Source organism: Manis javanica, chromosome 1, assembly GCF_040802235.1.
Source record: "Manis javanica isolate MJ-LG chromosome 1, MJ_LKY, whole genome shotgun sequence".
NCBI classification, from domain to species: domain Eukaryota; kingdom Metazoa; phylum Chordata; class Mammalia; order Pholidota; family Manidae; genus Manis; species Manis javanica.
This window is the reverse complement of record NC_133156.1, coordinates 218,058,271-218,169,084: the sequence shown is the minus strand read 5'-3', so window position 1 is coordinate 218,169,084 and position 110,814 is coordinate 218,058,271. Positions and strand designations below refer to the sequence as shown.

General features: G+C 47.7%; 2 protein-coding genes and 2 long non-coding RNA genes across 8 annotated transcripts; 1 reads left to right on the top strand and 3 right to left on the bottom strand.

The window, feature by feature from the left end:
• Positions 1 to 7,003: 7,003 nt before the first annotated feature.
• CAPN14 (calpain 14) lies at positions 7,004 to 30,335 on the bottom strand. Its single transcript, XM_073217726.1, is given in 23 exon segments — positions 7,004 to 7,075; positions 9,188 to 9,228; positions 9,231 to 9,242; positions 9,581 to 9,784; positions 10,293 to 10,371; positions 11,043 to 11,111; positions 14,851 to 14,982; positions 17,450 to 17,503; positions 19,259 to 19,267; positions 19,754 to 19,782; positions 19,785 to 19,917; positions 20,779 to 20,846; positions 20,849 to 20,940; positions 21,961 to 22,035; positions 24,855 to 24,940; positions 26,678 to 26,774; positions 27,590 to 27,725; positions 27,862 to 27,978; positions 28,792 to 28,861; positions 28,939 to 28,942; positions 29,423 to 29,434; positions 30,129 to 30,178; positions 30,180 to 30,335. Coding segments are annotated over 23 exon segments (1,797 nt in total).
• Positions 30,336 to 48,977: 18,642 nt separating this feature from the next.
• On the top strand, positions 48,978 to 74,029 carry EHD3 (EH domain containing 3). Its single transcript, XM_017671515.3, has 6 exons — positions 48,978 to 50,216; positions 59,566 to 59,742; positions 63,514 to 63,611; positions 67,809 to 68,221; positions 68,895 to 69,059; positions 71,831 to 74,029. The coding sequence occupies exons 1-6, from the start codon at positions 49,990 to 49,992 to the stop codon at positions 72,356 to 72,358; spliced, it is 1,608 nt and encodes a 535-aa protein (XP_017527004.3). The 5' UTR covers positions 48,978 to 49,989; the 3' UTR covers positions 72,359 to 74,029.
• On the bottom strand, positions 59,749 to 63,531 carry LOC140843966 (uncharacterized). The gene is made up of 3 exons (XR_012121957.1): positions 63,177 to 63,531; positions 60,979 to 62,889; positions 59,749 to 59,924 (listed from the first exon to the last, which is right to left on the bottom strand). It is a non-coding gene; the product is annotated as an uncharacterized lncRNA (long non-coding RNA).
• On the bottom strand, positions 63,607 to 102,047 carry LOC108404081 (uncharacterized). 5 transcript variants are annotated; one of them, XR_012121956.1, is made up of 6 exons: positions 101,923 to 102,047; positions 99,904 to 99,985; positions 98,660 to 98,852; positions 64,530 to 64,825; positions 63,878 to 64,014; positions 63,607 to 63,742 (listed from the first exon to the last, which is right to left on the bottom strand). It is a non-coding gene; the product is annotated as an uncharacterized lncRNA (long non-coding RNA). The 5 variants fall into 5 exon arrangements; XR_012121953.1 differs by having other exon boundaries at positions 63,618 to 64,014; XR_001854858.3 differs by lacking the exons at positions 98,660 to 98,852; positions 99,904 to 99,985; positions 101,923 to 102,047 and adding an exon at positions 82,973 to 83,322 and having other exon boundaries at positions 63,618 to 64,014.
• Positions 102,048 to 110,814: the final 8,767 nt, after the last annotated feature.

Here is a 110,814-nt window from a genome sequence, read left to right as displayed (position 1 = left end):
TTAAAACACAGCAGAAAGCAAGGGGAGAAAGATGGGGTACTTAATGCACTTAGAATATAGTGGGAGGGCATGGAAGGACCACACTACTGAATCCTGAGTCATGCAACACTCGTGTGACCATCCCTGCGCCACCCCAGCCCTGTTTGCTGATGGTGCTGTCACAAGCACTGGAGCTGAGGCCTGAGCAAAGAGCCCAAAAGACAGAAGTTGCCAGGGCCCAGCACACAGATGCCCTAGCAGAGAGACGCAGGGCCAGGTGGCTGGCCAGCTGTAGTTTACCAGCTGGTCAGTGGAAAGCCTTAGCTCTCACTGCATTTCTAGGGTTAGAATGAGACCAGAGGGCGGCTCACTGAAGACTGTCTTCTGGGCCTCGTGTGTGTTTGATGTACCCTGAATACTCAGTACATCAGGTGCTTCATGTATATTTAGTGTGAATCCGGAATATCCAGCACCTGCTCAGCTCCTTCATCCCTTCCTATCTATGTTGACACACAGGTTCACTTTCTTCCTATCTAACCACTCTCTCAAACATTTGCTTCTACACTTCATTTGATCTGTCCTCACTTGCTTGTTTTTCTTATTTTGTAGAGCAGAATCAAATATTTTCAAATAATCCAGCAAATGCACATGATGCCTGGTCTGTCCCCTAGAACAGTAACCCCCAACTGTGAACCCCACTTTACAATTTGCAAAGCTCTGCCACTCTCACAATTTTATTTAATCTCTGCCACCATCCTGTGAGGCAGGAATTACTACCCCAAATCAGAAAAATGGGTACACCAGCACTCAGACAGGTATACTTTGTAGGTGTAAATGGCTTTCCTAAGGCTACACAATCACACACCCAGTTGGCAGCAGAAGGGACATAAGCTCAGGTCATTTGGCTTCTGGTTACTTGTGTTTCTTATTTCACCAGCCTGCCCCCTGGATCATTTTCACTCTCTTTAAAGACTCCCAACTTTCAGAGCACAACTTGTAGAATTCAGACCTCTCCTCCCAGCCCCTGAGCCTCAGAGCCTGGCCTGGTCTGATCTGAGCCATCACTTCTGGAAGCCTGGTGTCAGACACCAAACACACACACACTCACTCACAAAGGGAAGAGGTCTGCGGCAGTGAGCAGGCCTGAGCAGCACTCTCACCGGACATTTCCAGGCAATGCCTGTAAACCTAACACATGTGCACACCTTCTAGAGTCCACGGGAGGCCTGCCTGCCCCACCCTCCAGAAGCTCATGCATCACCCAGAGGCAGGTGTGTTTGTGGAGAGGAATGTCTGCACACGGTGATTTGCTTGGCCGTAAACACTCGGCCAAGGATGCCCTATCAGGAAAAGGTCTTTGTGAGTCAACCATCTGAGCTGCACCCAGGGACCCCTGACCACACAAAATGGAAGTGACCGTTGGTGCCCGGGCCAGCCTTGCTGCGGGGCCCTACTGTGTGCAACACCAAGGCTGAAAGAGTGGAAGGGGCCAGCCAGGGCCCACAGCTGGACCCCCCCTCCCTGCCTGACCGTGAGCTGCTACGGCTGTGTGGATGCAGTGAGGCTGCTTCTCACCAATACTGCTGACGAACAAACCCATCCGATGGCTGAGGGAGGGGGACATCAGGCTTGGTGACGCTCCCTCTTGGGGGAGACTTGATGTGAGGTCAATGGGAAGTCAAAACAGAAGACAACAATCAGTTTGATCCTTTCATTTGGACAAAATTAAAATGAATCTGGGAAATGAACCCTTTGCATGAAAACCTCCAAACATATATTCTCCAAGCAGAACTGAAGCTTGGTTTTCAGGAATCCATGCCCTGTGGCCTCTGGTTCAGAAACCACCTTGCTTCTCCCCTTGAAGAGTCCTGGGGCCATTGTAAGGTAGAGGCAGGCTCCTCCTGTAGGTCAAAGTGGCTGTAAAGGGGACAAAGCCAGGGCTGGGGCCTGGCTCTGAGCTTAAGCAACTTGCATGTATGATCACACATGATCTACACCACCTCCTCTGGACCACAGGAGTGAACATTGGTGACTTGCCAAAGGTAGCCTACACCAGTGAGCAGCGGAGCTGGACTCAAGCTGGCATCCTTTCTAAGGCCAGCCTGTGCTCTTGGCAAATTTGTTATCTCCAGCCAGAGGCAGATTTAAGATTTAGAAGTTATACAATTCAATCTCCTCCAACTGCAGACATAATTTTTAAACAGTTGAATTGAGAAGTTAGGGAACCCATCTAAGGCGTATGGACAGCTTTTCAGGAAAACAAAAGACGCACAGACCCCCTGAAAGGTCAGGCCTGCTCCTTCCACCCTCCAACCCCACCCCCAGGGAGAGTGGGGGCTGCAGGACTTCTGGCCTCATTGCCTTCTGCAGGCAGGAGACGCTGGGCAAGCTGAGGCTTAGACGGGAGATGAGGGATCACCAAGCAGGCCTCCTCCCGAATGCCCACAGAGCTTCCTCTGCCACTTCAACCTGAAACCTAAAGGCGCTGGAACTGGGCCCAGCTGGTTAATCCTTCTGGGACGATGAATTCTGAAAGTATCAGGGAAAAGGGTGCCCATGTCCCTGGAGTGTCAAGAGATGGAGAATGAATGAATGAACGGCTTCAAAAATGGTTCATTCATCCAGTAAATCCTAAATGTGAGCTAGGCACTAAGCTAGGCACTGGGGCTCCAGAGTGAGCAGGTGGGGGCACTGTATCCCTCAAGGAGACAGGTTTACAACGAGGGCTTAAAAATGTAGTTTGCTTTTTTCAGAAAAGAATAAGCTGTTTAAAGTACAGTGCATCAATTTAAAACTAGGCAGAAAGAAAGAGACATGACAAGGAAAGTGAGTCCATGAGGGGCTAAAGCCAGCCTTCTGAGCTGAATCAGGCTGACCCGGCACTAAATCAGCCGGTTTCCCAGCCTCAGGGCTGAAGCTGTTGCCTGCGGTCCCGCATCGTCCTGCACCCTGAAGGAGCCCGAGCACGGGGACAGAGCGCCATCTAGTGCTAGCGCAGCTTCAGTACATGCCACACCTGCTCCTCCAGGGAAATCAGGTTATCAGGTTAAAAGTCAGATTAAATCAGGTAGAAAATGCACGTTTTTCAAGTGCATTGCCAAGTGCCAGAACCTCTGGTATGTCACTTACGAGAGTCACCCTATGAGGGAAGTATTGTTCTTACCATTTTACTGATGAGGCTGTAGAGATTCAGAAAATGAAGAAATTACACCAAGTTCCCCTAAACTAAGGCAGGATTTGAAGGTTCTGATTCCAAGGTCATTGTCTGCAGCCTGCTGACATCCTAGCTTTGGCGCAGAGGAAGGGCTTGAGTGGCTGATGAGCAGCTGTGCAGTCCTTGGGGGAAGCCTCGGCCCCCAGGCGAGGAGCTGGACACCATGACAGAGCCTGCAGGGCTATTTCCCAAACACACAGTTCCATTCCTCACTTCTGCATCGTTTCCCTATGTGCAGCACAGTCAGCCTGGAACTTTGCTGTTCTCCCTGTATTTTCTTGCCAAGTGCTTCTTTCCTTTAAGATGGCTCAGCATCATCTCCCAAGAAGCTTCCTCCCCCAGCCCTCTCAGGTTGGGCTGGACACCTCTTCCCTGGGTCTTCACAGTGCTCTCTGCATCCTCACCACAGTGCTAGGCCACCTGCCAGTCATCTGTTATCCCAGTAAGCCACTGTGACTCCATGTTCCCAGTGCCGAGCATGGTGCCTGACCCATTGTAGAAGGCTGACACGTGTCTTTCACTGGATGGGGAAATGTTTTCACACTGGATGAATGGGCAGGTGGATGAGATGAAAGCTCACTGCCCAACTGGCCTCACCATGCAGGGCCTCTGGAGCACCATGTGCTGGCCAGCCGAGCTGATCCAAACAGAGCGCCACAGCAAGGACTGAGGTCTAATGGAGAGAGTATGTGTTCGAGACTGTGCAACTCCCATGCCTTCCCACTGTTAGTGTCAGGTCAGCTCCAGGTCACATCTGAGTTGCAGAGCAGAGTTTCTGGAACAACTGCTGGACAGGATGCAGTCTTCAGAAGTTGCTTGGTCTGTGGTCCAGAAAACTCCTATTTGACAGCTTGGGCTCTGATAAGTAAATTTCCTCTGCCTCTAGGGTTTGAGGCAAGCAAGGGGCAGGGCTTTAATAATGAAATGGGCACCTTCTCTGAGGTCCCGGAGCTGAGTCCCTGACGTTGGAGCAGTACTCCAGAGACCACACTTCAAAGAAATGGCTAGATTTGGTCAGAGAGATGTGGAGCAAGAGGGGGAAAGGAGAAATGGAGTGTGAACCCTTGGGTGTTTCAGAAGAGCTGTCACTATGAGTCACTGTGTTCTTTAAAAACAAAAATGTATATAAATAATACTAGTTGTAAACTGTTCAAGGATAAAAGAGGAGCTTTATTTATTGGGTGCCTGTAACATGCTAGCATTATTTAATATCCATAATGACCCAGTAATGTGGACATTCTGGGCTCCATGTTATAAATAAGTAAACTGAGGTCCAATGTCACACAGCTAGAATGTTCCTTCCCAACCTTGCCTCGCTTTCATTCCTGTTGGATTTGTACCACCTCTGTCCTCAGAGCGCTAAAAAAGACATGGTAACTCAGGACAGGGGTCACAACCCTCAATGGCCATCTTCCCAGAGCTCCCCGAGAGCTGGACACACAGCTTGCTCCCCCGCAAAGTCAGGCCCACTGGCCCACTTTTACCTACCCATGACCCACGAAACTAATATCATCCTTTTTTTACATTATAAATATAAATACATATATTTCAGTGGGGAAATATCAGACTGAAAATCCTGGAGGCTAAAATCATTTCTCTAAATCAGTGTGCTATTTCCAGTTGCTGCTGCCTGCCCCGCCCCAGGCCCCAACTGGAATCTGGAAGGCTCTATTTGTTGACTGAGTTTTTATACACAGCATGAGAGAAGGGAAAGAGAAAAGGGATAAAGGAAAGATAATATTTCAGTCCCCTCTTGTATTGTCCTTTTCTTTTACCAAAGTCCCTTTTTTTCCCCCTGAGATTTTGAAAGCTTAGCAAGGTGCTCACCTGGTTTGCTTGGCCTCCTTAGGTGGGACTTGTGGACAATCCAACCTTCTGGGCTCTCTGATCTCCCCTGTCTTGGCACCTGAAGGCTGATTCCTTGCTCCTCCTCTGCTCGATGTCCAGTAGTCCCACATTCCATTTGCCCTGGTCAAGATAAACTGTGGCTTTCAACTCCCAGGAATCGCTGTCCACCTCTCAGATCTTCAGCTTGACTTCATCCTGACCTTTGTTCAGTACATCCTGTCCCAGATCTTGACTTGCCTCCCATGTCCTGGAGTGACAGAAGGTGGGAAGGGGATATTTGAGTGGAGAAATAGTTCTGGCCTTGATCTCCAGTACTCAGCTTTGGGTATGGGAGAGAATTGGGTGGGATGGTCTCATCAGGGTACAGGGCATCTCTGAGTTGCCATGGTGATACACAGACTCAGGTGAGGGAGGGTAACACATGAGTGACACAGGAGGCAGTTCAGAGTACCGAGAAGCTAGAGGAGATACCTTATCTGACTTAATTAATTTCACTCTAGATTCCCTGTACACCAAGCCAAACCACCACACAAGCATGAACAGGGTAATGGTACCACATTCCCACCACCCGAGATACCGCCAGAATTGCCTTCATGGACCAAAGCAATAACTATTTAATAAAATCAAATATTTACAATGGCAGAATTTGAAGACAGAGATACTAATAAGTAAACAGACAAAAATTTTTTAAAAACTATAAATACATGATCATCATTTATAAATGGGTAATACCACATGTATCTGGAACTTTGTTTCAAACCATTTTACATCTTATTTGTAATACACTTCATTTATATTAGCCAGAAGTTTTTTCTACATAAAATACTTCTCTATGTCCTTAAGCCATGCTTTGAGACAACTCCTCCTTCTCCTACATGCCTTATAAATTTTCTTTACTTCTACCCCTTTTATCCCACCATTCAGCTCCCTCCTTTAGTTTTCTATGGATTTGGAAAACAGTTTGTAAATTAAGAATAAACAGAATTTCAACGAATGGTTCTGAATTGTTAACCTATAAGCAAAATGCATGAGCTTTGGGAACTGGCCTTATTTTGCCTTTCTACCTGGGTTCTGGGGTGGCAGGGCGGGATGCCACAAAAGTGAAGTAACACAGTAGTTCAAAAAATCAGGTAATACCAACTTTCCTCTGATTAACTTCACAATATAGCATGGATTTGTTGTTCTTATTTGAAGTAGGTACACAGAGGGCTTCTGGACTGAGAACTCAGATGTTTTAAATCCATTAGTCCCTCTCCCCCATCCAATCATCTGGAGCTACTGTCAGCAGAAGACCACTCAGAGACCTCGATGCCAGTGCCAGCCCACCCCACCTGGGCTCTGCCAATTTGCTTACCTTCTGTGTTCTTGAAAGATCAACATATTCCCCACCCCACCCTCAAACATTTGAAATTTAGCCTATGCCTCCCACAGTGTATAGATGCTGGCACACCTTTAAAGACGTATCATTCCCCCTTTATATCTTGCAACCCAGACTCTTACCCCAAATGTGGTGAAACTTTGCACATCTAAGGTTATTAAAACTGGACAGCCATGCAGGCAGTATCGTACAGAGGTTAAGATAGCAACTCTGGAATCAGATTGCTTAGGCCACATCAGAGAACATTTCTGCTTGTGACAAGGTTCTGGCCACAAAGAAGGACAGCTGGTCTTTACAAACCCAAGGTGGTCATTGCTACCTGACTTCCCTTTTTACTTGCTGGCCATCCAAAGGGAAGCCCTGCAGAAGAGAGATCTTCCCGGCTGAGGTGGTGACAGGAGGCACAGTCCTGAAGAGCAGGTCGTGGGTGGAGTCTCACCAATGGCTACCTCTGGACCACATGAGGCATCCTCAGGGACAGCAGGCAAGGCCCAGGAGCACAGAGTTATCATCAGCCACTGAACACAATGGGGAGCAGATTATGGTCCGTTCAAAGCCCCTTGTGACATTCAGTTAAGGGTGCCTCATTTCCCAGTCACCAAGTTCCAGAGCCTGACACAGGACTCAGGGCCTCGTCCCCTCACTCTGGAGGAGTCCTGGAGACAGGACATTAATGGGTGGTTTAGCCAGAGGGACCACACCATGTGGTATTAAGTATAAATCTACCTGAAATATAAATCAACCTTGACTTCTCGTGGTGCCTGTGAATGATGATAGCCAAGATACAGGCTGATTCTGTATTCAATTCTCAGGGCAATTTTTTGCCATGAATTCAGTCTGGCATGCTCATGGCAGCAGTGTGCAGGTGTGCGGACTGAGTAGCAGAAATCCATTACAGCACATTCTACATGTTTACATTTATGAACCCATTTGTCTGGCGTCTTTATGTGGGCGTGATGAACAGTCCCTCTAACTCACACAGGGAGAAACCACTCCCCAGGACAGTTCCATCAGAACGATGCTACTGATGATGGTGATGATGAAGGTGATAATGGTGAGGCTACCAATGGAGTCAGAAAACCTCCGAGTGAAATTCCAACAGGTTAGCTGACACTCCCTGCAGACCTCTTTGGATGGGCCCGAGGATCTCTTCCTCATGGAACCGGAGATGGTCGGCGCTGGGTAACTCATTTCACTGTAGGGAAGCTGAGGCCCAGAGATTTAATGTGATTTGCCTGTGGTCGCACAGTGCAGTTCTCTTCCCACAAGAGTGTGTTGCATTGTGGGAGCCTGCTCAGGCTGTGGGCCATCCTGCTTCACAGCCCACTCATGCTGCCCTGCTCTCCTCTGAGCCTGCATTATGCAAGGATTTCTTGGGATCAGGAGAGGAGTTTGGGGGTCTGAGACGAGGATGGGCTCAGAAGGTTCTAACCATTGCCCCTCCTGCTGAATTCCACCTTCACACTCAAATACAGGAGTGACTGAGGGGAGACACATGCTGAGGGACCCTATAGCTTAGAAAGATATCCCATGTAATAGACATTTGAGGTCAAGGAAGAAACCCCAGCTTTTGCTAGGCCCGTTCTAAGCAGCCCTAACAGAGGATGTGTTTTACAAAGAAAGAGCAGATGATTTCACTCCAGACTCCAGTGTCTTTCAGAGAATACCACCTAGCACCATGTCCGGCACCTAACAGGTACTCAGTAAATCCGTGCAGTCTGAATGATCAGAGAAGACAATCAGCATCAGATACAGATTTGCCTTCTCCTTGGCATAGCACTTCATTCTCTCAACATGCACTTGTCAAGCACCCACTACAGGCAAAGTGCTGTATGAGATTCTGGAAGAGGGCACACAGACAAGGCTAGAATCCCTGCCCATATGGGGAAGGCTAGGTCAGCTCTTGAAATGAAGCTTACTTCTGGCCTCTGATTGGACCCTGACCTTTTCAGACTCAGCTTGAGCAAATTTCATCATTGTCTATACTCTAGCCAGGATTGCATGCATTGTTCCCTCTAGCCTAGCCTCAGCCTTCCCTGCACCCCACTCTGCCTGCCTGGCTCCTTCTTCTCTTTGAGGTTTCAACTGCAGTCACCTCCTCCAGAACGGCCTGTGTGGAGCACCCTATCTAGAGCAGCTCTCCTATTACTCTCTGTGCTGGAGTTCATTGCTGGCCCAGCTCTTCACCACTCTGTGTCCACGCCCTCTGCAAGTGACTTTGAAGTCCCTTTCATGACAGAGGAGGAGGCTCTTCCCCCATGGGTTTGGCCATGTGACTTGCTTTGGACGACAGAATGAGTTGTAAGGCATGGTGTGCTCAGGCTTGGAGGCCTTGGGTGTTTAAGCTTCCTCCCCTGTGCTTCTGCCATTTTCCTGAGAAGGGCAAACCTGGCCAGAGATTCCTCAGTGAAGGGACCCCAGCAAAGCATCCAGCTCACCCACAGACCACAAGCCAGCCAGCCAAACCCACTGACTCCCAGCCATGTGGCTGGGGAACTAAATAAAATGGTGCTGTTGTCACTACTGAAGTTGTGTCACAAGGCATTATTGCAGTCACAGGCACTAGGTACACTGAGTCAGTCTCCCGTTCCCTTTATACGTGGGTGCTCAGTAAATGTTTGATGAATGAATGCAATGAATGCAGTGCTACATCCCAAACTCAGTAGAATGAAAGGTCCCCAGAGCCTTTCTCCTTCACACGGGCCTGGACCTGTAGTGGCCATACCTACCTAAAATGATGTGAGGCAACCCCATGGGGAAAGGCTTACCTCTGGCTTCTGGAGGTAGATATCTTTGCCATCTTGGGTTAATTTTGGAAGACATCTGTGAAACACAGCATAAAGGATCACAGCTGATGTGTTTTGGAAACCTTGTGAACTAGTTGCCCCCATATATCCCCTGACCTTAGGAACCCGATTTCAGCCTCTGTGAAGCCAAATGCAGCCACGCTTACAAGTGAGCTGCCTCAAACATTTGCATCTGGGACAGGCAGGACATAAACTGGTTTGGGTAGATGCAGCCCTGCTCATAGGCCCAGAGCCAGCATCCCCATCACTCCCTGGGCTGCTGTTTCTGCTCTGGCCGCTGTGAACGGGGACAGGCAGGCAGTCCACGAAGAGTGCAGAGGGAGCCCTGGCTCTTCCTTCTGCCCAGCAGCTCACCCTCCCTGCTCTCCACACTCAGCACCTAGTGCACAAAGCTGACCAAGTCCTTCCAGAGGTTGGGGCCGCCATAGCAGATAAGCATCAGCTGGCAGGTGTCATCTCTGAGCAGGACTCCGGCATGGAACACAGGTTCCTGCTGTAGGGGCTGGGGCCTCATGTCCAGCTCCCCTGCCACCTGGGGCCCCTTATATTGTCCCTCCACTTCCAGGACATGGGGCTCTTCCTTCATGGGTTCATTATGAATTGTTTAATCATTTAGTCCACTGATTTTATCTCCACTCCCCATTCCTGCCTCTTTAGGCAACCAGCATGAAAACTCTTTTATCAGGTGAGTCACTGGCCTTCCAGGCAGGAGGCAGTGTGCTTAGTGGTCCAGAGCATCTGCTTTTCAGCCCAGCAGTTCTGGATTTAAACTCCAGGAAGGTCACCTGACTTCTCTGAGCTCTTATTTCTTCCTCCGTAAAGAGTGGATTATAACAGGGTGCTGATGAAGATTAAATAAGTACCTGGGTATTCCATCTCGGTTATGATAGCTACAATCATAGTCATAATAACAATAAATGTTTCTGTTATTTGCAGATCCACATCTTTGGGCCTCTGAACTTGGGGAGTAACTTTGTACATTACAATTACTTCAGAATTCACACCTCCCCTCCCCTCCCTGACTGGTGAGTGTGGGTCCTCCAGCACCTGCTCCTCCTGAGCTTACCTGCATCCCCCACGGCAGCCCACAGCTGGGTCCTGTTCAGGTATACTGACTGGCTACTGTCCTGCTTATGGAACACCTCCTGTGGAGAACCCACACCACAGGCTGAGGAAGCCAGGCATTCCCAAGCACCACCTGACAGCCCCTCCGTGTCTGTGTCCGTCGTGCAGAGCGCTGCTGGCAGGTGTGAGAATCCAACCAGCAGGGTTTGCTGCCAGGACAGGAACTCGGCGGATGGTCCACTCCAGGATCTGACTACCTCTCCCATTTCTTATTAAGGCTTCTGAGAAAAGGAGCAGTCTTTCTGTTATGGAGCCTAGACAGTCTGGGTATGGGAAAATGTGCTTAATTTAAGCACATGATGCAAACTTTGAAAGGCTTCCAACTTTATGACTCAGGAGACATGGAGAATTGTGAGCAATGATCGGAAGAGTAGAAAGGATCCGATATATGAACTGTAAATGCCACACTAAGAGGTTTGGACTTTATCTGAAGACCATGGGGAGTCTCAAAAAGCTTTTAGTAAGGAAGCGACGTGAGCAGATGTGTGCTTTAGAAATTCAGGAGGCTGTGGCAACGGGCTCTCTGGGCTTGGGAGAGAGAGCAGGAGGACTCACTGAAGGGAGATTGGAGAAGGCGGGGTGAATGGCTGGATGTAAAGGGCTGAAAGGGAGAGAAGCAGCTTGTGTAGCTTTGCAGAATGGCCATTTCTGCACCATCCTGCAAGGAGGTGTGGCTAAGACTTGTTCTTACCTGATAGAGCATCAACTGCCTCTACGGGTCCTTGAAATCCAGGATGCTCAGGGTACGTGATGAATGAAGCTGATAGGAGGATTAAGGTCAAAGCCACCATGGAAGTTTCATCCACACCTCTGACAGCAGTGACTGGCTCTCCATGTGGTGGTGTGCAATTTGTGGACAGCCCTATTCTATGTCTGATGTCCCTAGGTGGCCTCCCCTGGCTGGCCAGTCGGGCGCAGGGCTCCCTCGCCCTTGCTAGGAAAGGGGAATGAGCCAGAACACAGTGGCCCTGGAGCAAGTGCTGCCAGCAGTGATGGCAATGACAACAGCCACCATCAGGTGAAGCAGGATACTCTGACATGGCCAATTTCAGGTGACTTAAATCAAAAGCAGCAACCCTTTTTTTTTTTCATTATTGTAAAGACAAGTTTCTGGAGGGAGTCAGACACAGGGTGGCTAAGGATGCCTCTTATATTTAGTCATTTCATGAGAAGTTAAAAGCTTAATGGTTGGCCTTGTAGCTCATGTCCAAACACCACTGTATCAGAGAGACTGGGTCAAAATGCCAGCACTCACCATGTTCTACTTGAGCCCTTACAGTCAGTCTAGCACTGAGTTACACACTTGACCTATGGTACTCCATTCTCACCTTGTAGGTCAGGTAGGTGTTACCCTATCTCTTATGGATGGTGAAACAAGGGCTCAAAGAGTATGATCGTGCGCAAGCTCATACAACTGGTGACAAGGCTGGGACTTCTTCAATGCCTGTACACCTGACCACCATCCCAGGCCACCCAGACCCTCTGCAAAGTTTCTGCAAAGACCATTTTTGTATTTGCAGGCCCCTCACACTATTCATTCTATGTGCCCCCTGTTGTATGGATAATCAAACTTTGATTAAATGGTTCACTTAGAAAGGCAGAGGTTTTGCTAGAAAAATTGCAGGGTCAAGAACCAGGCAAGGTGAGTTGTGGCATGTCATTAACTAACTTTCTGAGGTCTACTTTCCTGATCCGTACACTTGGGCCACCAATGCCCCATCACTGAATGTAAAGCTGAGGACCCTGAGACCCTTGTAAAAGCTTCTTGTACCCTGGAGAATTGTTACTAATCACTGCCCGGCAGCTGCCTATCCCCACCATCAGGAAGTAGGATTATTGTTATTAATATCTAATACCGATCACTGATGGCAGTTTTTGTCCTAATCTCTTTAGCTGGGTTCTCCCATTTGTGTTCTTACACCCACCCTACAGAGCAGGTTTGATACTGTCTCCGTGCTGCCCATGAGCCTTGGAGGCACAAGGCGGCTGAGTGGCTTGTCTGGGGCCACACACCCAGTGCGTGCTGGGGCTGGGACCAAAACCCACGCAGCCTGGCTCAGAGCCAAGATCTCCTCCGGCAGCCGGCATCCTCCCGCAGACCTGAAAAGATACATCCAGCCGGGCCTGGATCCTCCCGCAGGTATCCAGGCTGAAGAGAGGCTGTGCACCCCCCGGAACTGCAGTGAAACAGAAAAGTGTGTGTGTGTGTGTGTGTGTGTGTGTGTGGTTGGGGGAGAATGAGAACGCAGGACGGTAGAGAGAGAGAAGTCTTGGTCACGATTCCTACACCCAAGGAGCACAGTAAAGCCTGTAGAGAATACCTGATTACAGCCTGGCTTTGCTTATACAAAGGATCAGATGAACATGGCTGGGTGCCTAGGACACAGGCATCTCTCAGAGTACCAGACCATCAAACCTGAATGGAGATCTGAGATCAGCTCGTTCAAGCTCTGCCCAAATTGGCAGATATTTGACAGACGGTCTTGCATAATGGGTGCTCACGTTTTCACACGGGTGGATAGTTTTGGTCAGCAGAAACCTACGTTAACTCCCAAGGAGCCTCCTGTAAAGTTCAGTCACTAGTCCAAGTTCTGCCTCCAGGGAAGCACAAAGAGGCATATGTCTCCATTGTGACACCTCCCCCAATCCCAAACACAATTTCTAAACCCTCAGCACCTCCTTCTCGACCTATTCTTGTCCAGCATCCCTCTAAAATGTGGAAACTGAGACTGGAATGCACTCCGTCAGATACAATTTGATTAAGCAGAGTACAATGGGTCAATCACTTCCAAAAATTTCAGGCTGCATTTCCCAAATTATGTTCCAAGGGAGATTTTCTGCAGCAAATGGGTTTTGAGTTCAAATAAATTTGAAATGCTTTGTATCTTGAGTCCCTTTTCTCCATTCTCCATGCATTTTAGCATAGGACAGATACTAAGGAGTAGAATTTTTCTTAACACCGAGTTTCCCAAGCACAATTGACCATAGAATGTGACCTTTTTATTTCATGGAACACTTACTAAAACCTCTTAGTCTCTACTGTTGCTTGGAATACAATTTCAAAAACACAAAACTAAATGTTTCTATTAAACACAGACTGGACTTGGATTAGTTTATTGAGCAGCAACTTGAAACTGTGAGCTCATGTTAAGCTCTACGTCAACTAAATTAAACAGATATCTTTCACATAAACTGCCACAAAAACGGGTCTCTTCTTTTGGGAACTTGTGTAACCAATTTTTTTTTAAATAATGAAAAGGCAGCTTATCTGACCTGTTTCATCTTTTTGGTCTGGGCATAGCTTGCTGTGAACATTCTGAATTTCAATTCTGCTGTCAATTATATTAATGATTCCTCCCAGCTTTGTGCCATCTGCAGGTCTGATAAGCTTACATTCCATGTGTTCTTCTTAATCATTGATAAAAGCCAAGGAAGTGAAGGGGACCAAAAGACTCTCATCTGTAACAGAATTATCCTTCTGGCTTTATATTTATATGACTAGGGAATGGTGGTAAGACTTACAAATACATCTCATATTGCTACTTTTCAGTGCACATATCACCATTTTTCATGGGATACTTTCCCAAATGCTTGGCTAAAATCAATAGTAGTTCTATCAATCCAGAAACTCCCTCACAGGACCCAGTGAAAACAATCTAGCCATACATTCTTTTGCATACTCATGATCAAGGCATTTAGAACATTCCAAATGTGCGTAAGCCATCTCTTCTAGATAGTTTCCCTAGAGTTTTTTTCAGGTGGTAGGGGTTTTCTTACATTCTATAATTAGTCTAAAGTCTCTCCTTCTGGATTGTATATGATACCCAAATGTGGCTTCAAGAAACCATCCAAAAATTACTTCAAGCCCCGAGTTATACAATACACTGGACTGTAATTTATTTGGATTTGAAGTCTTGGCTTCATATAAAGGAGAATTAATCACATATTTTAGGCAGCAAATACCCTTTAATTGTTTGGTTTAATTTTTTCATTTTGAAGTTTGTTCTCCTCTCTGGAGAAATATTCTTCTCACTTGAAATATACATATAAATTTTTTTGGACTTAAAGTTTTCCTAATAATTTACCCCATGCTTCCTATGAAGGCATCCATGCTACTCATTTGCAGTCTCCCTGGGTGATGTGCTCCCTCCTTCCAGATTTTTATAGGCTGATCAGTTTAATATGAAATCATCAGAAAGCTCCCCCATAGGATAGTCATTCCTTAATATTTACTTGCCAGGTTGAGGAAATGGATGCAGTTCTTCCACATGGAATTTATATGCCAAGGAAGAAGTGCTCACCTGTTCTTCTTACACTAGTAAAATAGCAGAAATCTTCATTTCCATTAACATATATCTCTACATACCCAAATTAAGCAAAAAAAAGAGCTATTTTCTAACCTGTGTAAATTCCTCAACTGCTTTGTCAGACCACATGGCCCACCCTGGTGCAGGACACAGATTCTTGGGGGAACAGCCCCAGTAACTCACACATCTCACCAGGAGAAAGAGAACAGACCCAAATTTAGAAAAGCTGAGTCCCTTGAGCCCGACAGGATGACGAAAATACTCACTTGGCCAGGTCATGTGGTTCAGGAACTTCTGCAGTTGGACTGCATTTATTTCTGGATACTGAAGCAGAGCAGAGTGGAAGGAGAAAATCATCATTACCGAAGAACCCATTTGAGGAAGAAGGGCCACGGCTACAGCAGGCTGGGAACATCCTCTCCAGCATCTGCTAGGCATGGCACTATGCCATTTCTGAGCAGAAGAAGTGACACTGTTATGTTGCACACAGGAATGTGACTAAACATGTAATTAAATCTGGGATTTCACAAGAACTTTTACAGTGGCTTATAACTGGGTGCCAACTTCAGAGCACCTTTGCAGGGCAGGGAACTTATAAACTATACTAATAAATGAGAGTATATATGCAAATGAGATAGCCAATAATGGGCTAGTACCCAAAATATATAAAGAACTCATACAACTCAACACCAAAAAAACCCACAAATAGCCCAATAAAAAAATGGGCAGAGGACCTGGATGGACATTTTCCCAAAGAAGACATAGGGATGGCCAACAGACAAACGAAAAGATGCTCAACATCACCAATCATCAGGGAAATGCAAATCAAAACCAGCATGAGATATTATCTCACACCAGTCAGAATGGCAAGTATCAAAAAAAAAACAAGAAATAACAGGAGTTGTTGAGGATGTGGAACACTCATGTACTGTTGGTGGGAATGTAAACTGGTGCAGACACTGTAGAAAGCAGCATGGAAGTTCCTCAAAAAGTTCAAAAATAGAAATACCATATGATCTGTAATTCTACTTCTGTATATTTACCCAAAGAAAACAAAAACATTAATTCAGAAAGATATGCATCCCTATTTTATTGCAGTATTATTTATAATAGCCAAGGTATGGAAGCAACCTGTGTCCATAGATGAATTTATGAAGAAGATGTGGTACATATATACAATGGAATATTACTCAGCCATAAAAAAGAAAGAAATCTTGCCATTTGCAACAACATGGATGTACCTACAAGGTATTACACTAAGTGAAATTAGTCAGACAGAGAAACACAAATACCATATGATTTCACTTATACGTGCAATCTAAAAAATAAACAAACAGAAGTAGACTCATAGATACAGAGAACAAACTGATCATAGGAGAAGAGGGTAGGAGATAGATGAAATAGATGAAAGGGATAAATAGGTATAAACTTTCAATTATAAAATAAATAAGTCACAGGAATGGAAAGTACACCATAGGGAAAATAGTCAATAATATTGCAATAGTTCTATGTGGTGACATATGGTGACTACACTTAATGTGGTCAGAGTTTCATTATGTATATATATAGTCTTGAATCGTTATGTTGTACACCTGACACTAAAATAATACTCTATACTAAGTATACTTCAATAACAAAAAATTTTAATTAAAAGTAGATGAAAGAGCAGAGAGTCTAACCGATTCTCAAACTGGGTTCTATAACAATGCTTCAGAAGTTCAGCAAACAATTTGGTTTCATCTTAATGAGACATCCTCAGACAAGACTCCAGATTTCAATTTTAGAGTTCATCAGAAGCAACTCTTTACATAAACATTTAACTGTAAGAATATATTAATGAAATGCAAGTATCATAAATTAGAACTTATGAAAGATACATATGCATAATGTACAAGTTTTATCTATTTTATGTATATTGGGTTTCTCTATGCGATTTCATTTGATAAAATAACTGCAGTAGAAAATGTTTGAAAGCCCTACTGTGGAGGAAACATTTTACAAACAATACATGTAAGATTCTGACGTACTCTCTAGCTACACTGAGTGAAATACTAGGGGGCGAATATGAAAGAAGGCAGCAGGGTAGGCAACTTGTGAATTAAATCCAAGGGTTACTAACACAAGGAGCTCATGCTCTTACAGTTTTAAGGATCACTCAGATGCCAAACTCCAGATTTCCAGTGTCTTTCTTGTCCTATTCCTGAATGTATTTCATTGCAGTTTAGGGACAAAGTGGCCCCCAGCCCCTGCACTCACACTGCTGGCCTCCTGATCCAGGTCAGCCCAAGGAAAGAGCTCAAGGGGACAGGTGTGTAGCCCCGGGCCCTCCTCCTCAGCAGTGCCCTCCACCAGTTGCCTCCCCTCCCCAGATGACCACCCAAGGGGTCTTTCTTCCTGGCCTTCTCTCAGATGGCCTGTCCCCAGGCCTGCAGGGCTTCCCATTGCCATACTCCCTGCACTGATTCTCGGCTCTGCTATATCCCATTTTCTTGGGGATTAAAGATTAAAGTTGTTTCTCCTATGACTAATCAGTGTAGCCTCCAAGAACAGATACACATCTTACAGGAATCCTCTTGGGATCACAGCTCCACTCATTCATCTAAAAGCTTGAGGACTTGAAAAGAAAGTGGCAATTTTGGGAATAGGCAGCCTTAAATCACAGTTTACACACAGGGTCAGGCAGATGCAAACACACCTTCGCAGAAGGAGATGCCTCACTTCGGCCCCTCAGACCTTCTGCTACCTCAGACCTTCTGCCCACTGCTCACACTACCACACCTGGTCCATTTGCCTTTTCCAAGAGTTGGGTGAAGAATTCATCCTACCCTTCATTTTGGTCTGTTTCCTAGAGAAACAGGCATAGACTCAGTTGTTCACCTGGAGAAATGGATGCTCATGCACACTAATGTCTTGGGGCTCCCAGGCCACTAACATCCATGAGTTTGCTTGAACACAAGGCAGAAAGGAGCAGAAAAAGAAAGGGTGTAACTCATACACCTGGTGTTTTGGGCCCTCAATGACAAGGATGTGACCAGAGGGCAGTTTTATCACTGTAAAAATAGCAGCACCTGGGGCCTCTTAGGGCACAATAGATAATGTAACATGCATGTCATAGAGTCAAGCCCACAGCTCTGCAGACCTCCCCACTGAGCCCTGAACGTGAGGGGTGAGATCCACCCCCCTGGCTTTGTAAACAGTCCCAGACATGCAGCATCCCACCTGACACTTACCTTAGAGAAGACAACACTGGACTGTGTCAGTTTCACTCAGAGAAAACAAGAGACAGACTTGCTTCTTGGAAATCATCTTGGGAAAGTTAAGCCCATATTCTCCCTCCCCTGGGAACTTACCCTCCAAGTTCCTTAGCTGCTGTGCCACGTGGACCTGCCCAGCTCTCATGCCTCACCCCCTTCCTCCCTCGGGTCTGGCTGTGTGGCACAGCACACTGCCTGTAATGGTTTCTCATCTCCATGTCTTTGCTCATGCCAAGCCCTGTGCCCTGCATGCCCCTCTTCCCCCTGCCCATCTCTACTCTTACTTAAATATGTTAAGACTCAAGAGTCTGACATGACCGTGTGGTCTGAAATCAAGTCAAACCACCTATGGCCAAAACATGATGGAAAAAAAATGAGAAATGGATTCTAAGCATTGAAGGGCTGCCATGTCAAAACAATCAAAAGCAAAATAATAAGTTTGACTGGGGTGTGTGTATATTGACTCACCTGCCCACAGTAGGGGTGCCTGAGCCTGCTAGTTGATAATAGCCCCCCTTCATCTGAACAACCCATATGCCTTAGAAGTTACCTATTACCTAAAAAAAATTTTTTAATGGCTTATAATTTTGTTCTGTTTACAATTTTATTGTAGGCTGACTCAAATTCTATTTAGAAATAGGCACAATATGAATACATTTTTATTTTTAGATTAACAGGTAACTTTGGGAGTACTCAGTGTCCCCACATGAGAGAAAAAAACAAAACTGATCCAAGACACCCAAAGCCAAGTGGTTCCTTTATAAAAACCCTTTTACTTGATTTGATTCAGTCCAGTCTGAGGAAAACTTTTTCACTCCACTTTTTTTTGAGTAATAAAATAATAGCTGCCACCTTTCAGAGACTGGGCTACCTCAGACCTTCTTGATTTACCCCACTAGATTGCCACTATAGTTGACATACAGAGTACCTGTATTTCTGTCCCTTTTCCCAAGGCTTTGTCCCTTGTCCCCAAAGAGGTCGGCTACATGGCCTCCTGATGCCCCATATGCTATGATCTATGTTATTATGGGCTTCATAAGTCAGGCAAGGTTGTGATTTATCATCCTTCCTATGCTGGGACAGTCTTCAATGTTAGCCCTAAGTACTTATGTAGGGATTTAATAAATTCTGAACTTCATTGGTTTTCCACCAGACTCAGAGACCTTCCTCAGACGCAGCAGCAGGATTTCCTGAGGTCTCTGGATAAAAAGAATAGCAAGTGCCCTTTCCTGCCACACATGTGGGCAGCTGGCATACGGTTGCTACAGGCCAACTGAATCTCACGGTGGCTTGGCCACATATGACATCACTCCAAATGAAGGCCAGCTGGTCAAGTGCGGACTCACCTTGCTCATCTGAAAAAAAAAAAAAAGAGAGAGAGAGAAACTGCATTAGGCAGTGAATCCAGTTCTATGAGAAGCACAAATGCTAATGGAGGCTCACAGAGGAGAAGACTCTTCCCCAGGGAGCCCTCCCCTCCCCTGAGACTTGCTATCCTGGTCAGTGACATTTTAATCCACCACTGGGAACTCTGGAGAAGGTACAGGACAGCTGCCTTGGTGTTTGGGGAAAGGAAAAGGAAACCAACACTGATTGTATGTGACAGGCACAATGACAAACACCCTCCACACGATCTTCTGTTATTCCACCTTTTGCATAAATACCATTGTCTTCATTACCCAGATAAAGAACTGATGCCCAGGTGCAAAGAAGTGGTTTGATCTAAGGGACAGAGCCTAGATTTGCACCTAGGTCTTTGGGTAGAGATGGAAGGTGCAGAGGACAGGAAACAGAAAGAAAGGATAACTAGCAGTTGGAGACCCCGGGTGAGGCCCACCTACCCCAAGAAGGTAGAAGCCAATGGCAAGGGAGGCTTCTGGTTGCAGGGCCTGTGCCTGGGCTTCTGGAGCAGGGACACCAGCACACTGCAGGGCACCAGGGACCTCCTGCCTTCTTGGGGCCTCCAAATGGGTAGCAAGAACTGCAGGTTCTCCCAAAAATGTGTCTGGAGCAGAACGCAGCAAGTAAGATGGGTGCCCAGCTCCCCTAGCATCTCACTCCCCAAACCACTGAGAACAGCACAGACCCAGGGCACCTGTCCCAGGATTCCCACCTGGACTTCCATATGGACAGACTTGGGGGTCTCAGCCTCAACTCTATTCCCCCTCCCACCCCATTCCTCCTTCCCAGATTCTTCTAGGGCCACACGGACTGAGAGTTATTTTCACTGCCATAGCCCCTCTACCCAGCGCAGGCTTTGTGCCCCATAAATGTTTACTGTGACTATATTAACTAAATGAGAAGAATGTGTCCATAATGGGGATTTGGACTTTAATGTGACCAAGCCTTAGCTTAAGAGCAGCTTAGTGGGGGGTGGGGGGATACCGTGGGAGGAGGGGAAGCTGGAGCTAAGGGTGCCCTGGCCCACTGAGGTCATGCCCCACAGGTCTTTCCTTCCATCGCGGAGAAAGGGACAGTCACCAAACCTCTCCATTTTGAGAATTTAGACATGTTTGTCTCCTGTAACTGATGACCTGCTCTAGGGAAGGAGGGCCTGACACATACAATAAAATTATTATTTCAATCCTGCCTTTAGGGGTGGTCACCTCAGCATATAAATGGCCTCATTCTAAAACCAAGGAAAGTCTTAACCTGTCCTTTGTCCATGCATGAGTGCCTGTGACCTTCTGGTGCTGATTCAGATGCAGCCCAGGGCCAGAGCCCCCAGCTCAGTTGCAAGGCACCCTCACCCCCACCCTTTGCACCCCCGTGCTGGGTGCGAGCTGCACAACCATCTACATGCCCACCCTTCCCAGAAAGGCGGCCATTTCGACCCAAGAGCCCCAGCTGCTGCACGGGTGCTCACTTCGGGCACCTTCATCCAGCTACCAGGGGCACTGTCCCTCTGCCCCCTCCCCGCCTCCATGGTGTAGCCCATTTCTGGCCCATCTCCTGACTCAGCAAGCCTGGGAGCAGTTTACAGATGACCAGAGGCATGAAATGTGCTTTGAAGTCCTGCAATGTCATCCTGTGGAGAAGAGGGAACAGCACGCCATTTAGGCACCAGGACCAAAGGGGAGACCAGGATGAAGCATCCTGCCAGGGCAGGGCCCGGCCTTCATGCCCTAGTGCAGGGCTCAGCTGGCCTTGCACCACGGGAGGGAGGCTGGTTACGTCAGTGTGGGATTTCCTCTTGGGGAGGAGAAGCTGCAGAGAAACCCTGCCTGTGGCTCAAAGCATCCTCCCGCAGCTGCCTAAGGGAAATGCTCCTGCTTTGCTGATTGCGGTGATAAAGCTGAATGGAGGCCTTCACAACTAGTCAATTGTATATAAATGTTCAATAAAAATTACATTAAGTCAGTTCTCAATCATTAATTGATAAAAACCCTTTACCTGTACTAACTTTGTGAACCAAGGCATGCTAACTGAATGGCCTGATGCTCAGTTTACTTAACTGTAAAGTGGAAATAATAGTATCTGCAGCATTCTTGAATTCAGAGACCACATCAAAAGACAGAAGGTGGTGTCAGTCTGGAAAGGATGAGTAATGGGAGAACAGCAGCCCATGGGAAAGGGGTGGAAGTTAATAGGGTGAACAGCAAAAGGAAAGGGGAACAGATGGGGCTCGTGTTAGACACCTAGAATGAGCACCAGCTTAGGGCACCTTGGGGGCCTTTCATAAAAAAAGGTGAGTGGCTTTGGGGTGGGTGGGAATAGTGCTATTTTTCTCTGGAGGGCACAGGAAGGCCTTGGAACTGAGTGTACTGAGTGACACAGAGACGAAGTGGAAGTCAGAGAGGAGCGGCAGCTACCCCTACACTCTGCTTGAGCGTCTACTGAGCTTCCTGCCAGAGGTCACTTTTCACCTCAGAAACCGTGGCTGTGTGTTTGCAGGGCCTGTGCCCTGACAGATTGGGAGCCCCTAAAGAGATCCTCTTGATCTCTGGATAAGTGGTGCCTAACATACACGAGGTAACCAATAAACAGTTGGTGGGTGGATGTCTAGATGTAAGCCAGGTCATTTGTCCCAAGTCCCTGAATCAAATACTAGAACTTTCCAACATTATTTTTTCTCAGCAGCATTATCTTCTCATTGAGGCTCAGTAGCTTCCAGGCACTTGAGCTGAAACAGAAAAGAGATGTTTTCAGGAGGAATAAGGAGGATAATAGAGGACATGAGAGAATTTTTTTTAGTAAATGGTCTATAGTGTCATTATTTATTCTTATTTTTATGCTGCTTTTCAGACAAGATATCTCACATCCTGTATTATAAAAGCAACTTGTAACATGAATTCATTACTCACTATGAACCAAGCTTTGGACTAGGCTCTTGATGTACATATACTACCTCATAAAAGGCTAACAACAACTTTGCAAGGTGGGGGTTTTTATTGATATTTTAGAGATTAGGAAACTGAGGTAAAAGAGATTAAGTTGACCATAATGGAAGGGGTGAAGACTTGATGATATGGGTGAATGTTGAACCACTATGTTGTGCATGTGAAACCATCATAAGATTGTGTATCAATGGTACTTTAATAATATTAAAAAAAAGAGATGAAGTCACTTCCCTGACCTCACAAAGCCATTCAACATCAGAACTAGCATTTGAACCTACATTGGTATTGCTTATGTTCCAAGCCCCAGAATTTGGACTTTAATTTTTGGCAGTTAGGGAACAAGGTTTTCCTGTATCACTTCCCTACCATAAACAACTCAAAATGTGTCAAAATATAAGAAACAACAGTTTTCAGATATTAGACAGCAGGCAGCACAGGAATGGTCCCAAGAGAAAGGAAATAAATGAAGTGCATCCTAACATTGCCCACACTACTATCTAAAACTAATTCCCTGGACAGTGACACAGGGAAGTGGAACCCAACAAAAACCTGGCCATCTTTCTGGGTGGAGGAGACAGAGTCCAGAGTTCAAGAGGCCAAAACAGCTAGAATTTTCTGGGGAGAGTGCCTGGAAGGAGGGAGATACATAAGAAGGAGATTCAGAGAACTTCATAGGGGTTCCCTTGCATCTTTGGCCAAAACCAGATCTGTGCATATATAAAGTGAAACCCCACAAGATTAGACTATACCCAGAACAATTCCAGAGCTGACAGAGGACTGGGAATTATTTTAATTCCCACTAGCCAGAGTTAAAAGACCTTACGGAATACATGGGGATTCCACAGGATCTATACCTTAATAATGGGGCCAAATTATCCCTAAAATAAAGGTGTCTCTAGTTCTGTCCTAAAAATGCTTTAAAACAAAACTTCAAAGTACAAAAATAATCCCTAACTTAAACGCCTGCCAGAAAAAATACAAAACAAAACAAAACAATGTTCTTTAAAGGAATACAGTGAAATTCAGCAGTCATTAACTTAAATTGACAATGTCCACCACCCAGTAAGAAACTACTAGACATAAGAAGCAGAAAGTATGATTCATGACCAGGAATAAAAACAGTCAGTAGAAACAGACTTTGAAATTAAAGAGATGATGGAACTAGCAGATAATGGCATTTAAAAGGCTACTATAAATATACTCCATATCCTCAAGCATGTAAAGGGAACTATGGACACAATGAGGGAGAAGTGGAAGATATGCTTAAATGGAATCTCTAGTTAGGAAATAAGATATCTCAAATGAAAAAGATGCCAGATGGGATTAACAGCAGATTAGACACTGTGAAATAAAAGTCCATCATTTTATTTAATCCTCATCACACCTCTGGCTCAGAGACGTCAAGAAGACTTGCCTAAGATCACACAGGTAACAAAACGAATTTAACCCATCACCTATCTCTGATGCAAGTACTTGTTCTTCTATGAAACCACCACTACCACCATTATGATGCTATATTTTTATAACACTTTAAAATTTATATATATTTTATATATATATATGTATATTTGGATGCCATTTTACCACATAGACTCTGTTCCCATTAATTATGTTCCAAGCCCCTTATTTTGGATTTCTATTAATTCCAGAATTAATAAAGACAGTTCTCTTTATTAATGTATAATAAATAAAGTGCAGCACATTGTATCAGGAGTAAAATTCAACTTATTTTTCAGAGCCTTCATTTTTTTATCTATAAAAGTGATGAAGTGATGATGTATATGTGGATACATCTGTGTACTCTGAAGTATTATACAGGCTTAAACATTATAGATCTCCACAGCAAGAGGAAAAAGGACTTTAACACTTGGTCTCCCGTTCCACCCCTGCCCTTTAGCCAGGCTGTAGCCTGTAAAGCCTGCATCCTTCTATGGTTGCCTTTAGGTGCTAGGCTAGGCTAGGCCTAGTCCATGCATTTAGTTCTCAAGTTCAGGCTAAGGCTAGGCTAGGCTAAGCTAGATTAGGCCTAGTCCATGCATTTAGTTCTCAAATTCAGGCTAAGGCTAGGCTAGGCTAGGCTTACCCCCTGATCATCTCCAGGACCAAGTATCCAGGGGTCACTAAATGTAAACCAGAACATAGGAGCCAGTTAGGATCTGTCTACTTTTGACTCAACAAGCCCAAGAATACACAGAGCTGGGGAAAAACACTGGACTGGACCTCAAAGACCTTGGTTGAGTCATGCTGTGCGACCTCAAGGAATTCACTTAAGCATCAGTTTCTTCATCATTAAAATGGGGATGAAACTACCTACCTTATAATAACATGTTCAAATGAGATGATAAAAATTCAAAGGGTTTAGCACATCGCTGGCAAGTTCTTAATAAACATGGGCTTTAATTATTACAATGAATGAGAAAACAATGTATATATCATTAAACACCTCATAAATGTGACAGATTCACCTTCACAATCTGAAAGCTTTCCTGGTCCATCCGAGAGCCAAAGAAAGAAAATCTTTGAATTTATGTGCAGATGGCCACCTTCTCTGCAGGCCTCACCCACCCCACTTCCTCATCCTGCCAGCCTGTCTCAGAAGTACCTGTCACTCCAGTCTCCTTTCTATTCTGCTTTGCCCCAGGGATTCTGCAGCTTGACTAGATATTCAAGTCCATGGTTGCAGGTCACCTGCACAGAATGAGAAGCAGTTTAGGTGGCTGGGCTGAGTGTCAAGTGCAAATGTTGCAGATATCTGAGTGAGATTCATGCCTGCAGAGGAGACCTTGAAATGGAAGAGTAAAGGTCCTGAGAACTAGTAGAGGAGAAAATGGCTCTGCTATTTACTAGTTGTGAGACCTAGGGAAAGTTACTTAACCTCTCTGTATCTGTTTCTTCATCTGTAAAATAAAACTGATAGTCACAGTACTGTAAAGGGTTGAATGGTGTCCCTCCCCCTCCCCCTGCAAATACAACGTCAATGCAGAACCTGTCAATGTGATCCTATTTGTAAAAAAGGGTCTTTGCAGATGTAATTAAGTTAAGGATCTAGATATGAAATCACCCTGGATTAGGATGGATCCTAAATCCAATGAGAAGAGAAGAGAAAAGAAAGGGAAAAGACAGAGAAGAAGGCCATGTAAAGTTGGAGACAAAGACTGGAGCTCTGTACCTGAAGGATGCTGGGACCACCACAGCTGGAAGACACAAGGGAGGATTCTCCCCTAGAGCCTCAGACATGTGTCCATGCGGCAAGTGTGCAGAGGCCCTCATGACGCCTTGATTTCAGACTTCTGTCCTTCAGAACTGTGAAAGAATAAATGTCTGCTGTTGTGTTTTGTTATGGCAGCCCAAAGGCACATACACCTGCTCACACGATTGTTATGAAGATTGAGTTAACATTTGTACAGCAGTTAGGACAGTACACAGCACTAAGCACTAAATTTTGTTAAATAAATACTGAAAATATAAATAGAGACATATAAATATTAACAAAATATAAATTTGTTAAATTAAAAGTTCTTGGCACACACACAAGCATGATTGATGGAGCTCTAGGAGGAAGAAGTCAAGGGTGAGTTGAACTCAAGACATTTGAAACAGAGTTAAAGGGAATTGGAAGACTTTGGAGAAGTCAGCCTCTCTAGAGAATATCAGAAGTTCTTTAAGATTGACCCTGCCGATTTCTTATCCCCATGCTTTTCACATGCTGTTCCCTCCACCAGTAATGTCCTTCTGCCCTCACCCAAACCTATCCTTCTTTCAGGGCCAACTCAATGTTACCTCCTCCATAAAGCCTTTTCTGACTTCCCTCCAATCCAAGCAGAGGAATGTCTTCTCTCTTACCTCTGAACTCGAAGCCTTTCACCTATGCTTTCTTCTCTCAGTTTCTACTTTGCTTCCTTATTGCTTTAAATATGTTTGTCTCCACATTTGACTATAAGCGCATTGTAGGCAAGGTCCCTGTCTGATTTAGTTTCTCTTAATGCCTATTAGAGCTCAGAAGATGTATAGCAATGGAAGGAAACTGGGAGGTTGTTGAATAGGAGCATGTGAGAATGAAACACATCTGGGAGGGAAGACGCAGACATAAAGGACATCAGCAACAGCTCAGGGTGACGTGGGGCTCCAGAAAGGGTCGTGAGACATAGCTGGGCTAGATGGCCTACTGGCTGAGGCTGCACAGGTGAGCTGGGAATGGTGCACTAGAGGTGGCAGAGATTGGACCCACCACTTCACCCCAGAAAACAGATACAGAGGTAAAGGGAGCCACCACCTTCTTTGGCAGGCTCTGGAAGACCCACCAGAGAATTTACCTCCTCAACCAGACACAGATAATAACATTCACCAAGATGAGCAAGGCCTGGTGAGAAACCCTGGTAGAGAGAGAAGAGGCTGAAAGCAAACAGAGGGGCCAATTCCACCCACCTTCCTGATTCCTGTGAGCATGTAGGTATGGCTGTTTACCAGCCCATTCTCCAGCACCTTCTCCTTCTGCAGAGACAAGAGAGTTCCTGCCAGTCCTCTGCATGTATGGCCTATTCAGGAGTCGTGGGGACCTGTTTGGCTGGAGCAAGGTTTATGGGGGATGGGTAGGAGAGACCCTCACCATTTCCCTACAATTGTCAGAAATTTTCAGCACCCACAGTCTCATTCAAGGCTTTGAGTCAGGGTGCCATTCTGCAGTAATTGCCCCCACATCCCCTCACTTTACAGAAGACAGACTCAGACTCAGAGCTGCTAATTCATCGTGTGAGGTGACACGGTGGTCGTTAGTGGAGGCAGGGCTGAAACCAGGGCTTCCTACTCTAGTTCTGTGTTGTTGGTTGTTGATAAATTAGACAGTGAAGACCAGCTGTGCTGATAGAGTGCCCTGCATGTGGTGGACCCCAAATCGCTGTTAGCGCCCTCTCTGTACACCATCTGTATTCCTCTGTGTCCAAGCCCACCCAAGGAAGGAGCAAACATGGGAGGGCCGGGGAGGGGACATTTATTCTGCAGCCTGGGCAGGTCCCGTGAGTCTAGAGAACCTCCTACTTGGTTACTCTCTGACATGTGTCTGCTGCTCCTTTCTCTCATCCCAGGGACAAAGGAGAAAATATATATGCAGAGTTTCTATCCCCATTAAATGACTCCATCCATTGGGGGAGGCAATGCTTGTTCAGATGGGGGGACCTCTACGTAAGAGTCTGTGGATATGTCACTTCTTCATTCACTGGGTCATGCTTCAGTGTCTCACTTCATAAAATATGCCTGCCTCCTCATGCCCTCCCTTAACACTGATGAGACAGAGAGACAGAGTGGGGATGGGAAGGGAAAGATTTTGAGTGTTTATCTTACTTAGCATAGGCCTTTTCCAGAAGAGCTCCCCAGAGTACGTTCTTGTAGGTGGAGGAGACAAAGACCAGCTGGCCAGCCTGACTGACAGGCAATCGGTCATCTATCACCATGGGAACCCACTTTCCAAATGGAAGAACTGGAAGGAGAGGGTGCTCACTGGTGAGTGAAGGCTGCCACGAAGATGCTCAGCCCTGCAGGCAAAGAACGAATCTTCCAAGAACTTTCTTTCCCAGGGCCTCCTCCAGGCTGGGGCAACAGGAGGATACCCGCACAGAACCAGAAAATGCCAGCAGATTTCTCAGTGAAACTCTGAGTAAGGGGCACCATTCAGCTCAGGATGACCTGGTGCAAAGTCAAAGCTTGCAAAGCAACCAAAAACCAGCAGCCACCTGAGCCAGAGAGCACACAGTTTCTGCATGGATGTACTGCACATGCGTGCACAGTCAACAAACATCTGCGTGAACTCACTGAGGACTTACTGCATGCAAGAAACGCCTGGCACCAGTTGCTACCCTCTCCAGCTGGTAGCTAGGAAAGGAGAAGGGAATTACATACTGGGGAGAAAGATTGTGAGTGAGCAGAGTGACGGGAGTGGTGATGGGGAACATTGACTGGTTTTCAAACTTAACAACGAGAACTGAGCCCTATTCCTAGGCTAGCTTTTAGCTCCCAAGTGCCCCTTCCTCAGGAACTTGGACCCAAACACATCCAAGCTTGTCAGAGTCCTGCCTCTGTACTGATACAGGTTCTTCTGGGAAGACCTCAGCCCTCCTAGACTCCATTGCCCTGTCTGTGCAACGAGCATGATGACACTTGTGCCTCCTGTGTGGCCAAGGGTTTTCCCCAAAGAGAAAGCTGAGTCGAGGATAGGCCTGCTTGGACTCTGCCCTGAGGCATTTAGTGATTGGCGTGCCAGAAAGGACTCATTACACTAGTAAAGTAGATGAGCATGTTTTCCCAAGATGAAACACAGACCTGTGAACTGGTAAAAGGATTATCATCAGGCTAGGGTTGGTGGCCCCACACATCCTCAGAAGACCAGTTGTTACCATTTTCCCAGAAAAGGAAACAGCACGTCAAGGTGTTCAGGGGAGCCAATCGCCTGTTGGGCTTTCTCGATTCCCCTTCCCACCCCACTCTGCCTTTGCTGGGCCAGGCTCATAGGTGCCGGGTGTGTATCCCCAGGGGATGTGCAGGCTTACCTACCACTCTCAGGCACAGACCCAGCCTTTTGGCCTTGCCAGAATAGAACTGCGGATTGCTGTGCAGCTCCTGCAGGGACCAAACTGTCCTGACCGAGAAGCTCCCGGAGCTACAGTGAACACAGTTCCTCATACCCACCCCAAAACTGGACTTAAGGGGACATAGATACAGAATATATGTGAAATCAAGGCTATCCCAGAAAATCTGGCATACAGATTCTGTCTGTAGTTTTTCTCATTCCTTCTTGTAGCCCATGTACGTCAGAGGCCTGGAGAGCTCTGCGAAGATATTGAGAAACAGCACTTGTACCATAATTGCTTTTCTTGGAGTTTCTGGTAAAAATAGAAGCACCTCTTTTAGAGGGTTTTCTCATTTCTCCTCGACCCCCTTCCACTGTCCTTATTCTTTCCCTGCTCTTCCTTCCTTGCCCCAGCTCCATCTCCCAATGCGATGGACTCTCGGGCTTTCCTGCTGAGATGTGCGCTGGGGTGGAAGTAGTAAGCCAGGTGGTCTCTGCTCCACGGCAAGCACTAAACCCCCTTGCTTTTGCACGGGCACAGTTCCCCCAAGGCTGGGTGTGCGACAGACTCTGTGTCAGCAGCTCCCAAGTGTTTCTGTGAGAAGTAGAACCTTGGCTGCCATCTACCTTCGGAGGCCCCCTTGGGAGTTTTACACACAGTAGGGACACAAGTCTGAGGCTGCAGGCTTCGATAGTGATGGCTGCATAGGGGATAGGAAGGCAGAGGATTTATGGCCCGGGTCAGATGCCACTTTGTTTACTTGCTGTGTTCCAGGAATCTAACGTGTGGGCCCACTCTGGCACTCTGGGGGAGCTGGATTGCATTAGGACATATTAAGTTGCCTTTTAGAAGAATTGTGGGTGTGTTTTGTGAAGCAAAGAATACTTTTATAAAGTGATTAATAGCTTCTTAATTTACATGTTTCATGAGACTGATTTGGGGGTCGGGTGGTAAAGACACATTAAAATTTGCCTCTCTGGCAGATGGAATTGGCCATGACTCCAGTTGCCTTGACATTGCAGATGAAGCTAGGCAGCCCCTTGATATATTTTTGGCTGCAGCTGCTCTGTGTGTTTCCAGGCAGGGCCTGAGGATGAGCTGCATCTTAGACCCCTCTGAGGATCAGCCCTCGTTTTCTCCAAATGAAAATCGAGAATGTGGAGACTCACCCAGGTCCCTTCACACAGGGTCCGATGGCAGTGAGTAAGACCTGGTATCTGAGAGGCGGAGCCATTGGAAGGCAGGCCTGGGTTGGCACACTGCATGTGTGGTGTTGGGAGGTCTCCTCCCTGGGCCCTGAATGGAGGCCTCCTCACTGCAGGCCAGGCGGCAGCTTCCGCAGCAGGGGCCCACCGCCAGCGGAGCTGCAGGGTGGCCTGGAAACTCTTGTCTCCAAAGAGGCAGCCATCCCTTACTCACCTTTCCCACAGGGTCTCCTTGTCCTGTCTGGGGAGCCACAGACCTCACATTGAGTCCTTCCACCCCAGCTTCCATCTGCCTCGGAAAGATGGCCACAGAGACATGGCAAGGTGTGGACACGGGCCCCAGGGGCCTTCCTGGATGGCGTCTGTTGCTCCTGAAATGGAGGGCTGACACTGGTTTACTCTGTTTATGCTTTGCCACCCCACAGAGAGGAGGAAAATGGGAAGAACGTGAGAAGAAGGTTGTAACACCTGATTGGTTCTTAGCCCAGGAGTGGGGGGCCCTGAGCATCCACTCCAGCGCCTAAGGCCCCCACAGTGAAGGCCTGAGTGAAAGGAGGGCTCTCTCTAGCCTCAGGGCTAGGTCCTGGGCCCCTGGCTGCATCAATGTCACAAAGCCATTTCTGCTTAGTGGGGAGGCAGGGAGGGAGAAGCAGGAAGCTGAAGCTCAGTTCACTGGGCTCGAGGGTCCATGTGCCAGACCAGGAGGGAGCAGTAGCTTCCCCTTCTGTCACCCTGCAGGGCCTGCCTGCTGCCACCTCCATGCTCCCACATGCCCTTCCTCCAGCTCATGTCTTCCTCTGTCTCCCCGTATCTCTAGCTTTCTTCCTACACTCTCTTCAAAACTAACTCCTTCCTTGACGACATTTTTAGTAATGTTAAAAAAAAATCACACATATATTGTGGAAAATACTAACAGTCACCTGTAACTACCCATTCACCCCTTTTTCTTATTAATAGAATCCCAGTTTTGATCACCTAGTTGCAAAACTTGATTTCCTGGTGCTTCTTACAGGACAAGTTGGCCACACAATGTATAGCCAGCCACTAAGGTGAAGGTAAAAGTCTACTAGCTGTGACTTTCCCAGTAAAAATTACAGGTTCTGTCAAAAAAAGGTTGGAACTGCTTTTGACTTTCCCCCTTTCCTCTGTCTGGAAAGCAGATGTGACGCCTGGAGATGGAGCAGCTATGTTGGGACCATTAAGAAAAAGCTACATACTAGGAGTCTGGATGGTGATGACTTCGTTGAACAAGTACACCACATCTGGATCCAGACACTCCTTAAGGTGCCTTAGGAATAGTTATTTAAAGATGAGCAATTGGTGTGTGGAGCGCTGTTCTTAGCGGGCAGTTGGCAGTTCTTGCACATCTTCTATATGTGAGTTACAAGCTGTGGATGAAATGGCTCATTCCCAGATTGCCACAGCTCTCTGAAAAGGGCCAGATGGGTCTTAGTTATGTTTAGAAATTCACTTTAACTATTGTAAGTGATCAGCAGGCCACGAAATAAGACTAGGCACACCAATAGGAAAAAGCTACCCAGGGTGCAAGGCTTCAGAGTGAGCAGCCTGAAGGCATGCGACCTGTGCCTCTAGAGGGTGCTAGGCTCCTCTGCCATGATCCTCACGTCCGCATTCATTTGTACTCAGCAAACAGAAAATCAGAACCTCACTCTCCACTTTTTCCATATTGGCTAAGCTTGTCTTCTCTAGAGCTGTTAGGTGCAAGGGATGGGGGATATCCCTGGTGCTCAGGGTCCAGAGGAGGCCTTTGGGTGCTAACTGGCTGATAAGCATTGCGGAGCATCACCTGGTAAGACACCCAAGTCTGTCCTGTACCTTGAGTCCCTGCCCGGATGTGCAGTTCATTCAGATGTTTACTGAGCACTACTATATGCAAGACCCCATGCCCAGGCTGGACATATACCTCTGGCCCCTGAGCCACCTACCAGGGTACAGGCAGAGGTCTGGAAAGGAACCAAGAGAAAAAAGAAGTGCATCCTTGCTCACAGGTGCTACAGACTTGCAGAATCCTCCTAGGGGATGATTGATTTCCAGAGAACTTTGGCATCTTGCCACAACCCACTAAGTTGTCTGAGGTAAAAGGGGAAAAGAAGCCTAGGCTCCTCATACAAAGGCTCTGTCTGCATGATAAAACGCATCAGATTGAAAATGATTAATTCCATGCTCTTGGCAGTTGGAACAAAAGAACAGGACTGTCAGCCCTGCCTGGTTTATCTTGGGCAGGGACTGTACTTCTTTTGTGTTACATATAGGCAGTGGAGTGGTCGTGAGCAATAGATTTGGAATTAGAAAACCCAGGAGGTGGCTAGGTTTGCCCCCTTTTACCCTGTGACTGTGGGCAGACCCTTTATCCTCTCGGATGTCATTTCCTTGCTGGTAAAATGAAGATGACACATACTGTGTGTACTCTCAGGACTCAAAAGAGATAATGTGACATGGCTTGAGAAAACTTTAGTCTAAAGCAAGAGTTGGCAAACCTGGCCCACTACTATTTTTTGTGAATAAAGTTCTATTGAAACACAGACACATTTACTTGTTATGTGCTGTCTATGGCAGCTTTTGCAACATACAACAGCAGAGTTAAATAGTTGCAACAGAAATTATACAGCCAACAAGCTTAAAATATTTACTGGCTGGCCCTCTGCAGGCCTAAGTTTCCTTTAATTACTAAATCAGACACGTGTTGCTGCATGGTGCTAGGCACAGGTGTAACCTCCATGCAGGAATTCACAGAATAAAATGTGGTTAACTGAGTCCATCATTAAGAATTTATTTGAATGCAACAGAATTTTATCTCTAATTGATACATTGAATTTTTTTTCAGATTCTTAATATTTACAGTGAATTCATGTCTCAAAAAGACTTGAAGATATGTCTTGCCAGTTCTCTCTGCTAGTCTCATCTCTAATTCATTTTTTACATGTGGTGACATCAGACATTCTTGGGCAGTTTTCAAGTGGTTTTGTGGGTACTGATTATGAATAGGAAAACCCACATCTCTATAAGGAGATCATGAACTATTCCTAAAAGAGGAAATCCTTTTGCAATGTAGGAGAGCAAAGTGCACCACCCCAAAATATGTCTCTTTAGCATGTGGATTATTTTAGGCTAATTATTTTTAAGAAGACCCCAGAAGTTTTCTTTTCTGCCTTCCCCCTAACTGCCTAAAAGAATTTAGATAGAGGACCTGTTACAGGGAGGGCACTATCACCATAGATAACTACAGTATAATATACACTAGGTTTGGTAGACAGGGAGGAACCTAGTAAAGTCTGTTTCTTAAAATTCCTCTCTGTATGTTTCTGTATGGTCCAGCAAACATTTACCAAGCATTTACTCTTTTTCATCTTCCTGTGAATTACCTTCCCTCCCTTTGAAGTGCCAGACCCCTACCCTCATCTTCTTGGCTCTGGATGGTGTATACGTCTCAACTGCCAGACAGCCTTTGGGCCTCAGACTCTCATGGAGCCCTCATATGTATGTAATTAAATTTAATTTTCTCCTGTTAATATGTCTCATGTTAATTTAATTTGCAGACCAGCTAAAAGAACCTTGAAAAGCAAAGGGAAATTTTTCCTTCCCAACAGCAGAATTAATCATTTGAAAGGATCTAGAAAGTTTTTACTACTCTGTTACACCTACATTTAGATGTTATTTTTCACAGAAGTCCACAAGCACTCATCTTCATCTATGAGAGCAGCCGTCTGCCTTTAGGAAACAATGAAGAACGTGGCTCAACCATGAGCTACTGAAGACAAGCATGGTATGTAACTTTTTCTGGATTCACTGAGCCTGGCATTGCATCTTGAATAAACAGATGCTTGATAAATGTTTGCTGACTGACTGAATGGATGGACTTTTTTTCACTGGTAAAATGTAAATAATGATACAGCCTGACCGTCCCGCCTGGTGGAAAGCTGAAATTAGATACAGGATGTGAAAACCTTTTGTGAACTGTCAAGCATGTGGTTGCTCCTCTGTCCTGATCACATCCCTGAGCACTGATGTTGGTTGAGGCTTGCTTTCGGGGGCCTTCTTAACAGCACCCCTTTCTCATCCAATCTGGCTTTAGGGCTCCTTTCCAGGGAGGTATTGTGAGACCCTGGGCAAAGGGCCCTGGAGAACAAGGTAAAATCAAGGTCAGCCTGCAAAGGGAGCCTGAACCTTGGAGTAGACTGGGGAAGGAGAGGCAGGAAGCCCCCTGCCTGGTGATGCAGGCAGTCCTGTGGGCTGACTGCATGCCTATTTGGAGATGCAAACACTTGGCTGGTAGAACTCTGTACCCCCTCCCAGCTGCCCATCTCCACCTGTTTCCGTGGGACACTGCACAGCCATAGATCTCTGTAGAAATGCAGACACCCCTAGACACCCCCTGAGTGTGAGTGTGCACTTTGAGTTGCCATGTGGTGGATACAGCATTCCCTGGGCTTGGGGACACGCACTTGGCCTGTGTGGAGGCCAGATCCTGAGACCACCCATTACGTAAAACCAAGTATTGGGCTAAAGGGAACTTGCCGATCACCCTTTCCAGCACTGCTGTGTACATGGGAGACTGAGCAGCTCCAGTGGGCTCTCAGCCTGTGAGGCCCTACAGGACTGAGCTTGGCACACCCCTTTGGCTCATGGCTGGGTCTGAAAATTAAACTGATAAAGACAGATTAACAGGAGAAAAGCACACAAATTATAATGACTTTTTACACAGAGGTGGGAGTCTTTGTAAGAGAATCATCTGAAAAAATGGCCAGAGCAGGAAGCTTTCATACTGTTTTGACAAAGAAGCAATACATTTTTGAATAATTGATAAGACAAAGGTCTGGGCTAGGGCTAGTCCCTCTGGAAATAAGTAGTCCTTATCTGCCTTAACTAGGAATATAAGGGTGAGTTTAACAAGATTGGTCCTCAGAGTCTTCTAGCACCTTCTCTGGGCTGATGAGAATCTGTCTCCAATGAAAGAGTTTAATTCCTGCCTTTAGGCAAAAAATTGCCTTCAGCTGTAAATAATTTTTATGTCAAGGAAGCATATTCTGGTTTCCTTCAGAGACTATTTCATTCTCCCAGAATGTAAGCATCAGCATTAGTGTCTTCTTCATGCCTGATTTCACAGAAGTCAGACCAGCTTCATTGCCTATTAGCACCCAGAAAACAGTCTGCCTCCTGGAGTATCAGGGTCCCACAAGGCCCCAGGCACGAAACAGCCACCTCCAGACCTCTTCCACAGTCGAAGAGGCTCAGAGGCCCCCTGGTCTGAGCCCCAAGAAATGACAGCACCTAGCAGCATCAGTAACTTGGAGAAATGACCATTGATAGAAATCAGAGCTGTAAGGACCTCAGAGATCACCCAGGCTCAAAGACCCCCTTATTTTAAAGAGGAGACTGGGGCCAAAAGGCTGAAGTCTATTCCTCAAAGCCATGTTCATTAGCCATGGCAAAGCTGAGAACAAAATTTAGGTCTCCAGGGCCCTCTCCATATTCACTCTGACCTGCAAAGTTCAAATGAGGAGAGGCAATCACCTTTCTCTCACCCTCTGAACCCAGATCCCCTGCAGGGACCCCGAGGGGCTCTGGGCTAAACTGGACCCACCCTTGAAGCTAAAGAAACTTACCTGTACAGAAGATCTTGCTTCTTTATCAAATGGACGGACTCTAGCCCCAACGCAGTCCCAAGCCCGCTGACCTAGACCAGCCTTATAGACGGTATTTTCTACACACAGGTGCTTGGCTGAGAGCCTGAGTTCCCCTCTCCCAGAGCCTTGGCTGGGTCTCACGTTTCTCTGGAAGGGAGGGGCGCACCCAGGGCTTTGAGGTGGCATTGTACAGATCCAGTTATTTTCTTTGACCTCCCCCCACACAGAACTCATTCCAGGAATGCCCTAACAAGAGAATTAGTCATCTTCTCCTTCCGGATTAGGGAGGGTGTTCAGAGACATGTATTAAAACATTATTTGACTGCAAGAAGTAATGCAATTATTATTTTGTCGTTTTAAGAGTCTGAGGCAGCTCTTAGGGATGATTCCTGCCCGTTGTGACTCCTTTGTGCTATGGAGAGATCGCCCTCTCCCCACCCAAACCTACTTCCTGAGCCCTCATTTGTGTCTTCAGGTCTTGGCCACTCATAGCTAGGTTGGCCCCTATTGATTGTTTCCTTTTATTTTGCACTCGCTATCCTTCCTTCAAAGCATTTCCTGGCACTCCCATGGCTGCTCTTTTGTGAGGATTTCCCGGCTCTGCCAGGACCCCTCTCCTAGGCTCCCACTCCACCGCTCAGATTTTTATCACAACCATTCAGTCATTCTAGCTTGCCTGACTCCGCACTTACACACCGTGGATGCCCAGGACGTAGAGCAATGTCTGGCACCAGGAGGTGCTCCGTACGCATCCTGACCTGCAGAACTCCTCTCTCCTCTCCGTTCCTACCTGCATCTCTGCAGTGGCCTTTGCCCTGACTCCAGCCTCTCACAACTTGGTCTGTTGTGTGACTCTCATCTCACTCACCTGATTAATTGTTATGTGGCTGTCTACATTCCAGGAGGAGTACCCTCACCAGAACCTGGCCCCGCCAGACCTTGATCTGGGACCGTCAGCCTCCAGAACAGTGAGAAAATGAATTTCTGGTGCATAAGCCACCTGGGCTATGGTGTTTTGTTATGGCAGCTGGAGCAGATGAAGACAATAGCCAACATTTTTTGAGCACCTATGGCATGCCAGGTACACTGCTTAGTGCATTGCATACAGAATCTCATTGGATCTTCACAACTTCATGAAGTAGTACTATTATCCCTATTTTACAGAAAGGAAACTGAGACCCAGAGCAGGAACTTGACAAAGATCATTGCTGCTGATAAGGAGCAGAGATGGGACAAAGTCCCAGGTGCACCACAGTCCACTAACTTTCCATCATATTCATCCAGAAACCACATCTCCCTGTCACTAAGTCGAATCCAAAGCTTGCCTCCTGAGTTCAGAGCCTTTTGAATCCTTGCCCCCGCCTCACATTTAAACAGCCACCCCTCCTCACGTTATTTAGTCTGAAGGTGTGCAGGTAACAGCAGTCATGGATTTGGGAATCAAAAGACTGGGAATAAAACCCTGTTTAATGAAGCAACGTTCTCTTCTGAAAAATCAGAATAATAATTTGCCTCTAACTTGAGCATGATGAGGTTCACATCACATCATGAATGTGAAAATGCTGTATAAAAACCACAGGGCTCTGTTAACATCCTGCAGAAGATGGTTGTTATTTTGACCCCTGAGCTATCTTCAGAGGTGACTTTCTCTTTTTCATCTCCTCATCCTGGTACTCACCTCCCCTCACATTGGTCACTGGTTCAGGGCCTGTGTCTGGGGCTGCCTCTCCTTCTTGGGTCCACCGCTCCACCGCACACACAGGGCTGGGCTCACCCTTTGTGGGACTGGGTTAGATGATGGTCATCACTGGGCTTAAACCAAAATTGTGTGGAGGATTAGCAGGGCCTTCCAGATGCAGGGGGTGATGCTCAGTGGTTATTTCCTCCTTTGACAACACCTGAGAATTATGTCCTGGGTGAAGGGAACAATGGCCAGGGAGGCTCACTGGCCTCTCACACCAGCCCTGAGCCTTTTGGTATTTCAAAGGTTTTATGTCCTCTCCCCAGGCTTCTGTTTCTCACTCAGGACAGATCTGCATTCTGTAGAGGAAGGTCATGAAGTCAGGTCCAAATGGAGATGAGTCTTACCTTCACACACACAGGCAGTCCAGGACCCAGGAGTGGGCTGTGCGCCAACAGTGGTTTGGCAAAATTAATGGTTTATGACCAATAATTCATTCTCCTGTGGAAACAAGAAGTGGTAAGGAGTGGTGAGGTTCCCTGAGGGCTTCAGTGGCCTACGGAGCTCCTGCGCAGCGGGACCTGCGCACTTACTGGAGTTCTGGGTCCTAGAAGAAAATCCAATGGAGGGAAGAGATGTTTCCTTGCCTGTGCTGTGCAGCAGAATATTGGAGAAGGGGCACTGGTGCAAGAGTCAAGAAATATAGATTCAGGTTGTACTCCATCATCTGTCAGCTTTCTGTTACCACATCCTATGACTCTGTTTGGACCTGCCTTGAGCAAACATTGAAAGAAAGGCAAGTTTGTCCCTGTCACCTTCTTACCCATTTGGAGGGTGAGTGCCCCACTTCCTGGCACTCTCCTCTCTACACCTGCACAGGCTTGCTCTTCCCACAGACCTAAGTGCACTCCCCAAAGATCACCTTCCTTTTTCCCCAACCCAAATTCTCATTCCTCCAGGGTGTTGGAAAGCAGTCTGATTGAACTAGTTCTCATCAATGTGTGAAGAGTTCTCAAATCCTTAACTTTATTGTGGGTGTTTGCATTTGTTGAAAATAGAAAACACCTTACCCAAGTGAATCCCCAACTGTTGGAATTTCAAGAAGTGAAATAATAAGTAAAAAAAGTCCAGATGAGGAATAAGTGAAGGTGCCAAGTATAGTTAATAATAACTGCTCACATATGTTCATTCATGTATGTAACTTAGTTAAAAACAAGTAAAACTGTTAGGTGTCCAACACAATAGTGAATGGGAAAGACACTGAAATACTTGTGGATAAGCTCTAAACACTCCTTGCACTGATTCCTTTTGTTGAAGATATAAGGGTAAAATAAAAAAATAATGAGATATGACTGCTTTGGCAAAGGTTACTTCTGGCAGTCCCAGAGAAGGAATTTAAAGGCCTGGTAGTTCTGGTGGCACCAAAACGTCATAAAGTCAATTGACAGGTTGTACCATTGCCTGCTTGATTTTTGTTTGATTGCTTGTATGTTTCCAAAACTAGGACCTAACAAGGTGAAGAGAAGGGCTTTGATTTCTGAGTGGGAGAAAGGACAACATCAAGTTCAGAAAAATGAAAGGAAAAATTGATGGTTCCATATATAACCTTCAAGCATTAGAAATTTATCCAAAAACCAACATAATAAAAACAGGCTTTGTGAGCTAGTTCATAAATTAAAAGTCTTCTCCAAGTTCATAAAGTAAAAGTCATCTCCAAAGTAAATGCTAAGACTGAAGTTATTAATTCCTTCACATGCAAAATATTTTCAGGATGTCATAAGAAAGTATTCTTTAAGAAATTCCCTGTGAAGCTTGGAAATAAAAAGACAAGCAATTTTTTTTCAAAAGGACAGTGTCTTTAAGTTATTAACTCATTAGAATTTCAAGGACATTTATTTCTAAGCCATAATCTAAAAATTGACAAGGAGCACTATATCTGAGAAGGGTTTGGGGTGCACAAGGAGCCACGCATATCAGGGACACAGTGTGTGGTGATCTGGGACAGGAGTGTGAAGAGATACAGAAATACAGGAAGGTCAGGCTCCAGGCAGGCAGGGAGCATCGGAGAGGGTCCAAAATAGCCATGGTGACCTGGCCACAGAGTGCAGCTGGATTCCTACAAAGGTGGCAGAGGTAAGGCTGACATGGGTCTCAGAGGAAATGGGGTCCTAGTCAGGCAGCCCTTAGTGCATTAAGATGCAAGACAATGCATTTCCATGCCCGGTCATAGAAAGTCAAACAAGCAAAGTTATTGAAAAAGACTTCAAGGACTTACAAGATATCTAATTTGGGCTCTAGATATTTCCCCAGTCTTGGAGCAGAGTTGGTCACTAAATTTTGGGTAAATGGAAGTTAAATGGAAGCAGAAGATCCCTCCCTCCATTGCCCTCCATTCTGGTCACTGTCTTCTCTACTCCACCCTCTCTGATCTAATACTAAGTCCAGGGCCAGCAATTCAATTATGAAATGCAGATCTAGAAGCATAGAACCTCATCTATGAACAATCAGCCTCTGAGGAGATCCTTTTGGCATGATGGGCCTTCCTGGTATACCCACAATCACACAATTATGAAGTTCTTGACTATTACTTCAAACAAAACCTGTTGCAAAGAGAGAAAACAAAAAAGGTCTATGGTATGATCAGTTTTTTTCATTTCTTTTTTAGCTCCTAATCTGGTTCCCTGACCAAAATGTTGTCTAGACTTTTTCCTTTCAAAGTCTCATAGTGTACATCTCTTGTTTGCTGCCTCTGTTCTTGTGTTCTTGGCATTATTAAACTTGTCCAGACTAATACACAACTACAGAATGTGTTTCCTAACCATTCTTCTTCCTGATCCTTTGTTCCTGACATCATTTCCCCCCAAGTATCTTGCAATTCACCTCTATTTACCTGTCTGTTTTGGTTTATTTATTTTCCTTTTGACTTGTGACCTAGTCTATCTTTCTTGGCAGGAAGTTTGTTTGCCATTATGACGCTCATGACAGGGAAAACTGGCTGCTAGAGACAACACAGAATACTGGAGTTTCTTCTGTATTTCCTTCCAAGAGACAGGGGCAAGATTTCTGTTAGGAAAAAAGTCTTGATGGTAAATAAAGCATTTTAATCCCAGGGGTACAAAATCCAGTAAGATACAGTACCTAACACACAGAAGATCCCACAAGGAGATGGAAAGCATCCTGAGGTCAGCAGCAGCCCACCAGCGTGATGACTCCAACAGAGGTGCTGGGAGAGCAGCTCCAATTCCTGAGAGTTCTGTCAGGCCTGGCCATCTCAAGGGATGTGTCTAGCACGTGGGCTTCAGGGTCTGTAAACAATTTAGCCATTGGCAACTTTGCAGTTCCTTAAAATAAGAGGTATCTGGATATCCAGAAAACAACATGTTTTTAACGGAGTTGTAATGAGCTGAAGTTTTCAACAGGCACATGGCGGGGATTTCTGTCGAAACAGGATTTCCTCCTACAGTACCATGGAGGGTTTATGTGTGCCTTTCAAAGCATAAAAGGGCAAACATGCCTTTAACTGAGAAGCATAATCTCATAACTTTTGAGTCTAGGCTTTTGAGAATGAGGCAGCGGCTCTGAAAATATTGGTCACCTAGAGGGCCTTCACATCTGGGCCTCCCCAATGCGTGGTGTGTTTTACTTTGATCTGCCCTTTCTGGAATCGTGGACGTTGTATCCTAGAAAAAACTTACCTTGGAGCCAGATAAACCTGGAGTTTGAGCCCAACTCTACCTCTTAGAAGCTGGATAGCCTTGAGTTAGTAACTTATCTCTGAGGGCCTCATTTTTGCCATCCACAAAATAGAATCACATGCACTTTGTAAGATTAGCGGAGGAGTTCAACTATCCATTTGGTAATAAACACAAAACGTTTAGTCCAGTAGCTGGTACATGCTAAGCACTCAACACATTTTATTAAATGAATAACTATGATTATTCCATAATGATTGAATTTAGAGGTTTTACTGAGAGGTCTTTGGAATCTCTTAACCCCTGGGACTGAGTGTGCATTGCCTATGGGTTATCCAGGGAGCTCCGAGGCTGGAGATATGAATGTTTAAGGTTATCTGCATGCACAGGTAATTAAAATTTGCAGGTGGGTAACAGCATGATAGGAGATTGATGGTTTTTGACTCACCCTATATCCATAGTTTTTTTTCCCTCCCATGTGACAGCCCTTCAAATATGACTTTTAAAATTTCAGTTCCTTATTCACAACACAGGTAGTGGCTGTTTCCCTCATTGTTAAATGGACCACAAAGGCCTCATCTGGGGTGTGTCAATCAGTTAAGAGCCTACACATCATAAAAACTGTGCGATGTCCCTTGCTCTGCCTCATCTTAGTAACTAAGCTTCAGTTTCTTTCCCTGGGAGAATTAATGAGTTTGAACTGTGGTTGTGAAAATGAAATGAGTAATCTATTTGGGAATACCTAGCACAATGCCTGCCATGTTTCAGGTCCTCGGTCAACACTGATAGTCATCATTTCTTATGTTTGTCTTCATACAGCTAGAACCTTATCATTATTTTTGGCAACTGCATCTCAATGTTAACTCACATTGAATTTGTTGTCAATTAGATTTCTTGTCTCTACATGTGAATTCTGTCCCAAGCTGTAAAAGAAAAACCCTTTGTGAACATACTGGGACAGTGCTTCAGTATCCTGGTGGCTATCAGTAGATAACTCCCAAAGCTATGGCTCCTCCTGTGGTCTCAATTTCTATTTATGGCATCACCATCTACCCAGGCTCCTAAAAAACACCACTCAGAGTATATAACATATATATGTAATTAAGTATGTGGGATTCAATATATACACAAATATATAATCTGCTAAACTTGAGAGGATTCTACATAGTACATGCATTGTTTTGATAGGATATCTTTTATCTGACTAGAAGGAAAAAATAAGTGTTGAAAGAGATCACAGCTCCCAAGCCAAGGGGGTGAAAGAAAGAAGAATCCAGAAAGGCATCAGAATAGCTTTGAAATCAGGAACAAAAGAAGAATGTTCCTCTTGTATTTTCAACATTGTGTTCTGAAAAGTCTGACCAAAATATGAAATATAATTATGAACCAAAATAGTGTTAATAAAAAGGAGAAACACTAGTTGACGATCCTCATATAACTAGAAAACCTGAGAATGAACTAAAAATCACCCTGTTAATGCTAAGTAAATAGTTATACATAAAAAAGTTTGAAAGTAATGGCATTCCTACATATAACAATAAGAAGTTAGAAGCTACCATAATAGAAATATCTCATTCATAATAATAAAAATATAAAACAGCAATGATCTTTAAAGGAAATGTTTTTGACTTATTTGAGGGGAACTATAAAAAATTCATAAGATGTAAAAGATATTTGAATACATGGGAAATCATACCATCTTGGATGGAAAGATTAAATATTAAGAAGATACTAACACTAAAATTAGTTAATGGTTTTATTGAGATTCTGATTTTTTTTAAATCCCAGTGATCCTGGTTTCAGGAGGAAGGAAAAGACAAGGAGAAGTCATTGACAAAATTACTTTAAAATTAATCTGGATGAATTAACATACAAATGATTAATGTCCTTGCTGTAAAAATAAGGAGCTCTTTTCAAAACAATGAGAAAAAGATGAAATGTTTTTTAGAAAAATGAAGGATAAACAAAAATAGACAGTCATAGAAGAAACGTGATTAATAAAGAAATGAAAAATTTCAAACTTTTTGTAATTATATACATATATATATATATATATACATACACACACAAATTTTTAAAAATGAGAGACATAATTTTTCTACTTTCCAATTTGGTGAATATTTTAAATTAATAAAATACAGTCCTAAAGGTAATCCTGCCCCTTAAAAACTCTGATATCATTGTAATGGGGATATAAGTTGATGTACCTCTTCTGGAAAGCAATTTGGTGATAAGTATCAAAAGCATTAATGTTCCCAATAATTCCATTTATAAAAGACATACTAAGTAAGTAAAACCATGGATGAAGATTTACATACAGATATTCACCTTTTTTGTTGATGATCACTGAAATAGAACAAATAACCCTGAAACCAAGCTTTTGTTATTACTGCCAATAATTCTGCAAATGATTTATATGCCCATCATTGAGTATGCTTAATTAAATTATAGAATTTCCATAAAGTTGACTATTAGCATTCATTCCAATTTACTCACTGAGTCATTTTCTAGGATATGTGAAATACTCATGATATGATGTTGATGGAGGAAAAAGAAGAGATGATAAGTGCCTATATATGCACAGGAAAAAGACAAGCAAAATTACTTTTCTATTAGAAGAAACAATAGATTGAGAAAGAAAGAGAGAGGAGGAGGAATACAACAAGAAAAAGAAAGTGAGAATATCTAAGAAATGTTTAAAATATATAAGTAAGAGAGGGTGGATATTCACAGCAGACATTAAAATGTATCATAAGATTACAGTAATTTTAATGGCATGTAACTAAAAATAGGCAATTGCTCACTGAGACAGAACTGATAATTCTGAAATAGAGCTTATATTCTCCAATAATTATAATAATTTAACAAGACTTGACAAATAAAAGAGAATGGAAGATCATTCAACAGAGAACTGGTAAGGAATCTGGAGATGATTCTGACTACATCACTACCTTACAACTGTATACAAAAAAAAGATGATGATGATGAATTTAAAAGTTATATATAAAAATTTCAAACTACAGAACAATTTCAAGAAAAGAAATTTTCAAATTTCCAAGCAGGGGAACTCTTTCTAAGTTTACTGTACTAACAGAAGAAATCATAAAGAATAAAAGCAATAGCTTTTGCTATGAAACAAGTTTAAACTTCAGCAAGTAAAATTTTATATCCTATAAACAAAATTACAAAGGGTTTCAGCCCCAGGCAAGTTCACTATGGTTCCTGTGAGACCAAGAAATGACAATGGAATATTCTTGGTGTAAAAGGATTTATACCTGGTTTTATTCTCACAGCAATAGGCTGAGCACTAGAATCACCTCTGCATCCAGCAATCTGCAGGTCTGTTATCCACCTCCATCTCCACCTCCATCCAGAGCACTGGTGGGGCTCTTTATATAGTGACTCAGTCAATAATAGCTTTTTGCCAATGGGTGCAGAAGTGTTAGCCTAGCAGCAGGCCAATTACATCATCAAGTAGTTTAGGGTCAGGTGAGGATCCTGGCCATAGGAACTTTCATTCTCCCAACAAATGTGAAAATAGAGAAAAAGCAAAAGGTAACTTCTGAGTAGCAGACTTTTAAAGACACGAGCAGGGTGCAACTTCTACTATTGTATTTTTAAATAATGCCCATTCCTATCTTGTTTTTATGGGGTTCCCTCTGCTCTTACACATTTTGTGATGGTCATGGCCTTATTGTTTTATAATCAGTGGCCAACTGCTGGCACTTTAATTTCTAGTCTCTCTGTTCATCAAGAACCACTTCAGTAATGAGCCAAGTTTGGGGGCCGCCCCAGCCCTGAGCTAGGATTTAGGATTTAGCCTTCCCCCTCAAGGAGCTTCCTCCAGCTCCCTTAGTGGGACTCAGACAAGGTTTACCACCCAGGAAAGATGCTTAGGATTTGTGCTGGCTCCAGGGTCCTTCCTCTCTGATTCTTATACTTTTGGTGTTTCACTGCTTTGTCACCTTTCTGACAAGGGAGGTTGTTTAGCGGGATGGCACAATCAAGGTACTGTGTGCAGGGGCAGATTGATGTACTTGGGCTCAGAACCAATAATTTGTTTTTGTTTTTGCTTTTGCTTTTGCTTTGATCAGGAAGCTCTCAGCCACACATGCCCCTAACCTCTAGAAGCACTGGGTGAGTACATCTCCCACTGACACTGTCACCACATCACCCACCTGGCCATCCCCTCCTATCCATTGCCTCAGAGGTTAGAGTATTTTTTAGAATTCAAGAGATTTTGGTAAACTGCCTCACACCTTTCATGGATTAAGGGGAAGTAGTAGAATGACAGACAGTTCATAGAGGACACCCATGCAGGCAAAGCTTTCAACCTCTCCGTGCTTGAGTGGCCCTCTCTGGGAAACATCCGTATCTTCACTTTGTTATGGGATAAGATGCTACAAGGGCAATGCCCACCCTCTAGAAATGCAAGTGGTGAGAAAGCAGAGATTGAGGATGAAGGTGGGAATGGGGAGGTTTCCTAAGTATAGCTCACATCTTGTTACAAATGCCTTGCCTTTGGGAAATGACATTCTTAGAGACAAAACTGAGTTGTGGGGTTTATCAGCAGGCATTTTAATAAAACCAAGACATACACCACCGCCTCCACGGTGTGGGCTTCCAGGTTGGAGTGATGTTGGACTTTTGTGATGTTGGACTTCTCTGTTTAGCTCTGCTCCTGGTACACCTAGAGGTAAAACTACCTTTCTGCCACTAGAGCTGCTGTATATGACAGACACATGTCCTAGCAATTAAGTAGATGTGGCAGCTGTGATATGAATGCACAAAGCAACTCCTGAATCCAGTTGGATTCATCTCCTTTCTGTTTATAAGCTTCCTGAGCATAATTTCCTAATCTCCTTCTTTTTATTCCAGACTTTCCTTTCCTTGTGTGCAGTTTTCATTCATCAAGGGGGAGTTTTATTTCCCCCTTATTATGGTTTACTGTTTACTGAATGCTATATATCTGTATCTATCTCCCCATGTACACGTGCAAGAGTTTGTCTAGATGGCACCTAGGACTGGAACTGTAGGGTGGAGGACACACACACAGCTTTGCTAGGTAATGTCAAATTGTTTCCTGTGTTCGTGTCAGTTGACATATCCACCAGCAATGTGTGAAGTTTCCCATTGTCCCACATTCTCACTACCACTCGGTGTCATCCAACTGTTTTTTATTTTTGGCCATTTTGGTGGATATCAAGTGTTACCTAATTGTGGTCTGCCATTTCTCTCTACTTACTAATGAGGTTTTCTATAAAAATCTTTTCACTCTCTTTTATGTCTTTAGTTGAACAATAGTGCTTAAGTTAACCATTGGCAAATTTATTAATCTTCTCATTTGCAGTCTGTACTTTTGCTGTGTTGTTGAAAGAATTCCTCTTGACCTTGTAGTAATATATATGTGATCTCTATTATGACTTCAGGTTTCCACTTTTTTTAGCTATTTTACTATGTCACTGTCCTATTGGTCTTTCTCTGTGCCAAAACCACACTATCCTAACACTGCACCTTCATAATGACGTCCACTAGGGCACATTCCTTTCCCTTAGTTGTCACTATTGCTGTTATCTTCTTTTTCTCCTCCTTCTTCTCCTTTTCTCCTTCTCTTCTTTCCTCTTGGAAATAGCTTAGATATTCTTGGACTATTATTCTATATAAATTTGAGAATTACCTTATTAATTTCCATGGAAAACCTTATTTGGATTTTAATTTAAACAATCAATTATTGACTCTAGCAACTATGTTGTAAAGAATTCACATCTTTGCAATATGGACTGTCTCTGTAACTGAATATGGTATGACTCTCCTTTTTACTTAGAACTTCTCTAATGTCACTCCATGAAGTTTTAATCACTTTACATATATAAAGATCTTGCACATCATTTGTTAGATTTATCCCTGGGTTTTTTGTTTTTTTGGAGTCTGTTTTTAAATTCCCTTCTATAACTATTGCTAGTATATACAGATGCTGCATTATTCCTTGGTTCCTTTTTCTTTAGATTTCCAGCTCTTCAGAACTGAGAGCTAGTTAATTGTGTCAACAGGCACTCAATATATTCAGGGCTAACATCCAGTGGTACACAATACCATGACTGTATTGGTTACTAAAATACTGAAATATTTCCAGAATGGAGCCCCCTGATTTCTCCCAGCACTGGTCATCTTGGCTTATCCTCCAGACAGACCAAGACCTCCCCAAGTCTAGTCATGAGATTTAACATCTTTTCTTATATCAATAAGACACTCATGTGGCCTCTTTTGTAAAAGGAATTTCTGTGTCTTTTGCCAGTTTTTTTTCCCATTGGAAAGTTTGTCTTTTTCTTATAGATATACAGGTTAATTATATATTTTGGATGCTCTTTTGTTAGTTTTATGCATTGTAATACCTTTTCACCACCTTCTGTAACTCTACACCCAGCACAGCATGGGCCTGTAGGCCCTGCTCCACTAGGAAGGCAGGCATCTGTTCTGATTACTCCATTCCCTCCCCACAGGGAGTTGTTATTCTGAATGTTGCCTTTTGTGCTCCTAGGCCCCAGATAACAGAAACACTGAAACACCAAAGGTGGGGTATTAAGCTGAGTGGTTTCTCAACTGAGGATTCAGAGAGCTCAGAAACGCGAAGTCAGCTCTGAGCATCGAGGAAGGAGTCGGGAGATATGAGCTGTAATTAAGGAGATTTTAGCCAGCATCCACCTCTGAAATCCCACCCAAATCCCTGCAAGTGCCCCCTCACTCCTCCACTTGATGCTCCTGCAGGCGCTTTGACCGTCACATGCTTCAGACTGAACACATCCTCTTTATGTACCAAATCTGCTCTCTTCCTGATGACCCTGATTGGTCGACCAGTGTTTCCTACCATCCTACCACCACTTCTGCCAACCTACTGTCTGCTACGGTAGATTCAGAATCATCCTAGTCTCTGCCTTACCTCCGTTTCCTCTCTTTTATTGGTTACCAAGATCTGTCAGTTCTATGCCATAAGAGAATCTCTGGAGTACAACCTTTTGCCATTCTGATTACCACTGTCTCTTACATTTTTTTGAGCAGTTGCCTAGCGGGTCTCTCAGCCTCCAGCTTCTTTTGCTCCTCCTGTCCCTCCCCCAAACTGCTACCAGCATTGGTGGTCCCACCTGGCCCAGCATCCCACTGTTTCCTCATCTGCTGAAGGGAGCATACAGGAGCCATCCGACTCGGCAGGAAGGCGTGTTTTGTCACTGACCCTGTTTAGAATGATGCTAACATAAAGCAGATTTACTTGGACTTGTTTTGATTATTGTATTTAAATTCTCTACAGTGCACGCCCCCCCCCTTCTTGCCTACACCTTGACAACAGCTCTCACCCTCATTCTCCTTGGTGTGACACTGAAAATATGATCTGCCTCAATATGCTGCTGGGAAGGTTAAACAAAACAGTGCTTGCTGAGAACGTAGCCCAGGCCTCTGCACTTAGTTAATGTCAACAATTATCAGTAATAACATTATTATTGGTTCCTTATCCTATTCCTGTTTTGGCAAAGCTTGTTTCACCTGGCCTCCATCATGCCCTTCCACCCTCTGGAGCCCTGTAATAGTTAGTGAAGCCCTTTACTCTGTCTTCACCACACCAAGTTTTTCCATGATCCCATCCTTTGCAAATGCCCTTTACTATACCTGGAATGTCTTCCTCCCCTCTGTAGATTCATTGCTTAAGATCTAGCTCATTGTCATGCTTTTTGTACAGCCTTAATCCAGTTATCCAAACAAAAGGAATACCTCCCCTGTGTACCCATGGCCCTCTCTGTTCACATCTCCTCTTTGAAGCCTACCTGGAGTGCAATTCCTGGAAGAGAGTCTGTATGTGCTCTTCTTTGCTATCACTTCTGTATCTATGGTCTCCAAAATTGAGTATTCTGTGAGGGTTTTGCCTGTTTTATTAGAAGGAATGAACACTTGGATGAATGAATGAATGAATAAATGAATGGGAATGGTTTTGACTTCGCCCTAGAACTAGCAAAAAGTTTGGGTAATGGCAGTTTCAGTCATTTTGTATAGCCTGATATTGGACTCTTTTTTCCATGCCCTAGGGAAAATATTCCCAAGTACTGCAGTACCTGTCTTCTTAAGAAATTGAACTCAGTATCAAAGGAAAGTCTATTCAAAACCAGGAAGTGTGGAGCAGGTAGAATCTGTCTTCGAAATTGTCCCTGAGAGGGCGCTGTTCCCAAACCAAACCTTTAGAGGCCTGGAATGAAATACCGGCGTGTCCCCGCAGGACTCAGCTCAGCATCCCTGTCTTCCCAGGCAGCGGTTGCGGGTCCCCAGGGAAGCTCCTGCCCACACTCATGGCGGCGCCCTGATCAGCTTCTCCTCGTTGCCACTGGCCGGCCGGCCCGGCCTTGCCAGTACTCGGGGACTTCCTCCGCGAGCCCGCTTCCTGCACGGCTGGCATTTAAACCGGCGCCTGGGGCTGTGGGCTGCGGCTACGGATGCTGAGCTGTCCGCGGGCTGGGCAGCGCCACCACCTCCCCAGAGCCGCGGCCTGGCAGGAGCGGTGCCAAAGCATCCCCTCAGTGCACTCGGGCCCGAGCAGGGAGGGGCGGTCTGCAGGGAGATCCGGGACGCCGGCATCGGACCCGGCATCTGGCAGTTTAATTGCAGGTTTGACTTCCATTTCCAAGATCGCAACTCTCCTGCCCAGCCACATTATATTTGCCCTCCCTCCGGCCTTGGTTGCTGGATGAGGCAGGAGCTGGACTTGGTCCCAGGAGCTTGGACAGAGCGCCTTCCCCGCCGCGCGCCATCGCCCTAGGGATCTCGAGCCGCGCACCCCGGCCATGGTGCGGCTGAGCCCCGCGCTCGGGTGAGGCGGCGGCGCAGCTCGGAGCCCGAAGGGTCAGCCCTGCGGGGCGCCTTCCCCAGGAGCCCACGGCGCCGGGACTGCGCGCGGGGGGCGAGCGGGGGCCGCGATGTTCAGCTGGCTGGGTTCCGACGACCGCCGGAGGAAGGACCCCGAGGTCTTCCAGACGGTGAGCGAAGGGCTCAAGAAACTCTACAAGGGCAAGCTGCTGCCGCTGGAAGAGCATTACCGCTTCCACGAGTTTCACTCGCCCGCCCTGGAGGATGCCGACTTCGACAACAAGCCCATGGTCCTACTGGTGGGCCAGTACTCCACTGGGAAGACCACCTTCATCAGGTGAGCCGGCCCCCGCAGCCCACCCCGCCTTCCAGAGCTGAGGCCCCCCATCCACTCCCAGTGTCCCCTCCTGCCCTTGGACAAATGGGGAGTCTTCAGTTGAAGGCTCGGAAGAAATCCTTGTCTGCATGTGCCCAAAGCTTACCCGGCAATTTCATTGCTGGTCTCCCGCCCTGTCCTGCCTAGTGCCTCTCCACTGTACTTAGCTCAGTGGTCAGTTTGAAGTGGTAAAGTTCAGATCCATCCTTACTCTCCCCATTTTATGGAGGATGAAACTGAGGCCTGGGAGGCACAAGTGAGAAAGCTCCTTATGCTGGTGTGGGTGTCTTACACCCCCACTTTTTAGGGACCTGCCACATGGACAGAACCACTTCCCTTGCCTTTTAAAGGACTCAGCCACTCACATAGGGGCTTTACAGTTGCAGCTGAGGACATGGGCTGGGGATCCTGTGCTCTTCTGCCTGGTCATTCCACTTGTCCTCTTACCAGTTTCCTTTTCTGGACAGAGCTCCTACACTCTTGGAGTTTGGACAGAAGCAGTGTCCAAAAGTGGAGTGCTTTTTCCTTTGCCCTTGTTTGATCTTAATGGCCCAGTAATAATATTAATGTCTTTAAGAGGTGGAAGGGATATTGGCAATGGTCTCATCTGGCCTTTTGGCAAGAGAATCGAAGGAGGCCGCCTAGGATGCTGGTCCTAACTTCATGGAAGGAGATGCTTGGCTAAAAGCCTGTAACTTTGAGGTTGAATCATCCATTCCCTTGAATTTCAGAATTCTGGGGCTAGAGGGATCCTCAAGAAGTCAATTTGTGCACCTTACATTCAGAGATGTCCATATATTGTCCACAGAGTGATGAGAATCCTTCCTACCTTTGGAGGACAGGCTTCTTTCTCTTCAGTCCTCTACCCATAGAGCCCTCAAGGGCATTTCCTTGGCCTCAGGTAGCACCATTGCAAGCTGAGGGTGCCTGTGCCTGCTGTGTAGAGTCAGGCTCCTACTGTGCATTGATGGGAGCGGAGTCCCCAAAGCCAGTAGTGCTCATCTCCTCCAAGTTTCAAAGCAGTTGTGCTCTCGTTTCCCTTCAGCGACTATTTCAGCACCTGCAACATGCAAAGCATTAGACTTTGTTTGGCAAGGAGGGCAGAAAAGATAGCAGTCTAGTTACTGTTTTTCTGCTAAGGTTATAACACAAGCCTTCTGGAAGCAGTGCAAGCACCAGGCTAACAGGTCCTGTCTGAATAGAGCACCAGATCCAGTTTGCCCCTGTGGGGTGGACATCCTTGGGCTGAGCAGCTTTGAGAGGTTGAGTGACTTCTGAAGAAGTTTAGTACCAGAGGGCCAGAGGCCTGCTGGCTCTTGGATTATTTTATATTGTTGGAACTACAAAGGCCCTTAAAAAGTTCAAGGCCTCCTTTGAAAGTCTGATGAAAGTTGTGAACCTATCTTTAGAAAAATGCAGATATCTTCCAAATTTACATACAATCTTGGGGGTCCAAGATGGGGGGAAAATCCATCTCTTTTGTTTTATTAAACACCCATTGTTGCCAAAGGCACTTCAGAGCTACCTAGGTATTCTGTACAAGGTTGCTTTGTAATCCATGTCATCCACCTGGCCTGGTTTACGTCCCATGGGAAGTGCAAGCCATTTACAGATAGTTGCTGCCCTCTCATGCCTTCCCTGGCCTCTGGGCACACCTTGGTTATAAACAGTAGTACTTAGAGCTCCTCCTTCCTGTTGTGCAAGAACTTAAAACCCTGCCTTAGCTTCCTGGGGCCTTGCCTGGGGTCTCAGCTACCGGAGGGGAAATGGGGAAAGGCGAGTGTCCCTAGGGGCAAGATCTGGAGCGGCAGGCAGGTTTAATGCCTCCTGTCTAAGACACTCTCCTGGCTGTGCCTGAGTCATGCTAGCTGTTAACTGGGTCTAAGAAAGTGGCAGAATCGAGTTGCCATAGACTATTCCTTATCTGAGAGAGACAGGAAGGCTGGGAAAGGCAGCTCCCTCTTCTTTCTTATCCTCCAAGTACAAGAGTTCTTCCTCCCCACTCATGCCAGTAACTGAATTTAGCTCATGCATCAAAAGCTGTCTCCCCATGAGGAAGAGTCTGCCAGCAGGGTTGGAGGGGTGGTTGCACAGGGAAGCCTTCCATAACCAAATTACAAATTTTCCTTCCTCCTTATTAAATCCACTGAAATTTTTTTTTTTTCCAAATCAGAAAATGCAGACAAAAATAAATTTGAGGAAGAAGAGAAAAATCACCCATAATCCCACTACTCAGGGGAAACCATTTTCAATATAATATACATACATTTATCTCTCTGGCACGCTTAGATATTTTTAACCCAGTTGAGATGTCATAATGTAATTTTGTATTTCCCTTAGAGCATGAGCATTTCCTGTGTAAATTTAAAAATCTTTGTAAGCATTATTTTTTAAGAGCTGCATATTTCACTGTATGTATATGCAATTATTCATTTAACCAACCTACTTCCTTTGAATGTTTTAGGTTGTTTCTAAATGTTTTGCTGCTGTAGCATCACTCTGAATACCTCTGTGCATACCATTTTCCCACATACTAGACTGTTTTCCCAGAGATTCCCAGAAGTGAAATCACTAGACCAAAGGTTGCACAGCTTTGGTATTTAAAACATTTTTTTTACTTTTCAGTATTAGTATTAAGAGTCACATTTCTGAATTGCTTTTCAAGAGGGTATGTTGATACAAAAGCCTTTCCCCAAAGCGACGAAGGCTCCCTTTGGTGCTGCTGAGTGCGTCCAGGTGCAGATCTCAGCATGCTTTTCCTCTACGTCCTCTTGCATCCCTGCTTCTTGCCTTAAGCACAGTGATTCCCATTGCTGCCCCTGGCCTGGACCTGTGAGAGGCCTTTCCTTTGGAAACAAAGAGTTGCCTCTTGACTCCCAGGCCTTTGGCCTTTTGCCTTCTGAGTGCCCATCCACTTTCAGTTATATGTACTTGCCACAGAGTCTATTTCTTGTCTCAGGAAGAACATGCCGAGAAAGACATGCTTCTAATAACTAATTAATGTGCTATGATCTCTGCCTGAAATAACTTCCCTGGCCTAAGGCCCAGTAACCCAGAGTAATAAAATAAACAATAAATTGGCCTGGTGACTGCTCCCTCCAACACAGGCTGCCTCTTCCCAGTACAGAAGCGCTGTGTCCCTCTGGCCCTGGCAGCTCTTCCTCCTGCCTCTGCTGTCTGCTCCCTTCTCTCTTCCTCTTGCTGGCAAGCAGCCTCGATTCCCTCCTGCCTTGCTCCATTTGGCCCCCTGAGCATGGAGGTGACTAGCTGGCTGCTCCACGGGTTGAGGAAGGCCTGAGAATTCTGAGCTGGAAGGGAGGCCTCACTGGACCACAGTCAAGCTAAAGTAGAGGATCTGGCAATTGGGCGTTGGGCCCGGGGCGGCCTGCGTCTCCACAGGGAGGTCTGAGCTGGTCCTGAGCATTGTGTGGCCCTTCTATAATGTGACTTGGACTCTAGTGTACGAGCACATGGGGGGCTGCTGGGGCAGGGGACAGCGGGGACACTACTCTGTGGCCCCTTTTGACACCCCCCGCCCCACTTCTTCAAGGGGCTGTGCATCCTCCGCTGAAGGTGAGTCAGCATTTGCCTGTGGTTGCATGCGCTGTCATCACACCCTGGCATCCCCGACTGCCAGGCCTCAGCCCCCAGCATTACAGCCTCCCCAGTCCCAGGAAAGAGGAGTCTCTGGAAAGCTGAGGGGCTAGAGAAAGGGGCCACCTTTCCCAGTAGACCCACTGACCTCTGCAAGGTCCATCCTGTAAGCCACAGTCCCTGCTACACCTCTCCTGTCCTCCCTCTGAAGTTAGTGGATGCCCATTTCCTTTCAGGGCTCTGATCTGCTGTCCCCAAGTGGGACTGTGTGAAAATGCACCCTCCTCTTACAAGGCCTGTGTGTTACTCAAGGGAGCAAACAGGCCTAGGCCAGAGGACATGGGTCCACCTGTCCCAGGTCCAGCTTCAGCTCTGCCTTGAAAGTCAGTGTGTGAGGGTCGGCAGGGGAAGCATTTACTGGGAGGAGAAGGACATCTGGAGAAAGGGCTCCCTCCAGTCCCCACTGGTGGCAGAACAAGGCATGGGAAGCACGCAGGCCAGCTCAGCAGAATCCAGGCTCCACCGGCACCAGCCAAGAGGCCTTGCTAGGAAGGTCTAACCTTTCTGAACCTCAGTTTTCTGACACATGAACAGTAAACTGTCTCATAGGGTTGCCTCAGGATTAGGAGGGGAAAGATCCAATGTAGTGCCACCTATGTTCTAGGCACTGCGCTTGGGCTCCCCTCTTTCTAGCTGATTCTCTCCCTACAGGCTTAGAGGCTGGCCCTCGGGACCTCCCATAGCAGAGGGGCTGAGGGGATCTTGCCTCCACCATGAAGGGCCAGAGGAGGAGCATGAGGCTGAACTCTGTGGGCAGTGCCGGGGAGTGGACTGGGCAGGCGTGACAGTCTGACCACTGGTCCCCTTTGTGCTGGGGTCACCTCATCCCATGGCGGAGGCTGCTGTGTGCAGGGACAGTGGAGCACAGAGCTGACTCAGACCTCAACTCAGCCATCAGGTCTCCCTTTACTGTGTCAGTTTATGTGTGTGGGCTGCTCTGTGGGCTCCCTAGAACCTCGTGAGGCCAACAGGACCGGTATTATTGTCTTGACCTCATTTCCAAGCTGAAGTACCCAAGGCTGAGAGACACCAAAGATATGGGTATATAACACAAATACCTGTAATGCAAGGCAGAAAGTGGTATTTGCCTTTACAAGTCTGCAAGTTAAGAGCTATGTGATTTTCAGGGAAGAGAATGAGAACTTCAGGAATGAGATGTAGGTGAGAATTAATCAGTTAAGGTCTCATAGAGGAGGCACTGCAACTGGATATGGAGTAGGTAGAAATGCACTGAGTACTTACAGGCAACAACGAGGTGTTGTTTTCTCTATTATCTCTGCCAATATGGAAACATGTCTGGTAGAGACTTTGCTTTTCCCAAATTCATGTGTATCATCTCAAAATCTTCATTCTGAACTACTTAGAAACCAGGTATTATCCCCATTTTAAACACAGGGGAAACTGAGGCAGTGGCTCTCAAGCAACTTGTCCAAGGTCATATCAGCAATGGAGCAGCGGCCGTGAAGGCACATCCCTCCACCAAGCTGCGGCAGAGGGCATAGCCCAAGGCCTCCGGAGACACTCTCTGTGAACCTGGCCCCTCTTCCCTGCCTTGGATGCCATCCCAGCAGCAGCCTCAGGTCTGGCCCCACTGCTGCAGAGATGGGTACTTGGAGGCAGACTGAGTTAAGATTCTTGGCTCCATGCCTTACCTGGGGTGCTGAGGTCACCAGTAAAGCAGGCCACATGCTTAGATTGCCAGCCAAGCAGGACACCAAAAAAATAAGGAAGATGTTAGGAAACAATTTGCTTAAGAAAATATGAAGAAAAGTAGTTGTGGGGAAAATCTGAATTGCATTGGACTTCCTTACTAGTTTATGGTTCAGTATTTATTTACTTTGCATTGGATGGATGGCAAGGGAAGGGGACACTAAAATCTCTTCAGCTCTTACAGTCTCTGAGTATTTTTATTTGGCCTGAAACTTAGGCAACCTCTATCTCAATTCACTTAACTAAGAAACTGAAACAATGCTGCCATCCCCACAGTCCTCCTAGGACCAACTAGGTGGCATACTTGGGTAAAGGTCCCTGTACAACACCTGCCACCCAACGGGTGCTCAGCCTGCCTATCCCTCCTCCTTTGTGTCCACCAAAGCTGTTCTCACCCAGGCTTGAATTAACTTTTCCTTTTTTACACTGCTGTGGGAATGTTTTAGCCTGGAACAGAGGCAATCTGTATCATTCCCCATAGAGAGGCAGTGATGAGATCTTTAATAGGGTTTCCTTTCTGGGCACAGTAGTGGCTTTGTTAAGGGGGCACCCAGTGCTGCAAGCCAGATCCAAATGTCCCTGAGAATTTACCCAGCCCTGGGTTCTCTACTTGGCCTGACTGCATCCCTGGACTAGCTTAGCTGGTGGCTTCATTGCACTTTGTGTTTCTCCAGACCCATGTGTGGTCAGCAAATTTGGGGTCATGTGGGCTTAGCCTAGATGCCAGGGCAGCAGAAGGCCCAGCCTTCAGGACCTTGCTCAGCCTCAGGGCTGTGGCTCCAGAACATCCTGGAAAGTGGCCCCTGTTATGCTGGGAAGCATCACCCTTTGTCCACTGCTGGTACACCGCACCGCATCTCTCCGGGATGGAAGCTGAGACACCTGTGTCAGGAAGACACCTCATCACTGACCTTTAGCCCCATTCAAGCTGGGCATTCTCAAGGCTGCCACAGAATCGTTTCTTTCCCTGCTTCTCTATTTCAGCCATCCCTAAAGCCTTTGGTGGTGACCCCACCCTCCTCCTGCCTCAGACTTCACACTTGCCACAGCCCTGCGGGGCCCACTTAGGGCTTCTCACCCAAGCACTCATGGGGACAGATGCTCCACAAACACAGGCCAGAATGCATGGGGTTGCTCTGGCTCAGTGTTGGTTCTCATGAAACTGCTTCAAGTTCCAAGAATGTCCTTGCAGAGCCAGTGGGCCTGGGGCCTGCTCCAGTCACCTGACAGCAGCAGCTTTTGCATACCACATCCCACTCACGGAGGCTGTGAACTCTAAGGGCAGATGTTTATGGAGATGAGTACATTCCTGGGTTTGTGGGCCCTAAAGGCCCTAGCCTTTCCCCCAAGACCTGGCCTCTGGCCAGCCTCCTGCCAAACGATATTCCTTTGTGGACTTCTTGTGCCACTCCTTATTCTAGTCCCATCTGGGGCTCAGCCTTTTTGCATTTCTTGGTCAAGGGAGACCTATGGCAGGAAAGGAGATAGTGAATGCAGTGGTGAGGAGCATGAATTCTCCAACTCAGGTGCCAGGATATCTTTTAGGAGTTCAAATCCTAACTCTGCCATTCACTGATTGCATAACCTTTGTCTCCTCTACAATGGGATGGTGATCTAGGTGCCCAGTACTAGTTTAGGTGCTTAAGATCTGCAACTAATTGAAGCCTCAGACCATCCTATGAGGGTGGGTTTTCTTGTTAGGCCCATTTGATAAGGATCACAGTACTCATAAGAATCAGAGAGATGTGCAGACAAAATGAGATAATCCAGGAGAGTTTAGGGTAGTGTCAGGCACATCAAAGGTGCCTGACGAATCAGAGCTATTACTTCTTTCCCTATTACAGAGGAAGGTCCTGAGGTTCGCAGAAGTCAAATGCCTTCTGAAGGACACATACCTCATGGTTAGAGAAATCAGGTCTGCTGGCCCAAGTCCACTGAGATTCACTGCCTCTCCCCTGAGGCCCTGACGGAAAAGGCGCTAGAGAGCAGGAAGTGCTGTCCAAGTGTGCAGCCATTGTGATTTATCCCCTCCACGATCCAAGTGCCAGCTTTCAAACAGTCCTCTGGCGGGCGGAAATCCTGCATTTGCACCTAGATTATTGGGCTGGGATCCTGGAGGAAGATGAGGGGCTTCTCATGGCAACCTGAAACCCTCCATGTGGGCTCTCAGGGGTTGCCTCTGGCAGCCGCAGCTCCTGGGAGGCACTCCTAGGCTGGTCCCTGGGAGAGGGGGTCCATGGCAACCCGACTTACACTGCCCTGGACCGCAGAGCAAACCAAGAGGTGAGAGCGCTTCCTGAAAGCACAAGACAGCTATGGCTGAGCCAGGAGAAGCCCCAGGGAGCCTCCGGGCAGAGCAGGGCCGCTGCTCCAGGCCTGCCTTGGGGAGGCAGGGGTGGGTGGAGAGCTTGGGCCCTGGAGACGTGGCCTGCAGTCTCAGCTCTGCCGTGACCTTCTGTGGGCCCTGAGCAGCTCTCTGGTAGGAACTGCCTCAGTTGGACAGCGAGGGATTTGGTGTTAGACTGGTATAGCTTTGGGTTCCAGCTCCATGACTAGCTGTTTAACGTGGGGAAGAGCAGGTAACCTTTCTGTGCCTCAGTTTCCTCAGTACCTAGCTACAGGGCTGCTGTGAGGCCCAAAGGGGTTAATGTTCTCGAAGTGATTCACGTGATGCCTGGCATATGGAAATGCTACTGAGTGCCAGTGATTTCAGCAGCAAAATGAGAGGACTGGTCTAGAGCAGGGTGTCAACCTGGCTGCCCCCCTAGAATAAATGGGGGACCTCCTACACAGACTGACTGATGACTAGGGCCACACCTTGAGAGAGCTGTCAGAACCTCTGGGTGGAGGGCCCAGGCACCGTTAGGCAGAGCTCCTCAGCAGCTCCGACGTGAGCTGGACTGAGGACCACTGGCCTGGGTCTCCAGGTTCCCTCTCCAACTTACAGCCTCTCTCTTGACATCTTTTCCCCCATGGGCTCTTGGGCTTTTCACTCTGAGCATGTGGGCCCTCCAGATTTAAGAGGAGGTTCTCAGCACGTGGTGAGCTCTCATGCCATGAGTCTGTGCTTTTTGGTCAGCACATTCCTGAGCTCCTTGCCCACCATGGTCTTGGAAGTCACCCTTGGGACTCTCCTTGAGCCAGTCCCAATCGAAGGCAATTAAGAGTTCCTCCCCTCAGACTGGCCTCATGCTCTTTGGACTCAGAGCTGTTCTGCGTGCCTCCCAAAGGGTCTGTTGTCCTTACATGCTGTTCTCTTCATTCTCTGGCCCCACATTACCTTTGCTCCTGAACTTCTAAAGGGTCTGTGCAGAGGGGTGGTGGCCTCGGGCTGTCACTTCCCAGGCCTGGAGAGGAGCAAAGAGAGGCACATGCCACCTCAGGTCATGGCCTAGTACATGGCTAGGGAGTGGGACCATAGGTCCAGGATGGGATGGGGACTCACTCACTTTTCATCATGCACCCTTCACACTGTATTGTGGATGAGCTGTTTTTATATTAAATGGCTGACAAACTGGATAAATAAATAAGGACCTGTGGAAAGTCAGCAGAGTCTATGCACAGCCTAGTTCTGACCATGACTTTGAGCCAGTGCTTCAGCAGGCTAAGTGCAGTTGTAAAGTCTGCAATACTCTCCGAAGGAATCAGTTTCATCTCATGCTTTCTGCCTGAGCCCAAATCTCGCTTTTTCCCACCACTCCTGATTCAGGGAGAGAAAAAGCTAAGCACCAGGAAGGACAGATTTGATATTTTAAATTCATCTGAAATCCCAGCTCCCCCATAAAGGTCTTTGGATTCTAGGCTGTGAAAATCTCTCTTCCACCATGAAATCTCACTGGTCTGGACCTGCCCTCTGCCACGAGCCACATCATGGTCTGCCCGGAGTAGGCGTGTCATGTTGATCTGCAACAGGAGCTATGTGTGATGACTGTGCTCTCTCCTGCAGGTACCTACTGGAACAGGATTTCCCAGGCATGCGGATTGGGCCTGAGCCCACCACTGACTCCTTCATTGCCGTGATGCAGGGGGAGGTGGAGGGCATCATCCCTGGGAATGCCCTGGTGGTGGATCCTAAGAAACCCTTCAGGAAACTGAACGCCTTTGGCAATGCCTTCTTGAACCGGTGAGTGCAGAGTTCTCTGTTCTCGGAGTTATGAGAAGTAAAGGACACGGTGGGGTCCTGCGAGCCTCGGTGCCTTTTCCATACCTAGAGTCTCTCTTTTGTCCCTTTCTTGCTGAGAATGTAACTGAGGCAGTCCCCACTGATGAGGGGTGTGGGAACTGCAAACACCAGGCTGATTCCTCCTGAACAAGGAAAAGGGAAGGGTACGAGTGAAGTCACATCCCCCAATTTACACCTCCCTCCAAGAAAAGCAGAGAGGCTGCTCTGTGTAGCTCCCAGCTTTTGTCTATAGCACAGAAAGGACATGCATCCAACTGGAAGGAGGCAGAGGAAGGTTCCTCTGTTCCTGGACATTGTTCTTACTGGGCGGAAGGAACCCTGGGCTTAAGGTGAAGCCCTGAGTTTGAGCACTGACTCTCCTAGTGAACTCACTATGTGACCTTGCACAGAACACCTCCCCTTCCCTGGGACGAGTTTCAGCCTGCAGACATGAGGGTCATTGTGTCAAGTTCACTGGAGAAAGCTCTAAGGAATGCTTGGCAGGCTGACCCAGCCCTTTCCATTATTATTCTGTTTAACTAGAATGAAGGCTGGTTTCCTGATCACACTAATTATACAGATCCACACCACAATTTTGCATGTGTATGGGAGGTATTTAGGGTAAACACTGTAGGCTTCAGCAGCCAGACCTGCATTCAGAACCTACCAAATACCACCCCAGATCTTAAATGACCTAACTTCTTTGTGTCTCACTTGACCCATCTGTAAAATAGGCTAATAGTAATTAACCTCCTCCAAGGCAGGAGGATGGATGTGGCCTTTGTGGAAAAGTTGGCACTTGATGTGGGTGTTTAGTGATGAGTGAAATGATACTGAAAGGGTGAAAAAAAAGAAAAAAAGGACATTCCAGGGAGAGAAAACTGAAAAACAAACAAAACCAAGCAGGAGGAATCAAAGAATGTGGCTTAATGCAGGAAGCCTGTGACAGAATATACATGGCACCATGAGGCCTGTGCTCTCTGGAAGTGCTCAACAGCGGAGATGACAGCCGTTCAGATGGGCTGCTGCCCACTGGAAGGTCAGCAGGGAGCAGGGGAAGCCCCCTCCCAGCACCACCAGCTGGTGGCTGCACCCAGACGTCTGCTCCCATCTGGGTGCCACCCGCCAGGGGTCCTACATCACATCCCTCCATTGCCCCACCCCTTCTCCAGGGTGTTCCAGGGCCTTTCCACTCACCTCAGCCTTCTCTTTCGGCAGATGATCTTACTTCCTACTCCAGGGAAAATATCAATCAGTGTCCCTGGATTCCATGTACTTGGGTTTTTTTAATCTGTCCATGAACTGAGTTCGTTTGCCTCTGTCCTCGTCTCCTTCTCCCCAGAAGCCATCTTCTCTTTCTCCTCAAGGTCCAATGCCTCCCTTCCCCTGGGCTGAGCTTGGGGGCCAGCTTCTCAGGGACTCACACCACCGATCAGTCCCTCTCCTGATGGCGTCACCCTCCTTGGCTCCCCGCTCCACAGGGAATGTCTCCTCTTGAAACCCGACAGCAGGCCCTATTCACTCTCACCATTCTTGTTTTCCTTTCATAGCCACGTTTCTTGGCTTCACCCCCTGACTTCTTCCTGTTGCCCAACCTGGGGAATAGCTGTGGTGTGAAGGCCACCGTGACCTCCTAGTGATCATAAGCAGTGGGCACTTCCCATCCTTCCCTTACCCACCTCTCTTTGGTGTTTGTCTTTTTCAACTACCATCGCCTCTCTGCTCCTTGACCCTGCCTCCCTGGCTGGGCCCTTTCCAGTGTTCCCTGGTCCTCTTTTTCTCTGGCTCCTGTGACCTGCTGTCACCATCAGTCAAGCCCTTCCTCAGTCCCAGCCCTTCTCACCCCACACACTAGCCTGGGTGACACCACAGCTATGGCTGCAGCCCCACGCAAACAACCACCTGCTGCTCAGCAAAAGGTGGCCTTGCCTTAGAATACTGGGATATACCGCTGGGCCCCAGGACCAGCATGTGGCTGGGTCTTATGCACAATGGAAACCATGGGCATCAATAGGACAGGAGGTGTGTCACTCACTCTTCAAGCCCCATTACCTAGCCAGTGCCAGGCACATAGCAGGCACTTCATAAATATTTGTCAAACCGAGCTGGACATGCTGACAACCACCATATCTAATGGAGTCACTCTTTTGCTTAAAACATTCCAATGGGTTTCTACTGCCCTCATTATAAAATCTGAATTTTTTTAATGTGGCTTTCAGGGCCCCTGCCACCCTGACCAGCACCATCTCTGGCCACTCCAGCCTTCCTGCTGGCACCTGAGTGATGTGTGCCCCCTGGGGTGGGCCATCCTATCTCCCTCCCTCCCTCATTGTCCTGCTGCATTTGTCCTGCTTGAGGTCATCTCCCGGGGCTGCCATAACCAGCTACCACAGGGAGACTTACAACAACACAAAACGATTGTCCCATAGTTCTGGAGGGGAGGCAGGGTCTGTGGTCAGCGTGTTCGCAGGGCCATGCTCCCATGGGAGCCCCAAGAGGAGGGCCTCCCTCAGCTCGCTCAGCTTCCAGTCACCCCAGGGGTTCCTGGCTCGTCTGGCTTGGGGGCCTGCCCCCGTATCTCATGGCCACCTCCCCTCATGTGCGTGCATCTGTGACTCCTCAAGGGGCTCTCCCGTCTTACAAGTCAGACGGGCTTAGAGGCCCACCCTACTCCAGTTTGACCTCATCTACTAATTGCATCTACAACGAACCTATTTCCAGGTAAGACCATCACATCTGAGCTCCTGGGGATTAGGGCTTCAACAGATATCTTTGGGGGACACCTTTCAGCCCACAGCACTGCTTGTCCCTTGTGAGCCCTTATCTCCGTCTGGAATGCGGCTTCTCTCCACCACACACACATGCAGTCTGGCTTCCCGCCGGCACCTGTTGGCTTGGCAAATGCTGGTCATCTGTTGAAATCATGGTTCAAGTGCCGCCTCCTCTGGAAGCCTTCCCTTGCCCCCTCTTTCACTTCTTCCATGTGTCCCTTGCTCCTCACCTAACCAGCATCTCTGCAGCCCTCTCACTGGGTAGCAGAGGCTCAGTGGACCTGGGATAGTAGGACATTTCTTGGCTTCCACCAAAAATGGCACATAAGAGAGAAGGCTGGAAATAAGAAGGATCTAAGGTTTAACAATTTATGTTTTGAGATTTAAATATAACACTAAAAACATTTCTTTGAATGAGTCTTGACTGCTATCCCGACGGTTATGTTTGGTATTTGGATGACCCTTCAGCATACCAATATATGTTCCTGGGTCATGTGACCCACTTATCAAGGCCAGCCCTGCTGCCTCCTCCAGGAAGCCACCCCCTGGAAGCCATCTCTCCACTTCGGACCTCGCCAGCCCTTCACCCGACAGCCCTCAGGGTGCTGGTCCCACAGCGCTCACTGTGGCTGCCCGTGTACATGCCTCCTCTTCCCATCAGACTGTGTGCCTTGGGGTCAGGGATCCGGGTCTGGACATCTTGGTGTCCTTGGCAGCAGGGGTTCTCAAACATAGGACCACGGCTCCTCAGGATCACCCACGGAGCTTCCTCAAAGGACAGGTCCTAGACCCACTGCTGGGGCTGAGTCTGGTCTGGAGCCTAGGAGTCTGAACAGAAAGGCGCCAGGCTTCTGAACTTCTGCCCCAGGGCAGGGAAGGTTGGCCGGCAGCTGACACCAGGGTGTGTGAGAGGCAAGAGAAGTCAGCAGCCCCCCCGCGCGTTTCCTCCCACCCCATGCAGGTTCGTGTGTGCCCAGCTGCCCAACCCCGTGCTGGAGAGCATCAGCATCATCGACACACCAGGAATCCTCTCCGGAGAGAAGCAGAGGATCAGCCGAGGTAAGCGAGGCCCCTGGTAGGACTGGCACTGGCTCATCAGGTTTATTCATTCCTCAAGAGGCATTACTGTGCGCCAGGCCCTTGTTTGCTTCTGAGGTTCCAGCAGCCCCTGCCTCAGGCATCTGGCAGCTCTGCAGGGAAGGCAAATGCGTGCACAGAACTGCTCCCAACAACAGGAGGATGGCAGCATGCTCTGGCGCATAACAGTGGGAGTGGGTGGGTACATGAAAGCACTCTGAAAACCGTTCACTCCAGATATGGGCTACCTGCTCATGAAGGGAGGTAGCTGGGCATGGTGGGTAGGAGAGGAGCTCCGGAGCCAGACTATCAGAGTTCGAGGACTGCCTCTGACTCTTGCTAGCAGAGAGAGCTTCGCCAGGTTTCTTTGCTTCAGTTGGTTCATCTGTAAAGTAGGGGGAAATAATTCTACCAAAACAAACCTTAGGGGTTGTTTGAAGATTAAAAGAAGTACTAAAATGCTAGACTGATGCTGTACAAGGCTCAAAATTACTGCTTCTGGCTCCCTACCCCCAGCCTCTGCTGCCACATTGTACCGTGCGCCCTGAGCAACCCCCCTGCCCTTTCTGTGTCCTGTGCTGTACCTCTGGCAAGAGGAGCAGATAAAGCCACACCCAGCCCAGTAACGGAGCCTCCGGGAAGAGTAGCTTCGGACTGACAGGAGTTCTCTGGGCAGCAGCCCCAGCTCTCTGCCGAACCGACCTTAGGTGACTGTCTGTCCCTCCCGTGTGAGCCTTGGCCCTCTGTGCTCTGTACCCAGCCGGGCAGGCACACTACCTGCCCTGAGGGATGTCTGCACCACTGGGGTGGGGTGGGGGCCAGAAACTTCTCTACCAGGAGCATGGCCTACCCAGGCCGGCACCCATTCAACCCCAGGACCCTGCAGGCAGAGCCCGTCACCTCACAGGCGGCAGACCGGTGCTCCTGAGGCTGCCCTCATGGGGCCCGGGTACTGATGCTGGCCCAGGTGCAGGCTGCTAGTACCCAAACAGGGCTGCTGTCCAGCACTCCCCAGAGTTGCTCCAGCTTCTCTCTAAAGAAGGCAGGTCTCTATGAATGGCAGAACCAGGCTCAGCCCTTTTCAGTCTGCTGCGGCCGTGTGAGTGGGTACAGCCGGCCCTGGCTGGGGGTGGACAGGGACTCCAGCAGGAGAGCCGGGCCCCTTCCTCCCTCCCATTTCACCGAGGAGGTAAAACCTGGGAAGAAGATGGGAAAGAGCAGCAGGTCAGAGAGGCCTTGGAAACTGAGCCAACACTTCCTGTACGTGACAGCCTGTCCACATAAGTGGGACAATGATGGAAGTTCCCCTGTGAAGGATCTGGGAGCCTGGACCCCAGGCTCCCTAACTCTGGGCTGTGTGGTGGTGCAGGGGCTGAGCAGGGAGCTCTGCAGCCATGGAAGGCAGGGCCCTGGGAAGGGGGTGTCTGCCTGCCCCTTCCAGCCTTTGCGAGCACCCTGGTACCCAGCCCAGAGCCCTGTGCAGGTACAGCTTGGGGGACTGTCTTGCTTTTGTTTCCCTAAACACTCTCTCCTAGTGGGTCTCTACCTAAGCCCCCTCCCCACAGACACACAAAGCCCCCAGGGTTCCATCTGGGCTCATCTTGAGTTTAGGCCTAAAGGAGATTTAGCCTGTGTCTCCTCAGGGAAGGCTCAGGAGAGCCCAGACTTGGATCGGAACCACCTGGGGGTTGGGGCAGAGGTGGCACATGTATCTACAGGGCAATGCAGCCCTGACAGTGGGTCCAGAGAGGACTCCAGCCTCTGAGGTTTTCAAGGGTGCCCAACTGGCTGTTCAGAGCCTTGGGTTTTAGAGTTACATTGTCTCTCTCAGCCTTAGTATCCCCATGTTTAACAAGAGGTAATCATACCCATCACTTGCTCTTGAGAGAACCACAGATGGTAATGGAAAACAGACATCAGCTCTGGGCCCAGATCACAGTGAACTAACTCCCTTTGCCCTTTATCTGCCAGCCAGGGCCATGCATTACACAACCCCAGGGTAATCTGAGAATGGCTTCCCTTCAGTTGTGCAGTGCACAACCTATGCAAGTGTGTGTGGCAGGCCTGCTTCCAGGACTCCTGCCTTCCTCAGCTCCTGTCCTAGTCCATTCTTTTCCTATTCCTCTTCCTTCTTTCCTCCCTTCGTCTTTGGCCCTCAGTGGCTGCCCACACAAACTGGGTGCTTGGATTTCCTGCCTACGCTTCCTAGCCCCTCCTACCCCACACTAAGCACCAGGTCCCACCCCACCTCTGGGAGAAGAGATGACCTCATGAGTGGCTACTCAGGCCAGTTTGTTCTCTGCCATCCTGAGTCCAGACTGTAAATGCAACTGTAGGCAAAAGTAACCTGTGATAAAAACAAGAGCTGGGAGCCTGGCTGCCGGCACTGTGGCCCCGTTCTGTGGTGATGTTGCCCTCAGCACCCCAAGGAGACCAAGAAAAATGGTGGGGAGCAGGTGGGCCAGGCATCAGACACCCTCAGGTAAAGGCTCCAGCATGCAGGGACCTCCCCATCCTTCCTCAAAATCAGCCAGAGGAACCGGTAGTTCCAGTTTATGCCTACACACATATACACCTGCACATCCACCCACACACAAACGTGCACACAGAACTGAACGAGCTTTTGTATGGCACCTTGCCTGGGACCCTCAGAGCTCAGGGTTTGGCTGCAGCACAGATGTGGCAGTTCCTCCCTTCCTCCAGCCAGCCCAAGGCAGAACGGGGGCCCCCACACACAGTCCTGCAGACAGCATGTAGAGTCTGACATCCAGTCCATGTTCTGTTCACCAAGCCTCATGCCAGGCATAGGGCTGTGTCTCAGCAGAACAAAAGGGCACCGTTAACAAATCTGCACAGAGCCATCTCTGGCTAATAGCCCAGGTGGGCCACATTTGGGAAAGCAAGCTGTTTCTAAAGGTTCCCCAGGCCTCAGGCTTTCCCTAGAGCCCTCAGGCCCCAGGCCAGAGCTGGGCAAAGTGTGGTCCTTGCTCAGGGTGTGGCCCCTCTGGCTGGACACGGGGGTGGGTGTCTTGGGGGAAGAGGGGAAGCAGCAGACACGCAGGAACCTGAGCCCAGGAGGTCCCGGGCCAGCACTTAGCTCAGGATGAAGATGTACCAGGGCAGGCAGCAGAAGGGTACGGAGGCAGTTCCTGGAAGTGACAGGATGTGCCCTGTCCAGGGCTCATTAGTGGGAAGCAGCAAGGATGCAGCGGAAGTGGGAGGGCTCCAGAAGCCTCCATGTCTTCCCACTTGGCAACCGCATTTCCTGGCTGCTTCTTAGCTGGAAATTCCCCCAGACCCCACCCTAGAAAAGCAGCCCCTCGGGCCAGTGCTCATAGCACCCCCAGCGGACTCCTGCCTGTAAAAGTGAGCCCAGCAGGGCCACAGCAGGCAAAAACCTTGCCTGGGTCACAGAACTAGAGTGGGAACTCTGTCTCCGGATTCCCTGCCCAGTGGCTTTTCAGCACATTATCATCAGCTCCCAGGAAGAATCCAGCAAGTAGGCACAAGGGTCAACTCTCATCTACAAGCTTCCCTGGGGGTGGGGGCCTTGGTGGGTCTAGGCTGATTCTCACATGCCTGGCCTGTCTCTGGCACCCTCACTGGAGCTGGGCATGCACACATCTAGGGGCCTCTGGGGCCCCCGACCACATGCCTGTACCTGTGTGCCTGCCTACTTCAGAGGGTGCCTTTGGGGTGAGGGAGCTGGGTACCATGCCCCAGCAGCTGCCTCCTGTAGGCAGGCTGGCTTAGACCATCCCTAGGCAGCACTGACAAGGCCTCTTTTGTTACTGGGCAGAACCAGGCCCTTGAAGCCCTTTCCTGGGCCCTGTTCCCTAATGGAGAGGGTCCCTTTATTTGAATGAAAAGACTAAATGGGAATAATGTTAATAATAACTAGTATTTACCAAGCAGCTCTTATCTGCTGGCCTCTGAGTGTATTTAATCCTTATAATTCTACTAACTAGACACTCTTATAGGCCCATTTATAGATGAAAAAATAGACTCAGAGACACTGAGTAATTTGCTCAAGGCCAAACAGTAAAAATGTAAAGGAGCCAGGATTTGAAGCCAGATCTGACTCCTAAGACCGTGTTACTTCTCCGGCACCTGGCTGCCTCTCCCCAACCTCTGCCTTATGCCCCGAGGCCCCTCTCTCTGACTGTCCCTTTGTGGCAGGGTACGACTTTGCGGCTGTCCTTGAGTGGTTCGCCGAGCGGGTGGACCGCATCATCCTGCTCTTTGACGCCCACAAGCTGGACATCTCTGATGAGTTCTCAGAAGTCATCAAGGCCCTGAAGAACCATGAGGACAAGATGCGGGTGGTGCTGAACAAGGCCGACCAGATCGAGACGCAGCAGCTGATGCGGGTGTATGGGGCCCTCATGTGGTCCCTGGGGAAGATCGTAAACACCCCTGAGGTGATCCGGGTCTACATCGGCTCCTTCTGGTCCCACCCGCTTCTCATCCCTGACAACCGGAAGCTCTTTGAGGCTGAAGAGCAGGACCTGTTCAGAGATATCCAGAGTCTGCCCCGAAACGCTGCTCTGCGCAAGCTCAATGATCTCATCAAGAGGGCCAGGCTGGCCAAGGTGAGGCTGCCCCCAGAGAAGAGGGCAGCATGGGTAGGGCCAGGGGTTTGGGTAGAAGGTTCAGCTGCAAGAGCTGAGGGCTGCTGCCTGAGGTCCTGAGCACTTGCCTGCCCACAGAAGAATGTCCCACAGCCACTGCATCCTGAGCATCAGCTGTGCCACTTCTGGGGAGCAGGACAGTGTGGGGGTTGCGATGACAGGCCCTGGCGTCAGGTGAGGCGGGAGCCCGCCTCTGCTAACTGTGTGATCCCAAGCCCAGCAAGGTCCTTGGTCTCTCTGTGCCTGTTTCCACACCTATAAAATGAAAGGGTTGGAAGATAAACTAGAACAAAGAATGTAGAAGTCCCAGCACTGAGAACCACAGTGCCCGGCATCCTCAGAAGGGCCCAGTGTAGATGAGGTGCTGCTATTCTCCTCCTCCTCGTCCTCATCACCAGTGTTACCATTCCTGTATCCCTGTTACTGCCTTGACCTTAACCTCCCCACAGTCTCACCTTTCCCTTTCTAGGTGATACAGAAAAACAGCTGGGCACTGCAGGCAATGTGAGCACGGGACGGCAGAGAGGGGTGGGAGCAGGAGGAGGAGGGATGTGTGGGAGGAGGGGGTGAGAGCCGCCCCAGAGGGAAGGAATGAATCTTGATCTGAAGGTTTCTCCTGGCTCCTGTTACCCAGGTCCACGCCTACATCATCAGCTCTCTGAAGAAGGAGATGCCCTCAGTGTTCGGGAAGGATAACAAGAAGAAGGAGCTGGTGAACAACCTGGGGGAGATCTACAGCCGGATCGAGCGGGAGCACCAGATCTCACCCGGGGACTTTCCCAACCTGAAGAGGATGCAGGTAAGCAGGGTCTGGGGCTCCAGGACAAAGGCCAATGTCACAAGAGCGGGCCAAGCAGCCTGAGTTTGAAGGAGCAACTCTTGGATGCCCAGATGGAAACTCAGCCCAAATCCAGAAGGCAGGAAGATGGCCCCAGATCTGTCCTCCCTGCTGGTCTGTCACTGGCCCAACAGGGGTCATAGCCAGGCCTGGGAAGAAACACAGAGCCCCGGTGCTCCCAGTGGGCAGGGGTGTTACATGATGTTCGGGGTCTGATACCTTCAGTTTATGACCTTCCCCGGTCACAGCCACCACAGGCTTAGAATCCCCACCATGTGATGTGAAATGGGACAAGCCACCTGACAAGGGCTGTCCTTGCCCATTACCTCTTACATTTACTTCTGAGCTCCCTCTTGGGAGTGATCTGGGACACAAGCCAGGGAGAAGCACAGGTCCGCACAGAACCTTGACGTCTTTGGGGCACACTGTGAGCCCCTCTCTTGGGCCAGGGACCACTGCACATGGTTTCTCATGTTACTCCCCAAAGCAGTCCACTGAGGAAGATGTTTTGATCCTCCCTTTACAGATGAACAAAGGTTTCAAAGGTAATTCACCTTTGCAGTTAATTGCCTGCAGTTTTCTGCATATAGTGTTCACATAAGCTGTTATTAGAAATGCCCAGAGCAGTCCCTACAGTCTGAGCAAGAGACCGCCATACCACACTGACCAGATCTTCTCTAAGCCTCTGTCTCCATCTATACACTGACGTTCCAGAAGCACCCACCTTAGATGGATGTCCAGAGCATCAATGAGAGAAATTTGCAAGGCATTTAGCACAGAGCCTGGCACAGACTATGCCCTTAAAATACAGTAGCAAGTTAGGTTAGACGTCACCAGTGGTGACGGGCTGGGTGATGGGCACAAGGGACCTACCTCTCTGTACAACTTTTGCAACTTCTCGTGATTCTATAATGATTTAAAAATAAAAAGGTTTGAAGAATTAGGGATATAGTGTACACCTAAAAGCATTATAATATTATACCAACTATACTTCAATTAAAAAAATTTCTTAAGACTTATAAAATAAGAGAAAAAAACAGCAGCAGATGTAGTAGTGATATTGTTTTTGTTATTGTTGCTGATTTTGATCTTTAGCTTGGGAACCAGTTTCTTGCTTCAGACTGGGATTTCAGAGCATCATTATAGTCCCAAATAGGCATTTTTAGTTTCCTATGTGGTAAAATAAAAATAAAAATAAAATACCTTCAGAGTAAGCCTTTGCTCATGGATCCACGCATTCCCATCACCACCTGCCATGAGCCAGTCACTAATTTCAGAATTACTTTTAATGTAATTTGGGTTTCTCAATCAGTTGTGGCTTGGAATACTTCAGCTTTCAGTTTCTCTTTCTGTTAAGAATTTAATGGTCTGTAAGCCCACTTCTGGGAAGATGACATTGGGAAGGAACCATATGACCCCTTTTTAATGTGAGGAACCCTTTCAGAACATTCACGATTTCACCTTGTTTGTCTGCCAGTCAGTTAGGTGCTGTTGGTAGGAATGTTGAATCAGTAATGTAAACAGCCCTCCTGGGGGATGTGCAGGGAGGGGCAGTGGGAGCACCCCTGTGCCCCCTCAAGATATAAGAGTACCTACTTGGGAGCCCACCAAGCACATCTCGATGTGTACAGACTGGGAGAGATGCTAGGTTCCCCGGGAGGTTACACCCTGACAGGAGCGAAAGCTTGTCTCCTCCTGCACTCCACACCCCCTCTCCCCGCGCCCGCCGCCCTGGTTCAGCCCTGTCCTGGAAGGAATGTGAGAAATGCCCAATCTGACACTAGCTCTTAAAATGTAGCTGTGGGTGTTTTCTGAATTTTTCTTGAGTGAACTCAGTATTCTTGTCCCTGAGACCTTCCCCCATGCACTGGTCACTGGCCAGTGTCCCGAGAGCTGTGGCCAGAGCCAGGGCAAGAGTGGAAAGCTCTCACCATGTCACTACAGGGGCCGAGATGAAGCTTCGTGTTCTAGACTCAGGACCTTTCACAGACACAAAGACATGCAAAGTGGAACATATTTCTTTTACCATGTGGAATAGGTGTCATGGGAAGGCAAGGAGGGGAGCTTGTACAAAATGGGCATGCCTGACCGTGCCTGAGTCAGAACCCGGATAATGGAAAACTCTCCCTACGGAATTCTCATGAGCATCCTGATTAAGACCCACTGTTTTGGGGATGACCCTTGACTTCTATCATGTATCATGATTTGTTTTTTATTGCCTATGTCCCAGTTTTTCCTTTCCTATGCAGAATAAAATGTGATTCCTTCCCTCTGAAAGGCACTAGGGAGCTGACAGGCCAATATAGTGAAAACACCTGCAGTGTATTCAAGTATAACCCTTAGGACCCATATGCCTCAGTCTCAGAGGGGCATAGCATTCGAGAACCACTCATTGTTCAACAGCCAAAACTAACAGAGAGATTTAATTATTGGCTTTCTAGAACAACAAAGTGAATCCAAATAAATGGATCAAACCCTTTGTTAAATTTGCCTTTCTTTCCTGGCCCCTGCAACTGTTCTACTCTCTCCTGAAAAATTCCACCAAGAGAAATTTTTCCTCCTATCTCCTCCTCTCTCATAGTTTGTATTAGTTCACAGTGTGGCTCACCTTAGCCTCCAGGCCAAAGGGCTGTGAACATTTCAGTATTAGTAGAAGGCAGCCTCCTCAACAAAGAGAAGGATCTCCTTCCATTACCATCTCTCCTCACCTGCTTTTCTCTCCTTCTCCCCAGGACCAGTTGCAGGCCCAGGACTTTAGCAAATTCCAGCCACTGAAATGCAAGCTGCTGGATGTGGTGGATGACATGCTGGCCCATGACATCGCCCAGCTCATGGTGCTGGTGCGCCAGGAGGAGACCCAGCGGCCCGTCCAGATGGTGAAGGGCGGAGCATTCGAGGGCACTCTGCATGGCCCCTTTGGGCACGGCTATGGGGAGGGGGCTGGGGAGGGCATCGATGATGCTGAGTGGGTGGTTGCTAGGGACAAGCCCATGTACGATGAGATCTTCTACACCCTGTCGCCAGTGGATGGCAAGATCACAGGTGCCAATGCCAAGAAGGAGATGGTGCGCTCCAAGCTGCCCAATAGTGTGCTAGGCAAGATTTGGAAGCTGGCTGACATCGACAAAGATGGCATGCTGGATGACGAGGAGTTCGCACTGGCCAACCACCTCATTAAGGTCAAGCTGGAAGGGCATGAGCTGCCCAACGAGCTGCCTGCCCACCTCTTGCCCCCATCCAAGAGGAAAGCTGCCGAGTGATGAGGGGAAGGGGGAGGTTAGAGAAGGGGCAGGTCAGTGTTAGAGAAGATGGGAGAGGCAATTACACATGCACATGTGCACACACACACACACACACACACACACACACACACACGCATGCAGATCTTGAAACCTACACTGAAGATTTGAAGGGACAGTGACCCCCAGGTTTCCAGGCTGATCTCTGGACACATCTCCAAGTTCTCAGCCTTGGTAGAAGCACAGGAGTACTTCTAGAGCTCCAGGTTTCAAGCCTAGGTCTCCAGCCCCCTTTCCATCCACTGCCGCTACCTAGAGATCTGCCTTCTGATCCACAGAGGCAGTTTGCTCGCCACAGATGGCCCACCCTCTCCAGATTCCCCAGACTTGGAGCAGATGGAGAAGGCTTTCATTTAGTAGGCAATTCACTTTGTTTTCTGTGCTTTCTTCCCATCTCTGGCTTCCTAAGAGGAAATCTGCTCTGGGACCAGGTGTGGGGGAAGGCGGGCCGCTGCGGGGAGGGAAGGAAGGAAGCATCCTCGGGGTCCCAGGTCCCAGACATGAAGAGACATGGCCCTGAGCTCTGTTCTTTCCCATGCTCAGGCTCTGTCTGCCACGGCAAACCTTGAGCCCTGATAGAATTTCATTTCAAAGAATCCCAGATTCAGAGAGAGAAGAGAAAAGTCGGGGGGAAAGAAAGCAAAGACACTGTTCTGTTGTCCTCCACTCCAAGCCAGTCGAGGGAGTTTTATTCCACAGATTTTGTGAGACTCCTGATTTTTTCACTTGGCCTCTGATGTTTGGATGCTCAGACTCAACTCACATTTACAAGCCCCTCCTGTGCATCAGGAGCTGTGTTAGGCACTTTATATACATTATCCCACATTATCCTCACCATCCCTCAAGGAAGGACGTGTTAGTGCCCCCCCTTTGCAGTTGAGGAGCCTGACACTCAGAGGAGTTTAGGTGACCTTCTCAAAGTCACAGGGGTCACATGTAATGGGTAGAGGATTCAGAGCTGGGGCCTCCAACTTTTGCCTCTGCTGTGACGATGGGCAGGAGCCCAGCCTTGCTGGCTGACAACAAACCACGGAAAACAAGCCGAGTGTGAGGGCCCTGCACAGCCCCCCAGAGCAGGCTGACGAGGGAAAAGGGCCAGCCAGCATTTGGTGGGGCCATCAGTCTGGCCATCTGTCACATCACAGAAACAAACTGTGCCATCTGGCTGTGGACCCCATGTTCCTAAAACTGTAGACGTCCAACAGCACCAGTGGGAGAGTGGGCGCGCCTGTCCCTATCAGCCTCCACCCAGCAGCGTGAATCATCTCAGCTCGAATGCAGCCCCTGACTCCTATCAAAAGGGGCCTCGTGCTGATGCTCAGGAGGCGAACTTGAGAGGACTGACTTGTTCTTGCAAGACCCCCGGCGGTTGCGGCAACCTTGGCAAAGCCCCACTGTTTTCAACATTCTTCACCCTCCATGGTCTCTCCCTCAGCTTGCTTTGTGGCCCCTGAGCCAGTCACTTTGTATGCTATGCTCCTACTGTGATGGAAAGAAAAATGAGTATAACTTATTTTATATCTATGTTCAGACTATACAGAGAATGTTCTATGTATCTATGATGTGCTTACTACTGCAGTACATTCGTCATTAGTATTCATGTTAATATAGCACACTTATTATCCTTTGGTACCCACTTGGCCGTGGAGTGTCTTTCCCAGGGAGGGCTGCGTTCCTCCCTGGAGTTCCTGGTGGCATTTCTGGCACAGGATTGGGTTGCCCACAGCCAGTACCCACACACAGGGCCCCGCTGGCCTGATCATCTCCAAGCCCAGTGATATCCAGGCTGACCCAGTGAGAACATGGCTCCTGGCCACTCTGCTATGGAGATGGTCCTCAAGCCTTTGCGCTTCCTTCCACACCCCCACGTTTCTCTTATAAAATAAAGGGCAGAGGAAGCCAAGGCAAAGAGGTCTAACCTCCTCTAACTGGAGCAACTTGCCCAGCAGAGGGACTATTCCAAAGCTCTGCGCCTTTCTTCTGCTGTAAGAGAAGTGGGAGGGAGCCCACAGAGGGAGGTGAAGCTTCTGTCTTTATTTTAGAAGGTAGCAGGGTGTGTGTTTGCCCCGTCACCCCACTGCCACTTGGACACATGCACCACCCTCCTGCCCTAATCTCGCTGTCTCTCTTCCCTCCTTCTTCAAGCCCCTACCCCAGAGAGATCTGTGAGGCACGGGCATTCTGTGCCAGCACTTGTCCCATCTCCCAAGAAAGAAGAAATGGTGCTTGAGGCTCCCAGCAGCAGGTGAGCAAGCATTTGAAGGACACTTTCTCCGGGGCTGGCCCTTTGGCTCTTGCTGCCTTGGGCTACTGACCTCTTGCAGGCCTTGGGTCCTGCGGACATCTCATGCTTCAGCCTGGTAAACAACTAATGTGAAAAGCAGAGACATGTCGTGGCGGCCTTGCAGGTGAGAATCCCTAGAGACCTCACTGCCTTGTTGCCCTTTCTCCCATACTACTCAGCCCAGGCCACGGAAATCACCAGATAGGAAGAGCAGTCCCTGCACCACTGTCCCGGCACAGCCATAGCGGGGCCTGGACCTCAGTATGCAGGGAGGTGAGAGGTCGCCCTGAGTCAGCCCCACAACCGAAATCCAAGAGCCCACACTGATGTGTTCACTGGCCCAAATCAGCGCAGTTATCTGGGCAGAACAGGCTTACTTCTTGTCCCTAAGAGATGTTAACTGGTCTCTATACTTATTTAATTCTTTATTCTTTAACCTGTCTGTCTGTCCATCTATCCATCCAACCATCGTTTCTTTAACTTAGAAAACATCGAGAACCTCCTACAGAAAAAACACTAAGGTGAAGATAGGGATACATTCGTTGAGCTACTCACCAATACTTAATAAATGCCATCTGTGTAGTAGGAACAATTATAGATGAACCAGTTCAAGTTCCTACGCTCAGAGAGCTCACAGCCTGGTAGGGGAAGTGAAGCATTTACACGAACATCGATAGTACCACACGGGGCCACGATGGGACCTGGGTGGGCACAGTGTGGGGCTCCTGAGTCAAAAATGGCTTCCGACTGGGGAGCAGGTGGTCAGAGGAAGCCGGGGTGCGAGTGAGACCCTGGAGCTGACCCTGGGTCTGCCTTTTGTGCTCTTCATCACCTCCCTCTAATCCAAGGAAGGCAGACAGTGTTTTTATACAAAAGTAAACACACAGCATTCCCAGCCCACAAAAGTAGGACAGACTGAGAGCCACAGATGTATTTGAGGAAAAGCATGATGAGAATTTTGCCTCTGGGGACTGTGCTGGCTTTTCACAAGCCATTTTCCAGCAAAAATTTTATCAGTATCTTTAAAGTTGAAATTTTCAGTGCCTGGAGAAAAAGAAAAATGGTAATAGAGGACTGTAACTTATCCCAGCTGGAGAGATGAGGGAAAGGTGAGAGTGAGGCTTGGCTTGAGAGCATGGCTATCCCCTCACTCACCCACTGGAGGTGATTGGTGCCCCTCACCACACTGCGATTCTCCAGTCCTTCGGGCACAGGGGAGGACTGAGCTTTCTGCCCCCCGTGATGCTAGGTGAGCTGCGTGACTTGCTTTGGCTGGTGAATTACGAGTGTAAGCAACATGTCACTTCTCTGCAGAAACATGTGTTCAGTTGGCCACATTCTGCTTTTCCTGACTCGCCAGGAATGTATGTGGGAGCAAGTGGGTCCCTGGGTCACTCTGAAATGGGTGATTTTCCCAAACACCTTTAGTGTCTGAGCCAAAGCCTGCAATGACCCAGATCCTCAGCCTTCAACTTTACTCTTTAAACTGGAGAACTGTGTACTAATGGAGTCCAACACTGGGGTCAGACTTATCTGCTTTCTGCAATAATATAGACACTGGGCATTTGTCTCCCTACAGCTAAACAGAACGTGTTTAGAAAACACTACAATTGATAAGTTGTAAGAGAAAAACTATAATTCCCAGACTCCCTTGCAGCCAGGTTCAGGTTTAGGTCCTGCCAACCACATAAACTCTAAGGAGAGTTCGCTGATGCAGATCATGCCAAAAGCAGACCTAGCAGCTAATACTAGTTTTACAGCTTGCTTTCTATGCTCAGAAAGCTGGAGGTCTTGTTTGTGAGACCAGATGAGGTAGTAAACAGCATTATAAATAGCCATATGCCATCTGGAGCTTGCCTACATATCCATGGTGCCCACACACTACTGAGATGTGCAGAGGGAAATAGGGTTGAAGCAGGGGAGGCTTCCTGGGGGGCATGTGCATGAGTGTGTGTATGCGTTTGTGTGTGTGTGCATTGGGAGCATATGTTGAAGTGGTTTCTTGCTGGATAAGTGAGGAGGAGTGGGTGTGGAAGGGCTTTCCAGAAGAATAATGGCTATGGAATTTTCAAAGTAATAATCCTTTTCCAAAACACAGAGGGTATGAATGTGTGCACTTAGAACCTAAGACTATAAAATAAGGAAATGTTAAAAATAGAATTCTATCTCCTTCTGGATGTCGTGAGGGGCAGTTCCTCCCCCCTTCTCTGAGAATGACACTGAAGCATGATGGTTGCAACCAGGCCCGAGGTTGGGCCCGGGTGGAACAGTATCCTACACACCATCACACAGAGAAGAGCAGGGGAAGTGCATGGACAGAGGTATTAGCTGCCTGGATTCCAGCATCAGGACAAGCCGTGTAGCCTCTCTATCTCCATTTATTTTTCCCTTAAGTGGGGATCATTTCAATCTTTTGGAGATATTGTGAGGATACAAAGAGACAAGAGATGGGAAATTTCACCAAGATCATACATGCAGTGCACATGTGAGTCTACTGGCATATGCTGGAAGAGGCATCGTTCAGAAGAGGAGAAAATCCCATCAGCAGGAAGGAAGGACAGCAACCAAGCCTGTAAAGGCACAGAAAGAGAAGAGAATGGCCAAGGGAGGAAAGAGCAATGCTTACCATGTCTGAATACTTGAGAGGGGCCTGGGGGCCAGGGACTATCTGTGGTACCTGCAGGCCCTGGTCCACTGCCGTTCAGGTAAATGCACAGCCCTGAGTCCTGCCTGGCCTCTCAGCCACCATGATCTGGTGCTGATGGGGGGCAATGGACTCACTGGGGTGAGCTGGGGTTGGAGGGGGAGCACAGTGGTGACACCACAGCCTGGCTCCAAGGCAGACCACCTAAGAAATTCATAGGTAATAGCAGATCCTCCAGTATATTGAATGCACAACCTGTATAGCAAGCATTATCTTCATTCACAAAGTTTCAGACCATACTATTGTGTAAGGTGAAGTCTGTTTTTCTGCCAGCCAGTATCTTTTCATCACATTTCTTAATCTGTGTGTAAAACAAGAGGCTAAGGAATTAGCAAGGTCAGATCAGTGTAGAGAAGAGGTGATTCCATCACCTCCCAATCCCATCTTGGGGTGGCAGTGGGTTTTGGTTCACCTTCTGAGAGAATCTCAAACTCACCAGCATAATGGTGACACTGATGAAATCTGACTTTGGTCCAGGTGGCCTTTTTTACAGGCCACTTCCCCTCCCATCCCTCTTTCTCCTGCTCTCCTTCCTGCCCCTATCCCAGGATGCCAGAGGATCACCTGACCTCTGACCGGGCATCTGTCCTCTCTGGGCCAGCAATGTGTGCACCCCCCACCCCCCACTCCCCCACACATATGCCGTCTCATCATCCATGTCTGCTCCATCCCCTGAAGCTGGATCTTGCTGTGCTGATCTGAGAAACCAAGAGTCTGCATGTGTGTCTGTGGGTTCAATGTCATGGCCATGACTCTAGTCATGGGTAGGCATCTGGTAGGAGCCAAGTGGGAAAGGTTCCTGGCAGAGAAGACAAGAAATTCCGGATCAGGCAGGCACTGGCACACGCTTCCTCACAGGCACCTGCTCTTATACAGGCTTTCCCTCTGGATCCTATCTGCTTCCTAAATGCCACCACAGCTTTCTTGGCAGTACAAGGTAATTCCCCTCATTCCAGAAAATCTTACTCCTCAGGAACATGCCATGGAATGAAAATGTATCTCTCACTGCAGGGAAGTCAACTGTCCAGGCTCCCAGGCAGATGCAGCTTGTCCTCTTGATACCCTGGTGTGTCCCGCGGCCACAGGACGTGAGGCCTGAGATAACGGCAGCCCTGAACTCTTCAGCAACATTTCCTGGAACTTTTTGAGATGCAGAGAAAATAAGCAAACTGACTCTGAGCAGCAGCTCTTGGCCAGATGTCACTTCTCAGACCCCAGGGACTGACTTAATGTCTAGTTTGGACTCTGGGTCTAGTGGGCTGTGTAAGAAAAGCCCCATTTTGCATACCGAGGATTTCAATGAGGCTACGATAATGGCAAAAGTCTGCAAGCCAATTTTCCAAGACCCCATTCAAATAATCTCCCTGAACAAATTTGATTTCTCAACTTCTATCACCATCCCCTCCCAACTGCAAACCCCTAGGTTTTGGGGTCTCCACCTGCCTGCTTCCACCTTTTAGCACTGTCATTTGCATTCTTATTCCATTCCACCATCCAGATAATCAGCAACTTAAGGGCATAGAGTGTGCTTAGCACAGCCCAGGAATCCTTGCCAGACTGCCTTAATTGTCTTGGGGTGCTTATTTCCCCAGCTGCAGCGAGTACTGACAGCAGCCTGCCCTCGACTTCAGATATAGTCCTCAGCTACGGAGGTCTGCCTCCCTCAATGCCACACCCTCTTCCAAGGGGGCAGCTGTATCCAGTGAGTAGTCAGTGAGGGACCAGAAGGCCTGGCCCACTTCCCCAGCCTGGAACAGTTCTGAGGGGCCACCCCAGCTTTAGAACTCTCTGCAGAGTCAGCCTGAGCCCTCGTGACTGCACAGCAGCCCACTGCTTCCTCTGCCTAACCTGTTTCCTGCCCCTCCCCTTCCAAGTGTTACACCCAAGAGCACTCTTTCATAAACTTCCTGCGTGCTGAACTCCATCTCAGAGTCTGCTTCCCAGGGGACCCAACCTGCAATAGAGGGTTTTGCAAATCGGAGCTGCTTGATAAATACTGGGTGGCATAACTGAACAGCCAATTGCTTGGTGATGAATCTAATCAGAGGGTAGCCTCGTGGGGACCAGTTAGTTGACCATGCAAATAGGTGGAGGGGCCTTGCCAGAAAATAAGTGCCATGTGGCACCAGACCCTACCTAGCAGGCCACTTTGAAATACTGGGAGAAGCTGGAGTCATGAAACATGTAGGAAAAGCCAAACATGGTTCTTGAGTTGTACCCCAGGCAGCTCCAGCCAGAGTTATTTATTAGTGAATGAAAAGAAGGACCACAGAACTCTTATTCTGTGAAGAATGAGACCATTTTCCAAATCATTCTCAATCTGTAATATTCTCACCAAAAGCAAATCCCTCCCATTCTGGAACACGCCATAGCTCAGAGAGAGACAGAGAGCAGCAGGTGAGGAAGAAAGCATCCTTTCCTGGGTTGCAGCTCCAGCCAGGGCTTTTCAAGCATCAGAAGGAGGGACACTTCCTTAGAACGCAACTGATGAAGGTGCAGCCTTAGGCAGCAGCCCAGAATGACTGCATACAGAGACCGAGACTTTTCTACAACTCATATGTAAGTTCTGGTGATAAGGATGGGTTTTTTTTTTTTCTAAGTGCAGACTTGTAGGATATGAAAGAAGATCAGAATGAATGATGTTGAATGGATGGAAGGAAGGAAGGAAGAAAGGAAGGAAGGAAGGAAGGAAGGAAGGAAGGAAGGAAGGAAGGAAGGAAGGAAGGAAGGGAGGAAGGGAGGAAGGAAGGGAGGAAGGGAGGGAGCAGCACAAAGCAGAGAAGAGGAGAAGAGAAGAGAGGAGAGAAGGGCAGAAGGGAAGGAGGAAGGAGCAAACTACAGCTGCTGTGCCTGGCAGCTCATATCCATGCAGAGGAGAAGGAAATACTGTCCTGCATGAGCTCTGGGGTGAGTGTGGGAGGTGGGGGGCCCTCTGGCTCCATATTCCCTACCTCACTCAAACAAAATTAAATCATTGGCTGCCAAGTATTGTGAGGGGTTGTTTGAGTTTCCAGTTTGGGGAATTTGGGTTTAGAATAAAGAAATATTTAAATAGATGATCATTTAATTAATTATCTGCACTGTCTTTATCTTGACAACTGCCACTTACCTGGGGGCACCTGGTTTCCCTTGTCCCTGTAGCCCCTTCTTAGCACCCATTTCAGCTCTTTTATTGAAGGCCTGCCTCCCACCACGGCCAAGCTTTGAGATCATCTTGTCCCATCATTTCCCTTTGTCATTGGTCTCATTTGATCCAGGCATGGAAAAAAAATGTCCCAAGATGACTTCTTATTGAAAGAAAAGGAGATAAGTCATGAGAAAGGAAAGAATTTTTCTTTTTTTTTTTGCAACTCAGGAAATGCAACTCTCCAGATAAGTATAAAAAAAAGTCAACTATATAATATTCAAAAATAAAACTTCCCTTGAAAAACTAAATGTATCATTCATGTGTCTCAAACCACGGTCACTTGGTCACTTCTTTTTTTAAACAAAAAAGGCAGATTTGGGACCGTGGTGGGTGTGGCAATGAATTTCAGACCACTCCCTTTCTCTGTGAGCATTAATTAAACGCACAGGAAAAGTAAGATAATCCTTCCAATGTCATTCCTCGTTCTTCCCACTGCCTGAAGGCTGCAGAGCCAGCTGACCCTGATCCAACATTTTTTGCCCAAGTCTGTAATGGGAGCACTGCAGGGTCTCCAGGGCTTTAGCATCCGTGTGTGTGTGTGTGTGTGTGTGTGTGTGTGTGTGTGTGTGTGTGTGTCTGTGCTGATAACCTTGTCCTGTTTCTCTAGTGGTACAACAGCTTTGGAGGGTAGCTGAGAACAGCTGTGTGAAACACCTTCCTACCCTGTTTACTGGAACCTTCCTACCCTGCCACAAAGCCCATTACCAGAGCCTCGGCAGTACATCCAGGCAGGTAACCGAACCGTTCTTTAAACCTCATCTGTAAAATACAGATAATGAGGCCCACTGTCACAGGGTTTTCATGGGAATAAAGCAAGACAATGTGTGTGATAGGCTTAGCATGGGGAGCTGCTAGTACAATGGCTCCTCTTCCTCCCCCCTTTGCAGAGCTCAGGCAAAGTCATGGCTCTGCGCCCTCTCCTCCTGGTGGTGCTGTCAACATGCTCTCACAGAGGCAGTGAGGGAAGGAGCCTGCTCTGGGTGTCCCTGCTTTCTCCTCTTTTCAGCCCTGGTCACAAATGCACAGTGACCTCTCCCTTCCCTGAACCTGAGAGCCCCACAAATCCAGCACAGGACACTGAGCTGCTCACTAAGGGTCTCAAGGGTCTTTATTTTGTCTGTCCATCAGAATGGAAGCTACCTGAGGGCAGGCTTGAGCTGCCTCTCCCTGTTGTTTCCTCCCAAACTGCCTAGACTAACCAGGGGCCCTGCTGGGTTTCAGTGCTGGACAAACTGACACAAACGCAGTGCATGGAGTCCTGGGTGGCTGGAGTCAGAGACGCCTCCAGCCTCGCATGGCCATACGGGTCACACCAGCACCAGGGAACCTGAGGATCAGCCTGGCATTAGAGCAGCCCTCTGGCCCTCCCATGCACAGTGCTTATGCCTCTTCTGTCCTCTGAAATGAGACAGGCAGATGGTGACAAGGCCAAAGCTTGGAAGGCAAGCCTGTGTCTTCTTCTTCTGTCAACCGTTCATCTTCAACCTCTTTTCCCCATTGGAGGCTCCCCTGCGTCCACCAGACACCCACGGACCTCACATAACCGCAACTTCTACAAGCATTGCTTACTTTCAGACCAGTGGTGAAATTCCCTCCCTGAGCACAGAAGCGTTCTACTTTGCTTTCCAGAAGCTCCTGGATTACTGGGACAACAGTTCCCTGTGCAGGGGAGGCAGAGTCACCCAGACGCTCGTGCTTACTCTAGAGAGTCAGCAGGCCTAAGCTGGAAGGCCAGATCTACCATGGATTAGCCCTGGGTGACTGAAGAGTGGTGTTCTTCACCTGTAAAATAAAGGTACTGATGCTTCTACACCAGAACTTTGTAAGAATTCAAGTCGTTCATGAGTGCTAACATCCGCTGAGTACTTACTGGAGGCTTACTATAAACAGGGCTAGGCTGCTCACACACACTTCACTTGGATCTCAGAACAACCTTGTAAGGTAAACACTATTATTATGGCCCCTATTTGGCAGAAAAGAAAAAAAAGTAAGACTTAGATGGGGCTTAAGTCCCTTGCCCGAGGCAACATCCACTGAGCTGCAGTGCTGGGATCAGCAATGGGAAGCCCTTTGGGGGGCTGCTGCTCTTACCTGTACCTTGTCTTATCTCTAACAGAGGATTTTTCAAGGATATAGATGTATCTTCTACTTGTTTTCTATCCAACTATATAGCCTTTAAAAACATCAAAAAATGCTTAATAAAAGAATGAAGGATTTTTTAAAGAAAAAGAGCAAAGGGTACAAATTCTTCAGGGAAATAAGAACTAGCATATAGAAAATCTGAAATTATTTACATTCAGCTCCACTGGAGACCAGAAGAACAGACAAATTATTCTTCAAAGTCCTTTCTAGACTTGTGACACTGGATGCTAAAAATGCTTAAATATTTAAGCTACTGACCTTGTTCATGACTGAAGTTTCTTGTGACCTATCTGGTCACTATCTGCTGGCCATCATGCATCCAGTATATCGCCACACTCTGTCCCTTAATTTCAGTGGAAAGAGGAATAAGCCTGCAATGAGTGAAGCCTTGTATAAACTAGGAGGATTGCTTTCCATGAGAACAATGCTCCCAGGACTGGACTAACTGGTTCTCACCTGTCCCATCAAGGTCCCAACTATACTGTGAGAACCTTGTGATTAGGAACTTGTTTACCACTTGGAAGGTGACAGGGTACAAAGTCAGGTGAATGTTCAATGCAAGAACAAAAGGCCTTCTCTCCCCACAAAATTAGCGAGAATCTTTGATATCTTAATCTGGGTAATGGTTACATGAGTGTTTATACATGTCAAAATACACTGAGCTATACACTAAGATTTGTAAATTTTATTGTATGTGCCTCAATAAAAAATTCAATTAAAAATTTTTTTAATTGGAAAAAAAACCCTCTTTTCTCAAGTCAAAGATGGGATATTTCCAAAAACACTTTGAGAATCGACTCCTTGCCTAAGGTAGATGCAGATTTACCCTTATGCTTTTGGGTGGAAATATTCTACTCCCAGGTTGGATCACAAGCTCCTTCTCCTTACTTCGTATAACAGCTGAGCTTCAAAAGCTGTGTACTCAAACCAAGGATGCCGACTCCTGAAATCCTCTCTGGATGGAGCACATGCTCTCTGGTTCTCCCTGTCCTTACTCATTCTGCCCCATGGATTGCATTGCCTGCTGGACTCTGGAGGCGTAAGTGCAGATCAGTGAGAGCACAGGACCACAACCTGAGCCTTGGGAGGTGCCCCAAACAGGCAGAGACAGCAGAGGGGGCAGCCACTCCCCAGCCCTGAGACTGGGAAGCAGCAGCTTCAGAGCCAGAAGGAGAAAATGTGATCCCAGAACCCAGTGATCAGGAAGGAGGCCTGGAGAAGTCGGACAGGGAAGGGTTCAGGAGTCATCTGGAAGGAGAGGGGATATAGTGAGATGATGGACGGCATCTGGTAGAAATTCAGCGACCCACAGACGAAAAAGGATGGACTAGGAACTCAAGGGGAAGCAGGGTGTTTGACAAAGAGGAGTCATATTGGCAGGTCAGGAAGGAGCCAGAGGAGGGAGAGATCATCAGGGTGAGCTGGTCTGCCCATAACTGAGTAGTTCTCTGGGATGTGGAATTTTCAGTTAAAACTGGTAAAGTCCTAAGCAAACTGGAACAAGTTTGTCATCCTACATTTGCAAAGGAGACAGTGTGAGGACGGAGCTCCTGGAAGAGGTAGAAAGGCTAACTTGGAGGAGGAGGATGAATGGTTTCTATACAACAATTTTTATTCCACTGAGAAGCATCTTGATGCACAAAGAACATTTGGGTTTATGAATTATGGACACACGCTCAGCTGCCCAGTTAGCCTGGCACAGGGCGGAAGTCTTGGTCTCTCCTGCTGCTCCTCATTTTATGCTCTTGGTGAGCTCGCTCCAGCTGTCTAGAGCCTTCTGGCCACGGCCCTAGCCCTCTGCCCTCTAACTCAAGGTCATGCTTTCACTCCGTTAGTCCTCAGCCTCTGGCAAATAAAATTCTTTAGAGCTCAGGCCCCAGGCCGGGCCTCTGCCCTGGATCAGAACATCCTCCCCATGCAACATGGGGAGGAGGTGCTCAGGCCTGCAACAGGCGTATCCTTACTAGAATGTCCCCCAACCCTCTCCTGCTCCTGTCTGGCCACATTCTTGCTGGGCCACATCCTCAGATCCCTCTTTGACACTAGATCTCACCCACCTCCCCATCCTGGGTTTCCTTCTTTCAACAATGGAGTCACAGGAGCAGGTTTAGGCACACAAATCCTTTTCAGGGCATCCTTTCCTGGAGTTTAGGAAATTCTCCAAAGCTGACAAACCTCTCCCTTTTATGTCTCTCAGGGGTTAGAAGCAAACAAGGTGTCTTGTAAAGATGGAACAGATCAGGAAATGGCTGCTGACTCTGGGGCTATCAGCCATGTGACTCTGGGCAAGTAATTGAAGCTGCTAAGCCTCCATCTCCTCATCTGCAAAATGGGTGTATAACGTCCACCTCCTGGGGTCTGCCTAATTAAATTATAAGGGATAAACAAAAACTGTTAACTCTTAGACACACTATTAAGAAGCTAGCAGCACTAGAGTTAACAATGAGTTAAAAAGACATACTGGAAAGCCAGCAATAAATGTTTATTGGATGAATGAATGAATGAATGAATGAATGAATGAATGAATGAATGAATGGGTGAATATGGGTTTGCTAAGGTCAGTCAGGCCTGTGGAGAACCTAAAACAATCAGGAGTCACTGATAACCTAGGAATAAAAACAAGGGTGAGCAGTCCCAAGGTCAAAGAGGGTGAAGACAGACCAGCTGGCTGGACACCAGGTGTGACGCACCAGCCAGAGAGGAGGCCTCACAGTGAGGGAACTGCCCTTGTCGTGAGAGTCCCCCTAAACAGGCTGCCGAGCTCAGGTAAACTGCACGCTAACCTCTCCTAGGATCACAGATATGGAGGCTGTGGGGGCCAGAAGAGATTCAAACATAAATGTGAAGGAGAAAAGCGGACAGGTGGAAGCCAATAGGCATGTTGACTATGCTGAGCTGCAGAACACATGTCCATTAGAATGGAGGCATTTAAAACTCAGTAAAAAACAAAAGTTTTGCCAGCCAAACAAATACAGACGAAGAAACCAGAGAGGGGAAGGGACTGCCAGTTTATGACAGCCCTGTTGCTGGCGTCCAACTTTTCTGACTGCAAGCAACACATGGGCAAGCTGATTTTGAGGGGTGGCATGAGGGTCTGTGGAGGAGACAGGTTCAAACACAGCTGTGCTCATGATCCTCAGCTGGAGGTGAGCTGCAGGCCACGTTCAGCACTGGCCTAGCCCTGCTGCAGAGTCCAAGAGAGTGCAGGAAGGAAAGTGCAAGCAGCCAACAGGAGGACCGTGCCCAACAGGTCCTGGTTCTAGGTTCTCCACAGTCTGACTGAAACAACCCCACATTCACCCACTCATTCATTCATTTGTCCAGAGAGACTAGCTGTATTAATTTGCTAGGGCTGCCATAATAAAGTACCACAGAAATGGATTTCCTCACAATCCTGGAGGCTAGAAGTCTAACATCAAACACTCAGCAGGGTTAGTTTCTTCTGAGGCCTTTCTCTGTGGCTTGAATTGTCCATGTGTCTTCACATGGCCTTTCCTCTGGGCATGCCTGTGTCCTGATGGCCTTTTATAAGGACACCAGTCATACTGAATTATTGCCCACCCTGATGATCTCATTTAACCTTAATCACCTTCTTAAAACCATATCTCCAAATATATTCACGTTTGAAGATACTGGGGGCTGGGACTTCAACATGGGTATTTGAGGGGGGGCAGGACAGTTTCAGCTGGAAATACTAGCTCTTGATATAAATCAACCATCCTTCTACATTTTAATAACATGTGGCCTCTTTGGCACTGTGAATACTAGATATAATCAAAGACCTTGTGGAAACAGAACAAGGGATCCTAGTCATAGGCCATTGCATCAAACCTCAGATAATCAGCCTCCTCTGTACCTTAATGCTTTCATTAAATAACTCTCTTTTTTTAAAATTAAACCTGCTATATTTGGGGCATTCTGCCAGGATCTGGGGACACAGAGGCAAGCAAAGCTGACTTGGCATGGGCCCTCAGGAGGCTTGGAGAACATTAAAAACGTTCTTTAGTCTGGTCCCCAGCATTGGCACTCATGTGACTTGGACCAGGTTGTCTGACCTTGGCAAGCCTCAGCTTTCACATTTGTGAGATGGAGAAAATATCTACCCATAATTAGAGAAGATAAAGGGTCTCTCATAACATGTGGAACTCATGTGTCCTGAATGAATGTGAACCTTGTCCCCTAAGCTCTATGACCTAGGATTCTACATAAAATAATACACCCCGAAGAATTAAACTTATCCAACTTGAAATGGAACACCTTCCTTTGCCTGAATTTGGTACTTCCCATTCCAGAGCAAGATGAAAACAGAAGCATAACTTAGGAGTGGAGACAATGAATATGTTATCAACAGAAATGCACATTCCAAGATAATGCAGGTCCTGCTTCCCAGGATCCAGCTTATCCCTCCCTCTTCCACGAGGTGGGTTGAGGAAGGACTGGCGCCATCTTGGACCATAAATCACTTCCACCAGTTCCTGGAGGGCACAAACCCCCAGGGCAGCACCTTCCATGCAGCTGAAGAATTTCCTGCCTACATGGATAAGAATTTCCTGTTTTGCTTTTCATTATTACTTTAAATAATCATATTCAGAGCCTTAGATGATAGTAAGCAGCAGGGGCTGAGAGGGGGTGTTAACATCTTTTCTAGATTAACTCAGGACAATTGCAACAGCTTTAGAAACGGCAAGTGGAGATTTGGGCAAAATACACAAAATGACCAGTCGGGAGTGTAAGAAAACAGCTGACACAGGGGATCCCCCTTCTGTTTGGCACCAGACTTCACCCATGCCTGTTCCTCTTGTCCCTCCTGAGAAGGCCCCAGGTGCCCAAGAAGCATGAACCTCTTGAGGCAGCTCCAGGCAGCTTCCAAACAAATCACCCTGCCTCTCTGGGGCATCTGCACATGCTCAGAGCGCACAGGCTGTCCAGCTCAAGGGCCTGTCCTGGAGGTCCCAGGGACACTGGCCTGGAATTTCACCCCCAGGAGGATGGCCTGTGCCCAGCTGCAAACTCCACAACTGTTCTTGGCTCTGCATGGGCTCCCTCACCTGGAGGAGGGAACAGAAACTCCCCTGTTTATCTCTAGAAATGAGGGTATCTCCCCACCTCCTCACTCCAGACCAGGGCCCCATCCTGACTTCCTTCTTTCCATAGATGCCATCCCTTTTTTCCAGTCATCCAAACTCAAAGCTTCCTGCTTATCTTCATTCCTCTCTCTTCCTACTGTACACCAGCGACAGTCACCAACCGGAAGCTATTTGTCTAGGGCACAAAGACTGGGCCGGGTTCTGTCACAGGTAGTCTCCCTTGCCTTTGTTCTACTTCCCCTGCAGCTCCCATCCCAGAATAAAGCCTTGGGGTCTCCAGGCTTATCACCTACCTGCAGCCCCCAGGATAGCTGTGGCCTCCTACCTAGTCTCCCCCATTCTGTTCTTACCGCCCCTTCTCTAGAGCTGCTGTCCACGCACACTGCTTCGTAAGTTCACAAACCTGCTCGGACACTACAGGGCCTAGCAAATAAGGCACACGCCCCTTCTCCTGGCACTCAAAGCCCTACATGATCCAGCCTCAGATTTCTCCCTTACTATTCCTCCCCTCATGTACGTATGCTTCAACCTACCTGGGCAGTCCCCCATTAAGTCAGCATTCTTTGTGCATTGCCAAAGCCCTGTGCCGGCTCCTGCCACCCCTTCTAGGCCAATGGTCCCTAACCTCTGCCTCTTCCATGAAGTCTTCCCACCAAGTCCACTCAGAGCAAGTTCTCCCACGCCCACTGCCCCACACAGCTGTTTTGCACAAAGTAAGCCCTGCACGGCTGGTAGGGCTGCTGTCAGATACTTTCAGTCTCCTCTCCTTCTGGGCATGGGGTAGATACCTTGTGACTTGCTTTGGCCAATAAAATAAAAGTGAGAATGACATGTGTCATTTTTGGGCAGAAGCTTTAAAAGCTACTGTATCCTTTGCCACATTTTCTTCCCCATGAAATGTATCAAGGTGGAGTCTCCATCAGCCTGAGTCCCTGCAGACCTGCTATGTTCGTGCAGTGTGAGTAGGAAATTAAGTCTGCTGCTTAAGTCTCTGAGATTTGGATGTTGTTTATAATCAAAGCCAAACTGAGCTCATCCTAACTGAGACCTCAGAGGCTATTGACTTCCATCCCCTGCTTCCCATGAGGAAACCAAGGCTTAGAGGAAGTAAACTGACTTGCCCAAGGTCACATCATTGGTAGTAACTCAAGTCTAGAACCAAGCTCCCCTAACATCCAGGCTAACACTCCTCCCATGCACCCTCCTGTAGGATCCTTGAGACAAGGACCTAGAACAGGAGTGTGCGATCTCAGCCCCCACCCTCCACAACAGCTTTGTGGCCCTGGGCAAGTCAGTCCTGCTCACAGGCCTCAAGTTCCCTAGAAGGAGAATGTGGGACACAAATCTCTTCTAGGCTATCTTGCTATATACCCACAGAGCTCTTTACGCTGCCCTGCACAGAGTAGGCACTCAGGATGTGCTGATGATCAGCTAGCAGTTTCGCAGGCATAGATTTCCTCAGGTGAGGCAAAGGCCAGACTCTGTGCACTGACCCAGTCGTGAGTCACACTTCACATCTCTTAGTTCATCACATGGCCACCCATAGGTAAGAGTTTATGCTTGACTCTGCTTGTTGAATTAACATTCACAATCCTTAGCTGACTCCACAAACGTGCTCGGATTCTGGCAGTAGAGTACACTCTTACGGTGAGAGTGTATGCTTGCTTGTGTGTGCATTTGTTTCTTTTGCTTTTTTCTTATCACACCCCAATTCTTGAGTATTCTAAGAGCTGTCAGCCTTTTAATCAGGTCATTGGGATCTTCCCAGAACACTCTATGAAGTCCTTTTTCTTTGCCTTTTGATCTCCTTTCCTTAGGCTGCCTCTGCTTGAAAAGAGCCAATTCTTTAGAAGTTAAGACACTTATCATGGTCTTAAAATGTGGCAGACCATCTCCTACTCCTGGACTTCAGTTTTAACTCCTGTCAAAAGTTGAGGCTGCTCCTTAGTCATTAGCCACATGCCTGGCATTCTTAAGGGGATGGTCAACCCCAGAGCAATTAGGATCTCAGAATATAGGTGACCTTCCCCATGTCAGGGGCAGAGAGGACAGGCCATGGCCTGGTGCAGCTCCTTTCAGAGCTAATGTTTTGGCACAGATGCTGCTTCACAAGGACATGGGCAGTTCGGACTTCCCATTTCCATTCTGGGCCAGCTCTGGGAGGGACACTAGAGCAAGTGACTGAAAAGCAGCCAGAGGCAGGCGTCCCTGTGGCCACCGAGAACCCTCCAATTAAGCCTGGACAAGTTAACCAACAGGACCAAAAATGGAGAGGAACCAGAAGGGCTAGTCCAACCTGTCTGGAGAGACATAATACAAGTCACATAGATACCCTAAATGTTCTAATAGCTGCATTAGTAGAATGAAACAGCCAGGTGAAATTAATTTAATAATATATGCAGTTTAACCTGTTACAACCCAAAATATTATCAATGTAATTACTATCAATGAGAGAAAGTTGACATTTTTTAAGCTGTCTTCAAAATCCAGTGTGTATTTTACATTTATAGCACATCCCAATTTGACCTAGTCACATGTCAAGTGCTTAGTAGCCACTTGGCTTCTGCACTGAGACACAGGTCAAGTTATGCATCTTCTTTCTATAGATGAGGAAATTCATTCACTGAGATGAGAAGTAAATCATACCAAGATCCTAGTTTCAGAGGCAGGGTTAAAGCCCAAGTGCTCTGCAACATACTTTTAGTTGTACCATTAACAATGACTAAGTCAGAACCAAACGCAAATAACACTCAGCAAGCCAACAAGGTATGGGTATATACAAATCCTGGACATAAGGCTGAGGGCACATCTGCAGACTTACAAGGAGTCATGTGGCTTTCAAGTTCAAGTACACCAGGCACAGAGGGAACTTCTTACTGCTCTCTGAATGAGGCAGTAATTTGTGCTACAGTAAAGCCGAGCGGATGCAGCTGCCCTGCTATACAGACAGACACTCCTGCCAGGAGAAAGGAGTCCTGGAAGGCTGTCCCTCACCCAAAGGACAGCGCCTACACTAGAGGCCACTGGGTCTGCTGTTTTGCTTCTGACCTGCAGCAAGATGTTGAACAAAATATTGGTGGTAAAGAGAAAAGAACACAAGCCCTGGAATCAAGCTGACCCAGACTCCAGTCCCCAGGACCTCTCAGAGCCTCTGCTCTCTCCTCTGTAAAATGAGGGAGATGCTGGGTGGTGCTGAAGATACTTTCCTTTGCTGGCTGCTGGGAAGATCAAACAGCCTGGCCCTGCTAGTAAGTACTTGGCACACAGTCAGGTTTCAGTAAACTTTGGCTTTCCTTCCTTGTTGCTGCCAGGGCTTGCTTCTCTCAGCAGATCAGTGCCATTCTCCTAACTGCTTCTGGGAAAGGGGTTCTCTGGCTTACGGGCCCCTCTTGGCCAGGGCACTTAGGTAGCTTAGAGTGCTGCTTGCCAGGGCTGTCTCAGCATCTTCATGAATGTCTCCAGAGCAGCTGTGAGCAGCGCCCTTCTACAGCCATATATATACGGCCCTCATGGCAGCACTGTCACCTAGCATTAGATGGAGAACCAAGCTGGGGTGTCAGAGCTGTTTGTCCCTCAGAGCTTTGTCTGGGTGAACCCTCTGGGGCCAGGCACACAGGGCGAACACGGGAGCAAACCTGGGAGCCCCAGTGTGGGAGGGGAGTGCCTCGGTGGGGGTGGAGTTGGTGCCGACTTGGGTATGGGAGTGCCTCTCTCTCCCTGTGCTATTCTTAATCTTGACATCAAGTAAAAATAGAATTTCCTGTTGATCTGATAAGAAATTCCTGTTTTCCAGGCAGCAGGGCAACCTATATTGGGGGGCATGGACAGTGGGGGTTACCAACTACTTCCGACATGGATGATTAAAGAAGGGAGGGGCTGGATGGGCCTCCACTCACATTTATTTATTTTTAAAGTGTAAAGACAGCACATACCAAGAAGAATCTCAGGCTGTGATTAATAATTTCCTACATATATCGAAGACCTCGGCTGGCTTTAGAAAAGCTTCTACTGGTGCCCTGAAGACTCATCCAGACTTCTCAGGCAGAGTTGTGGGACCTCACGCATGGAGTTCAAGGGCAGCAGGTTGTTCAAGGGCAGCAGGTTGCAGGGGGAATGTGCCAGTGCCAGGCTCCAGCCTTCACCCCAAATCCCTAATCACTCCCACTTGTGCTCTGCTTCTAAGGTAGCCCCAGATTCTTTGGCTTAGCAGACCCAGTGTGCTTGCTACTGCATAAACAGTTTAAAGAGTTCTCTCTAGTGTACATTTGAGGTTCTGGGGCCTCCCAGCATCTACTTCCTCTTCTGTTAACAGCTCCCTCATTTCCATTTTGGGAATCACCTACTCCCCACAGTGTGCAGGCCTGAAAGAACTGTCAATCAAGGATTCTTGCCCTCCCCTAATCCATCAGTCCTCCTCCTGGGATTTGGAAGCTAGACTGGAGTGATGCAAAGATAGAAAAATGACCTTCACTTATTCACCCCAGTCAACCCCAGACTGCTGGGCCTCCAGACCTTGTCCAGCCCCTCTCTTTTCGAGCCTGATTATTCATTTCTCCAATTCTGTGGGCTACCCAGCAGCCTTCTGAAGATCTTCATTTTCTAATACGTGCAAATAATGCACTGTGACTAACACAAAAAAGTATCCTGATGGAGAGTCAGAAGTGTCACTTTGCATGTCTTCTAACAGGGAAATGATAATCATAGCACAAATGTGTGATCCTTGACTGCTTGGAAGCACCCCCCACGTATGACAGCTCCGTCAGCCTCTTAACAGCTCTGTGAGGAAGGCAAGCAGCGATCACAAACCCTTTTGAGAAATGAGGTGGCTGAGGTTTAGAGCCATCACTTAAATATCAATCTTCTGATTCCAACCTAGGATGTTCCCCACCAGACCACACTGTCTCTCCGAGGCCTCCTGAGCTGAATCGGGGCTATTTCCCTATGATAAGGCTCATCCAGTCTTTAGCCCCTTCTGCCTACTGATGTCTGTATCCTGGCTTACCAGCAACTGAAATTGGGAACCTAGCCTCTGAAATATATCTCGCATCCAAGCAGAGGACACATAAAGACACATCTTCAAAGTCATCGTTAAAATTTCACTGGGGTGGAACAGCCAAAATGTGGAACAGCCCAAATGTCCATTAATGGATAAATGGATAAAGAGATTCTGCTATGTCCACACCATGGAATATTATTCAGGCCATAAGAGGAATGAAATACTGATTATCTGCTGCAGTATGGATGGATCTCAAAAACATGCTAAGTGAAAAAAGCCAAACACAAAAGGTCACGTATTATAGAATTCTATTGATATGCAATATCCAAAAGAGAGAAATCCATAGAGACAGAAGACAGTTGGTAGTTACCAAGGGCTGGAGGGAGCAAGGCATGGGAAGGGCCTGTTTAATGGGTAGGAGGTTTTACTTCAAAGGGATGAATGGTCTTGGAATGGGAAAAATGTCCCACAACATTATGAATGTTCTAAATGCCACTGGATAGTTCATGCTAAAATGGTTAATTTTATGCTATGACTTCTACCTCAATTAATCAAATAAAAAAAGTTGATAAAATAATACTAAAGATAATTTTAAAACAAAACAAAAATATCCTGGGGACCCATCCCTTCCTTTTCACTCCTGTCCGTCTCCCTGACTCCTTTCCCTTCCTCGTATAAGCATTCACACTCGCGTCACCACAGGGCCCCCTGCACACCATTCCAATCATGATGTTTGCTCTCGCAACAATGACAGTGACACTTCTGTGACCAGAGAGGAAGGCTCAGCTGCTGTTCGAAGGCTTCCAGTCTACATCTGAACTGGAGCCCATCCCCTCTGCCCTAGTCAGCCTGCCCGCCCTGCTGCCCTGGCTGTTCCTGACCACAGCCTGCTGCAGATGATCTTCACGAACTCTGATCCTCCATAAAAGTGGACGATGACGACGGCAATGTTACCAAACTGCTGCCACTATGACTATAAGTGTCCATTTGCCCCAAACCTTAGACATACTAGCTCCCCTAGGTGTTTTATATTGGGCCGCTGATGGTTCCCAGCAGAACTGAGACAGTTTCTTGAGCTCCCTGCAGTGCGGTGGGCTCTGGTGCATACTTGGCTCTGATAATTAGCTCCTCCCCTTTCCTTCTGAGTTACATATGGCAGAGCCTTCTCTCACCCAGCTTTTGCACCATGATAGCCTCTGCTCCTTTTTGTTTCCCCTTAGCCTCTCCCCTAGGTGATATGTAGGATATCTATGGTTCTGGTACTTGTATGACCTGTTGAGGTTGGACAATGGAACCAAAGTATCAGGACAATCACCATCTATCAAGAACCTTCCCACACGGTGGTGCTGTGTGTCAAGAGGCCAAAAGGTTCTAAGCAGAAGATAAAAATGAGATCTGAGAAAAAACATCTCTGACTTGAGGGCAAGTTCCATGGGAAGGCTGACTTCCTCTCTCCACTGCTGGATGGAGAAGTAGCTTAGTTAGAGTGATGCAAGGGGCTGCATGGTAGAGAGCTGGCAAATGCTGCTCTGGGGGAAGAGGAGATTTGAGGGGCTTGAATGATAATTTGTTTCTTGATCTGCTCACTCTTGTCAGACATAGGTATCGTGGAGTCAATGAGAGCTAAGATTGTGAGCCGAACTTGGGAGGATGTCACCAAGAAATAAAGGGGATTCTGGCAGCACTTTACATATGCTATTTTATTTAATAGTTATAATAATTATAGTCAGAGAGAGAGATAACTGCCTCCACATTAGCAGTGAGGAGACTGAGGCCCAGAAAAGTTAGGCAGATTTTTCAAGCCACATACCAGAACCTGTTGGGTGTGGACTGAATTCCAAAGTCCCTGCTTCTCTCTCCACTCCACTGTCACTTCCCCTTCCCCTCTGCATTGCCTGTAGCTAGCTCTTCTCTCTAAGAGTTAGCTGGCCTTAGATTAGCTCTCCCACCACTGCGGTTCCTTTTCTGAACTCCTAAAATGCATACCTGCCCCGTTATTTTCTTGAACATTTATTTTATAATCTTCTAATATATTCTAACCTAATATAATCCTCTAATATATTACTACTTCATTTAAGTGTGCATATCTTGTATCCTCAGTGAATACTTGAGAGATCCTCAGTAGATCCCTTGAGAGAGGATGACTGCCCTGCTCTCCTTTCCCAGCCCCATCTAGCAAAACGTGGACCAGCAGAAAGTGACCATGGACCACGGTGTCCTGGGATCTGGGATTTGAAATGCTCATTAAAAATTGTTCTCATCCAGGGCCAGATCCCAATGGAAAGTTCCCAGTGATCACATGAGCCAAAGAAGGAAGAAATATATTTGAAAATATGTCTCAATTGACTTCTCTACCTCTAGTTCTTTTCTGCCTTTAATAGCAATCTGTGATTTCTCTAGCAGAAAAGAGAATTAATTCCATACCTTCCAGGGTTTTTGTTCTGAGTTTAGAGTTGATAGTCATTGCTATTGAAAGCCAGTCAGGGGACATACTGACTCTGCTCTTAAAAGTAATATAGGTTCACAATCCTTATCCTAAATTCTAGGGACCAGATGCATTTCAGAATTCAGAATTCTTCAGATATTAGAAAGGTAATATGGTGCATGTACAATGTATCGTGTAACAACCCCAGAAGGTCCAGAGCAGAACTTCATTAGTATTTCTAAACATAGCTGTATGCCACTTCAGGATAGGTTTTTGCTTCCAAATGAGTTTTGACATCAACCACACAATTTTCAGAGCTTTTTGACTTCAGAATTGTAGGTAACAGACTTGGACCTATAATACATAATGATTAGTAAGTGCTTATTTATATCAGGCTCTGCTCATGCCTATTGTGAGCTACCTCATATAATCCAGCAATGGCACTCTGAGATAGCTTCTCATTGAACTTGTATGTCACAGGTGAGGAAAATTGAGGCTTAAAGAGATTAGTAACTTGCCTAAAATCAAGCAGAGAGCGAGCCCTGGGGCAGGACTCCATGGGTGGTTACAGGTGACACCCTCCCACCCATCTCTGCAGTCCCCTCTGCAGGCATCTAGGATGGTGGACCTAGGAGAGGCAAGTGACTTCCATGGGACCTCTGAGTTATACATGTAGGCAGATTTCACCCTTTGGTGTGGAGAGGTGGAGCCCTAGGTCTTGTAAACATGAGGCAAGAAGATATCTGCCACCTTCCTGAATGAATGGAATGACAGGTTCAAGGACAAACCTTGGCCATGACCATGAATGAGACAAGTATGACACCAGCATCACCCGGCCCGGAGGGGCCACATCACAGTGTTTGAGAGCAGGAGTTCTGAGGTCAGACCATGGAGGTCAAACCCTGTGACTAGGTGGGGGATCCCACTTCCTTCCTTTCAAATCTTCAACTCCCTCTGCTATAAAATAAGGTTTCTTGATGGTTCTTTATAAGACTGTTTTGAAGATTAAATGAAATAATTCATGTCAACATAGTGCCTGACACAGAGAGGGCCTGCGATACTAGCTTTAATAAAAGCATGCGATGGGAGGAAATGGGATAGTAAACAGATAATCACAGAGGAAAGGATTCAGTCATTTGATCCTTCCATGTTCAAGTGCCCAGTCTGAATCTGTTTACTGCTAAAAATATTCTTATTTCATAGTTCTTCACTGCTCAGCCATACCAGACTGATGGTTTCAGGAGGCGAGAACAATGCCATCAGGGCTGAAGGAAGTCAAGCATGCTCAGAACAGGCCATGGGGAGACAGTGTGGCTCTCCGACACTTGCTTGGATGGAAGCTGAGGTGGACTGGTGGTGTGTGTGGGAGCATGGTGGCCCCAGAGCGAAGACAAAGGCCTTGAACTTGATCTTGCAGTCTCAGAATAGCTCAAATAAACATGGTTGGGCCACTACTCCTCTCAGTTCATTCGACGCAAACGCCCTGAGAAATGACCTCAGTTGCCCATGATTTTCCTCCCATACTCCTGAAAATATCTGAAATAATAGCCAGTCCGTACAGATAAAAAAAGGCTTGTCCTTCCCCAATGAAACACATGATATCAGAAATGGCCATCTGGGCCAAAAAAATAGATTTGTAGCTATGTGTGGTGATGGGTGTTGAGACATATTGTGCTTGAGTTTCTCGATATGTGCATATATTGAATCAGTATGTTGCATACCTGAACTAATATAATGCTATGTGTCAATTATATCTCAATAAAAATTTTTTAAATAAATTTATACTAGCATTATAAAAAGAAAACAAAAGCAAGGCTTTGAATTTAATCAAGACAAATAAAATAATCCCAATTTAGGATTAAAACAAAACACAAATGGAACGAGGCACTCCCTCTAGCTTAAACACAAATGGAATTACCCTAATGCATGGACACCACACACACACACACACACACACACACACACACACACACACACACACACACACGAAAGGCCATCTGGGTTCCTCTGAGGCAGCCAAGATTTGCTTGAGGATAAATTTATTCAATGGGTTCCTCCAGGGCCAACACTGGAGTCAGCTCAGGTCTGGGGCACCCCAAACTTTGTGTGATGCTGAAGGAAGCTTTGTGGCATACAGCCTTCCCCTGCTCCGTGAACTCCTGGTCATATTAAGGCACCAGTGGAGGTGCACCGGAGAACAAGGTTTTGCGAAGACAGGGTATCTGAGCAGTCACCTTGAGGTTCACCATTCACCATCATGTCCCCAGGGAAGAGTAGTGTTTGGCAAGCAGAAGGTGCTTAATAAATGTTTGTTGAGTGGATAAATGAGAAGGACCCACAACTTTTGGGCACTGGAACGCATGGCTCAGCCCCCTCTGATGGGGAATCCCTGCCTTGTCCTACCTGTCCTGGCCGCAGCCTCCTCACCAGCCCTGGGCTCATCCTCACACAGAGGCCTGAGCCTGAGGCAAGGAAGAACAGTGAGCCTGCCAGGGGTGGAGTCCGCCCAGCTGGTGGGCCTGACATCACCGTCAGCCGTGGGCTGTCAGCTGCCTATTTAAAACTCACAATGTCTGCTCTTGTTTCACAGACAGACCTGCCTTTAGGAGCTTTCCAGACCCAAACTGACTGCTCTGAAGAGTAGTAATTAAATCAGCACCCCATGATGTCTGCTATCTGTGCTTTTCACACCTGTCTGCAACAGCGGGATTAGTGGGTAAAAGATCTTGGTTGTACCCAGACCGATAATACCTAGAAGACCTAAGAACAGTGGGGAGGTGGTGGTCAGCCACGTGCCGACCAGCATCTAAGACCCATGCAGCTACTCATCGCTATTTCTTTGGGGGCTGCCAGACCCACAGGTGGGGCTGGAAGGAAAGCAGCTCACACAGTCAGCAGTGGGCTGCTGATGTCAGCCAGGAATAATTATTCGCTTTGTGTCTGGGTGCTCCCATGCACCAGCGGCCCTGTTGCCATCTCTGTCTCTCAGTTCCTTCCCGAAGTGAACCCAGAGATTAGCAAATTCCCCAGGTTGAAGAACGCACAGCCTGCCCACAGGAGATGTTCTGGAATTACCTGCAGACGGGGCAGGGGCAGTGGTGGGTGACAACCCAGATTAGAAGCCAGGCCTTCGAGAGGCTCTGCTGCCGAGTTCCCCTCTTCCTTGCCCAGCTCAGTCATCCTCCCTGGACAGTGTCCTGGGTTTGGGGCACCAGGCTCAGAGGAGGGGAGGGAGAAGCCTGTAGGCTCCCAGGAGCTCACCAGAATGCAGGTCAGCATATCACTCCTCTCTCAGGACCGCCATGGCCTTCCATAAATACACACAGCCTGGAATTCCCACCTAGCTGACTGTCCAAGAAAAAGAAAAAAGTAGCTGCAGAGCCCCCACTGAGCCCTGCGCCATTCCAGATCTATAAACACTCCGTGATTAAAAATACCTGGAGCCTTGGAAGGCCGCCTTCCTCGGCAGAGCCTGAGGGTGGGGCCGCGGGCCCTGGGCCGCCAAGCACAGGCCCTAGAAGACGGAGGTGAGGCCGGGCGGCAGTCTCCAGCTGGGGCCCGGCGCCTCTGCTCTGAGGGGCTACAGTAAGGAAAGCCAGAAGCAGAAGTGTCTCTGGAGCCTGGAAGGCCCTAGAAGAAAATGATACAGGAGGCCTGTTAATTCTTGCTTAGAAAGAAACCTGACTAAGGTCTATGTGTTTGTCCTTGTAGCTGAAAAGTCACGTGAAATAGCAAACAGAAAAGTCGACTGATGTCACCAACTGGGAACGTTGGTGCATTTTCTTCCCTAATGGTTCCTCCACAACTCTGACTGCCAGGCCCTTCCCTGCCTCTTCAGCACCCCAAGGAGAGGCCTGGGTTTGAAGAGGGTTGAGCTGTCCCTGGAGACAGGCTGAGGTGCTAAGGAAAGTTCGTATCCTAGGGAGCAGCAGGCTGACGTCCAAGTCTATACCCCACTGCTGGGCTGTGTGTTGGGGGGAATGAGACTCGGAAGAGGGTTGGGAGTACACAGCCCACAGAAAGGCGGCCGTGGAAGCCTGAGTTTACCCTGAGCTTCTGGCCCTCGGCAGGTTGAGCTTCAGCAGGCCCGCTCACTCCCCTGCACAGCCCCACCCTCCCTTGGAACTGCCTTGCCTACTCCCTGAGTCATGGGGATCAAATGAGGTCTTTAAATATTATATTTGGAAATGCATTTAAACTGCAAAGGGCTATGCAAAAATAAAAGTATCACTTAGCTAATGGCTAATGAATTGTGTTCACTGTATTTGTGGTTAATTCTGAACACTCATCCCCCAGTGCTGGATAAACCACACATCAGTAATGACCCACCCTAAAGACATCCACTGTTTTCCTCATCTGATGCCTTCTGAGACTCAGGTAATGACGTCAGAGTGCTGTGAATATCGTATCCATATATGGAGGGGTGACACCCCAGGTGTGTGCACAGACACTGGAACCAACAGGGAAAACCCAGGTTCCATCCTTTCCCTCCCACTTACTCACTGGGTGGCCATGAGCAAACCACTTAACTTTTTCTCTGTTAAATAGGAATGGTCACCCATGCTTTGCCTTCCTTACAATTCTTTTTCCACTTTTAAAAAATGAGCATTAATGAAAATACATATTTGAAGCATTTGGGGATTAGTATATTGAGGCCAAGAGACTTAACAAAGCTTTTTACCTTTTGTAATTGGAGAAGTCAGATTAAACTCAGGGCCTTGACTGCCAAGCTCAGCCTCTTTCCATGTTGCATCAAGTAGTACCTAGGAATAAAAATAACAAGGATGCTGATTAAGAACAGTGATTATTACCTCTCTTGAGGTCACTTGGCACTTCGGTGTTCATAGAGATGTCCCCCTGGGCTGAGGGGATCTAGCTTGGTGAAGATAACAAGGTCTCTCTCCAGACCCCACTCACCACTCACCCTCTCCACAGGTACCCTTGGGCAGTGCACAACCTGCTCAACTCCACATTGGTGGCCCTAAGGTTATTGCCTTAAGTTTTGAGTTGTTTCATACAACATGGTGGCTGTTTGCTCAACATTTTACTAACTCACATGTTTCCCCTTCATAGAGCAGTGAAATCAGTGGGCCAGAGTGTGGACATTGGTCAGGAAAGACAGGTGCCAAATGGCAGACAGACAGACATTGGCTGCACCCTCCATCTTTCATAGGAGAGAACAGGGAAGGGGTTGTGGCCCAGAAGTGAAGAGAAGAAAGGGATCCAAAAGGAAGGGGAGCCCCACACATGGTCAAGATTTAAGTCAGGCAAGTTCTCAGCTTGTAGGGAAGGAGAAGCAGTGTCATCAGCCTTTAGAGGAACAGAGAGAAGGGAATTTTAACACTCCCAGTGTTTCTAAATGGCCTCTCTGTTCCTGTTGCAAGCTTCATCCACAACCAGCAGGAGATTAAAAACAAAAGTATTTGTGAGGTAGGAAAGACTACAGGGACATGGGATGGAGTGAAGATGAAGAACATCATATTTGGAATTACAGAGCCCAGTTCCACTGTTTACTAGAGCTGGGACCTTGGACGGGCACTGAAACTTTTTTTTAATATGGACTTTATTATTTAGAACAGTTAGGTTCACAGCAAAGTTAGACGGGAGTTACAGAGTCCCGTCTACTCCACCCCCTGCCCATAGCCTCCCCCAACAGAACAGTGCATTAGGCACAATCAATGAACCTACACTGACATATTAGCATCATCCCAAGTCCATAGTTCACATTAGGATTGACTCTTGGTGTTGCACATCCTATGGGTTTTGATAAATGTATAAATGACATGTATGCACCATTATAGTACCAACATGATAGTTTCATTGCCCTAGAATCCTCTGTGCTCTGACCATTCATTTCTCCCTCTCCCTAATGGCTGGCAGCCACTGATCTTTGTATTGTCTCTATTGTTTTGCCTTTTCCAGAATGTCATGTAGTTGGAATTACACAATATGCAGTCTTATCAGATTGGCTTCTTCCACTTAGTAATATACATTAAAGTTTCTACCATGTCTTTTCATAATAACTCATGTCTTTTTAGCATCAAAAAATACTCCATTGTCTGGATGTGCCACAGTTTATCCATCCACCTACTGAAGGACATCTTGGTTGCTTCTGCTTCCAAGTTATGGCAATTACAAAGCTGCTATAAATGACAATGTGAAGGGTTCTGTGTGGACATAAGTCCTCAAACATTTGAGTAAATATTAAAGAGGGTCATTGCTGGATCATATGGTTACTGTAATTTCTCTGAGCCTCGTCTTCTTCATTGGTAAAGTGGGGATAACATAGTCTTAGAGGGCATTGTGATGTTTGGTTGAGCTAATGCACGGGAAGCACCCAGCACAGAGCCCAGCGCACAGGCAGTGCTCAACTCACAGTAGCTGTCTTTGCCTTGTTCGAGTGTTAATGAAACCCTCGTAAGAGATGGTCACCCAAGCACTGACCGAGGGAGATGGCATATAAGGACACCACAGTCATGGGTCATCTTTCGGCAGTCCAAGGCGGCAAGGGGCAGCAGGCACTGCTGGAAGGCTGTACAGTCACCCTGCATCCACGGCAGCAGAATGTGGTGGTCTCCCATGGGCTGGGCCCCCAAACAGCCTGAGTTGGGGGAGGGGGAGGTGGGGAGAAACCCCTGCCACTGTCCACAGTGAAGTCTGTCCCAGGTCTAGCAAGCCAGGGGCGTAAGGGGTCACATACCCTTGGAGGTCTGCTGTCCTCCCTGTGCATTTGCCTCCGTCCCAGGCCTGCCCCTCGGGCAGCTTCCCCTTCCGTCCTCCATCTGACTCATCTGAAGTGAAGCTCCCCATAACCAGAGGCTCAGAGGGGCCAAAAACAAGGCTTTTTCTTTTCGTTTTCACCTACTTCCTGTGAACTCACTTCACTGTTCCCAGAACTGCCAGGCCACCAGGAAGTTCTGCTAACTCAGGGTTTTCTTTTCTGTTTTGTTTCTCTTTTCGCTTCTCTGGAAACAAGGCCTACTTGGGGTCTAGACTTGTGCGTAAAATATGAGCTGGTTGTACTTCTTTGGCACCCACATCTTTGGTGTGCCTTTGGAGAGGCTGTGAGAAGACGGGACTGAATGACACACTGGGACTGTCTGTGTGGTGTGTGGTGTTCAGAAGGCAGGGCGTTATTTTCTGCAGAAAGACTGAAGACACAACCCTTGAGCTCTGGTGCTGGGCCATGCTGGCTGGAAATAATAATGGGAAATAATAAGGGGGGTTCCCTTCTCCCCCTTTTGTTGTTTTTATCTCACCCTTCCTTCTCCTGGCAGTTTTGGAATTACTCAAAGGTCTAAGTCAGAATAGGACCTGAGCCTTCTGGGTGCCTTTGCTTACTCAGTCACTGCCAGCGGCTCAGTTTAACCTTCCGTCAAATGGGGTCATCACGCCATCCTGCTGCCCTTTTCCTCTGCTCCCATCCACACCATGCAGACAAAAGCTTGGGGAAAGCGAGGACTATGCTGCCCCTGCTCTGGAAGCAGAGCTCTCTGGAAAGCTGGTGTTTCCACCAATGATGCTTACAGAGCACGTGGGTGCGGGAGGCTGCCAGCTGAGAGGCTGGTGCAGATGTCACTCTAGCAACATCAGCTGAGCATCCTGCGGGACATCATCTCTAAAATGAGGGTGTTGGACTTGATGACCTCTTGATCTCTTCTGGATCTGAGTGATCTTAGCGATGTCCAGTAGAAGTCTCTCTAATGATGGAAATGCTCACTGACCCTATGTGGCGAAATAGTGGCATCCAGTAGCCCCACGTGGCCATAAAGCCCTTGAAATGTACCTAGTGCTGGCAAGCAACATTTTGTATTTCATTTCATTTTAATTAATTTAAATTTAAGTAACTATAAGAGGCTAGTGGTTACCATACTAGACAACACAGGTCTAAGGAACTGGACCCTGTCTCTTTAAAACCATGTTCTACCTGAAAATACCACAAATCCAACTACTCATCATTCCCACAGTTCCCACTCTAGGCTGAACTGCCACCATCTCCTCCTCCTCGTTTTCTCTTCTCCCACTTTCACCCCTTATGACCCTTTTGCCACAGTGCAGAGTGATCTTCTTAAAACATAAAATCGACCAAGTTACTTCTCTTCTCAAAAACCTTCAACAAAACTGCAGTAACACTGAAAACCCCTCATGCCTCCTGCATGTGCCTGCATACCCTGAACCCTGCTTCTCTTTACTCCTTGTACCCCAACACTTCAGGCTCCTGGAAGCTGTCAAACCATTCTTGAGCTTAGGTCCTTTGCATCAACTTTCCCTTTTTTCTAGAGCTGTGCTGATTCAATGGCCACTAGCCACACATGGCTTTTTACATATATACATCTAAATTAATTGTAATTGATTTGAAAATTTAGTTCCTCAAGTCACAGTGGACACATTTCTAGTGCTCCATAGTCACATGTGCCTCATGGTTCATTGCGCAGTACAGATGTATCACACTCCCATCATTACAAAGTTCCTTTGGATGCACAGTTCTGGAACATTCTTCCCCACACTTAAGCTTGGCTATTTCCTAACCACCCTTCAAGTCCCAGCTAAATCTCATGTACCTACAGAGGCCTTTCCTGATGTTCCAGTTTACATTAACAGTCCCTCCTTTTTTCTTACAGAGCCTAGTTTTCCTTTTTAGTTCTTACAACTGTTTGCAAAGTTATAATTACATGTGTGGTTGTCTGAGCTCTGGAACTATATGGTCCTGGGATGAAATCCTGACTTCTGTACTTATTTTGAATGACAGTTGGTTAACTTTTGTGAGCCATCATCTTCCCACATGTAAGAGGGCATGTACTCAGCCCAGAGCATCATGGTGAACAGGAAAGGAGGTGGGGAGAGCCCTTGGCACACCATGAGCACACTGGGTGTGTGTGCATTTCTTTCACATTATCACATCTCCTCTGTCCTGCCACCCTTCTCTGTGGTCTCCTACCCCTCACACTGCATCTCTGGCTTTGGCCTCTAAGATGCTTATCCCTCAGTCCCACTCCTCTAAGATGCCTTTAGTTCTCTTTAAGCTGCCACAACTCAAGGCTCAACTGAAATGTTTCTCTGACACAGAGCCCACCTTGTTTGGGCCCTTCCTCATTGCCTTCCCCGTCTCTGACTGCATGAAGACCACCGACCCACCCAGAACTCATAAAGGCTCACTCCAATCCTGGAAATGCTCTCAGAGTAGCCCGTGAACACAGAACCTGGCCTAGAGTGGTCCCATTCTTTTTCTAGAACATTCTTGACCAATTCATATCTGTGGACCACCTGCATCAGTATCCACTGCAGGGTTGTTTAAACTGCAAAAATTAAAGGACGATCAGTGAGTAACTTATAAGAACCTTCCTGGCGTTCCATGGGGCTAAGTATTATACACAGGAAGCCTTGATCTAGAACAATAGATGTGCCTACATTGATTCCTGAAAATGCAGCTTCTAGAGACCACTTGCAGAGATTAAATGGGTCAGGATTGGGGCGCAGCCCCCAGCTGCTGCCCTGATGCCCCCTCTTGTGCCACAGCACCAACACCTTTTCTTTGTACCTCAGGAGACCCCACCTGGAGCGCTCTGGAGCAGCTGGACAAAGTTAGCAACTAATAACACACACGGGTGCCACCGAGAGGCCCAGATGAAGAAATCCGGGAGAGGCCATTCACTCTAACAGTTGTGACTGTCCACAGGCCCCCTCTGCACTGCGGCTCAAAGTTGGATGACATCCTGTTCAACATGTCCATCAAAAAAGCCCTTGTTGTGTCCGTGTCAGGGTTGTTTATGACAGCTAAACCACTTGGGAGCAAGCCAAATGTCAACATTGGGGGATTCGTTAAATAAACCATAGTGCCATCCATACAATAGAGAACTACGTATCCATTAAAAATAACATTGAGGAAGAATATTAATAGACACGGGAAGTTAAGTGGATATATTGCTAAGTTTTAAAGGCATCTTACAAAGCCAGAGCATCTATAGTTGTTCTGTCTGGGTGTTAGGTGTTGCATTTATCTTCTGACTTCTGATGAACTTTGTGCAACAAATACATAATATTAAATAAAAGTTATTTATTGAAGGTGCCCAGCCTCTGCACTGTTAAACACTGAGAAAAAGCACACACAGGAAGCGTAGAGATGCTCCAACAGCAATTTCGCTGAGGTGAGTGGCAGTGCATTTTCCACACCTCCCAGGTCGGGGCTCTGGGGCTGCCTTACTCCCGTTCAGATAGTCTTACTCTGTCCAAGAGCTTGCACACATAGCTCATCATCTGGAAGAAACTGGCCGGCTTACACCCCAAGAGAGGTTGTTCTCACTGCTCCTGGCATGTGGTCGGCCTCCATGGCTTGTTCTTTCCATGCAGTCCCCACCGTCCCCTGAAAAGCCCTCAGGCATGGCTCAGCATGTGTAAATTCTACCATAGTGGGAGGCAGGATAATGGCTCTCCAAAGGTGTCCACTCTGTCCTCCCTGGCGCTTGTAAACATGTTCCCTGGCATGACAAAAGGGACTTGGAAGATGTAATTTAGGTTACAGACCTGAAAATAGGGAGCTTATCCTGGATTATGGGGGCAGGGGGGCCATCTAATCACACTAGCCCTTAAAAGCAGAGAACTTTCTCCACTTGCTGGGGTCGAAAGATATGTGACAGCAGAGGAATTCAGAGAGATTCAAAGCATGAAAGGGACTCAACTCCCAAAAGTGGAGGGGGCCACATAGAAAGCATAAGGAAGAAAGGAAGAATGTGGGTGACTTCTAGGAGCCAAGACGGGACCCCAGCTGACAGCCAGCAGGGAAACCTGACCTCAGTTGTACCACCACCACAAGGAAGTGAGTGCGACCAACAACTTGAATGAACTTGCAAGTAGGTTCATCCCCAGAACCTCCAGAAAGAAATGCAGCCCAGCCAACACCTTTGATTTTGACCTTGTGAAACTCTGCACCCATGCCTCTGACCTACAGAACCGTTAGACAATGACTCTTTTAGCAACTTTCAAATATGCAATACAGTGCTATTAACCACTGGCAGCATTACAAGGTGTTGTAATGTAGTTGCCTCCCAGGTGAAGTGGCTTCTGTTTCAGCGGAAGGCAGTTCCCCAGATAACCAGGTAGCAGATATGAGTCGGTAATAGCCAATACTTAGAGAAACTGGTGACTTGCAGCCCAGGAAAAGGATTTCCAACCGTGTCTACAACTACACAGTATAAACATGTTTGGCCATTAAACTTACAAAATTTTGTACACAGGCTGGGAAAATCTTAAAATAGCAAAGAATTGACATCTACTGAGCATAAAACAGGGGCCAGAGGCTGTGCTGTTTTCCACAGGTTCTCATTAACATTACACCACCAGCAGTGGGTCTTACCTCCTCCTTCTGTAAATGAGCAAACTGAGGCTGAGACAGAGAGAAATTTGCCTGGGGGAGGAGCTCACAAGCTGCCAGAGCAGAGGATTCATCCGCAGCCGGCCAGGGCTTTCCAACTGCAACCCTGAGGCGCCCAGCCCTTAGGGAGCTCGGGGCGCTAGTGGTTGAGGAAGGAGAGAACCTGAGGAAATGAGCGCTGAGCTCCTGCAAGCCGGCACCCTTGTCAGCTGAACTCCACAAAGTACCAGCAGCTCAACCCCAACCACACCTTCCAGGAAGGTGGCACTCCTGCCCCCCAGCCCAGGGGCAGGGTGGGGTGCCAGGGGAGGATGGCTCTTGCTGGACTAGAGTAGCTCCAGGAGAACCTAGACCTGGTCCAGAGCCTCTGGTACTGTGGGACCAATGCCACCAATCCCAAAGGCCCCGTGACGTGCATAGGGTCCTTGCGAGAAACCCTTGGCCCACTCCAAAAGGGCAAATCACACTTCTACTCAGTTTTTCCTGGGGCCCATGACTGTCCAAGTGGGTTGGCGAAAGGGGGCAAGACCCCATCCATACATTCTGTTGTACATACATCCCGCATAGGGTCCAACCAAAAAGTCCTTCCTCCAGTCTTTAAGTGACACTCAGGGCCCCCCAGTGGGTGTGGAGGACGACCCTGCCCTGGGGTGACTGTCAGTGGTGATTTCCCCCCTCTCTCCTGATGCCCCTGGCCCTGAAGTGGCTGTTCTTGGTCGCTGTGAGCCGGGCCTCCTCCTTTCCCTTGCATTCAGAGACTGGGATGGAGGGGAGTAAGAAGGTAGAGAGAGAGAGAGAGAGAGAGAGAGAAAGGTGTGTCTCTGTGTGTGTGTGTGTGTACAAGCTTTCCAGAGCTAGCAGCCAACTTAAGTGTGTAACGTAAAAAATTAAGAGCCAGCACTACCCCACTGAAAGAGCTCAAACTTTGGCCTCGGAAGGCCCGGGTTTAAGTTGCTCCTCGTTCACTGGGCGAGAGCAGAAGCACCCCTGCCAGGTGCCCGGGTCAGGGGTTTCCCTGTATTTTCTGATACCATCCTCTTCATGGCACAAGGCAAGAGCTGTCACATCCCCATTTCACAGATTAGAAAGTGGGAGTTCACAGATGTAAGCAAGGCGCCCAGACCACAGAGCAGCAAGCAGCAGGGCCTTCATGGGAACGCTGCAGTGGATTTCACAGCGCTCCTGATTGCATCCCCCCTCCCAAGCCTGTTTTCTCATCTGTAAAATGGGTATGATTGTAACATAGGCATGATAGGTTTAGTTAGATTACACAGTGAAAGGTTAACTGCCTGGCAAATTGCTTAAAGAATGTCAGTTGTTTCCATTTTCAGGCAAGATTAAACAGCATGAAACCAAAATGAGGGACTGGCTCCTTTCAGCCTTTCGGTGAAAGCTAGGGTGGGCCTGATGGGTCCTTTCCCCCAGTCTCATCGTGGCCCTTAGCCACGGGGAGCGGGGAGCCAGCCCTCCTCCCCAGCCCACTGTGCTGGGGGAAATGACGTGTGTGCGAAGCTGAGACATGCTGATTGGTCATTTTGTCATTAGTGTCAAAATACAATAATTGGAACTGGTCTCACCTGGTTTAAGACCACACTGATCCGTGTGCTGCCAGGTGGCCACAGCCCACACCTCATTAAGAGTTTGGCTCATTCTTGCGTCTTCCGCCCAGTGTTTTGGAAAGCTCACACCTGTACTCCTGGTGGAATGTCCCGTTTACTGCAGGTCAAAGGCCTGGAAGGGGCCAGTCTGCTCTCCTCCAAGTGTTTTTACCTCTTTCTATCCTCACAACTGCCCAGCAGGAGAGGTATGATTACTCATGCCTGTGTTGCACATGAAAAGACTGAGGCTCCAAGGAGCTAAGTGACTTGCCCCAGAAAGGAGAGGGAAGGGGAGAAGCAGAGGGGTTTGGCCAGCTGCGGTGTTATACTCCATTCCTAAATAGCCCGCGTGGGCCAAGGCGTGCGCCTGCCACTAGCCAAGGTGGAAAACACGTCCCCTTAAGAACATCATGCTGCGAGGAAAACCCCTGGAAATACACCATCTCTCAGGAGCATGAACACAGGGCAAGTGTGGAGGCCAGTTAATCTTTGTCAAGAGCTCAAAATTTAGGACAAGTGGCTGCACCGAGGGAGGGCCCTCCAGCTAGGATGCATTGAAAACAGGGATGCCAGTGGAGAGGGCAGCTAGCCACAAACTGCTCAGTCACCCAGAAATGTGGTCTGTGCTCCCGCCGTGATGCAGGAGCACATCACGATTAGGCCCCCTCCCCCACATTCAGGGCTTAAGCTCAGGAAAGGGACCCTTGGTCTCAACTCTCAGGCTGTCACAAAGGCACAACAGAGAGCTCTGCTCCCAACTTCCCTGTGGGGGTAGAGGTCAGGCTTGGACAGAGGAGGAAGGAGAATATTTCTCGTGGATCACAGTGGAGCAAGCTGGCCTGAGGCTATTTGTTTCTGGGGCATTAACACTGTCTTTCCCTCCGTTGGGGTTACAGTGCCCCTCCCAGCAGTCCCCTTCGGTGGCTCCCTCCTGCGTGGCCACACTCCTCACCCACACAGGAGGAAGGGCAGCCCAATCTGGCTTTCTTCCTGCCCCTGCCCTGCTGCCTCAAGCTGATCCACCCACAGCTTCTCCCGCAGCCCTCCTGGTCTGTGTCCCCAGGGTGTCACCTGAAGGCCCCCCTCCATGGTACGGAGGGGAGAACTGCCCCAGCCTGCAGCACACACAATCGTCCCTCTTAGCTTCTCCCTGCTTCCTTCTCTTTCTCCCTCTTTCTCGCCTTTGGTTAGAAGGATGTACAGCTTGCCATCTTCAAAGAAATCCTCTCTCCAGTCTCTCATACCAAACTTCTATTTCAATCCTGCATGTCATTGAGGTAGGCGATGAGCTGCAGTTGAAAAATCAGCCTCAGCCCCCATCCCTACAAGTCTTGCACAGATGACTCAGCACCTCATTTTGCATCAAGAGGGTATTTTGCATGTACAGGTTTGTCCCCACCTGCGGGGCTTCAGAAAGGCTCCCATTTTAGCATGCTGTCCCATGAGCTCAGGAAGCAGGAAGGACTAAACCCCTCCTTGCCAGGGTGTTTGTCTGGAGTGCTGAGCCCTCTGTATCTTCTTTCCAACCAGGGTAACCTGATTGACATATCCATATGCAGCAATTGGACCCAACTGCATATGAGAAGGATCACTTGACTAGTGGATGTATGATTTGAAGTCTGGACCAGGATCAGGCAGAGTTGCCTTAAGCCTGTCTCTCCCACGAAAGGGCTGTGGGACCCTAAACAAGTCAGGTACCCTCTCTGGGCTTACATTTTTCAGGTCTAAAACAAAGAGCTTGAGCTTGATAGTCCCTGAGGTCCTTCCAGCTCTGCGATGCTGAGTTGGTCTGGAGAATTGTGCAACGCCAGGGCCAGTCAGGTTCAAGGGCAGAGATGACGCCAAAAAACCTGTGGGAGGTGCCTAACAGTTCCATTCCCATTATGGGCAGCTTTGTTTCAGGTGACAAGACTGTCACAGGATCTGTCTCCTGCCTGAGGGACATGTACTCCCCCAGTTCAGAAGAGACAAAAGGGCAGCCCCTGGCCTGGGGAGGTCCAGGGTGATGTCAAACCTCAGTAGGTCAAGGAAGTTGCAGTTCTGAATAGCCTTATCCCAGAACCTAAAATAGGCAGCAGATGGAATGGTTTCCAGGCTTCCCCTCAGCTAAAGATAAAAATACCATGGGCTCAGGGATGTTCCCAGTCATAAATCAATCAGTGGGGACTATTTCTGTTCTTCTTTGCCAGGTCCTCCTGTGACCTCCATCCATCGTTCTCCCTGTCCTGGCCTCCCAGTCACCTTGGGGCTGGAGCAGGATGAGTTTCATCAGGTGCCTTCAGAGAACAGTTCAGCAGCCTGGCTGCACCAATGTGGGCATCCTAACCCTGCCTAAGGTGAACAGCAAGGCCTTCGGGTGCCTCCACTGGCCTCTGTGAGCCTGATAGCCTGAGTCCACTTTGACAGGCTGATCAACTCCCGTTGCACTCCAGGTTTCCCGGCGTGCATGGCCTAGCTGCAGCCCATGGGCTGTGGTGGTTTTCCAGGAATAGACATCCATGGCTATGCCCTCTGCATGACTGTAGGTAGGGTTTCTCCCTCATGTAGTTAGAGATTGAAGTATGACCTCTTAAGGTCACTGGGAGCATTAAATGAACCACATAAGTAAAAGCACTAAATTTGGCAC

What these genes read in the sequence shown, in the direction of transcription:
- EHD3 (XM_017671515.3), top strand. Translation starts at nt 49,990, where the DNA reads ATGTTCAGCTGGCTGGGTTCCGACGACCGCCGGAGGAAGGACCCCGAG. An exon ending in GAAGCAGAGGATCAGCCGAG is followed by an intron (nt 63,612 to 67,808) that starts GTAAGCGAGGCC and finishes CCTTTGTGGCAG; the next exon opens with GGTACGACTTTGCGGCTGTC. An exon ending in AGAGGGCCAGGCTGGCCAAG is followed by an intron (nt 68,222 to 68,894) that starts GTGAGGCTGCCC and finishes CCTGTTACCCAG; the next exon opens with GTCCACGCCTACATCATCAG.